We start from the raw sequence: 115,655 nt of genomic DNA, 5'->3' as shown, positions 1-115,655 counted from the left end.
AAGTCCATTACAGTCCACTCCTTTGAATGTTCAACATAGGTATGAACCCTTTGTTCTATACTTCCATTCTCTTCCCCCAAAGTTCTTCTCTGAACTCATCCAACCAAAAACACATTCACACTGCCCTCAAGACAACACAAACTCTCAATAGTTACGTTTTCCAGATGCAAGTCTGGAACCATTGAGGAATAGCCATCGCCCTTGAAATGTGTCATGATCCTGTATTCCGTGAGCTATGAACTAGTTTTAAAGTTAACCTTCACACACCATGTGTAAAACTATGGATAAAGGTGGAGAAAAGATAAGGCTTGTTGATTAAAATGTATAAGTATGTACAATGAGACAGCAAGGATGGAACTGGAAAATGAATTCATTAAACTTTTACTCAGCTCCTCATGCCAAGCACTCATAGGCACTGGAGATATAGTGGTGAACAAAACCACTTGGAGCTTAAGTTCTGTGCAAGACAAACAATAAAAAAATATGCAGCAGTGATAAATTCTGTGGAGGAAAAATGTAGTAAGATAAGGGAAATAAGGAATGGCTGGGAAAGCAGGAATTGCTATTTGAGATAGGATGGTTAAGGGAAGCTCTTTGAAGTGATGTTGGAATAGAGAGTTGAAGTAAGTATATGAAAGAAGAATGTCCCAGCAAAGAGAAAAGCAAGTGCAAAGGCACTGAGGCCAGAACATGTCTGGTGGTGGAGAAACAGCATGGAAACAAGGAGACCAATGTGGCAAAGCAGAGCTAGCAAGTGAGAGGAGAGGACGATGGAGTCAGTGAAGTAACAAGGACCAAACTGAGGGCCTGTGAGCCATGGAGTGGACTTGAACTTTCGCTCAGTGAAGGGGAGGGTTCTGAGTAGGAGAATCAAGTGAGCTGACTCACATTTTAATGGAATCCCTCTGGCTGTTTTGTGGGAATAAATTATAGGGGACAAGGACAGGTGATGTCACAGTACTTACTAGTTTCTGCAAGTCTGCCAGAGGCTGTAGCTCGTATGACTTCACTCCTTCGTGCACACTAGATAGTCCTCCATCGCCTAGAACCTCAGCTGGTTAGGTTCCTGAGGAAAGTGGAAGGGGGAGTGGCTGATGAGAAGGTACCTATCCACCAGGGTCCAGCGCAAGCAGTAGGTGCCCAAGCTGGAGCAGAAGAGCTGGGGAGTGGGCTCTGGAGTCACTGTGTGTGAGCTTGTCTGTGAGTGCTACTGCATTTGTCCTCAAGCAAGTTTGTATCTGTGTCCTGTGATCCAGTCTGGGTGGGGTCTACATGTGAGCCTGTGTGCTCCTGAGTTTGAGCCGTGCAAACCTTTCCTGAGTGCCTGCTCTGTTTCTGGCCTTGTGCTGCGGACCCAACTGTGTGGGAGACAGCCCGGGGCCTTGCCCTCCCGGACTCACAGTCCATTGGGGGAGACAGGCCTGTCCCCAGACAAGGACAATCCAGAGTATGCAAGACTGGGGTGGAGGAGCCCTGGGGGTTGTGGGAGCCCAGAAGGGGCACCTGACCCAGCCAGGGGAGCAGGGAGGGCATCCTGGAAGGGGAGTAGTGTGGCTAATACGAAAAGGTCACCTCTCCTCGTACAACAATTGCTTTCCTGTATCACCAATGGATAAAGGAGCTTTGCCCAGTGTGACTCCCAGGTGGATCTGTAATCTGAGCCTTCCATCTGTGTCTGATGGGCAAAGCCCAGGCTTACCAGTGACCCCCAGTCTGATCAGAGGCCTGGGGAACCTGTCCCAGTGTGCCCAGCTACCCCCCTTTTTGACCAGTATCCAGGGCTTAACTTCTCCCTGGTAACCAGGGACATCTCCTGCCTCCCACATCCCCCTAACCCCAGCCAGCAGTTGGGATTTTGCCCCCGTCAGACCTGGCTTGTGAGGAGCCTGGGCACTCTGATCTGTGACCCTCAATGTGACCTGTGACCCTTCCTCCTGACCCATGGCCATATTCTTCCTGCCTTCCCTCAGGTGCCCTGGCCTCCTCTATCCTACTCACCTGTTCCTGCCAGCCTGATTCTCCTCCCCTCCCCCCAAGATAGGGAGGGAGTAAAGGGAAGAGGGAGGGAGTAAGGGGGGTGGCATTCCTGGGATTCCCTGGATGGAGGGAAGAAAGGGAGGGCCCTACAGGAGAGAGCCGAGAGAGCGCCTGGCACCCCCCACACACACACACACAGCCCCCCAGCCCATCATCACAGAGGCCTGGGGAGAACTTGGGTTTGGAGACCACTAAATATAAGACATTAAACAAGGGTTCCAAGTCACTGGTCAGACAGGAAAGCAGCCCAGAGCATTGGACACAGGGGAGAGCCTCCCAGGGCATACTGGGAGAAGCTGTTCTAGGCCACTGGTCAGGCTGGGAGCTGCTGGTTGTACTGGGAAAGGCCAGTGCAGGCCACTGGTTGTTCTGGGGTCAGCTGGGTCAAATCGACAAGGCAAGCCCAAGCCATTGGCCATAGAGAGAAGGAGGCTCCTGGTCAGAAGTAGGGGAACAGGGTCCTCGGTTGTCCGGTGAGGTCCCAGCTGAGGACACACTGGCTGGACTGGTTGGTCAAGTCACTCGCCTGGGGTGCTGGTCAGCGTGAGCGACTGGCCGGGGCTGGGGGCAGAAGAGCCCCGCTCCTGGCTGAGCGTTGGGAAGTTCTCTCCCGGCAGTGGGAGGTCCTGGCGGGGCGCCCGAGTTTAGGGGGAACCAGGGGGCCAGGAAGGCGGGGCGGGGCGGGGCTCAGGGGCGGGGCCTCCTCCCAGCCCCGCGGCGGCCGCCCAGCTGCAGCCGGGGCTCAGTTGCTGCCGCCGCCACCGCCACCACCGCTGTGGGCATGGAGCCCCCGAACGCCCAGGCCGGAACGCGCGGGGCCCCGCAGCTTTTGGTGCTGGCGCTCCTGCTGGGGGCGCACCCAGGTATGCTGAGGCTGAGAGCAGGGCGAAATGGGGGACGGCCCGTTGGGGACTGCGGAAAGGGAAGAGGGAAGGAGCTTTCACTCACCCCAAGAAGCCAAACCTGGAGACCCCAGGAAGGAGGGGTATGGGAGGAAGGGGACAGTCCCTTCCAATGAGAGACCTGGGGACAGCCAGGCAGAGGAGCTGGGGACATCACAGCAGTGGATTAGAGACCACTTGAGAAGTCAGAGCCCCCTCCCCACTCAGGACCCAGGAGCGCGGGTCCTCAGCCCCTGGAGCTGGGTCCTGGGGGCCCTGCTCCCTCAGACCCAGGGGTCCAGGCCTCCAGTGGCTGGAGTGTCTTCCCCCAGGGCCCAGGAGAACAAAACCCTAGGGCTTCCCTCCTGAAAGGTTCTCAAGTTTTGAAAGGAGTCAGGGACCCTATAGCTAGAAACAAGTCATGCATTTGAAGGTTCCCCATCTAGATTCAGAGCCCAGACTGTAAAGATCCCGCCTCTGTGGGGGAAGAGCTGGAGCAACAGCCCTGGGCAGTGACAGTGGAACAGAGTGTTTCCTAGTGATAGTGCCCCCTTCCTGGGGCCCCAGAGAAATCCACACACCTGCGTGGTGGTGGGAGGGGAGGGGGCCCTGAGGGCTGGCAGCAGAAGGGCAGAGATGAGCGGGACTGGGGAAGAGAGAGGGATCTCCCGGCTGTCTTTGCTCTGCTGCTCAGACCCAGACCCAGGCACCAGCCTGGCTCCACGCCCCCTCCCCTGGGATAGGCTTGGGCCAGAGGTGGGTGCCAGGAAATCCAGGCCCCTGGCACAAGCATGGCAAATAGTGGGTCCCCAGGGCCAGGGCTGGGCCAGGCTGGGCGGGGAAGGGAAGGGAGGTTCTAAGAACTGAGAACTGATGCCAGGATGCCAGCCCAGAGAGTGAGAGAGCGTAGTTTCCTGGTGAGAATGGCTCTATCTGCCAGGATCTTGGGACAGGAGTCTAGGCCCAGCCACCTACGCCCCCAGGACCCAGGAGTCCAAACCCTCAACTCCCTTCTCCCTCAGGACCCAGGATCTGGGGACTCAACTGTATCCTGTTCTGGAATGACTCACCTTCCCCACTCTATCAAAGAGGCAGAGGGGCCAAGGGGCGGGTAGGGGGCTCTGGCGCCAGGCCGGGCAGGTCTGAGCCAGCCTGTCCCTCCCACATTCCTGAAACCTGCCCAGCCCTGTCCCCCCTCACCACCCCCACACACCCATCCCGCCTCAGCTCCAGGCTCAGCTGCAGCCCACACCCCACCCCAGCCCCCCGCTCATGAGGGAGAGACCCAGGAGCTGAGAGAGATGGAGACTGAGAGTGACGTGCTGAGAGAGACACAGAGAGGCAGAGATGGTGGAACTAAGAGATGAAGCCCCAGGGTGAGAGACACACAGGCAGAGATGGAGACTAAGATGGAAACTCATCCATGTCACTGTGCCAGGCCCTGTAAAGGGTGATGGAGGCAAAGGGATGAGCCAGCCCTGGTCCTGCCCTTGAGGAGCATTTGGTCTAGTGGCAAAAGCAGGGACAGGTGCAATTTAATGCCAGGAGGACTTATTGGAGGCCATTATGGCCCTGTGTGGCCCAGAGGAGGAGCTCTTAGTTCTGCAAGTGAAGGGAGAGATGAAAAGAAATGCTGATGGGGCCTGAAGCTCAGAGACACAGAGATGAGAGATGGAGGGAGAAGGAGCGACTGAGTCTAAGGGAGGAGCACTGGGGGCCTGGGCTCCTGGGTCTGAGGGAGGAGCACTGGGGGCCTGGGCTCCTGGGTCTGAGGGAGGAGGGGCTGGGGGCCTGGGCTCCTGGGTCTGAGGGAGGAGGGGCTGGGGGCCTGGACACCTGGGTCTGAGGGAGGAGGGGCTGGGGGCCTGGGCTCCTGGGTCTGAGGGAGGAGGGGCTGGGGGCCAGGAGGCCTGGACAGTAAAGGAGGAGGGGGTTGGGGGCCTGCACCCCTGTGTCCTGGAGGAAGAGGGGTTGTCTGGAAGGCTTTCCCTATTGGTGGCAGAGGGAGACAACTCAATTGCTCTCCCACAGGTGCCCAGGCTGAAGTGCAGGTGTCTGTGCCCCCCTTGGTGGAGGTAATGAGGGGGGAGCCCGTCACCCTGGACTGCACCCCCTTGGGGGCCCATGACCCTTTCGTGCTGGAATGGTTCCTGGTGAGTGCTTCAGGCTTGGGATCAGGTAGAAGGGGGTCTGAAAGTCAGGGCGCAGCAGGGCTGCAAGTATTCATTCTCTCATCAGACTCCAAAGGACCCTAAGAGCTCCGTGAAGCTGCTTTTCCATTTTATAGATGGAGAAATTGAGGCCCAGGAAAGGGAAGGCACTCCCCAGGTGTCTGGGCACAGCTGAGACTAGTCCCCCTTCAAAGTGCTGGCTCTTGAAAAAGGACATTCAGACACCAAGAAAGCGGTGGGGGGGGGGCGGTGGGGGTAAAGAGAGAAAGAGGAGAGGAAATAAGCAGAAAGAGACAGGGTGAGAGAGAGAGGGAGATGGGAACAGAGTGAAATGGAGAAAGAGGGAGACAGAGGAAAATGTGACAACAGATAGGGAATAGGGGCAGGAGGGGGTGGAGAGAGGGACCAGGGAGAGAGATAACAAGAGGAAAAGAGACAGAGCCACACAACAGCAGAAAGAAAGGGACATGGAGAGACAGACACTGAGGAGGGTTGCCCTGCAGCCCTGAGCTGAGCCCTCCCTGACCACAGGCAGACCGCTCCGGGGCCCGCCACCTTCTGGCTTCAGCTGAGCTGCAGGGCTCTGAGATCCAGGCCAGGGTGCACAACTCCCGGGGCCGCAACCCCCCATACCAGCTGGACTCCCGGGGCCGCCTGGTGCTGGCCGAGGCCCAGGTGGGCGACGAGCAGGACTATGTGTGCGTGGTGAGGGCAGGGGCAGCGGGCACTGCTGAGGCCACAGCGAGGCTCCAGGTATTTGGTGAGTGTCTGTGGACACCCCAGGAAGGGGCAGGCAGGGGAGAGCCCAGGAAAGGGTTCCTGACAGTAGCATCTCCCCCATAGCAAAACCAGAGGCCACCGAGGTCGCACCCACCAAAGGGACGGTGTCTGTGATGGATGAATTTGCCCAGGAGGTACCTCGTACTGACCTTGATTCCAGGGTCCTGTGGGAGGAGAGGACTGGCGAGGCATGGGGGGTGGGGTGGGGTGGGGGGGTGGTTGTCAGAATCTTGGGTCAGAGGGTCAGAGGGGGGGCAGGGACCCTAGACTCCTGCATCCTGAGGGAGGAGTGGGCTGGGGGCCCAGAATCCTGGATCTGAGTGGTGAGGACTTCTGAGGTAACGGAGCCTCAGAGTTCAGAGTCCTGGCCCCGAGCCCAGGGCCATGCCTGTGTCTGCCTCAGATTGCCACCTGCAACAGCCGCAACGGGAACCCAGCTCCTCAGATTATATGGTATCGCAATAGGCAGCCCCTGCAGGTGCCCATGGAGGTGAACTCAGGTGAGCAGCGCAGGAGCCCAGGTTGACATGGGTGGAGTAGGGTGATGGCCGTGGCTGGCTGACTGCCCCGTCCCTCTTTCGCAGAGAGCTACATGACCAGCCGCACAGTGCGGGAGGCCTCGGGCCTGCTGTCTCTCACCAGCACCCTCTATCTGCGGGTCCACAAGGCCGACCTGAATGCCTTCTTCCACTGCTCTGCACACTACCGCCTACCCAAGGGCCAGCATGGCCGCCTGGACAGCCCGTCCTTCAACCTCACCCTGCACTGTGAGTCCATGCTGGGCCTAACTTCCCCTACCTTGGACTTCACATATCTCAGGCCTGACCCTCCCAGCCCACCCGGGGTCCCACACTCCCTTCTGTTGCAATGTGTGCTGACTGCTGAGTAACAAAAAGTAACACGAGCCCCATTCTGACTTCTGACCCCCTCATAGCTCTCTGAACCCCATGGAGTTTCACGACTAAACTTTGTGCTCCATCCTTTCACACTGAGTTGGGTCCCCAAACCTTACACTGACTGGTCACCCCCACTGACCTCTGAGCCTTGACCTGTACTCTCAGCTTATCTCAACCTCTGACCTCTGGTCCCTGATCTCAGAATAAGTATGAACCTGAACCTTGGAATATGACCTCTAGCCGATGACCACCTGTGACCATGACCTCTCTCCCTCAACCCAGCCCTGCCTTGTACCCTTGATCTGACTTACCCTTAACCCTAATCACAAGTCCCCCCTTTCCTTCCGCTTAGATCCCACAGAGCACGTGCAGTTCTGGGTGGACAGCCCATCCACCACAGAGGGCTGGGTACGCGAGGGTGACTCTGTGCATCTGTCCTGCCGGGGGGACGGCAGCTCCATCTCAGAGTACGCATTTTACCGCCTTCAGGTGATGCACCCCATCATTCCTTTGGAGCCCCTGGCCCCTGACCTCTATGACATACTGACTGTACCACTTCTGGTTTCACCCGGGTGGCCCCAGGCTTAGCAAAGCACCTGGCTGGTGACCCAGGAGCGAATAGGACCTCTGACCCCTGATTTGAGAGTCCTGACTTAGCATGATGCCTGATTTGGAAGACCTCTGGCCTAGCGAGGCCTCTGCCCCCTTACCTGCGTGGGCTCTCACCTAGTATGACACTAACCTGGTGACCTGGACCTATCAAGATGCTTGGCTCCGACCCGGGTGGGCCCTGACGTAGCATGACTCCGCTGGCCCTGGGTGGCTCCTGAACCGGGTTCCTCATCCCTGGTCACCCAGGACAAGCAGGAGAACATGCTACAGACAAATTATAACGGGAGCTTCACCCTGGAGGGGGTGCAGCGGAGCCAGAGTGGGACCTACGGCTGCAGAGTGGAGGACTATGACGCTGCCGAAGACGCAGAGCTCTCTCAGACCCTGGAGCTGCGCGTGGCCTGTGAGAGCCCTGGGAGAACAGGGAGGAGAGCTCCGGCACAGGCTGCCTCCTCACCCTCCACAGCCCTGCCTCCAAATGCGGGGTCCCTGCCTTGGTCCCGAGGCACCCTTCCCCCTGGGTCCCTGCCCCAGCACCCTCCAAACTCCCACATCAGGCAGCCAGACAGCCCTTTCCAAAACACAAACCTGACCTTCCCCTGCTCCAGAATCTGCCACAGCTCCCCAGTGCCCTCAGGAGAAAGCCCAGGTGCCTCACCACAGCATTCAAGGCCCACCTGGCCGGCTTCACCTTTGGCTGACCCTTCTCCCCACCAAAGCATTCTCCTCATCACACCCAAGCTCCTCTCACAACACCCCATCCTTCTACCATCCATTTCTGACCGGTCTCTTGGGTCCCAGTCTTCTAAGAAGGCTTCTCAGTCCATTTGCCGCCTGCGCCCTGAGGCTCTATCCCTCCTCCTTATGCGTCCTTTCTGGGGCTAGGCCCTCTGCCAGAGGTTGGGGACACCTGTGAGCAAGACAGCTGAGTCCCTGCCTTTCCAGAGCTTGAGGCCCAGGAAGGGAGACAAATGGTAAACGCTAAATGAGACAGGAGCAATCTTGCATCAGCAGGGACTGATGCAGAACGATGGGCTAAGGAACTGGCCAAGCGAGTGGGGGGAGTAGTGTAGATGGGGGGTGTTGGCAGGGTGTGTCCACCAGGAAGCAGATTCCGACTTGGAGATCTGAAGGCAGGAAGTTTGTGGGGAGTGCCTTGGCGTCCACATCTACTGGGGAGTGGCAATGGGAAGGAAGCAGGATTGGGCAGAGGAAGAAGTTGGGCTGCAGTCTAAGAAGGCCTTGTTGGCCCCACAGGGCACTTGGGAGCTGGGATATCCCAGTTGAGGCAAGGGGGCGTGGCTTTTATACCCTCACATCAGCCAGTCATTGGCTGTTGGGCTGTCTGAGGAAGGGGGCGTGACCTAGAGTGAAGGGCAGTTCCCAGAGAGGGCTAACAGCTGAGGGCTAACAGTTGACATCCCTCTCAACAGCTGAAGGGGAGTCTTGAGTGTCCACAATAGGGGGTCAGAGAGGCCTCTCTGAGAAGGGGACATTTGAGTAGGAAACCACAGAATGGAATCAGAAATGCTAAGAGCCAGAAGAAGAGCACTCCGGGCAGAGGGAACAGCAAGTGCAAAGGCCCTTAGGCAGGACCCAAGTTGGCTTCCTGGAGAACAAGAGCAAGAGAACAGGGGAGCTGGAACTCAGGGGGCAAGCGAGGAGGGTGGGAGATGAGATCGAAGAGGTAGACAGCAATCAGACTAGGCAGGATCTTTTGGTTTTGTCAAGGAATTTGGCCTTTATGCCAAGAGTGCTTGGGAACAACTGCAGGATTTTAAGCAGAGGGAATTGCTGCCCAGTGAGTTTGGAAAAGATCCTTCCAGCTGCTCAGTGGAGAATGGATTGGAGAGGACAAGCGTCCTGCCCAGTAGGGAGACCAGTGAGGAAATGACTACAGTGGTCAAGGCATTTGGACTCAAGGGTCAGAGATGGACAGAAGTGGAAGGATTCATGGGGCGGGGAGGGCGGGCAGAGAAAGACTTGTTGAATGAAAAGGAAGTAGGGCGGAGGAGGTAAGGGTTTGGGGGTTCAGTCAGAGAAGGAACACTTCACACTTCTCAGGTTATCCATTAACCTTGGGCCCAGATATCAGCTCTGGAGGGAAGTGGTTGGGGCAGACATGGATTTTGGAGTTCGACTCCTAGATTTGAGCTCAAGATTTGGCCTGGCTGAGAGAGTGGAGAGTTCACGGCGATGGGGAGAACTAGCAGGAATGCTTGGCATTCTCTGCTGACGATTGTGCATTCACATCTGTACCCACAACAGCCCTGGAGTGCCCCTAACCAAGTAGGTGAGGGTCCAGGGAAGGTGACAGTCTGTACCCCCCTCCAGACCTGGACCCCATCGAGCTCAGCAACAAGGAGGAGCTTTCCTTACCCCTGGGCAGCAGCGTAGACACCAACTGCTCCGTGCAAGGCCTACCCACCCCTGCTCTACGCTGGACGAAGGTGAGAAGGAATGGCCCCAGCCAAGGGACCCCCTCCCTCCCATCACCCCCAACCCCTTCTCTCATCGTCCAACTGGTCTCTTCTCTCCTCCCCCACCCCACAGGACTCAGTTCCCCTGGGGGAGGGCCCCACGCTCTCACTCAACCTCGTTACCTTCGATTCTGCTGGCACCTACATATGTGAAGCCTCTATGCCCACGGTCCCACTCCTCAGTCGCACTCAGGCCCTCAAGCTGCTGGTTGAAGGTTTGGGGGTAGGGGCAGGCTGGGATGGGGACAATAGGGATGAGGGGCCAGGACCAATGGGACAGGTCCATGGCTGGTCCCTCTGTCTCCTGCTCTATTCCTCTCCCTTCTCTCCTTTCTCGCTCCCTCCTTTCCCCAGTGTGCCTTCTGCTCACTCCCTTCCCTCCTACCACCTACAGGGTCACCAGAGTTAAGGCCAGAGGAGATTCAGCCCAAGGCAGAGGGCAGCTGGAGAGAAGGAGATGAAGTCAGGCTCGTCTGCTCTGCTCGTGGCTACCCAGAGCCCAAACTCAGCTGGAACCAACTGGGCGGCAGTGTAAGGGACCTTCCTATCCAGTCTGAAGGCTCCGGGACCCAGGCACCCTCCCCAAACACCCAGGGGACCCTGCCCCCTCACCAAGCATTCTGTCCCCTCTCCTGCTTCCTGGGAGACTGGACACCACCTCTGCCCTCACCCCCAGCCCTTGATCCCATGGGCCCGGGCCTGACTCAAGCCTCTGCAGCCAGCAGAGCCAGCTCCCAGAGGGCAGGGCTGGGTGAGCAGCTCTCTGACCCTGAAGGTGACCAGTGCCCTGAGCCAAGAAGGTGTCTTCTGTGAGGCCTCCAACCCCCACGGGACCACCAAGCATGTCTTTCACTTTGGCACGGGTGAGTAACCACGGTGGTGCGACAGGAGCCAGGCGTGGGGCAGACAGAGCACTGCTGGCGGAGCCCTGCTCGTCTGTCTTGTCCCTGCAGTGGCTCCCCAGACCTCCCAGGCTGGAGTGGCTGTCATGGCCGTGGCCGTCAGCGTGGGTCTCCTGCTCCTCGTCGTTGCTGCCTTCTATTGCATGAGACGCAAGGGGCGCCCTGGCCGACAGGGGGAAAAAGGGGCTCTGTGAGTGGCCTGCAACCTCAGAATGACCTCCGTAACCCAACCTTATCCTCTATCCAATTCTGACTTCATCCCCAAATCCAGCCCTAAACCTAGTCCATGACCAATTTCAACAGCATCCTATCTTCAACCCCCAAACCCAAATACAATGCAATCCCATTCCTACCCTCAAATCCAGTCCATAACCATCCCCTCCCCCATCTTCATCCCCAGCTACAACCCCACCCAACTCATACCCATCCTTAAACTCACCCCATCCCTAATCTTTCCAACCCAAATATCATCCCCACCTCCAATCCCAGCCCTAAAATAACCATTGCCCAACTGAACTGAACCCCGCAGGCCCCCAGTCTCCTCTCCAACCCCCATCTCATTCTCATTGCCAGCTCCAACCCCATCTTCAGTCCCAACCCTACCCCTTCCCCAAGCCCATCCCATCTAACCTCTCCAACCCCAGCATAGCCCCATCCTCAAACCCAACATAACCATCCCCATTTCCAACCCCAACTCCAAGCACACCCCTCACCTCACCCTAAACTCCACGGCTTCTCCAGTCCCAACCTCTCCCCCAGCTCCAACCCATAACCAGCACCAAACCCAGTTTCGACCCCATCCCCACCCCCAAGGTCCCTCCCACTCCATCTCCTTCCCATCCCTACTCCAAACCCATCCCCATCTAAACTCATCTCCAACCCCAACCACATGGCCACCTTCAACCCCAGTCTGTAGCCATTCCCCAGCCTCCCCCGAGAGCTGACCCCAGCTGACCCCAACCACGTTACCATCTCCGATTCCAGCAGCATCTTCCATGCTAGCCCCACCCACCCCTAAACCCAACGCCATTCCCACCCTCTAGCCCATCCTCAGCCCATTCCCACCCACCTCCACGCCTGTCTGCATCCAGAACTGTCCATCCCCAGTGCCTTCCCCAGCCAGGACCAACTCCAACATGCTGCCTCTTCTCCCTAGGCCACCCGGGAAGCCAGAGCTGAGCCACTCTGGGTCCCAGCGGACCGAGCAGACAGGTCTTCTCACGGGAAGTGCCTCTGGAGGAGTCAGGCACGGCAGTGGGGGCTTCCGAGATGAGGTGCGTGAGGGCCTGGGCACGCTGGTGAGGGGCCTGCTGGGAGTGGAGCAGCCTCCGTGGGCACAGGCTGACCTGTCCATCTTCTCCCCAGTGCTGAGCCCAAGGACCCACGAGGCAGTCACTGGACGCGACCTGGAGTTGCAAACATCAGAGAACCAGCCCTGCTCATCTGCTCATGCCCCACCCGCCCCTGCCTTCCCCCGCCTTCCCTCTTCCCTCTCGGCCCTCCCTTCCTTCCTCTGCACGCTGGGCAGGGACCTACAGCTGCTGCTGCTGGGAGGGAGGGAGGGAGGGAGGGAGGGAGGGTGGGCTGGTGGGTGGGAGGGGACCTTCCTCCAGGGAGTGTGACTCTCCCAGGCCCCAGAATAGCTCCTGGACCCAAGCCCAGGGCCTGGCCTGGGATGAGGCTCTGAGGGTCGGCTGGCCGGGGCTATTTTTACCTCCTGCCTCCATTGCTGGTCCCCCCCACCTGACATCCTGCTGCATAGTCTGACACTGGATCCCTACCCCCACTCCTGCCTCCTCATCTGTGGACACTGGAGTCTGGAATAAATGCTGTCTGTCACCTTGACACCATCCTGTGGCCAAGCCTCCTCTAGGGGATGAGACAGGAAGGGGACGCAGGTGATGCCCCTGTGCCTGCTGCTCTCCCGCCCCCTTACAAGACCTGGGTGAAGTCTGATGTCATGGAGAAAGAAATGAGACTGAGAGCGAGCAGAGGGTGACTCAGCTGGCTGAGGCTGGAAGAGAGAGGTGCAGGGGTCCAGAGGGCACTGAGTCTGGCCCCTGAAGACCTGTGCCTGCTTGGTGGGGGGGGGGGGCTATCCCCTTAAGTAAAAGTTCCCAGACTCTCTTGCCAGAGCCCCAGAGGGAATTGAAGCTTCTAGAGGAAAAACTCTGAGCTGTAGGATGGATGGAATTAGGGATGTAGCTGCCTCTTCTGGGAGTGGCATGGTTCCTGCAGCTTGGGAAGGAGGGGTGGCTTGAAGGAACCCAGACTAAGGGGACCTGAGGCAGAAAGAAGAGGCAGCAGAAACAGCAAGGCCAGCTAGAGAAACTTAGTGAGGCAGATGGAGAGGGATGGAAAGAAGGGATGGGGGGGCAGTAAGAGGGAAGAGGGGTGGACGGGGGCAGCTCAGAGATGAAAGCCCTAGAGTCAGAGACAGAAAGATTTGGGGAGAGAGGCAGAGACAAACAGACAGAGACAAAGAGAAAAACAATTGGGATGCAGAGATAATTACAGCCAGAAAAAATGTTGAAAGGAGCAGCCCAGAAGCAATGGGATGGTGGTGGGAGGTGGGCATGAGTGACTTTGTGGCCAAGTGACTTCTCCCCGAGTCCAGCAAATGGAGAGAAATCACATCTGAGCTGCTGTGAGGAGTGGGCGTGACAATCCCTGTGCAATACATGAGCCAGGAAGTCTCTGCAATCTCAGCAAGTGACTCTGTCTCGCTGTCCTCAGTTTGCTCAGCCGCGAAATGGACAAAGTGGGATCTGTGGCCATGGGAGATTGGCGAGAGGCGATGGGAGCCTCCTGGTAGGTGACTGAGCAGCCTGCCGAGAGGCCCCAGAGCAGACCTTACCAGCCTGATTCAGGTGCTCAAATCCCATGGTTTATTGAATCAGTTCAAAACAAATGTGAGAATCAAAGAGAGATGGGCCAGGTTAATACACTTAGTTTAGGGCACAAGCCATTAAAGTTCCCCACCACCTGAGTTCTGGGGTACATGTGGCCCCCGAGTCCCATCTCTCTCACCATGGTGTGGTTTCAACCCCCCAGAGTGGAAGGTGAGCTGGGGCTTCTGCACCCAGAAGGTGCCAGAGCCACGCAGGGGATAAACGTGCATGGTCCAGGTTAACACACTTTTACCTGTATAACTTGGGCCAGGACTCATGGGACAGAGCTGGAGTCACCAAGGGGGAAACACTTTAAGGGTATGTGGAACTTGGGGCTTGCTTGATCCTTCCATCCTTCCCATCTATGTTAAGCTCATGTCCATTTTTTGTTTAAGATTTTTATTAAAATGTAGCTAACATACAATATTATATTAGTTTCAGGTGTACACCATAGGTATTCAACATTTACATACTCAGAGAGGGGATCACCGTGATAGTTTAGCTCACGTTCTTAATATGTCTAACAGGCCTCATGAGTTGCTTCTTACCGTTTCTCCGAAAATAAGACCTAGCCGGACCATCAGTTCTAATGCATCTTTTGGAGCAAAAGTTAATATAAGACCCGGTCTTATTTTACTATAATGTAAGACCGGGTCTTATATAATATAATATAATGTAACATAACATAATATAATATATACTGGGTCTTACATTAATTGTTGCTCCAAAAGATGCGTTAGAGCTGATTGTCCGGCTAGGTCTTATTTTCGGGGAAACACGGTAATATCCACTCTTCATTTCATCTGTCTCCTTATTTATGTGGCCCTCTGGTTTTCTCCATGACAGAATTGAATATTCTTTTTAAAAATTACAGCAGACACACTCAGAGGATCATAGGGTGGTTGGGAGAATTTGAAGAGACAATGGAAAGTGTTTAATACAGAGCCTGGCACAGAGTATGTGCTCAGGACTTGTGTATTATTAGCAGTAGCTTTATCCAAGGGAAATGGAGGGACAGAGAGAAAAGCAAAATAGGATCCTGTGATCCAGGGAAGGGACCAGGTGGAAAGAGATCCCACTCTAAGAGCAGACATTGGTGAGGGGGCACTTGGGTACTGGATGAGGAGTGAACAGATGTCTGGAGGGAGGGGAGAAAGGGAACCCCAGGGAGGAAAGTGTTCTCTGCCCAGCACCTGGTCCCCAAGTTAATGAGGGGAGGGTCCTGGCCCACATCCCAGGAGGGCATACATTTGCATGCAATCCCTCATCTGCATAGCATCTCAGGCAATTTTCATACAGATGGAAGCCTGAGACCTCCTCAGTCTGACCCCTCCTTCCACCAGAGGGTCTGGGGGAAGAGGAGCGGAAGAAGGGTGAACCATAGTATCTGTGGCTCCAGGAAGTAAAGGGAAGTTTGGAGTGGACTCCCCTTGCTCATCAACCTTCTGTGACTCCCTATTACTCTCAAGAGCATGAGCCACCCTTCACCTGGCATTCCGGACCTTCCAAGATGTTGCCCCTCACACTCACCCACTGCTCCCTCTCTCACACATGCCCCCCTCCACTTGTACACTTGTACCTTCCTGACTTTACTGTTCCCCTCATTTGGAATGTCCTTTCCCATTCCCCCCCCCCTCCCCCGTAACAAAGCTTGTCTGTCCTTCAAAGCCTCGACATCTTAAAGGATTCTGAAAAGTTTTCACTCCCGTTTTCCTGCTCTTGGAAATTTTCAGGAATCTGTGCCTCTTCTGAACTTCTATACTAGGTTTTATTAGTAAGGATATGTTTAGTTGCAAATGACAAAAAAATGAAGTAATGTGTGTAAATGAAAAGGAAAAGTTATTCACTCATATAACCAGGAAGATCAAAGGCTGACTACCTTCAGGCATAGCTATCCTTTTCCATTTCTCAGCTCTGCTGTTCTCCATGCACGGGCAGGGTCTTTTGTTTCCAGTTCTCTGCAAGCTGCCAGATTTCCATCCTACCAGCTTAGCAACCCCCACCAAAAGAGGGTGTCTGCTTTCTACTAATTCAAGCAAAAGCCTCAGGGCTGATTCTCGTTGGTCAGGAATGGGTCCTACCCCTATCCCTGAACCAATCCCTTTGGCCAGGGGATCCAATGCTCTGATTGACCAGGACTGGGTCAGGCTCACTCTGAACCATAAGGACTGAATGTAGGGGATTCCCTGTAGGAAAACTGGGGAGCGAGGGCTGAAAGAAAGGGAAGAGTTTGTCGGACAGGTAAAATACAGCTGACTCTTGAACAACGCAGGGGTTATGGGTGCTGACCTGCGCAGTAGAAAATCTACATATAACTGCGACTTGGCACCAGCTCCACAGCTCAGCAGGATACCTTTGGCCCTGTGCCTCCACCTCCTGGTGGTTATGACTCTTCAGTGAAGTGCCACCTCTGGGACTTGTTGACACTGGAAGTTGACTCCCCAGGCATGGGACCCACCCAGTTATTCCTCAACCAACAAAGCAGTGCTCAGCCTTATGCATGTGACTGAGGTGGGGGGGTGAAACTGCAGCCTACCCTCCTGGGGGGTGTCTCCTGGGCTCACCTGTGCCTACAATGTACAGCCAGCAGAGCTGAGCCACTTGTAGACTGGCCTGGAGAAGAGTGGGTGCGGGGTGCGGGGGTGTGTGTGTGGGGGGGGACACCTTCCTGAAACAAGTCTCCTGGAGACTGGTTATTTTGCTCAAAGGAGAAATGGGGCCCCAGAATTTTACAAAGCAAGTTAGTAGCAATGCTGGTACGAAAACCCGAGATTCTGGCCCTCTAGTCTGGCCCCAGATTAGGGAGAGAAAGACAGAGGGAGCTAAAGTGCATTTATCATGCACCTATTTGTCCAGCCGGCCTCATTCTAGGCTGTGCCAAGCCTGAGATACATGTTATTTGGAGGTCCCAGCCTGCTGCTTCCTTGCTGGGTAGCTTGGGCCAAGTAACCAGTCTGGGCTCAGTGTACTTTTCAGTGAAATGAGGATCATGAGAGTGTCCCCTTCATGGGGTTCTTGTGAGGAATTAACTAAGAGAGGTCAACCAGATCCAAATCTGTCAGTTTATAACTGTGACTTTGGACCAAATCACTTTATTTCTCTGTGCCTCGGTTTCCTTATCACCTAGAATACTGTGTGGGTTGAGACTGTACTTAGAGTACACTTAGATCAGTGGCTAGCACATAGTGTTAAATAACTTTATTAATAGTAATATTACCAATACGTGAATGCCGGTCAATAAGAGTTTCCACTGCTTGAGACCTTGCCCTTCAAGGGTGGAAAGCTCAGGTGTATGGTGGGATGGGGAGGGAGGGAGGAAGGGCAAGTCTCAGGGGTCGTCTTGCTAGGAAGCTCCCAAGCGTCTGCACCCAGCTGATAAGCTCAGCGCCTCCCTACCCTCGAGGAACTGGAACGGAGGGATTTCAGACGCTCGATGGGAACCCCCTCCCTCGGTCTCCTGCTTCCCGCCCTCACCCCGACACCCTGGGCGGCCTCACCAGCTCCCCCGGGCAGCCCAAGGAATGTGAAGAGGTAGGTGGGGGTGGGGAGGAGCGGGAGCCGCCGGGGGAGACAAAGGGGCCGAGTCAAAGCGAGAAGTACAAAGACGCGAGGAGTCTGGGAAGACAGAGAAGTGGGACAAGGACACGGGGAGGGACTGGGAGTCTGGAGGCCGGACCCTAGCCCAACCCCGCAGAGCCAGCGGAGCGCGGGGCTGGTCTGTGCTGCCCCCTGGCGGACGAGCGTGTAAGGAGGTGGTGAGGACCAGACGCGGGAGGCAGGATCGGGATGCACCGAGGGAGGGAGAGACAGAGAACTGAGGCAGGGGCAGAGACATCGAGAAACACACAGAGAGAAACAAGACACACACACAGACAGCGACAAAGGCAGACACAGAGGCAAAGAGAGACACAGAGTTAAAGGGATGGAATGAAACACAGAGACCAAGTGACACATAAACAGTGATAGAAAGACAGAGTCCAGAAACACAAAGCGATACCGACGCGTTAGGACTGAAAGACTCAGAAATAGAGAAATACAGAGACGCAGGAGACCCAAAGATAGTGAGAGACAAAAGACAGAGGCACTAAAAGAGACAGAAATCTAGAAAGAAACGATGAAGCGACTCCCAGAGTCCGCGGCAGAAATTAGGAAGAGAAGAGGATACGCTGAGATGCCCCACAAGCGCGAGAAAGACCGGAGAGGGCCCAGAACAGAAGTAGAGAGCCGGGAATGGGGTGGGGGTGGGGTTCTTAGGGTGGGGGCGTGGCTTCAGAGGGGCGGACCTCTGAGAAGCCTCGTGCCTCACGCAGGTGTGACAAGAGGGTCCGGGCAATGGCTGCAGAGATCGAGGTTGGAACTTTGGGCGGGACTAAAACCAGGCTTGACTGAGCTCCTGGACAGCGGAACAGACCAATGGGGAGAGCTTACGGACCAGGAGCGTGGCTTTACAGGGGGCGGAGACAGACGGAAGGTCCGAAGGGGCGTGGCAGAAACTTAGTGGCGCCTCCAGGCCAAAGGATACCCGGCGCTGTGGGGGCGTGTCCTCGAGAGCAGAGGGAGCTTAGAACACTAAAGGGGAAGGGTTTGAACTCCCGAGAAAATTTTGGGGGCGGGGCGATCATAGAATCATGGGAGGGGCGAATATGGAATCCTGGGGAGCGGCAGGTGTAGAATTCTGGGAGGGGGCGGGTGCAGAATGTGGGAGGGCGGAGAGTGTAGAATTCTGGGAGGGGGCGGGGCAAAAAGCTGGGCTGGACCCTCGTAGAATTACTGGGAAGGACAACAAGGAATCCCAGGAGTGGGCGGGGCCGGAGCGCAAGATCAGCCGGGCCGGTGGGGGGTCAGGGAAGGGGTGGGCCGTGTGACGTCACGAGTCTGAACGGGCGGAAAGAAGAGAGGGGCCGGGGGCACGGAGCCGGGAGAGCCGAGCCCCTGAGATCAGTGCCGGAGAAACAGCTCAGCAGGAGCCGGCCAGGAGCCGGAGCCCCTCTGGCACCTGCTCGCCCGCCCAGCCGATCGGCGCACGCAGTGTGGCCCACAGGCCCCCTCCCGGGCCCACTCCCACCCCGGGCCCCCCATGGCCCGGGCCGCAGCCCTCCCGCCGTCGAGATCGTCGCCGACCCTGCCGTTGCTGCCATTGCTGCTGCTGCTGCTCCAGGAAACCGGTGAGAGACCGCAGGCATTCCTCGCCTCTTGCGGACCCAGCCCCTCCCCACCTTCTGAGGGGGGGTAGCCTGAGCATCTTCCCCCACTTCTCCCCTTGTTCACCGAGTCCCCGTCTTGCTCCCTTTTCCTGACTGGCGCCACCGACTCCGACCCCCACACACCTCATTCTCTCTCTCAGACTCCAATCCATACCTCTGCATCCCTTTCACCCCCCACCACCCTTCTTAATCCCAATTCTCCATCCTACACCGGACTTTTGTTACCTCCTACCCCTTCCTCAGACTCTGACGCCAAAAGGGTTAAATCCGAGGCCTCTCGCCTCCTCCGCACCCTGCCGTTCAGTTAACCTGGATCTGGGTTTCTGTCTTTGCTTCCTCCCTCAGGAATGGGGGATTGTCTCCCACTCCCCGCAACAGGAGGGTCACGATGATGAGGCGAGATCACCGCCCCTGGCGCCCCATTTTTCCTTTTCTCAAGCTTGGGCGTCTGAGGCCCAGGAAGAATTGAGGACAGGGGGCCAAATGTCGAGGTTTTTGAGAGGGGCGGGGAGCTTGACTTTTCGGTCCCTTGGAGAGACGAGAATGAGAGTTGGGGTGACCTGGGGAGAGGCTTCAAGGAGCTGAGGGCTCTGACTCCTGGGTTCCAGAAAAATTAGGGGCTGAGGGCTCTGCCTCCTGGGTCCCAAGTAGAATGAAGGCTAGGGGCTATGTCTCTTGGGGTCCTGGTAGAACTGGGGGCAGGAGCTCAAATTTGTGGGTTCCAGATTAATTGTGAACAGGGGGCTCTGTTTCCTGGGTCCCAGGTAGAATGGGAGTGTGTGCGAGAGGCCCTATATCGTGGACTTCAGGTTTAATTGTGGGCATTGGAATGTCTCCTGAGATCCAAAATGTGGGCAGGGACCCTGTCTTTTGGGTTCTAGATATAATCGAAGGCCGGAGGTTGTCTGGAAACTGGAGGCTCGGTCAGCTGGGTAGACGAGGAAGTGGAGTAGGAGGCCGAGTCTCGCAGGCTGGCATCTTTTCCTTATGAGCCGTACGTAGGCTGGGACGTCCCTGGGGAAGTTTTCTCGGTTTCACTTTCGCCGATCTCGGGCGGGGCGGTGCGGCCGCTCTCCTGGCTCCTGGTACCGGACTCCTGAGTTTCGGGACCTTATCTTTGCTGTAGTCGCGCCTTTGTCCTCCGAGCCACTGCGGGAGGTGGACTGGAGGAGACGCCGCCCTCATCCCCCGTCTCTCCCTCTGCTTAGCCCACTAGCCCCCTCCTATTCCCCACCCCCAACCCGGGTGGGTGAGGGGCGCAGCCCTCAGGGGAGGAGGGGCTGGGAGGAAACTGGTGAAGCAGGCTCTGGCCCCGCCCCTTGCAGGTGATCCGACTGTTTATTCCCAGCTGGAAGCTCGGGGTCCTGGGTTTCCCCAGAGTTTGCCCAAGGATTTGGGGGAACCTGGGTCGCCCCTCTGGACTCATTTTTCCAGCATGTCTCTGAGTTGTCTCCCAGCCTTGACCCAGAACTGGGTACTCTTTTCCATCCCGTCTCTCCCTTCTGTGCCAGAGTAGGGGACGTGAGGTCAGGACCTACCACCCTTGGGGGAATGCTCAGACTCCACCCCACTTTGACCCAGGTGTTGACTTGGTGCCTGATCTCATGGAAGGCTCTCCATCGCCATAGGAGACAGGTCCTTCTCCCGTTCCCGTTTTGCAGATGAGGACACAGAGGCTTCAAAAGGTCAGGATCCACAGCCAGTCTCACCCTGGGAAGCCAGACTGTAGACTGCAGAGTCTTTCCTGGCCCTGCTCTACCGGGTGGGCTCCAGAAGGTGCCTCCGTTTCCTCCTTAGTAAAACGGATCACAGTTCCCTCCTGGCAGAGCCACTGACTGAGAGGAGTCTGAGGTTCCACTGATCCCTTGTGAAAGCTCTTAGCACCTGGGGAGGGGGCCTTCCTGTTTTCCTGACCCTTCATCCTTGTGCCTTCACTCGCTGCCTCTCCCTCCCTCCCCCCCACCTCAGTCTCTCCCTCCTTCTCTCCCTTCCTCCTCCACTCTCCTTGCCTCACTTTCTCTTCCCCCTACATTTCTTCATTTCCTTCTCTCTTCCCCCCATCTCTGTCTCCATCTCCCAGCTCCTCTCCATCTCTCTTAGCTCCCATTTCTGTTTACCTGTCTCTAGCTCCTGAGCTTCCTTCTCCTTGGTCTCCAGGAATGAGGGTTCACCACCTAGGCTTCCTGCTGGGCCAACTCCCTCCCCAGTCCTCCCCAGCTTTCACTGCCCATCCCTGTCAGCCAGCAGCCCCACAGGAGGATGGGAGGCGAGGGGACTGCAGGCCTGCTGTCTCTTCTCATTAGGGAAGGGGGACCGGAGCAAGGAAATGAGGAGAGGGATACTTGGAGAGGATAGAGATATAGAAATGGGGACAGAAGCCAATAGAGAGATGGGGCAGAAACAGATTTAAGGACGGGGTCAGACACAGAATGGAGCTGACAGATGGGGGAAAGGACGGGGCAGAAAGACACGGATGGGACAGAGAATGGCAGGGGGAAGGGAGCTGGACAGAAACCCCAGGGTAAAGGCAGGAACCGCCTAAAGAGACTTAGAGGTTTGGTGACAGGAAGGGAGCCCAAAAGACCTTCTCCATGACTGATGGAGGTCAGGGCACAGACGCCTCAAGGCCAGCAGTGTGCAGGGCCACAGGGAATGTGGACACGGGAGGGACAGGGAGTTGGGCACGACAGCCAGCTCCCCCGCTGCTGACTGGGATGCTGCTACATTTTTAATGTCCCAGCGATGCAGAGAAATGAAGCAGGAGGGGGAGGAGATGAAAGGACCCAGTGAGATGGCCCAGGCAGAGAGAAAGTGTGTCAGAGATGTGGAGAGACATGGGGAGACCCAGAGGCAAGGAGATCCCAGGGTCTGAAACAGAGAGAAACAGACCCTGAAAAATGTGGACCACAAAACCTCGAGAGACCGGAGACCTGGGGAATAGATGCCAAGAGCCAGATTCCAGAGACTGGGAGACTCGGACCCAGAAACACTGAGACTGCAGATGGCAGAGATACAGAGGAGAGAATATGAGAACGGCTAAGGGATGTGGTATCTTCTTCAGCTAGTGAAATGGTCTGAAATTGATAGTGCTGATGGATGCACAGATCTATGAATATACTAACAGCCGTTGAAACTGTTTGCTTTAAATGGACGAACTGTACAGTCTGGGAATATGTCTCAATAAAGCTGTTAAAGAGTATGACAGACACAGAGCAGAGACCAGGGACTCCTGGGAAACAGTTAAGAGTGACAGAGACTGTGAGAGACACAGAGGCAGAGACCAGAGCCCCTAGTAGTTGGGGACACAGAGGGCAGGTTCGGACCTTAAGAACCAGATGTAGAGAGAGACACGAGATTGGAGAGACAGAAATGTTTAGGTGTAAACTCTGGACTGGACAGAGCAGCATGTGAGGGGTTCTGTCTGAGGGGCTCAGCCAGGAACAGCAGTCCTAGCAATTCACCCCCAGAAATATGAGACCCCAAAAGGGAGGCCTTCAGGGTGTCAAGCCCCTGCCGAAAGGGGAGGCAGGTGCAGAAATCCAGGCCTTGGCTGCCAGCGCCATATCCTGGCTGCTACTGCTGCTGCTCAACCCCCCAAACCGGCTCCCGGATGTGTGCTGTGGGGGTAGGCACAGTGATTAATGCAATTAATTAATTAACGAGGTGGCTGAGGCAGCAGCTGAGGCCCGCGCTTAAAGCACGCTAGCCTTCAAGGGCTTGCTGGAGTCTGGCCGCGCCCTGTGGGAGAGGACAGGTCACACTGGAGCTTTATAGGTCTGGAGGGGGTGAGCCAAGCCCCCAAGAGCCAGCCAGGCAGGACTCCAGTCTCAGACCCTGGAGACCAGCCCCCAGCCCCCTCCTCCTCCAGGGTTCCATAAGTCACTGTACCTCCTCCTCTCTGCCTTGATCTACCCTTCCCTGGATCCCAGGGTCCCAGGCTCTGTGTCTCTGTTCCCCAAAGTTTTCCCCTGGGCTCACATGGTACACCCTACTCTGCCACTACAGGAAGCCTGCAGGCCTGGGCCAAAGGGAGAGGAAGTGTGTTTGGGGACCCAACTGACACCTCATGAAACTGTCACCAGTCCAGCTTCCCAAGGGAAGCTGAGGGAGGCCAGTGTTCCCATGGCCACTCTCCCCCGCTGTGGGGCTGGCCACATCCCAGCCAAGGTCAGGGCACAGGCACCTCCCCCACCCCCGCAGCATGCTGGACACTAGGGTCCTAGCCCCAGGTCAGCCGCCCTCCTGGCCTCGCTTCCCCCGCCTCTGTCTGAAATGCAAATCGTGGACATCAGCCCGCCCCCCTCATCACCACAGCCTGTCAGCCTCAATGTCTTCCCAACCATTCTAACTTCTGAATGTGTTCCAGTCTGGTTCATCCTCCATCCCCACTGCCCCTACCTGGTCCAGGTGCCCTTTCTTCCCTTGGGTCCCTGCCCTACTCCATTCTGAGGGCTCTTTCTAAAGTACAAACCTAACCCTGTTCCTCCCCCTGCTCATAACTCTCTGTGGCTCCCCAGTGCCCTCAGGAAAAACCCCAAGCTCGAACTCAACCTCAGCTTGTGTGATCTAGTGCACTGTTGATTTCCCATCCTCATTCATTCATTCATTCCTCACACGTATGTAGCTCCTGCAGTGTGCCAGGCGCTGTGCTACGCTCTGGGGGTGCAGCAGGAAACAAGACACAGAAGACAAAAATCCCTGCCCCCAGCACTGATGTTCTAGTGGGGAAGATACATCAGGTGCTAAAGGAAAGATAAAGCAGAGTCTGTGAGTTTTTATCATTAGGGTGGTAAAGACCTGAAAGAAATGAGGGAGGGAGCCATGGGTACACGCAGGGGAAGAGTGTTCCAGGATCAGGGAACAGCAAGTGCCGAGGCCCTGAAATGGGACGTGCCTGACACGTTTGAGGAACAGTGAAGAGGTCAGTGTGGCTGGAGCAGGGTGAGCCAACCAGAAAGGTTGGGAGGTGAGGGCCAAATGTAAAAACTTGAGCGTTTTTTTCTGGGTAAGGAGAGAGCCACGGAAGGGGGCCCGAGCCGAGAGGAGGGCTTTACTACGCTGTAGCTTCTAACAGGAACCCTCTGGCTGCTTGTGGGAACAGATTGAGAGGCCACTGCCATCCGCCATGGGGGGAATGACTCAGGGGATAGGTAACCGTGGATTAGACCAGGATGGCGGCAGTTTTGGGGTCAGATGGGGTCCGCTTGTACATGTATTTTGAAGATGGAGCTGGCAGGATTTCCTGATGGATTGCATGTGGGGTAAGATCCTAAACCTTTTACTGAAATGGAAATGCCTAAAAAATGGACCGGTAATGCCACAGGGGCTGAGCCATGCTGTTCTTTCATCCAGAATTAGAAACTTCGAATGGGAACCTGATAGCTGCAGGATCTTAGAACCTAGGGCGGGAGGGGAGAGGTGTGTGGCTATCTGGGACAGAGTATGGGGGTGAAAAAACTACCTGAGGCGCTTGCCCCACAAGAAGCTAAAAGTAAAACAACAACAACAACAACAATAAAGAAAACAAAAGAAGCTAAAAGTCGGTTTGATTTTTTTTTTTTTTTTTTTTAAGTCAACAGTGCTGAGATGCCAACCGAGGTGTGGGAGGGCTTCCTCCTTTAGAAGAGAAATGGAGGCATCTTGGAATCACAAGGACTTCCTTAGGACAGGAAATCTGCTTCCCAGGAGGGACCAGGGACCTAGAGAGAGGGGTGTGGGGCTCTGTGGGCCTCGGGCTTGACTTCCCTTGGAAAGGAATCAGGCTCCTCCTCCAGTAAGCCCTCCTGGCCTCCCTCAGATGTCTCAGGCCCCTGCTCTGGGTTCTTCCCCCACCCCCACCCCCTTCAGCCGTAAGAGTATCCTTGATGATGACTGTTTGTGCAATATTTGTCCTTCCCACCAGAATGTCAACTCCTGGAGGACCTGATTTGGCCTGGCACTTCTGTGGCACTAGCTCCCAGTACAGAGCCTGATATTCATTCAACAGTATTTATTGAGCACCTACTACCTGCCAGGCCCTAGTGTAGGCTCTGCGGATACTGGAGGGAATGAGACAGACAAATCCATGTCCTCAGGGGCTGACCCTCTAACACCCAGTTCCTGTTTATTGAGTCACAATTTAGATTTGCATAGAATGGGAAAGAATGACTGGGGAGAAGGTTCTCTCAGGTTCTGCTCTCTCCCCCATCACTAAATCTCTTCAAGATCTACACTCAGTTTCAGTTTTAATTCCTGGATCTTTTTATTGACAGACACCTTTTCCAGGAACTTTCGCTATCTGATTATCCATTTTTGCCCAGCTCCACCTTCCCTTCAGACCCCCTTGGTTTAAGCCAAGTCATTCTCCAACTATGGGACCCTCAATGGCTCCCGCTTGCCTCAAGGAGAAAACCTAACTCCTTGGTCCCACCCTACTTTGCTTTCCTTAGCTCACCAGCCTGGATGTTTTTCCTGAGTGCCTTTCCCTCCTCACCCAGCTGGAAAGGTATAGAGCCTTTGGGCACCTTTGTCCCATGCTCTGCCTTTGGGGGCTGGGTGGGTGAAGGGTCCTGACACCTGAGGGAGTGCCCTGAGGGAATGGGGTGGCCCTGGCCCTTCCTCAGCTCACCTGTCCGTCCAGTTGCCCCCCACCCCCTACCTGGTGCCCCATGTCCGTTTTTGTCTGGATTTTGACATTTAATCTCCAGACCCTTCTGTGCTGCTAGTTCAGTTTGAAACGATGCTGTAAGGGCCAAAAGTAAATACTAGTGAGAGCGGGTTTGGACTGCAGCGGGCAGCTGACTGCCTCAGCTTGACTCAGTTGTGTTAGGCCCTATGAAAAGCTTATGGGAGAAAATCATTTCATGGAATTGTCACAGGGACCCTGCTAGGCAGCTTAAACATCCCCATTTTACAGATGGAGGAGCTTAGGCTCAGAAACAAGGTCACCCACCTGAAAAGAGCTAGAAAGAAGCCCATGGTGGTCTGCTCCAGGGTCCCGCACTCTTGAGACTCTGCAGTGTGGCCCGTGCAGAGGGGGCAGCCCCATCTCCCAAGGTGGCATCGTTGGGTTTGAGTTGTGGGAGTATGTGGGTATTCCATGAGATTGTGTATTATCACACAATGGCCTTCACTGATAAAAGCCCCTGAGACTGTCCCGCCAGAGGATCGGTCAGAGAGAGCTGGGCATCAGTTGACCCTTGAGAATGGGGCGTGTACCCTTTGCCTTCCCTCGAGGCTGTGTGTCAAGGGCCACTTGTAATTATACTTAGCTGGCTGTGTTTATTTGATAAGCACTGATCTCGTGTTTCCTGTGGCCCTGAGCCAAGCGCTCTACAAATATTCCTTAATGCTTATAACAACCCCTAAGAGGTGCTCACGGTTATTATCCTCATTTTATAGCTGAGGAAACGGAGGCACGGAGAGGTTAAATGACTTGCCCAAGGTCACACAGCCAGTAAGTGGTAGAGCCAGGATTCGAACACGTGCAGTCTGTATCCTCAGTCGCCATGCTGTACTGCCTGGCACAACAGAAAAATCTTTTTTATTCCAGTCTTTATTAAAAGTGGGAAAACAAAAGATAAGCTGAGAAATAAAAATATATACTCACACAAAAACTTGTACCCAAATGTTCACAGCAGCTTTATTCATAATTGTTCCAAAGTAGAAACAGCCTAAATGTCCATCAACTGAATAGATAAACAAAATGTGTTCTATCCAGACAATGGAATATTATTTGGCCATGAAAAATAACAAGGTACTATCACGTGTTGCAGCATGGATGAACCTTGAAAACATTATGCTGAGTGAAATAAGCCAGCCACGGAAGGCCATGTATTTATATGAAACATCCAGAATAGGGCAATCTATAGAGACAGAAAGTCAATTAGTGATAGCTAGGGGGCTGAGAGGTGGGAGCAACAGGGAGTGACTGTTTAATGGGTACAGGGATTTCTTTGGGGGATTATAAAAATGTCCTAAAATTGATTACAGTGCTGTTGCACAACTCTTATGAATATATAAAAGCCATTGAATTGTACACTTCTAATGGATGAATGGGAATTATAGCTCAATAAGCCTGTTTAAAAAAAAAAAAAATTTAATGAAAAGATAGTGGGCCAGCCTGGTGGCTCAGTTCGTTGGAGTGTGGTCCTCCTAGCACCGAGGTCTCAAGTTCGATTCCCACATGGGCCAGTGAGCTGCGCCCTCTACAGCTAAGATTGTGAACAACAGCTCTCCCTGGAGCTGGGCTGCTGTGAGCAGCTGGAGCTCGGAGTGAGCTGCTGTGCTGTGGAGGGCTATCGTGTGCTGCCAGGGCTGGTCCGCCAGGGGTGGTGAGCGCTGGCCAGCGAGAGCTGCCATGAGCCACTGTGAGCCGCCGACCAGCTACCGGCGACCGACTGCCCCAGCCAGGGGGAGCACAAAGCTCTAATACCAGCACGGGCCAGGGGGCTGTGGCTTGAAATGGAGTGGGGGGCAGGTGAAAGAAGGGGGGGAAATGATAGGCTAAGGGGTGGCTGGTTAGTGAGTGGTGCTGGTAGCACCAAGGCTGCCAGTTTGATCCCTGTATGGGCCACTGTGAGTGAGCTGCACCCTCAAAAAAAAAAAAAAAAAAAAAAGGTAGGCTAAGAGAGATGTAGGTTTTATGGAAAGATGAGGGAAAGTATATTACCGTGCAGAAAAGGATGAAGACAATCCTCACACTTCAAATTTTTAAACATTTAAGCCTATCTTGTGATAGGCTTTTATTAGTTTCAGAGGATTTTTGTTTCCCTCCCAACATCTGATACTGAAAAATTTCAAACGTACTGTATGAGTTGGAAGAATGAGCCAGGAGCCTCCCCCCCTTCTGGCTTAGACTTGACAGTGGGTCCCATTTTGCCACATTTGCTTCGTTGCTTTTTCTGTATCTTTTTCTGTGTTTTTTTTTTGCTGAAAAAACATTTGAGAGTATGTTACAGACATGACATTTCAAGCCTGCATCTTCTAAGAAAAAGGAATACTGCATAACTACAATTTCATCCTAACATCTAAGAATATTAATGGTATTTCCATAATAACATGTAATCTGATTTGGATTCATAAATGTCCCTAGTTTTCCTCAGTATCTTTTCCTGCTGGCCTTTTTGGAATCTGGGACCTGAAGGAGGCTTGCACATTGCCTTATGGCCTGCATTTCCCCGTGGGGCCCCCTCCATGATGGCTCTGCTGGGCCTGGAAGTGTCTGGGTCCTTCCCCCACCTGACTTCTCCGTTTCCTTTCTCCCCAGGAGCCCAAGATGCGCGAGTTCGCATGCCACCTGAAGTATGGGGCCGCCTGGGGGACACTGTGGAGCTGCCGTGCCACCTACTGACTCAAGGGCCTGAAGGCAATGTCTCACAGGTGACGTGGCAGCGCCTGGACCCACCCAAAGAGAGCCAGAGTGTGGCTGCCTATCACCCTTCACATGGTCTTAGCTTCCCCAGCCCACAGTTTGGCAAGGAGCGGCTGTCCTTCCTCGCCATGGGACAGAGCACCGGGCCCAACCGGGGCCGGGGGATAGAGATGCGGGACGCCACGCTGGTCCTCCAGGGGCTGACTGTGGAGGATGAGGGCAACTACTCCTGCGAGTTTGCCACCTTCCCCCAGGGTACCAGTCGTGGGGTGACCTGGCTCAGAGCCACAGGTGAGCCACGGTGGGATGGCAGGGAGGTGGGAGGGGCTCAGTGTGGGAGAGCCCCCTTGCGGGTTTATTTCTCTCTCTACTTTCTCCATGGTCTTCAGTCAGTTGGCAAATATTCATTAAACACCTACTGTTTGCCAGATGCTGTTCTGCAAGTTGGGGATACAGCAGGCAACAAGGCGTTCAGCAAATATATATTGAGTACCTACTGTGTGTAAGACACTATTCTAGTCCATCTAGGAATAAATGGTGATTAAGACAGAGCTCCCTGCCCTCCTGGAGCTTATACTCCAATAAGGGAGTACCAGAGAGTAAATAACATAAGAAAAAGAAGAGCGAGTCAGGTGGTTATAGGTGCTGTGGAAGTTGGAGGGGAGCAGGTTACAGTTTAGCTAGGATGGTCTGGTGATATTTGAACAAAAAGTAGGAGGTGAGGGAGCCCAGAGGTCTAGCTAAGAGAAGAGAGTTCCAGGCAGAAGGAATAGTAAGTGCAAAGGTCCTGAAGCAGGTTGCACCTGGAATATCTGAGAAAGAACAAAGAAGTCCATGTAGCATGAATGGGGGAAAGCAGGGACAAGGTCAAGGAGATGGTGGGTGGCATGGATCACAGACGGCCTCGTAGACCACGTGAAGACTTTGGTTTTTGCCCTGGGAGAACAAGAGCTACGGGAAGTTCTGAGCAGAGAAGGGTATGATCTGACTTGGGTTTTCACAGGCTCCTTCCGGCTGCAGGTAGGGGGTGAGGGTAGAAGCTGGGAGATCACAGAGGATTAATTGCATAAATCCAGGTAGGAGGTAATGGCGACTAGTGGGGGGAGGAGTGGGAAATATTCTAGAGGTAAAGCCAGAGAAGAATAATCAAATTAGTGAACAAAGGGAACACCAGGGTTTTGTAATACTCAGAGTAAGAGACCACTACCGTGGCCTTATTTAGGTAGAATGTTCAAGAAAAACCTCTTAGTGAAGTCCTGAAGTGTAAGAAAGAGCCACCCATGGGCACACAGCCACAAGCAGAGGAATGGATGCACAGAGGGAACACATACAAAAACTGGGAGGTGAGAGTGAACTTGGCGTGTTCCAGGAACAGAAAGGAGCCTGGGGAGGCTGGTGCCCAGGGCCTGAGTGACTTTCAACAAGGCAGGAAAACCAAAAGGGCCAGACTGCATGAGCCTCATAGGAGGCTGGACTTCATCCAAAGCCATTGGAAAGGTTCAAAACACACTGATCAGATTGTTAATATTATTAAAAAGATAATGGGGGGAGGGGGGTGGCATTAGACCAGGAGACAAAGGTAGATAGAAGCTGGGAGACCAGGTGGGAGAAGGCATTGGCTTGGAAGAGGCAGAAGCAGGGGGTGGTGGGTGGAAAGAAGTAGATGGAATAAAGGCCACTTTTAGGAGATAGTAGTAGGTGCTTGTCCGTGAATTGAGGATGCTCAGGAAGGACTCCCAGCCTTCTGGCTCCAACAGGAGGGTGAGGAGCACAACCATTTAGTGAAATGGGGCAGACTCAGGGAAGGCATTTTTTCAAAGGATGCTGTTTCTTGTTAAATCTTGGCATTCCCCTGGAATCCCACCTTCCCCCAGCAATGTCCCATGTCACTCTGGACACTTTATCTTCCTCCTCTCAGCCCCAGAGAGTTTGAGACGTCTACCCTGTACCATTTCCAGATAAACACTTAAGGAGCTGAACCACAGTTTTGCATAACTCAAAGCACAGCTCTTCTCCCCACTCCCACCCCTCTCAGACGTCTCTCTTCTTGTGTAATCATTTATTCTGTTCAAGAGATACATAGAGGGCACCTACCATGCACCAGGCACCTCCTGGGGCAGGAGTGCAGAACAGCCAAGCCCTCTGATGCGAGTGCCACTAGTGGGCGCGAGTCAGATGTCAGGAAAGCTCCCTTGAGGAAGTGAGGCTGGGATCTGGAGAAGGAGGAAGAGCGAGCCAAGGAGAAGGGAGGCCTGAGGATTTCAAGCACCAGGTCACCAAGACCCCTCAGTGGGTGGGAGCTGGGGCTGGGGGGCCGAATGGGGTGAAGTACCTGGAGCCATCAGAGGACAGATGGGAGGGTGACCCGGGAAGATGTGGGGAGGCCCATCGGAGGCTGTGGCGGTCAGGAGAGAAGGAGGAAGAAGAGGAAAGGAGAGGAGAGCTATACCACATTAAGAAGCTCAGGAGATACCCAGATGGAGAGGTCCAGAAGGCAACTAGAGATGTGAGTCAGAGCTCAGGGGACAGTCTGGTTATGGACACACATCAATAACTGGGTTGGCGTTATTATTCCTCATGGAGGGTGTTTTTTTTTTTTAAGATTTTATTGGGGAAGGGGAACAGGACTTTACTGGGGAACAGTGTGTACTTCCGAGACTTTTCCAAGTCAAGGTATTGTCCTTTCAATCTTAGTTGTGGAAGGCGCAGCTCAGCTCCAGGTCCAGTTGCCATTTTTAGTTGCAGGGAGTGCAGCCCACCATCCCTTGCGGGAGTTGAACCAGCAACCTTGTGGTTGAGAGCCCGCGCTCCAACCAACTGAGCCATCTGGCACTGGCCCATGTGGGAATCAAACCAGCAGCCTTTGGCGTTAGGAGCATGGAGCTCCAACTGCTGAGCAGCTGGGCCAGCTGTATTCCTCATGGAGGTTTTTTTCCTCCTAATATTTTTCCATGTTTTCCAGGAGGATAGGTGAAAAGGGCAAAAAATTATGAGCTTTGGACATCTTCATTGCCTTTTTCTCACTTCTGCCACCACAATCTAATGGCGATTATAGGAAAAGAAGTAGGAAACTTTTCAGCTGACCCTCTGAACCACATTATTCTGCTTTGGCTTTTCTTTTTAAATCTCAGCCTCTGCCAGGTGTTTGGACACTGTCTCTGCTTTTCTAGCAGAGCAGAATAGATAATATAATAACTAACACTTAGGTAGCACAGTGAGTGTCAGGTACTGTCCAAAGGGCTTTACATATCAATTTATTTAATCCATACCACAATTCTATGGGGTGGGTACTTTTATTATTACCACTTTACAAAAGAGGAAACTAAGTTACAGAGTTGGGAAATGACTTGCCCAAAGCCATGCAGCTGCTAAGCAGCGGAACTGGGATTTGAACCCAGGCAGTTGGCACTTCACTGCTCGGCCCCTCTGCTGAGGTGTTTGTTGAATAACTATAGGTGAAGAGTGACGCACGCCCTCTTTTCTTCTCCCCAGCCCAGCCCCAGAACCATGCTGAAACGCAGGAGGTCGTACTCAGCCCGGAGCTTGTGCCCGTGGCCCGCTGCGTCTCCACGGGCGGGCGCCCACCTGCTCAAATCTCCTGGTTCTCGCCCCTGGATGGGAAGGCCCAAGAGAGCCAGGTGCCAGGGCCCCAGCCGGGCACAGTCACTGTCACCAGCCGCTACATCCTGGTGCCCTCAAGCCAAGCAGATGGCGTCAAGATCACCTGCAAAGTGGAGCACAGGACCTTCGAGCAGCCGGACCTGCTGCCGGTCACCCTCTCTGTGCGCTGTGAGTGCATCGGGGTGTGACTGCACCCCCAGTGCTGTCTCAACTCTCAACTGCCCCTGAGTGCTGTCTGCCTGGGCCCTCGGCGCTGCTTTCCTGTGCACTGTCTACACTTCTACACTGGCTCCCCAGGCAACAGCCACACACTGCCCTTGTTGTCTACACTGGCTCCCCAGGCAACAGCCACACACTGCCCTTGTCTACACTGGCTCCCCAGGCAACAGCCACACACTGCCCTTGTCTACACTGGCTCCCCAGGCAACAGCCACACACTGCCCTTGTCTACACTGGTTTCACTAGGCGCTCTCCCTGCTGCCAGTCAGTGGGACACACTGCCCCCAACTGCTCCCTCACTGGCTACGTCAGCAGTAGCTCTGGGTCTACACTGGCCAACCCAACATTGTCTACACATACGCACACACCCATTCACACTGTCTAAATGGGTGTCCCTGGCCACAATCTATATTGACTCTTCTGGGGTCTCTATGCCAACTCCTGCCCCCAAAAATAATTCCCGTCATCCCCATAGGGCCCTGTTAATAGTGACCCTTCCAAGACGTTCTATGCTAGCTCTTCCAAACACTACTCACGCTGACACCCCCTAATATTATCCATAGAAGCTCCCCCTGGCGCTCTTCCTACGGGCCCTGCCAAATAGTGACTTTGCCAGCTATTTCAGTCACCTTCCAAACATACCCCGTACCCCATCTCAGCATTTTCTACACTGCTCCCCAGGCAGTGTCTTCAATTAAACATTTAATAAGATTTAATCAGCTTCCCTTATCTACTCTGGGCATATTAGAAATAACACACATTGTCTATAGTGGCTCCCTCCGGCACTGCCTGCACTGAACACTAACTTCCGCAAAGTGATCTGAGTGGCATCTGGGGACAGTGTCTACTGCAGGCACAGCCCAAATGGATTTGCTCCTGGCAATTTCCACGGGTCCTCCTGGCAACCCATCCCATTTCTATAGCATTCCCACCTATCTGCTTACCTATCATCCACTTTGGGATTCTCCTGTCTCTGAGCCAGTCCCCCCATTTCCTCCAGATCCCCCCGAGGTCTCCATCTCTGGCTATGATGACAACTGGTACCTCGGCCGTAGTGAGGCCACCCTGAGCTGTGACGTCCGCAGCAACCCAGAGCCCACAGGCTATGAGTGGAGCACGTGAGTCCTGGGTAGACCTGGACTCCTGGATCTGAGGGAGGAGGGGCTGGGGCCCTGAACCGTGAGTCCACCAGAAGGAGGGAGCTGGCAGTTTGGGGGCCCAAGCAGTAAGTTTTAGGTCCCTGGAGCTTGGCTCCTGAGGGCTGTGTCCTCAGGGAGCAGGACTATGCTCCTCTGTGGACCCTGCCGTCGCCCTCACACGACCCCCACACCCTCCAGGACTTTGGGCGTCTTACCAGCTTCAGCAATAGCCCGGGGCCCCCAGCTCATCATCCACTCGGTGGACAGGCTGGTCAACACCACCTTCACCTGCACCGTCACCAACGCTGTGGGCACAGGCCGCGCCGAGCAGGTGGTCCTCGTTCGCGGTGAGCGGGTCATGGGGGTGGTGTGTGATGACTGGGTCTGCTCCCCACATGTTCCTCCCCTATGGTTGTGGGGCTGCATTGGGGGAGGCTGTGCCGCCGGCTGGGGGAGAGATTCAGACCCGCCTCGATAATGGGAGAGGAGGGCGGTGTGGTTTTTCTCTCTTGTCCCCAGGTAGGATCTGGATTGGGGTGACAGGGCAGGTGTTGACAGAGGAGTTAGGAGGTTGAGGACTGTGCTGGGGGCTTCCTAGAAAGGAGATACCTGGGAAGGGTCTGATTCAGGAAGAGATGCAGGGACATTGCCCTGAGCTCCAGCCAGTGGGACACACCCACAGAATCACACAATTAATGGTGGGAGAGACACATCTCTGACAACTAGATAGAAACTAATTGTGTAAGAAACAGAGATTTCTTAACACGTTGCGTACGGATCACGAGAATCTTCACAAGGGATTTAAACCCCACCGTACGCAACGTATTAACAGTGAGTGCTGGCCAGTACCATCTAGAAGCCAGTTTTAGTTTAGTGCTTGTGGAACGTTTGTGGTTCTGGACATGGTGACTGATGGCAAAATGTGTCTGTTCGCCGAGCCTCCCTGATCTTAACTCAGAAACACAGATAGGCCCCATCACACGTAGCCGGAGGGAAAAAGAATGAAGGCAAACTCAGCCTGTGCACTGATGGAAATGGGATCAGATCACAACTGTAGAGCCACATGCCTCGAGGGAAGCAGGGACTGTTACAGGGCCATGTGCCCCCAAATCCAAACACTGGTCCTGTGCTAGGAGCAGAGTCCCCTTCATGTCAGAGCCACAGCCAGCAGGACCTGCATTACAGATACACCCTGTGCTTCCAGATGCATCGGAATCAAAACACTCACCCATAACGTAAACCCACTGTCACCACGACACACACACCCCGAGAGGACAGCCAAGACACTGAACAAAGCCAGATAATAGCTAGAGCCCGCGAGACGCCACACGTACCTAGGAAGAGCCATTCTGGGAAACACCCTCCCAGTGTGACTGCCACACACCTGTGAAAACACACAACACTGGGGACAGTGGCCTGGGCCCCCTTAGAAACGTGACCACAGACAAATGCAGACAGGTGTGAAGACAGATATCCCCTCCACACACACACACACACACACACACACACGTGCGCGCACACCTAGAAAGATACCCAAATGACAACAGACCCTGTTTCAGGAATTCATGATGGTCCTACCCAGAGAGACAGCTGGCCTGCCCTCAGCACGTTGTCATGCTCAGGTGCACCTGAAGAGAGATGCTATCACACAGACAAGCTGGAAGGAACAAGGATGGCAGACAGCACAATTCATACATGAAAACACTGTCAGTCATACACCTGCTGAGAAAGAAACCCCACAATGGTCTCAAGGTGCACACCCTCCAAAACTCTCCAGAAACCCCGTTACAGAGATTCTCTTTCAACAAATCATCCTCTGACAAATATTTGTGGAGGTTTCCTCTTGGCCAGGCTTTTCCCTTGATGTTGGGAATACAGTGACGAACGGGAGGCCCTGCCCTCGAAGGCACACCCAGAGGAGATCAGCTCCACCCACCCAGCAAGGCACCCAACTGGAAATACACCCCTGAACCTCTACCCCAGAAACACACCCGAGAAACGGGTCCCCACCCACACTGGGTCAGGAGGCACCTCCAAGGGGTACCGACACAGATGTAGTCACACTGAAGAGGAATACACAGCCATGAACACATGCCTCCCCGCCCCCAAATAACCCACACAGGAACCCCAGGATTGTCCACCGCTAGGAACATGCCAACTTCAGAGTTCAGCCCTTTTGGCGGTATTCACCCAATCAAACACATACTCAGAGGCCCATCACAAACCAGGGGCAGGAGGAATGCACACAGAATCACACCCCCAGAGAGAGACAGCACTAAGGAAGGACACCCCATCCTCCCTGACTACCCCTCCCAAAGTTAATCACAGATACAGGGAGATATGATGGACCTACACAGAGACACTCACAGAACACACCCAGATACCCAGAGAGATAGATGGCCTGCCCTCAGCACATTGTCACATTCAGGGACACAAACGCACACACCTGAAGGGAGACACACACCTTCAGGTGGATGCCAACAAAAATGGGGACACCGAGCACCATAGGAATTCAGACCCAGGCAGTGAGTGTGCCAACAGATAGCCTCACCCGGAGAGAAAACCCAGCTCTTGGCAGAGTCACCCTCCGAGCGGGTCAGGGGAACCACATTCTCAAGTGCACGCAGACCCAGGCAGTCACACACAGTGTGGGGCTCGTGCCAGTGCAAACATGGGTGCCCAGGCCACACCTCAGGCTAGACATCACTTCAGGGAGACTTCGGAGAACTTTCAACCCACAGACACATGAACACTCACCCACTGTCTCCAAAGTACCACCCCCAGAAACAGACAAACATTCCAACGCACTGAGGCTGGTTTCCAGGCATTCCGGACAAAGTCCACTTCATGCTTCCACCCAGTGTCCAGGGAGAGACAGACGAGTATATATTCCCTCACAAAATATTACTTACCCTTCACACTTGAGGCACACTTTTTTATTCTGTGTTTCTTACTGCTGCTTATGAGTCACTGAACGGATGACAGCCTACTGGGTTGTGACCCCCTTTTTGAAAACTCCCAGCAATCGATGTCCTCTGGAGCCTGGGTCCTCGCCCCTCCTGTGTGCAGAGGTGCAGGGAGGGGAAGGTTAGGTGTAAGTGGCTCCCTGGTCTCTCCCTGTGGGCCCTACATGCAGAAGGTGGGGAGGTGTGTGTGTGACAAGGTTCCCATTGCAACGTGTCTGTCCCTTGTGCGGGCCCCTCCTTCATTCTTATACCTCCCTCCCGAGCCCTCCGGACAAAGTCCACTTCACGACGGGCTTCCTTCACCTCCCGCAGACCCCTCCTCTCCCACCAGTTCAGCCATTGCAGGGAACACTTGAGGGAGAAGGGACAGTAGGCTTTGTGAGCCCCATTTTCCACTCTGGGGACAAGTGGTCCAGACAAGAAGAAGGCCATGCCACCTGGACCAGGTGCTCCCAGCGCTCCAAGGGAGGAGCTCTCAGGAAGCCCCTCATCCTTCTGTCCCCCTTCTCTCAGGTGCCCAAAAGCTTTGGAATCAAACAGCCACACACTCATCCCCAGGGGGTTGCAAACTCACATGCTTACTGGGTCCTGGCAAGTGACCTGGTGGCCAAGTGTGGAACTCCGTTCCCTTTCAAGTCACCAGCCTTCACTCAGCTACAGGTTACCACCAGGTGGAGATGAGAGTTTGGTGTTGCAAGATCTGATCTTTTTCCCCCCAAATAAAATCTGGAATTTTCCGTGAAATCACCTGGTTTTTGAAGTGTTGGCTAGCAAGTTTAATAACACTGTGCGGGTGTAAGGAAACCCATTTGGGGGCCACCAGCTGGCAACCCTCCATGTATAAAGCGCCCAACCTATAGCAAAGAGTGAGTGGGTTCTCCCTCCTCCCCCCTCCATTCTGCCCGTCATCTCCCTAATTCCTGTCACTGAGCCCTCTATGTCCCCGCAGATGTATCCTCTTGACCTAGTGTCTCCCTTTCTCTCATCCCTCCTTCTCTCTCCTCAGACACCCCCCGGGCCTCGCCCCGAGACGCAGGTCCAATGGTGTGGGGGGCCGTGGGGGGGACACTGCTGGTGCTGCTGCTTCTGGCTGGGGGGTCCTTGGCCTTCATCCTGCTGAGGGTGAGGAGGAGGAGGAAGAGCCCTGGAGGAGGAGGAGGAGACGGCGGGGGAGGATCCTATGATCCGAAAACTCAGGTGTTTGGGAATGGGGGCCCTGTCTTCTGGACGACGACAGCCCCTGGGCCCCTGGGGCCAGATGGCAAGGATGCAGAGGAGGGCTACGAGGAAGAGGAGGAGAAGGCAGAGAAAGGCCTCATGTTGCCTCCATCGCCTGCACTCGAGGACGACATGGAGTCCCAGCTGGACGGCTCACTCATCTCCCGGCGGGCGGTTTACGTGTGACCTCCAAGACAGACAGAAAGACAGACAGAGCCGCCGGTGCCAGCCAAGGGTTCCAGACTGGTTGGACTCGTTTGTCTGGAAGATACTGGAGCTCGAATGCTACCTCCCACTTTCCTGGGATTCAGAGGGAGGTGGAATATGACGCACTGGACTTGTGTCTACAGGGCTGCATGGGGGAGAGGCTGGGGGACCCACAGAGGACCCCCCCAGAGACTTGTTTTTGGCTCTGGCCTGCCCCAGCCCCTGCTCTATGACACTCAGGAGTTAATAAACACCTTGGAGGAAAATATCGGGGGTGTCTTGTAATACATCGGACCCCCTCCTTGGGGGGTGGACCAGGGACTGCTAAGTCCCAGGGGGTGGGAAGAGCTGAACCAGGCCCCAGGGAATGGGAGCCTGGTGGAGCTAGACTTGGGGGTGTAGGGGGGCTCTGACCATCTGGGTCCTTGAAAGACACCTTGGATGCTGAGAGCCCTGAGGACAGTGGAACTAGGAACTAGGCTTAGAGGCTAGGGTGCTTGGACTCAAAGGTTCTAGGACCAAAGCTGCCTTCCCAGGTGCAGTGGCCAGACCAGTGAGTGGGAGGCCTGCCTCCGAGAGAGCAGGGCAGGGGTTCTGGATTCCTGGACCCTCGCAGGGATGCTATGGTCTGATCCTCTAGAGGCTGCTCAGACCCGACCCCCACCCAAAGTGGCTGATGATCTTGGCAGGGAGGGCTGCCCCCTGCATTCTTGGCCCGAGGTTCAGGGCAGATGGGAACAGTGAGGACCCAGGAAAGTCCCCTCTCCATACCACAGTGGCCTTTCCCAGCTTCCTTCCTCTATTCCTGGGGGCCCAGCCAGAGGGGATTTTCAGTGATTTCAGAGGGAGGAGCTGCAGCTCTGTATCCCTCCTGATCCTTCCAACCAGAAAATCTCCCAACCTCAGGCTGGGGACTGAGGTGGGAGAGTGGGAGGGGCGGGGTTAAATTCCATTCACCTCAGCTCCCCCGGAGCCCCAGGGCTGCCTCTGTAAAATGAGGGTGGGAGGGTGGCCTTCATCCCTGCTCCTGAGGCTGTCATGGGACTCAGGCTGAACCCAAACCCTCAGCCCCGGCCACCTGGAGGGGCTTGGTGAGTTCACCTCTAGTACCAGTTTTGACTTCCACTTACTGCTGGGGACACAGCTGTGACTCCAGCAGACTGAGCCCTGCCCTCCCCACGTGCAGTCAGTAAGGACGACAGGAATAATAGTAATTTTAAGATGACCTGGTGTGGGCTGTGAGGCAGTTACTGTTATTCTCTCACGCTCAAGCCCTCCCCCAAGGATGCCAGGCTGTGGAACAGGATGTAGTAATCGGACAGCCCAGAGATCTAGACGTGGTTCCCCTAGGGGACTTTATCTCCTTATCTGCGAAGTGGGCTTGATGAAAGAGGGAAGGCTGTGGGTGGTGTTTTTGCACACGAGGTATTTCCTCTGGTTTATTGCCTGGACCACCTCTTCCAGTCCCCTGCCCCTCCTCCCACCATGGGAGGGTGGGAATTTTATCAGTCTGGCTTACGTTAGGTCCTGCACACCCATGCTGGCCCCTCCTTACACACCTAGCAAACACCACTGTGTGCCAGATCTGGCCCTTGGAGCTCACAGTCTAGTGTGGAAATTGGCAAGTAAACAGGTAATTGCTCCAATAACAACTTTAGGAAGTGGGAAGTGCTACACAGGAGAGGCCAGGGGACCATGAGCTTCTCCCAAGCCCGTTTCCTGTTAGGTTGGAGGAGCTCTGATCCTCTGCCTAGGGTGACTCCATTCCCTGTAATAAATTGAGTAGGTCTGACCCCAACCACAGAATCCCTCTCAATTCTCTGCCTTTTAGCTCCACCGCACCACTACCTCCCCTCATCACTTTGCTCTGGCCACATGGTCTCCTTGCTGTTGCTTAAAAACATGAGGCTTCCTCAGCGCCTTTGCCCTGGCTGTCGCCTCTGCCTGGGATGCTCTCATATTCTTATGGCTCACCCCTGACAGCTCCTTTGGGCCTTTGCTCAAATGTCAGCTTGCAAAAAGGCTCTGTCTACCTGCTCTGTCACTTCTTATCACCTTCCCGCTATGGAGTTTTATCCTACATTACTTACTGCCACCTGGCATATTAGCTATCGTATTTGTTTCTGTACTGTTGGGTCTCCCTGCCCAACTAGAACGTAAGTTCCATGGGAGTAGGGACTTTTGTAGGTGTTGTCCGCCACTATCCCACAAGAAAGGCTCAGTAAGGATCAGCTGAGTGTAACAATGTCCCCTGCCCTTGGGAGAGGAGGTAGGCAGGTAGGTAGTGACTTGGGGAGGGACGCTAGGAATAAGGAGCTGTGGCTTCCTCCTGGAGACCCCTTTACACTGTCCCTCTTCTTGCAGAGACCCCCAACACAGCAGGCGCGGGGGCCACGGGCGGCATCATCGGGGGCATCATTGCGGCCATCATTGCTACTGCGGTGGCCGCGACAGGCATCCTCATCTGCCGGCAGCAGCGGAAGGAGCAGAGGCTGCAGGGGGCAGAGGAGGAGGATGAGTGAGTGATGGGCCCTGAGAAGTGGGGAGGGCAGGGGTCCCAGAACGGGGGAACCCTGGGGTGGGAAGTGAAAGAGAGAAAATCGTCTGTCTGTAGTGGCTGTATGAAACAGAGAGACCCAAAATAACTAGGACTTAAGTAGGGTGGAGAGGAGAGTTTATTTCTGTCTCCATAAGTGTAGGTGTGACAGTTCTGCTCTGTGACGTCATCAGAACCCATGCTCCTGCTATCTTCTTGCTCCACCTTTGTGGCCTTTGCTCACATTTCAAGATTGCTCTCCACTCTTCTGTCATTGTCTGTGTATTTGACAACCAGACAAATACACAGCCTCAAAGCCCCCAAGCCAGTGGGGAAGGGAAATGGAAGTAACACTTGTTCTCACTTCCCGTTGGCCAGAACCTAGTCACATGACCGCCCCAGCTGCAGGAGATGCTGGAAATGTAGTCTTTATTCTGAGTGGTCATGTGATCAGCTAAAATCTGTATTAGTATGAGAAAGAAGGAGCCTGGATATTGGGGGAAACTAGCCACACCTCTCTGTAGAGTACTTATTACTCACCAGGCATGGCGAGATGCATTATACATGTGTGAACTCAGTGAAGCCTCACATCCAATTCATTGATTCAACAAGTACTCAGAAAGTACCCACTCAGGGCCAGGCCCTGGAGGTTAGGAATGCAGTGATGAGACAAACATTTTTAAAGTATCCACACACATAAATATATCATAGAAACATAAATTCTCACAGGGAGCTAAATGATAACCATTTTTGTAAGAGGAAACAGGTTCAGAGAGCTAAAATCATTTGCTGAAATTCATCCAGCAAGTAAGTGTTTGGGGGACAACATGGTTCTGAAATAACACTACCCAGTGTGTGTGTGTGGGGGGGGAGGGGAACACTTGTTAAAAATGCATATTCCTGGGCTTAACCCCAAACCTACTAAATCAGAACTTGTACGAGAAGGGCTTGGAGTCTGTATTTATGACAAGCTCCCCAAAGTCATTCTGATGCACAAGAAAGTATACGAACCATGTCTTAACCACCTAGTCAGTGCAAAACAACAACTTGCTATTGATCTCCTTTCCTATACCCAGCCCAGTGCTGAGACCCAGTGGTGCCTGAGATCGCCCTGGCCCTGCCCTCCTGGGGTTCACAGTCTAGAGAAAGACCATCCCCAGTGATGGTCCAGCATGGCCAGGGATGGGGTAGGGAACCTGAGCGAGGCCAGAGGGTCATGGAAGGCTTCCTGGGAGAGGGGATATCTGAACTGGGTATTAAAGGCATAGTAAGCACCCATCATTATTACATATACAGGATGCTGTGGTCTGTGGGTATGTAGAATAAGGGAACTTAACATAGTTTTGGGGGACAGGAAAGCATTTCATTCATTTATTCATTCATTCTTTTAACAAATGTTTACTGAATCCCTCATAGTGAGAATACCATATTGAACAAAGATCTCATTTTCTCCCTGACTCTGCTCACTCTGGGATGATCACTGAATGACATCAGACATAACATTTCAAATACAAATTCAGTTAAGTGCAGGAAGATATAGCTAGGTGTGACCATACAACAGGAGTTCCTGATCCTCATAGGGAATCAGGGAGGCTTCTTGGAAGAAGAAAATTCATGGACTGAGTAGGAGTTAGCCAGGCAAGGTGGATGGGGCCAGTGGAAAGGGATATCAGGCCGAGGGATGAGAATGTGCAGTGGCCCTGGGGTAGGAGGGCTTCTTGGGTCTGAGCCTCCACCTGACCTACCTCCTACCCTACAGCCTGGAGGGGCCTCCCTCATACAAGCCGCCGACCCCAAAGGCAAAGATGGAGGAGCCAGAGATGGTGAGCACCTCCCCTAGAGCCCAGGTCACCCCCACCTCCACCCCCACCTTTCCCCACTGAGGCCCGGGCTGGGAGGAAGGGCTGGGGGGAAGAGGCTGGCTGTGCAAGGATCTTACCTGCCCCTCCCCCTCCAATTGCAGCCCTCCCAGCTCTTCACTCTGGGGGCCTCGGAGCACAGCCCACTCAAGACCCCCTACTTCGATGCTGGTGTCTCATGTGCTGAGCAGGTAGGAGCTGGGGGTGGGGGAAGACAAGGGTGGGTTCCGGGTCTGGGTTTAAAGGCTGGGGTCAGAAGAGGTCAAGGACTAAAAGTCACAACTCAAGTTCAGGGCTGTGTCTCTGGTCAGAGCCTTGGGCATCGAGATGTGTTTAGAATTCAGTGGGGGAGGTTATAACTGAAAAAGTCCAAGGACATGAGGTTAGAGATTAGTCATTCGGTCAACAAAGACTAAACATCTACATTGGCCAGATATTGTGGAACAAGACAGACAACCACTCCCCTCAGTGGTCTACTGGAGGTCAGGGGTCAGATACTGAGTTTGAGACAAGTCAAGGTTTAAGGGGCTGTTTCAGGCTTAAGGTTAAGTAATTGAGGTCATGACTGAAGTCAAAGTTCATGGGGAAAGACTTGGGGTCAGGAATCAAAAGACAAAGTATTGACCCAGCACTGACAGGGTGAGGTCCGTGTTCCGGGCTTTGAGTTAGGGACGAGCCATACGATTGTCCCAGTGCAGTACTGACGCAGTTAACAAGGGGTGAGGTCTGGTTGACATGGGGAGATGGTCAGGATTTGGGGGTCAGAAGCAGATTGAGATTCTGTGTCATGCCCAGGAGGTGACCTTGGGCTCCTATTCCCTCCCCGCTCCCAGGAAATGCCTCGGTACCATGAATTGCCCACCTTGGAAGAGCGATCAGGGCCCCTGCTCCTGGGGGCCACGAGCCTGGGGTCCCCCATCCTTGTGCCTCCAAGGCTGCCTGTTGTGGAGAGGCTTTCCCTGGACCTAGAGGATGAGGAAGAGGAGGAGGAAGACTACCTGGACAAGATCAACCCCATCTACGATGCCCTGTCCTACTCGAGCCCCTCTGATTCCTACCAGGGCAAAGGTTTTGTCATGTCCCGGGCCATGTATGTGTGAGCTGCCATGGATCTGGCCTCTAGATGCTCAATCTTTGATCCCTCAACTTTCTGCCAGGATTTAGTGCCTCCTGACCTCTGGCCAGGCCACTAACAGTTAACACACACCTCTACCAGTTAACACAAGGTAGAACCTGTGCTTCTACCTTGGTGGCTCCACTATGACCTCTACCCATGATCTCTGACCCAGAGAAATTGGCTATGGCAATGGAAACCTGGTAACCTTATCTCTTGGGGTGGGAGGGACATGTTTCTGCACCATCTCTGACCCAAAGACTGACTTTAGTTCATACCTCTCATGTCCCACCATCTCGTCTCCCCCCAAATTCCAAAGAAGACCCCAGCCTCTGATTTGTCCTCAGGCAGTAAACTCCCAATAGCTCTGCTGGGTTGGACTCTGGGGGCACCCTGCTGCTCAGACCTGAGCCCTCTAGGCAGCTGAGCCCCACTTGCCCCCTCTCCACCCTGACTTTTCCCCAAAGGCAGGAGGGAGAGGATTCCCCAGCCCAAGGCAGAGCTTCCCCATCTCCCTCCTGCAGGCAGGAGTCTCAGGTTCCAGACCCTTCCCTGAGTCCCCATTCCCCAACTCCTGGAATTAAGTTCCAGCCCAGGGCTAGATGGGGGAAGCATCATGCAGAGTGTGTTTCGTGGGCCCCAGCCTTGAGAGAAGAAATTGCCTGTTACTCTGAAGACTACTTAAGTCCTTGTACTCCTGCTCACTGGGATGGGACGCAAACATCTCCCTGCAGAGGAAAGAGGGTCATCTGGCTTGGGAGTGGGGGATCTAATACTGTTTTGTAATATGGCATTTCCTACAAAATATAAATTTATACTTTGACTAGGTCCCAACTTTTATTTTCTGTGGGATGTGAAGGGGATGGGAGTGGAACATGATGGGTAATGAATAGAGGTCCCAGGGCTTGAATCAGTAGGAGTCAAGATGGGTTACAGACAAAAAAGAGCCAAAGACATGAAAAAAATAATTCAGTAAGGGGATACTCAGCGAAAATATACATACCAAAAGCATAATGATGGGTAATGGAGATGGGGAGGAGTCCAGGGTATGGTTGTTAATGAAAAGGAATCAGTGCAACAGCAGTCTAATGGGTAATGAGCAGAAGTAAACGGAACATATTGCATTGTTTTGTACATCTGAAACTTAAAAAATGCTACGGAAAATAAACAAATAAACGGAACAAACACAGAAATGGTAGTAATTAAGCACAAAGGGCTCTGGAATAGGCCAAAGGCAAAATTATGGATAATGTAATAGGAGATCAGGACATGATGGATTATAGATCTGAATGAATAAGAGGCAGAGTGATGAATAATGGACAAATAGGGGCCGCAGGCCTGATGGGTAATGGACCCAAAACATTATGGTTAATGAAAGAAGGGCTAGAAGAACGACAGAAGTGAACAAAGATGGGCTACAGGCAGTAATATAGAAATAAAACTGAAATGAATGGGGCGGAGGCATGCTGGGTAATGGGAGAGGAATGAATGGGCCAAAGACAGATGCTGCAGTGACGCAGGTCCGGAGTGTGGGGAAGGGCAGACAGAAGGCATGATGGGTAACGAGAGGAGTGGGTTTATGGCAACGGTAGCGTTAAACAAGTAAAGGGCATTGTGGGTAAAAGAAGCAGGACAGGGTTCACATAACCGGTTAGAATTCTCCCGAGGCACTGTGGGAAGAGCCAACACTTCCGGTTTTCGGTCGCCTACTCCGTAGTGGGGGGATTTGTCCCTCTGCCGCGGTGCCTGGTGGGACGCGAGGCCTGACCTTGCTGCCTAGCAGCCTCTGCCGCGCAACCCACCTTTACCCGTGTCCCTCGACCCTAGCACGTTAGCCAATGAGCGCACCAAATTGATTATGTCACCAGGGTCGGGCCCCTATGCCTGACGGAGCCAACCTGAATGTTGCAAGGGCCAAAGCTGACCAATTACCGTCTCCACTTCGCCACGGGGTTGAGTCGGAAGAGGTGAGCCTTCTGAAGAGGGGCGGAGGCGACAAGTCAGTGGGCGTTGCAAAGTGCTCAGCACAAGCCAATGGCAGGCGAGCAGCGGAACCCGCGGCGTCACGAACCAATAGACGCGGGCTCCGCGAGCCAATGGAAGGGCGGGGAGGTGCGCTTTGACCTGCCTGAGAGTGGGAACCAATAGAAAAAGGCGTTCAAAGAAGTGGGTGGGACTCCTAGCCATGGCTCTCCTAGCAAGGCCAGACACTGAAGCTCGTGGGAGGAACTCAGGATATACAGGACCAATAGGATAGGCGGGGCGGGGCGACGGTGGTGGCGGTGGCGGCAGTGGGTTCGGTTGCGCGTGGCGCACGGGGTGGGAGCCGAGGCCAGGCCGGGAGCAGGCGCTGCCGCCAGTGAGAATCGGGGCCCGGAGCAGGGTGAAGGTTGGCTGGGGACTGGGCCCGGAGCGCGCAGACCCTGACCTCCGCCCTCTGACCTTTCCCCTTCCAGGCGACCATGGGGAACGTGTTGGCCGCTAGCTCGCCGCCCGCAGGGCCGCCGCCGCCGCCTGCGCCCGCCCTCGTGGGACTGCCACCGCCTCCGCCCTCTCCTCCGGGCTTCACGCTGCCGCCTCTGGGAGGCGGCCTGGGTGCTGGGGCTGGTGCGGGTCGAGGTCCGGAACGGACCCCCGGGACTGCGTCCGCCAGCGCTGCAGGGACCGCGGACGATGGGGCCTGCGGCTGCCTGCCCAACCCGGGCACGTTCGAGGAGTGCCACCGGAAGTGCAAGGGTGAGGGGCGAGGGACCTGGTGGGGGGTGGGATGGCCCGGATCTCGGGGGGAGGAGGGGGCACATTGAGGCAACCTTGGGAATTGGCACAGACCATTGGAATTATTTAACAGAGCGTTAGTTGACGTTGGGATCGAATTGTGGAACGTTGGCCTTGGGGCTTAGAACGATGGGATCAAATGGTGGAACCTCGGGATGGAATGCCATAGGAGGACAGAAAAGCCTTGGGGACCTCAGGAGCCCCAAGGGTCACCCAAGCCAGCCTCCTTGTATGATCAGGAAAGAAACTGAGGCCCAAGGTCACAGTGTCAGCCAGGTGTCAGCAAGGGTCTAGTGGGGATGGAAGCCAAGGCTTCTGGATCCTGGCTTGGAATAATTGTGATAGCAAAAGGGTTGGAGACTTACTGAGCACTGTCATGGCATTCAGTGCATGTTAACTCATTAAATCTTTGCAATATTTCCATGTGGTGAGCATCATCTTATAGATGACAAGTTTGACACAGATAAAGTAACTTACCTAAAGTCACACAGTAGTAGGCGGTGACACTGGGATTTGGATGCAGGCAAAGGCCCTGGTCTTGACCCCATCCATTAGGCTATGCTACCATTGGGGTACTTTGTGGGACATTCTGTGGTTCCCTGGAGAAGGAGAGCTGGGTTGATAGGGAAGGCTGGAATGAGAGTTGGGGTGTGTATTTGTGGAGCATGGAGTATGACAGCGTTTCTCTTCTTCAGAGCTGTTTCCTATTCAGATGGAAGGTGTCAAGCTCACAGTCAACAAAGGGTTGAGTAACCATTTCCAGGTGAGCCTTCCTGGTGCCCTTACCTTCCAGAGGTCATCCCAGGCATCCCCCTGTGTCTGTACATACAATACCTTTACTGTTCCCTAAAGGACTGGGCTCCTTGGTACTTTTCAAAGACTCAGAGACAGTGCCAGGCTATCTCCTCAGAGAGGGCCAGTGGTAGTGTTTAGGGACCCAGAATCCAGAGATACCCCTCCCCAATAAAATTCAGGCAGGAGTGAAGTGCCAGGTATGTAGCCCCATCCTCCACTACTTTCTTTTTCTAAGTCCCAGTCAGGCCGCACCTCCCAGTCTGCCCTCTGCCCAGCCCAGAGATACCTGTCTTTTCCTCCTTAATGGGGAAACCTGGCTGTCAAGTACCCCCATCCCAGGCTGAAGGGGAGCTGTGCTGGGGGTGGGCTCAGCTGGGTTTATTGGGGGTGGCCCAGAGCCTCATCCCCACAGCCCTCTTCTCTCAGGTGAACCATACAGTAGCCCTCAGCACAATCGGGGAGTCCAACTACCACTTCGGCGTCACGTATGTGGGGACAAAACAACTGAGTCCAACAGAGGTGAGGTTCCTCTTGTCATTTTATTCATTGTATCATTCTTCTAACAAATATGTAGCCAAACATTAGGCAAAGAAGGCTGTGTCAGGACGAAGCCAGAGCTGCTGAGGGTGTTGGGAGGGGGGACTGTGTGTCTCCAAGATATGTTGGAACACGGGTCATTCCTTCATTGTGAACCCCTGCTCTCTGCCCAGTCTGTGCTGGGTGAGGCTTTGAGTACCAAACTAGGCATTTGGACTTTATCTAGGGGGCACTGGAGAGCCATGGAAAGATTTGGACTAGGGAAAGTCGTGGTCAGGCTGCCATACAGAGGCTAGGTTAGGGGAGTGGGGACAAAATTGGAGGCCTGGAAGGAGGCTTTGGCAGGACACAGGTAGAGTTGGGAGACTGAGTTAGGTCTCTACTTATATTAACTATTCCCTTTCAATAAATTGGTTTATTCAATAAGCCTTCATCCTACCCCCATTCTTTGGCCAGCCTTGTGCTGGGGATGTAGCAGTGACTAAAACAGCTATGGGGCACGTGGTCTAGTGGAGAGAGGAAAACAGGTCTGTCTCTAGAGTAACAGTCCAGGGTGGGCAGGACTGAAATGGGGGAACCCCAAAGCTGTGGAAGCCTAGAGCGTAGCCTAATTCAGCCTAGGTGGTCAGGGAGGACTTCCTGGCATGGGGGACATCAAATCCGTGGCTTTCTGGTCCTAGGCTTCTCACCTAAGCCCATCACTCATGTACGTCCATAATGCTAGACCTCTGGTCCCTAACCTCTAACCTTGCGCTCTGCCTCACAGGCATTCCCCGTGCTGGTGGGTGATATGGACAATAGTGGCAGCCTCAATGCTCAGGTCATTCACCAGCTAGGCCCTGGCCTCAGGTCCAAGATGGCCATCCAGGTGAGTGGGAGTCAAGTCGGCTGCTCCCCCAGCTACCCTGGGCACCAAGCTGCCCTCACATTCCCCTTCCTCCCCCACAGACCCAGCAGTCGAAGTTTGTGAACTGGCAGGTAGACGGGGAGTACCGGGGTTCTGACTTCACAGCAGCCGTCACCCTGGGGAACCCAGATGTCCTGGTGGGTTCAGGTAAGAGGTGCAGGGTTGGGAAGTGGTGAAACCCCAGTCCCAGCTTTACCAGCAAGTCCATCCCTTTTTCTGGCCCTCCCTCCTACCATCCAAGAAATGGGCAGGGATGGGAGGGATTTTGAAACATCAGGCAGCATAGCATCATGAGTGAGAAAGTAGGTTCAAAGCTCAGCTCTGCCACTGGCTGAACTGCGATTGTAGGCAGGTTCCAGCACCTCTGTGGGCCTTCGTTTCCTTGTCTGTAAAGTTGGGTTGCCTCACAGGGTTGTTGAGTAGGTCATGTAAGTTCATGTGTGTGAAAAGCTTCAAAGGGAGTCAGGCGTGTAAAGGGTCCCAAGGAAATGAGCTATTATTATTACTCATGGGGCTCCGGGCTTGTTTGGGGCGCATAGCAGATCCCAGGGCGGGCAGGGTCCATGTGCAGTTGGGGAGGAGGCAGGTAGTCTGCGATGGAGGCTGACAGGGAAATGGCTGGCTGGGGGCAGGAACTGCCTGACTTCTGTTTGTACTTTTAATTTTTCCAGTGGTTTGAGGGTTTGGGGGGCGGATGTCTCTGGGTGTCTGCATTTGATTTCTCTACATTTATTTAATGAGTATTGATTGATTGAGTACTGTATATATTCTAGGCAGAGAGGGTATGGTGGTGAGCGAAGGAGAATTAAGTCTGCCCTCTGGGAGCTTCCATTTTAATGGAAGCAGACACAAGAAAAGCAGTACATAAAGAAGAGATGTCAGGTGATGGGGGCTGTACAGAAAGATTAGGGCCTCAGGAGGGGTGGGTGGAATCCTCAGAGAAGGTCTCATTACATAGGTGATATTTGAACAAAGACTGAGGGAAGGTGCCAAGCAGATACATGGGAAAAGAGCTTTCCACCCAGAGGGGATAGCGAGTGCAAAGGCCCTGAGGCAGGACTGTTTACTGGAACATCAAGGAGAGTGGCTGTAATGGATGAGGAAAGGGTGAGTGATAGAAGTCAGAAGAGTCAGGGGGCCAAATCACATGAGGCTTTGTGGAACTTTGGCCGTTACTCTGAGTGAGTCAGGCAGGGGGCCACTGGAGGGATTTGAGAGGGATAGGATCTGACTTGGCTTTTAACAGTATCCCTTGTACTAACATGTGAAGAATAGACTACAAAGGGACCCACTGTTTGGGGCAGTGGAGGGGGTGAGAAGTGGTCAGATCTAGTGTACCTTGAAGGTGGAGCTGATAGAATTTGCCGATAGATTGGATGTGGGAGATAAGAGAGAGGAATCCAGATGATTCCTGAGTTTTTGGCTTGAACAGCTAGGAGGATAGAGTTCGTGATTCTGGCATTAGCTCTGTCGTGGAGAGCGGCCTCATGGGCGGTGAGTACTGAGTGCATTTGTGAAGGCTAGCAGCCAGAATCCCTGGGGGTGTTCAGGGAGAGCTCGTAATTCTGCCTGTAATTCTGCCTGCTAAGGTGAAGGAGGCTTCTTGGAGGAGGTATCACCTTTGAGCTTCCAAAGGAAGGGGAGGAGCTACCCTGGCAGGGAGGAGGGGGGAGGGAAGGGCCATGTCATAAAATCCAGGAGACTGGGAAGCTCGGCATGAGAGGCCTCCTGGTGAAGTTCCAGGGGAGATGAGGGGCCTTGGGCCGGAAGAAACATTTCTGTCCCCTGCTGACCTCTGACGGCACCCTGTTCTGCTCCCACACTCACTGCAGTTGGGCCACTGTGAGCTTTTCTGACACTTCCTGGAATCGCTGTATTCGTTCTGCCCCAGGACCTTGTCACGTGCTGTTCCTACTGCTTGGAATTCTTCTCTGGTTTTGACGTGGCTGAATAAGTGAGTCTCAGGGCACACATCACATTGACTGAAAGACCTTCCGTGTACATGTTTGCACTGTATCACCTCACCCTGTCCCCTAGTCACTGTAGCACTTCCCTCTAAAATTGTCTTGTTCTTTATCTCCTGTCTCCTACACAAGGATGTCAGCTCTTCCAGGCCTGGAACCTTGCTGGGACCAGAGTAGGTGCTTAGAAAATACGGAGCAAAGGAGTAAGGAGTGGTAATGGCAGGTCCCATCTTTTACCTCTGCCCTTTGTCAGGCCCTAAGCATGTTACGTGTGCATCTTCCCCTTTGTTCAGTCATTCTAGGTACTGGGGATAGAATAGTGACGAAAACGGCTCCTTGAATCCCAACAGCCCTGTGGGGTAGATGCTACCAGTATCCCCACCTTATTGAGGCCCCAGAGAGGGTAAGTGCTTCCTCAAGGACAGCAAGCTGAACTCCAGAGTTCATGCTCTTCTTCGTGGGACCCCACCCCCACCCCACACATACACACTTGTCAGTGTCAACCTTTTGTGCTCCCCAACAGGCCTCCAGGCCCCTCTTCCCTAGAGCCCAAGCCCACCAGTTACACTGTCATATCCACTCTTACAGGTATCTCTTCCTCCCCTCAAACACTAATAAAAACAGCCTACTGGGCCAGGTCAGGGCTGAGCACGTGAGCAACTTACACCCAACAGCTCGGATGTAGGACCCCAATGGCTCCACCCCCTCTGAGCCTCAGTTTCCTCACCTGTCACAAGGGCACAATAGCAGTGACTACCTCTTGCTGAAGGATTCAGTAAGAGAGCCCATGCTCAGCCCTCAGTTCTGGACCAGAGGCGTAGTTAGGGCTCGCTCTGTGTTGGGTCTCGGTGCCGCCCCACAGGGGCAGAGGGGTCTGTTTTTATGGCCCCCATTTCACAGATCTGGCCTGGGATCACCCGGCGAGGAAGCAGAGGAGCTGGAATTTGAATGGCAGCCTAACTCAAGGGCCCATGTTCTCACCTTGTTCCCTCCCCATGACCTCGGCTCCTCTGGAGCCTCTGCTCCGTTCTGAGCAGGGCAGTGATGGGTCACAGCAGTGACCGATCCAACCTTTCCTGCCGCCATGGTGCTCACAGGCCAGGGGAGAGACATTTGCCTTTAAATGATGATCATATGCTGACTTCATTGCTATTGTGAGAGATCTCACCCAGGAAAAGTCCGTGTTGCTGTGAGAGCTTAAGATGGGGACCCCGTCTCACTTGGAGTGATAGGGTCAGCATCTCTAAACGGGCAGTGTCTGCTCCAGTAGAGGGCAAAGAGAAGGGGAACACTCAAAAAGGACCCCGCATGGATCAGGGGCAGAAAGAAGTCTTGTCCAGCCGGGGCCAAGAACTACCTTCCCTTTGGGTGCTGCCCCGACCTGAGTGTCTGCCATTCCTGCCCCAGGCGACCTCCCCGAGGAATCCTGGTGTGGCTCCAGCTGTGCAGGAGGTGGCAGCCCAAACCGGCTCCTGCACAGCAGGTTTGGGAGGCAGATGGGGAGACGACTCCTTTCCCAGGTCTGTAGTTCTATCCCTCACCCAAGGCTTGCTCTTTACTCTCACAGACCTCTGACCCACTTTCTTTTCCTTCTGGCGGGGTTTGGACTCACCAGGTTTTTCATGGCTGCTCCAGCCCCTACAGAATGGGGGGATGAGAGTTGCTGGTCTCAACAAAGCCCTGACTTCAGGGAGTTCACGTGCCACAGGGGAGCTGGGTCTGGCTAAGAGCAGGTTAAGGAAACATGCAGGAAGGGGTGAGATGTTCAAGAAAAAGGCCTGCGAGAAGCTAGTTGCTGGGCGGTGACTTGTGATCCTGGGAGGAAGTACTGGGGGCTGCAGTGATCATGGGCCGGAGGATATGTGCTTGGGCGGCAGTGAAGGGTGCAGCGTGGGAGTGAGCCAGATCCCATAAGGCATCTGGGCACCAGGAGAGACTTAGCAAGTGGAGGCCACGCTTGGACTTGGGTTCCCACAGACTCAGTGCTCTGTGTTCTCACCGATGACGAGTCAATGACAGGAGTCAGGTGGAAGCAGAGGACCAGGGCAGGGCAACTGCCAGGTCCCATGGGGGAGGTGGCTTCGATGTGACATGCTGGAGAGAAGCAGCCCAATCCAGGAGGTGCCTCCCTAGGTGCAGGTATTTATTTAGTTGGCCAGACTAAGCAGAGGGAAGGGTACACTGGGCAGGGGGTCAGTGTGTGCACGGGCCCAGGCGGGCAGAGAGAGCTCCATGTGTTTGTGCAGCCACGACACAAGTGGCTGGCTGAGTTATGGGCAGAGGAAATGGCTCAGTTTGGAAGCTGGGGCCGAGCCACGTAGGACTTTGCAGGGGTGCTATGAGGAGCCAGGGTCTCGGCACTGGGGAGCCACAGCAGGTTGTGAGCAGGGGGAGAGCGGGGTTGTGTATGTGCGTTAGCAAGCTCCCTCTGTCTGCTGCTTGTGAAGTTGCAGGAGACCAGAGAGGAGGGTGGGGCTGGGGGAGCAGAGAGGGAGGCAGGTCCAGGAGATAGGAGGAAGGAGGGATGGTCGGAGAGGTGTCTCACAGCCCTCAGTCCCAACAGTCGGCAGAGCTGAGAGGCCAGTGAGTTTAAGTCCCTATGTGACTCTAGACATCACTTTTATTTCTGTGGATCTCAGTTCCCCCCTCAAATGAACGAGTAGATAATTCTGGCCAAGTGATAGAGCTAGTATTTGAACCTAGGCCATCTAGCCCCTACAGGGGTGCTCTCCAGCAGCAGAGTGGTTCACACATCTCGTGACCGTGGGTGAGTGCCTTAATTAACTCCCTCAGCCTCCTCTGTAAATGGTGGCAAGTGAATGCCGGCCGCACAGGGCTGTACAGACCAGATGAGGTCCCATGGGGCCGGCAAGGCTGGCCTCTGAGCTTTGTGAACCGATCGAGAAGCAAGTGTGGGAAGCCAGAGGACAGGCCCCAAGCCTCCGGCAGGGGCCAGCCTGGAAGGCTGCCTAGAGCAGGAGTCTGGCCTAGCACTGCGGCCAGGCAGAAACTGATAACCACAAAGCCCAGGTAACGCCCCACCATCTCACCTGCAGGAATCCTCGTGGCCCACTACCTCCAGAGTATCACGCCCTGTCTGGCCCTGGGCGGAGAGCTGGTCTACCATCGGCGGCCCGGGGAGGAGGGCACTGTTATGTCTCTAGCTGGGAAATACACATGTGAGCCTGGGGCTTGAGGGTAGGAGTTGAGGCTGGGGGCCTGGACTCCTGGGTCTGAGGGAGGAGGGGGCTGAGGGGCTGGGGGCCTGGACTCCTGGGTCTGAGGGAGGAGAGGCTGGGTTTTCGGGTCCCCTTGGTAACCTACTCCACCCCCCACCCTGCTGTCTTACAGTGAACAACTGGTTGGCGACAGTAACCTTGGGTCAGGCAGGCATGCACGCAACATACTACCACAAAGCCAGTAACCAGGTAAGCTAGTCCAGATACCAGCTGTCGGGGCACACTTCCACGCGTGGGTTGCCAGGGGCTTGTATGCCCAGGAGTCCAGCCTAGGAAGCTGAGTCTGTTGCCCTGGCCCCTTCCAGCTGCAGGTGGGCGTGGAGTTTGAGGCCAGCACACGGATGCAGGACACAAGTGTCTCCTTTGGGTACCAGCTGGACCTGCCCAAGGCCAACCTCCTCTTCAAAGGTACAGGCCTCGGTTGCCCCACCAGGAAAACAGACGAGAGTCAACTCAGCTCTAAGTGGGTGTACGCCAAAGGAGATGATGGAGGCCAGCGTGCTGGGAATTTTGTGGGCCTCCAAATTACCCAGGAACACTCATTAAAAAGGTGGGGGCCTAGGCCCCGAGCTTTGCACCTACCACATTCCTTCCCTCCCCAGCCAGCAGCCTCTCCCACGCTGCACTCGGCCTTTGCTCTTTCCATAAGTGGAAGGCAGCTGAGCACATCCAGCACACCTCCCTCAGTTCACATTAGTGGAAACAGGCTCCTGGAAGTTATAGTCTCTACCTGGTCCAGAACCCCCCTGGCTGACTGACTCTAGTCCTGATACGCAGTCCTAAGTCTTCTCAGACCTCAGTCAGTCTCAATTTGGGGAGTGTGAAGACCACCCTCAGAGGCTGCTTCAGTCGGCCTAGGGCAGGGCTTCCACTGACAGTAATGAGGTCCAGGAGTTCCTTGGCCTCTGAAGCTGTCAGTCACCCGGGTGGCAGAGGCTGGGTTGGGGTTCCAGCGGTGCCCCCATGAAGTGAGTGAGCACCCCTCCCGCGTGGTGCAGCCCCGGGCATCCTTATGTGAGGCTCTGATAAACGAGCCCGAGAGGAGACTTCAGTCTTCCATTCAGCAGATACTGAGTACCCATTCTGTGCCCAGCCTTGTGCTGAGGGTACTGGGGACACAGCGGCTACCAGGCTGTCCTCATAGGACTCACACTGGGAAGGACAGGCCCCTCCCCAGGGAGTGAGGACCGAGTGTGGACAGGACTTGGATGGCAGAGGACTTTCTGGAGGAGAGGACTCATTGAGCTGAGAACTGAGGAGGAATAAGTGGGTTGCTCCCAGAGCTGAAGTACTTGGGGTGTGGGAAGGGGTTTCTGGAAACAGTGTGGTCAGAGGAAGCTGGCAGTCTGGCTGGTGGTGTCTGAGGAGGCCTGGAGTGTGACTCCAAGGGACAGAGTGGGAAGCTGGCACATGGCTCTCACAACAGCTGTCTGCCCACAGGCTCTGTGGACAGCAACTGGATCGTGGGCGCCACGCTGGAGAAGAAGCTCCCACCCCTGCCCCTGACACTGGCCCTAGGGGCCTTCCTGAATCACCGAAAGAACAAGTTCCAGTGTGGCTTTGGCCTCACCATCGGCTGAGCTCCTCCTGGCCCTCATCTCCCGCGCCCTTCCTCCTTCAGATCCCACATCCCCCTCCCTTCCCTCCCTCCCGGGGGTCGGGGGGCCGCGGAAATGAGGGGACCCATCACCCCAGCAGCTGAGGGGGGATTCTGGAACCACGGGCGCTTCAGGATTCGGAGCACGAGGGGCCCTGGGGTCCTGGAAGGGGTTCCAGGAATGAGGGGCACGCCGGATTCTGAGCACCAGGGGCAGAGGCAGCCAGACAACCTCAGGGAGGTGTTGGGGATCCCCGCTCCCTAAAGGGCCCTGGGCCCCATCCCGGGCCCCAAGGGGGCAGCAAGAAGAGGAGCTTTCCCATCCCCAGTCTGCCCCCACCCACTTTCCCATCCATCCCTCGGTATAAATCATGTTTATAAGTTATGGAAGAACTGGGACATTTTACAGAAAAAAAAAAAAACAACAACACCAACAAAAAAATATACATGTGTTTAAAAAAAAAAAAAAGCAAAATGGGAGGCCTGGTTTTCCTACCTGTTTGTGGCCCCTTTTTTGCTCGGTCCATCTAGCCCGACATTCCCACTGTTGCCGGTAGGGGGCGCCAAAGGGCTGGAGTGAAGGATGACACCGCCCGGGAGTCAAGCTTGGTGGCTGCCTGGTAACCCAACTTTATGGGGAGGAGCTGGCGGAGTATCTTACAATCTCCGTATGACTTCTGCCCTCCCTCACCAGGAGGGTGTGGTCTTGTGGTCACTGGCTCTGGCTTGGCCTGGCCAGAGTGGTTGCAAGGGACTGTCCCTGGGAGCTGAAGCAACAGGGATGGCACTGTCAGTGCAGGGGTGGGGGCAGTGAGCTGGGACTCCAGGGGCTTTCTGTGTTCCAAAAGGAGCAGGGATGATAGGGTTTTAGGACTTTTTCCTGACTGGGAGGTCAGAGCTTCCAGAAGTTTCATGAAGGATTCAAGCACCTGGCAAGATTTCAGAATCAACTGTGCCTGATGGGGGAGAAGAGCTTGGGCTTAGGACTTCTGGGCCTGGGGAAGGGGCTGGAGCCTCTGGTCTGGATGGAGGGTTGGAGGTTGGATCACCTGTGTCTCAGGCATCTGACTCAGGAGGAGGAGGGATCGGTTTGGCCCACCTAAGGCTCAGGTAAACACCTCTGTCCCCTCCAGACTGGAACTGAAACCCTGTCTGCCACACGATATGGGGAGGGAGGCTGCTGGGCAGAGAAGACCCCTTATTACCTGGAGGAGCCACAACACCCACTCTGTTAGCGCTCTCTGAGGCCAAAGCAAACAGGTCTGGTTGGTATTGTGGCCCCCTTCCTGGGACCAGGCATTCAGCCTCCTCTGACCCCATGGAATTCAATCCCAGCTCCTCCACTTCTTGTGTGGCCTTGCCACCTCGACTCTGAACCTGCGGTTTCTCATCTGAAACAGCTGGATTCATGTAACAGGGCAGCTAGGGAGGTGACTGTTGGAATGCTCGTGGCCACTCAGCAGTTAGGGCTAATACAGGACCCACTGTGTGCTCGAGATGTTCTCTGTGCTTCATACACAGGTACAGCAGGTTCTCAACGTTTTGTTCAACGTTGTTTCCTTGTAAAGATGAGATGTGGTTGGATCTTGACTCTTGTTTCTATCAATTAGCCCCTGGTAAAATTCGTTTCATCATCATACATCATTTTGCGAAAGTTGCAAGAACCATTATGACAAGGTTAAGTGAGGTATTAACTGTAGCTTGTTGCATCACCGAACGATGGTGTAAATGCAGCTATTTCCCAGATTTTCTGGACCAAGAAACTGGATGTTCAGAGGGTTGGTCATTTGCCCAAGGTCACACAGCTGGCAACTGGCAGAGCCCTGATTCAGGCCCCAGCAGTTTGGGTCCAGAGTCTTTGGTCCTAACCAGGCAATATGAATGCTTCAAGCTGTGTGGAAAGGTGCAATATTTGGTGGCTCCTGTGCTAGGGAGAAGTGCTGGATTTTCATTTCACAAATGCGGACGGGCTCAGAGGCGCTCATCTGTGCCTAAGGTCACAGCCAAAGAAGGAACTAGGATTAAGACCCAGATTTCACTCAAAGCCTAGGCTTTCAGTAGATGCATTACACTGTCCCCACCCTGTCCCATCTCATGGGCCTCCCGTCCCCTTCTCCCTCAGACCCAGGTATCCAAGGCCCCAGCCCCTCCTTCCTCTGACCTAGGATTTTGGCCCCCAGTCCCCTCCCCAAATTATCCATCCACAGGGGAAGGGGTGCTCTCAGCGGCTGCTTGCTCCTTCCCCTTCCATGCCCAGCCCCCACCACCACCACCACCGAATAGAGGAGGGTGCTGGTTACTAAAAGAGATGTCACCTCCCCTGATGAGGGCTGGGGGCATCACAGGGCTCCAAGCCCCACCTCTTTCCCCCTCCGCTGTGTGAAGGGGGAGAACAGCCCACCTCGTGACTGGGGGCTGGCCCAACTCGCCCTAGCCCTGGAGGAGTAGGCGGGGCAGGGGGGAGCCCTATAATTGGAGGAGTTTGGGATCCCTGAGTCCTACTCAGCCAGAGCGGAGGTGAAGGACGCGCTTACCCAGGAGCTGGTGAGAAGCAGAACTGGGGGCACAGAGACCAGCTCAGGACTTAGGTGGGGGATGGGCTAGATGGAGGAGGTGACTGCCCTATGCCCCGGTCTGAACGGAAGCATGAGCTGGGGATGAGGCACCAGGCTGAGGACTGGACTTAGGGGAGGGGTGGGCCACAGGGGCATCCTGACTCGGCTAGACGGGGTGGGGGTAGCGTCTGGACTTGTAGAAGAGCTAGATGAGGACTAGCAAGAACCCACAAATTGTCACCCAGTAGTACCTACTCGGTGCCCCCTTCGTCCATAGATCGCCGTTAAATGGAGGCTCAGGGGTGGCGGCAAGGTGGCTAGAGTGTTGATTGAGGGAGGATTTTAAAATGGGGATTCATTTAGCTAATATGTGAAAGATGGCACTTGGATGTGAAGTTGGAACTTAAAATGTGAAGCTAGAACAAGGAACGTGAGGCTGGAACTTAGAATGCCAAACGGGCTCACACAGGATTGGGGGCAGGGTGAATGGAATTTGAACCCTAGGAGAGGGCGATGGAATTCTGGCGGGGAGGCCAACCTGGGAGAAGGAGACAGGAGAAGACAATGAAGAAGTTAAACACAATGCAGGGGCCTCGCTGTACATGTTTGTGATGCGATCTGAAGCTTGGAAGGCCAGGCCCGGGGGTGGGGCTCTCTGGGTGGGAGGAGCCTCCACTGGCTGTTGATTGACAGTTTCTCCCTCCCCTAGATTGACCCATACCTGCGCTAAAGATGAAGGTTCTATTTGCTGCGTTGGTGGTCACTCTCCTGGCAGGTATGGGGCCGGGCTTGCTCAGGTTCCCTGTCCCTCCCCCGCCCCTCCTCACCTGTACCCCCTGCCACCTTTCCGTTCCTGAGTACTTTCTAACCCTTGAGAGGAGGCCCAGGTCTGAGGCCTCTTCTGACATTCCCTGACTGAGCAGCTGTTTTACTCTGTCTGGGCCTCAGTTTCCCCATCCTTAAAATGGGAGTTATAACAGTTTATAATGCATTGTTGTCAGGCAGGCATTGAGTGCTGCATAAGTCTCAGCTGTATCTTTATTCTCCATCACCCCCACATGGCCCTGCTCAGAGCACACAGAGACACCCAGTAGGTGCTTGTCAAGAGATGAAACAGGCTGGCTGTCCTTCCACTCCCTCCCTGCCCACCCGTGTTCTGAAGACCTGCACAAGCATTTGTGGAGCACCTACTCTGTGCCGGGGGGGAGGGGGCAGAGCACTCTGATGGCTGTGACCTTGCTCCACACAGGATGCCAGGCTGATGTGGAGGAGGAGATGAAGCTGGGGCAGGAGCCAGCAGAGTGGCAGCCCAACAAGCCCTGGGAGCAGGCGCTGGGCCGTTTCCGGGATTACCTGCGCTGGGTGCAGACCCTGTCTAGCAAGGTTCAAGATGAGCTGCTCAGCACCCAGGTCACCGAGGAACTGACGTGAGTGTCTCCGCCCTAGCCCCTGACCCTCCTGGTGGGCAGTTCCTTCTGGAACCTCACCTTCCACTGGTCTGGGTTTCTTTCTGTCCCTTTCACCAGTTCTTGGGGGGGGGGGGGGGCTCTGTTCATTTCTTGCTTCCTTTTTCCATTTTGAACTCCTAGCTTTACCTCTGATTTTCTTTCTTTTTTAAGATTTTTATTGGGGAAGGGGAACAGGACTTTATTGGGGAACAGTGTGTACTTCCAGGCCTTTTTTCTAAGTCCAGTTGTTAGCCTTTCAATCTTGGTTGTGGAGGGCGCAGCTCAACTCCAGGTCCAGTTGCCGTTTTTTCTAGTTGCAGGGGGCACAGCCCACCATCCCTTGTGGGACTCTGAGGAATCGAATTGGCAACCTTGTGGTTGAGAGCCCATGCTCCAACCAACTGAGCCATCCGGGAGCTCAGCGGCAGCTCAGCTCAAGGTCCCGTGTTCAATCTTAGTTGCAGGGGGCAGAGCCCACCATCCCTTGCGGGACTTGAGGAGTTGAACTGGCAACCTTGTGGTTGAGAGCCCACTGGCCCATGTGGGAATCGAACTGGCAGCCTTTGGAGTTAGGAGCATGGAGCTCTAACCACCTGAGCCACTGGGCCGGCCCCTTTACCTCTGATTTTTTCTTAGCTCTTCCTGTCTGGCATGTTCCTTTCTGTCTCCCTGCCTTCTAGCTCAGTTGCGCATACTCTTCCCTTTTGTTTTCTCTTGCCCCCTCCTCCCCTTTGGGTTCTCTCTGACTCTATCCTCATCTTGCCCTCCCCATCCCTTCTTTCTCCCTTTGTCTCGCTCTCCACACACGCTCACTCCCTCCGGTCCTCCGGCCCGCAGGGTGCTGATAGAAGAAACCATGAAGGAGGTGAAGGCTTACAGGAAGGAGCTGGAGGAGCAGCTGGGCCCCTTGGCCCAGGAGACACAGGATCGGCTGACCAAGGAGCTGCAGGCAGCGCAGGCCCGGCTACAATCTGACATGGAGGACGTGCGCACCCGCCTGGCGCAGTACCGCAGTGAGGCGCGGACGATGCTTGGCCAGAGCACCGACGACCTGCGGAGCCGCCTCTTCTCTCACCTGCGCAAGCTGCGCAAGCGGCTGCTCCGCGACGCTGAAGACCTGCAGAAGCGCCTGGCCTTGTATCAAGCTGGGGCCCGCGAGGGCGCTGAGCGTGGGGTTGGCACCATCCGCGAGCGCCTCCTGCCACTAGTGGATCAGGGTCGCTTGCGGGCCATCACTATCGGCCAGCCGCTGCGGGAGCGGGCTGAGGCCTGGGGCCAGCAGCTGCGTGGGCAGCTAGAGTCGTTGGGCACTCGGGCCCGGGACCGCCTGGACGACATGCGTGATCAGATGGAAGAGTTGAAGACCAAGGTGGAGGAACAGGCCATCCAGATACGCCTAGAGGCCGAGGCTTTCCAGGCCCGCCTCAAGAACTGGTTCCAGCCCCTAGTGGAAAACATGCAGAGCCAGTGGGTGGGGCTGATGGAGAAGATGCAGTCCACCTTGGACACCATCCCCACTCCTGCGCCCAGTGAGAACCACTGAGTGCCAGGCATGTCAACTGGTGGGCCCCACTCCTGCCACCCTGTGCCTACTGCCTCCCCCATCCTGGAGGAGGCCCTGTACTGACCCCACTGTCCCCCTGGGGGGTCCTGACTTAATAAAGATTCAGCAAGTTTCACAGCAGGGGCTGGGTATCTGAGTGATTTCTCACAGCTCCAGCCTCAGTTTCTCCTTCCTCACGCAAGTTCTCGGTCTTGTCCCCTCTGCCCGTGTGTGTGTCTATTTCTTTGTGTCTCCTCTTTTAACTCTCAGTCTTTGCTTCCTTCTGTCCCTTTCTGAGGTATTCTGCCTCCTCTGCTGCTCACTCTCCTCTGCCTCTTTCCATTCTGTCTCTGAGATGTAGTTCTAGAACAAATCCACCCCTGGGTTAAATCCTGCAGTTGCCCATGAGTACTGTGGGCAAAAGCAACCAACCTCTTTGAGCCCTGGTTTGCCCAGTTTCATGGAGTCGTGACTCAAAATACCTGAGACCACGGCCATCATGAAGCCATTTTAACTTTTTCCTCCTCTCTTTATCCAGGGTTAGCTGATTCTGCCTCCTTCCCTCTCCTGGCCTCTGTCTATCCTGCTCTCACTGAGATGCTTCATTTTTCTGGCTTCCTGTTTTCTTCCACCTCGATCTTTTATCTCAACCCCCTCTGGTTTCTCTTGCCCTGGGCCAGCTTGTTTGTTTTTTTCCCTTCCTGCTCCTTGAGGGTTTGTCCTCTGGCCATTCTGTTGCACTTGAGCCCTCTGCCTTTCTTCTTCCCTCTGGGTAAGCAAGTCCCTTCTCCCTTTGCTGTGCTTCCCTGTCCCCTACCCTCATTCTCATTCCTTCTCGCCCAGCGACCGGCTGGAGAGAGAACAGAGAAGAAACACCCGAGGATCTGACCCTGGAATTCAGGGCTGGGAGGAGGAGCAAGGTTCCCCCCTAAGGGGACAGGCCAGGGCTGGAGCTTGTGTCTCCCAGGGGCCCCTTTTTCTTGACTCAGCTGGGGCTGAGTGAGGAGGGGAAGGGTCAGTGGGCTCAGAGGCAGGGGGCCTGGTCCCAGCCAAGCCTCCTAATGACTCACTATGTGCCCTGAAGCAGGAGCTGAGCCCTCCTGGAGCCTCAGTTTCCCCAGATGTCAACAAGGGAGGTGGCACCAGCCACGTCTCTCACTTGAAGAGATGAATTTGAATTCTCATCACTCCTGAAGACATGTCTGAGCAGAGGGGTGTCCCACCTCACTGTAGCCCCAGTCAGGTCTAAGAGGTGGGACAAGGGGTAGACAAAGAGCTTTGGGAAACAGGCTGGCAGGGGGTGCTATGGGGTGGAGACTGACTCCGGCAGGGATCCGGAGACAGCCTGGAGTCAGGGAAGGGGAGGGACAGAGAGCCCACACAGGCACAATTAGCCATTGAATGTTCCTTGGCTATGCCTCAGTTTCCCCATGTGTAAACGGAAACCCCTAGAGTTGTGCTGAGGATGAGACTGGAAAAGCATAGTTCTATTTTTGTGGGGTGGGGAACGGAGGGGAGTAGACGTTTGAGTGGCTGTCTGGGAGGTGCTGGACTCCTGAGGGAAGACAGCTGGGGACAGACAGACTGGAAGCTGCTGAGCTGGCCAGAGGGGTGTTGCAATCCTGCCAGGGTCTGGTCTGTGCACCCCTTTCACAACCATTCCCCCTGGCCCCCAGGCTGACACGTGGTTGTGGGGGAACAAGGCCAGCCAACCTAGAGTCTGGGGCCTGCGGCCACCCTCCCCCGAGCTGCCAGGGGTCACTGGCGGTCAAAGGCAGCTGAAGAAGAGTGGAGGAAGCATTGGACTCCAGCCCTGGGGAATAGATGTAGTGTTTGCTAGGAACGGTGACATGGGTGGGGGTTTGGGGCCAGCAGGGGCCTGAGACGGTGAAGAAGAGCAGATGGAGTGTTTACAGGGGCCCTGGAGGCTTGGAGAGTAGCAGGGGCGATGAAAGGTGCCAGGGGCCTGGTGGAATAGATGAAGGGGCACACACTAGAAGCCTTGCAGATGAGGTTGTGTGGTTTAGATAGGCTGAAAAAACCCATCCCCAAAAGGGAGAATGGGGGCTGTGAAGACAGACTCCAGGGAGCATCCGGAAAGGCCTGGGATGCTGCCAGATGCAAGGAAGGGGGGCCTTGAAGGGCTAGTCTGAAAGTGAGAATGGAAGAGGGATGGGGGGTAGGAGTGTGGGGGCAGACTGTGTGCCCCCCACAGATGTGGATGTAAGAGTTGTTTGAGTTGAAGAGGCTTGCTAAGAAGGGGGCGGGGGTGGGAGAGGTGGCCTGGGGACACAGTGAGAATTGAGTTACTGAGTAACAGAGTTACTGAGACACCCCCCCCACCATCCCCCACTGCACCCCGCCCTGAGGTTGGGAGAAGAGTGTTAAGCAGGAGGGGAGAGAGTGAAGGCTGTCCCCTGAGGGGCAAGGGGCTCAGGCTGAGGTCCCCCCCAGCAGTCAGAGAGATTTGGAGGTGAGAGTAAAGAACAGCAAGAGGCTTCAGGCTAAGGGTCTTGGTTGTGCCCCACCTGACCCCCACCCCCACCAGCGAGAGATGGAAGAGGAAAAGGTGGGTGGGTACAGGGAGGCAGGTGCCAGGGGGAGGGAGATTAATCTGCCCCACCCTCTCCCCAGTCAATAAAGGCCGGGCCAGGCCAGACTGGTATCTGCTACCTGTGCTGTCCAGCGATTGATCCAGGTTGGTGCTCGGTGCCCGGGAGGGACCCCCCAAGGAACCCCCACACACACACATACCAAGAGCACAAGAAAAGGGGTAGAGGGACCTTGGGAGAGGGAGGAGGGCTGCCATTGATCACCCCTGCCCCCATCTCTGCCTCCACAGTACCCCTACGGCCTCGCCATGAGGCTCATCCTGTCGCTTCCGGTCCTGGTGGTGGTTCTGGCGATGGTTTCAGAAGGTAAAAGTGGAATAGGAAAATCTGGGAATCTGAGATTTGAGATTTGGGAGCTTGAATCTGGCCATGGGCCTGGAGTCCAGGCTTAGAGGACCCTTGAGAGCTCTGGGGCCCCTCCTGTGCCCTGGATCCCCTATCATCCACTGATCACCCCCACTCCCACCAGGCCAGGTAGGTTCTCAGGGTTCTCTCAAAGTGTACCAGCAGTTGACAGATCTGCCCAGGAAAGCCCTAGCTACCAATCACATAAGGACTCTCATCCCTTGGGATTGGCTGTCTTGCTTTTACAGCCAGAAAGGGGTGGGGAGATGGGTCCAGTGCTGAAGGTAAGGCAATACTCAGCTGTTTGAATACCATTTGGGTTGCTCCAGTGACGCCCCCCCCCCATTCTAATGCCATGATCTCCAAGAATCACATTCAAGGGTCTCCTTTTCTGTCCCTGGAAGCTCATCTTAAGGGATCCCAAAACTGAAATTGTTGCACCCCTGCCCATTTTCTGGATATGCTCAGCTGCAAGCCAGCCGGACCACTCCAGCAGCATCCCGGGCAAACTGAAGGAGTTGAAAAATGCCCTGGAGGAGAAGGTCCGGTTAGCCATTGAACACATCAAACAGAGCGATTTTCCTAAGAAGACCAGGTTAGGACTCTTCCCGGGGCATGGGAGGGCGGGGGTGTATTGATTAACAGACTGTAAAACCGACAAAGTCCCTGTGGTCACACAGCTGGATCTCAGAGTGCTCAGACTTGGGGGACAGGTTCCCTGACTCCTCTGTCCAGCCACACTGTAGACATAGTCCTGAGTCGTGGTGAAAGACCTAGGCTTGGGGGTCGGACAGACCTGGGTCCACAAGCTGGCAAAGACTCACTACTTCCTGTGTGGTCACGAGCCTCAGTTTCCTCATCTGTGAAATGAGTGGTTCTCTGAGGCGGGGCTACACCAGAGCACTTGCATAGCATAGCGCCTGGCACATTGGAAAGGATCAGCACAGTATTTAACCAACATTGGCTCCATTTGGTGAGTTAGAGAATCATTTATTCATGAACAAATAGTAATTGAGCATCTACAAAGTGCCAGGAACTGTTTTGACGTGGGGAGTAAGAGTGATGAACAAAGTCCCTGTGAAAAGGAGAGGGAAAGGCTGGGGGAACAGACAATAAACCAGTGAATTTCCAAGAGATCAGCCCAGATAGAGCTAAGCACTGAGAAGATAAAAAGGGTGGGTGTAAATTACCAAGGACTGGGGAGGGGCTTTTGTAGACTTGGTGACTGGGTCTTCTCTGAAGAGATAGCACTTTAAATTGAGATCTCATTGATGAGGACAATCCAGCCTGGCTGAGAAATTTGGAGAGAATGTTCCCTGTGGAGGGTGAATGTTTAAAGGTCCTGAGGTAGGAAGATCTGTAGATAATGAAGGAGAGGGTGGCAGTCACTGCAGGGGAAACAGACAGGGCAAAGGCAGGGGGAGCTGAAAAGTGCTTTTGAATGAAAAGGGGACAGCTAGGGCATGAGCAGGCTTAGAGAAAGGGTTGGTAGCAAGAAATGGCAGGCCTTGAAAGCCAGGCCTGGGTAACGTGTTCTGACTTTAAGGACCTCTGGTGCATCTGGGAAACTGAAGCACAGACGTTGGGTCACTCAGCCCAGCGCTCCTCCTTAGCCCACAGATGGGGAGATACCTGCTCTTTTCTTGGGGGAAGGATGAGATCAGGGAGTCAGGTAGGGAGTAGGATCTGGGCATCCTGGGGGAGGCAAAACACAGTAAACCCTCCCCCATTTCTCCCTATAGGAACTGGTTTTCAGAGACATACAGCAAAGTAAAGGAAAAATTCAAAACTACTTTCTCTTGAACACCAGGAAGGCTTCCCCTCTACTCTGCGACCGTGTCCTGGAAGGGGGCTCTGAATTTCCCACATCCTCGTGCCTGTGCCAGGACTTCCTCCATGAGGCCTCATGTCCCCACCCCATCACCACCAATAAAAATTCTGTAGAGAATTCTGAGTGCTTCTTTGCTGTGCGGCAGGGCTATGGGACAGGGTGGGGGTTGCACCTTGGGGAAAGAGAAGCAGGACTCAAATGCGTTGCACATTCTCTACTTGCCCTGTGCTGAGGATTTTGGACTTCGTGATCTCAAAAGAATTCTCAGAAGAACTGTGAAAGCTGGGTTCTAGTAACCCCATGAGGGCACTGAAGTCCAGAGAGGTAAAGTCACTTGTGCAAGGTCACACAGCCAGGAAGTAGAGTACTGGATGGGACCCCCAGCCTGGGGCTGTCACTGTGCTATGCTATACTCTTCCCTGGTGGGCTGCCCAAGATAAGGGACTGGGGTGATTCAGCACAGTGCAATCAGTAGGGGTTTATTACACTTTTAATGGATAATGAAGGGGGATATGGAAGAGGGCAAGGATAAGACATGGGCTAGAGCCCTGAAAGAGACCGACACAATCCCTACCCTCCAAGTCTCAACATTGATGTCCCCTCCTCCAGGAAGCCCTCCTTGACCCCCACACTGGGTCAAGGATCTCCATCCCAGCCCTGCCCACTCTGAGTCATCACTGCCTGGTGACTGGTCTGTCTCCCCCACTGGACTGTGAGCCCCAGGAGGACAGGGCTAGGGCTGTTGTCACCACTGTGTCCCCAGACATAGCCTAGCACAGGACTGGGACTGGTGCAGGGACTCAATAATATTTGGTGAAACAAGTAGGTAAATCTGAAAATAAAAAACAAAAAACCCTAAATATTAGATTTTCACAAAATCCCTCTGAGGCACATGTTGTCACTGACCCTGTCTTAGAGAGGAAGAAACTGAGGCACAGAAGGCTAAAATCACTGTGTGATGTCACGGCCAAAAGTAGGTAGAGCCAGGACTTAAACCCAGGTGGGGGTGCCAGGGGTACATTCTTCTTCACCCCACTTTCCTCTTCCCTGAGTCCCCCCGAGGAACGTTCTGGCCCGGTCCCAGGCCTCATTCCCATCATATTCAGCAGATTGAAATGCACCCACCTTCCTCAGCAGACATCAATCGCATGAGGAGTTGTGCTACGGTTGGCTAGTTAGCGTTAAGAGTATATTCTCTACCGATTTCATTGAACAATTACGAAGTTTTACTCAGCCATTTTTTCTAGCATTTTCGAGTCCTTCAATTTCTTTTTCAAGGCTTTTCAGAAGCCCATGGAAAGCTGTCAGGCTGAAGTCCAGACAGATGGAGGAGCAGTTCATGGAGGGAGCGTACATTCTGCTTTTGAAGAGAGCCTCAAACTCAGGGGCAGACGCACACTTCGGGGTCTCAGAGCCTACCACAGCAAACCCCACTCCCTCCTCATGACCTCTTTGCACCCATCCCCCCCCCGAAGTTGTTTTTGAGCTGCCTCTGAGGTCCACCCTGGACGACCTTCAGCCTGTTCCTGTCCCTGAGATGGACAAACATTGCAAGAAGCAAACAGCAAACAGCCCACGCTGACCTTGGAGCTGGAACAGGGGTCAGAGACCTCCCCCAAGGCCCACCCCATGCCCTGCTCCAACCTCCCTCTGGCCCTCTAGGATTCCGGTGGGAGGTGGGGCAGAGGTTGCCCTGGCTTAGCTAGGCCGTGTGAGATGGCCGGGTTCAAATTCCCCACTTGCTGGTTGAGGAGCCCGGGATAAGTGGCCTCATCCCGCTTCTGCAGCTTCAGTTTCCTTATTTGCAAAGTGGGAATGATACAGATAGAGCTGTTATGAGTTAGTTCAATGACTTCATATACTAAAGCCCTGCTAAGGCATCTGATGTATAGCATGTGCTCAGGAAACACAAGTTTAGTAAACAGCAGCTGACACTGCCTGCGCACCTTTGTGGCGTATCTGGCACTGTTCACAGCACTTTACGTAAGCAGTCTCCTCTACTCTCCTGGGCAGGTAGTCCATGACCCCCATTCACATGGGTGAAGAAACAGGCCCAGGGAGGTTAAGCAACTTGCACCAGGTCACACAGCTGGAAAGATACAGATCCAGCCTCTGAACCACACACCATGCTGCTTCTTATAACACAATGCATGGTGAATTTTTTCTTTTTCTTTTCTTATTATTATGGTAAGATACATAACACAAAAGTTTCCATTTTGACCATTTTTAGGTGTACAGTTCAGTGGCATTAAGTACAGTCACAACATTGTGCAACCATCACCACCATCCATTTCTGGAACTCCTACATCACCCCAGACGGAAACTCTAGGAGGTTGTATTTTGCTGATTATTGCTAGTGAGGAGCGCCAGAGAATATTTGTTGAACACCTACTGTGTGCCAGAGCCCATGCTGGGATCATGGGAATACCCAGCATTCTGCTGGAGGCCTCTGCGTCAGAACCGTCCTGTTCAGTCATTCCGATTGTGACCAAGATAGGGTAGTCAGATGCACCACCTAAAAGCATAGGATGCCTAGGTGAGATTTGAGTTTCAGGTAAACAACAAATAATTTTTAGTATAATTTCCAAATATTTCATGGGACATAGAAATAAAATGCATTATTTATCTGAAATTCCAGTGTCACTGGGCATCCTGTATTTTATCTGGCAACCCTAGACCAAGGACTGCAACCCATGGTCCCCTGGCCGAGCCTTGGACCCTGGCTTGTGGTTGGGTTCTCCAGGAGAAAAAGGCTCCTTTTCTTTCTGTCTAACATTGGGCCCGAATCTGATGTTGACAACCTCCAACTATGAGCATCTGGAGCTTTCCCTCCAGGGCCTCACCCATGAAATATGCGAGGCAGGTGCTTATTACCATCCCCATTTTACAGATGAAAACACTGAGGCCCAGAGAAGGGAATGTATTTGCCCAGGCCATGCGGTGAGGGTGTGTCTGGCCCTGTAGCCAACAGATGAAAGTAATCACCATAAACAGCTAGGATCTGTGAGCATCTTCATTGCCAGGCTCCATATTAAGACCTTTCCTTATATCATTTCATTGAATTAATGTCCTGCCTGAAGCAGGACCATTTTACACAGCAGGAAACCGAGGCCAGACAGTTCTGAGGGGCTGTAGTGTGAGGTGGAGCCAGGATTTGAATCAGGTGCTGGGCAGGAGGGCGAAGAGCATTCTGCCTTCACCTGTCAGGCCAGGGTGCTGGGAGGGTAGGAAGGAGGGAGGCCAGCAGGGGCGGGCATAGCCTCTGATTGTTTCTGTCACCTGGGCCCCTCTCTCTGAAGTCCCTGCCAAGAGGCGTGGGGAGGCGGCCAGGGGAGGGCTCTGCTCTGTGCAGCCTCCCCCTCCCCCTCCCCCAGCCTGGAGTACTGAGCACAGAGGGACAGAGCCCCCAGAAATGTTGCGCTCTGGACACAGGCCCTGGGCCCTGCCCTTCCTCTGCCTCTGCGTTGTGGTCCTGGCCTGCACTGTGGGTGAGGAGGAGCGGGGAGGGGGGGTGGGTGTGGGGACCCCATAGCAGTGTGGGGTGTGAGTGCAACTGTGACTATGTGACATGCAGTGTAGTTTGCAGACATGGGTACGGAGCTTGTGTGCTTCGTAATATGAAGATGTGTGTGAGTGTCTGCAAGTATGTGTCAGTGGCAGCCGTGTGTGGGGTGTGTATGTGAGGATGGAGCAACTGACAGTGCTCTTGCATTTGTGTTTGTATGAAGCCGTGGTAAATGTGTGTGCAAAAGGTTTGCGTGTAGGACATGGGTGAGGGTGTCTGCATACTGGTGTGACTATATCTGGGTCGTGTACCTACACTTAAAGTTTTAACACTTATATAACGCCTACAACGTGCAAGGCACCATTCCAAGTGCCTTACGCGTGTTCACTCTGAATTCCCACCATAACCTTAGGAGGTAGGTCTGATCATTATCCCCTTCTACAGAAAGGGAAACTGAGTCTTGAAGAGGTTAAATCATTGGCCGAGGGTGCACCACAGGTCACGTGGGTGCCTTTGCATGTGTGTGTACATATGTACCCGTGTGATGGCTACTCTCTGTAGCTGAGGCTTTGCTCAGGTGTGTGGGCACTGGACAGACAGGTGGGTGCAAGGAAGTGACGTGTCCACCAGGAGGGACTGACAGCACCGCCTTGCCAACCTCCAATCCTGGGGGCAGAAAATCCTGTGCTCTCCCTCCATTGCCTGCGGAGGTAGTTCAGAGGGTATGGGGGCCACAGGAGAACAGAAGGGGCGGCAAGATCAGGCAGTGAGGCGGGGTGACAGACAGAGGGAGAAAACTCCAGGCAGACAGAGGGGTGACTGGAAGGACCATGGGCACAGAGGGTGAAAGGAGATGACCAATGGCTGAAGGGGGGCAAATGGTCAGAGGGACATACAAGAAGGTGAAGGCCAGTGATGAGAAGACTGGCAAGGGGCTGACCTTGGGTCACCAGTAGGGACAGTGACAGTGAGCATGGAAAAAAGGGGAGGAGGTAGGGTTCTGAGATTCCAGCCTACCCAAGTTGCCCCTGGTCTCACCTAGAATGCCAAAAAATAGTGCTTGCTGGAACCCCAAGTCCCCCACAAGAGCTAGTGGGTAGTTCCTGGAACAAGGTGCGGAACACAGTGAAGAACTTGATGGAACCGCTGGTGACAAAAACTAGAGAGAAGTGGCAGTGGTTCCAGTGAGTATGCGCAGGAGAGGCTGGGAGACTCAACTCCTGGAGGAGGGGCTGGGGGCCTGGGCTTCTGGGTCTGAGGGAGGAGGGGCTGGGGGCCTGGACTCTTGAATCTGAGGGAGGAGGGGTGAACGGGCCAGTCTTGGGGGTAGTTGGGGGTCTCAGTTGTGATGTCCCTTCTCCTGCAGGGTCCCCAGCACTTTCCAGGGCTTTGTGCAGACATACTATGATGACCACCTGAGGGACCTGGTCCCCCGCACCCAGGCCTGGCTTTGGAGCTCCAAGGACAGCCTCCTGAACAAGGCTCACGACCTGTGTCCCCAGTTTCTCTGTCGGGACAGGAACCAGCACTAACATGTTCACAGCTTCTGCAATAAAGAAATTCTTCTCTGTGTTCCTGTCCTAATCCCTCCTCCGTGAGGCCAGAGGTGTCCCCACCCCACACATTCCCAGCAACTAATGAATAGAGGAAGTGACTCTTGGCAAGAAAGGGACAGTTGGGGGGCTTTGGGGGAAGGAGGGAGGAGGATGACCTCCTCTCAGTCCTGAGACTCACAAGTCCTGGGATTGTGGGGGGCAGGAGACTTCAGGCTCCTCAGTTTGGGATGGAGGTTGAAAAATGGAGGTTTGCAGGTCCCCTCCGTGACCCCTCATTCAGAGTTCTGGCTTCATTTCTGCAATAGAGACCCCAGACCCCATTCCTGGTGGGTGCCCAGAATCCCCCACCCCTCCACAGCTCTCACCTGACCTGTCTCTCTCAGGGGCAAATTTTCAGAGTGGGGGCTCTCTGTGACTTGACCTCAGGGGACGTCACTGCCCTCTGTGCCCCCACCCCACCCACTCAGTGGTTTTGTTGGCCTGGACTTTGGCCTAGGCAGCCAGGTGAGGGTGGCGGCCGTGGAGGGGAGGTGGATCCCAGGAGCTATAAAGCCTTTCTCTGCCCTTGGGAACTGGTGAGGACCGCCTGCCAGAGTCTGGTAAGAGAGGGACCGAAATGGAGGGGTGGTCCTCAGGGAGGGGGCAAAGATTGTTAAATCAGAAACCACAAGAGTCAAGATGTTAATTCCTGTGTTAGAAACACAGAATTTAGAAACGTAAATGTTTGCCCATGCTGGTCTCCCTCCTGGGTCGGATCTGAACCTTCTCACAACTACACGGATGGACAGACAGACGGAATGTGCAAATGAGGGTAGAGCAGGGCCCCTGCAGCAGAAACACGGTCAGCCAGATAGTGGTCCTTCCCCGAATCTGCGGTGTATGTCCTGGTCCTGCACTGACTGGGTCTTAGCATAAATGTCACCCTCTGCTGAGGCTTTTCCAGGCTACACAACACCCTTCTCCATCCAGAGCGCTTATCTCCATGTGACACTCTATTATATTTTACTCATTTAATATTTGTTCCTTGTGTTTCTCTCTCATGTGGGCTTCCCAAGGGTAGGGCTGTTGCTGTGTTCATGCCTGGGCTCAGCACTGTGCTTGGAACGTAGTAGGTGCTCAAGAACTGCTTCTTGAGTGAATGAATGAATGGATATTAGAATTAAGATGTTAAAATCAGGAGTAGAATCATAGAGTGTCAGACAAGGAGGCCCAAGTCAACCCATGAGGAACCTGACATGGGTAGGGGTGTGGGAGAGGGGGAGCCCAGCCCCCTCCCTATGAGTGCGGGGACCCCAGGAACAGATGTCTCCAGTGGCCCTGCCCCCATACTCTCCTCAGTGTTCCAGATCTTCTGACGCCATGGGCACCCGATACCTCCTGGCTCTGTTTCTCATCCTCCTGGTATTGGGATTTGGTGAGTGTGCTCAGCAGGGGAGGCAGGTGTGCCAGGAGGGTGAGGAGCCCTAAACATTTTCCCAGCCCAGCTCCCCTCTGGCCCTGCCCCTGCCCCCTCCTCTCCTTTCCTGCCCGTTCTCCCCCTGCTGCAGGCCCATCAGCTCTCCCTAACGTATTCGTATTCTCCCCCTGCAGAGGTCCAAGGGACCCCACAAGATGAGGCCACCAGCCTAACACTGCTCTCTAAGATGCAAGAATCACTGTTTAGTTACTGGGATACAGCCAGAACAGCTGCCGAGAATCTGTACAAGAAGACATATCTGCCCTCCATGGATGAGAAGATCAGGTATCACCCCACCCCCACGCCAGGCACTGGGAGTCCCAGCCCCCAGCCCCTCCTCCCTCAGACCCAGGAGTCAAGGCCCCCAGCCCCTCCTCCCTCAGACCCAGGAGCGGAGACCCCCCAGCCCCTCCTCCCTCAGACCCAGGAGTCCAGGCCCCCAGCACCTCCTCCCTCAGACCCAGGAGTCCAGGCCCCCAGCACCTCCTCCCTCAGACCCAGGAGTCCAGGCCCCCAGCACCTCCTCCCTCAGACCCTCTGTTCTTTCTCCCCAGGGACGTGTACAGCAAAAGCACGGCGGCTGTGAGCACTTATGCAGGGATTTTTACTGACCAAGTCCTTCATCTGCTGAAGGGAGAAGAATAACAGCTGGGCCCCCAATCACGGGAAAGGGGAGTCCAGAGGGAGGGGAAAGTCCAGACCCCAGCAACTCCTTGGCTGCCTGACCTACCCCCCACTTCCTAGCATCCTGCTCCCAACTTTAGCTTGATTTCTTATTATTAAAAAAAAAAAAAAGGCAAGTTTATTCTCTTTGATGTGGTTGCTTTTCTGAGACCTCAGGGGCCAAGATGGAGACAGTCATTCAGTCCAGCCAAAATTTATTGAGTGCCTATTGTATATATGTAGCTGTAACCTGGTTAGTGGGAATAAAGAGGTGAATAACAATATATGATCACAACAAAATTAGAGACTGTCCTTCACCAAGGTCCTTCTTTCTTATCTGTAAAATGACACGCTATGGATGCAGCTAACCTGCAGTAGCTTCTAGCAGAGTCGAGGTCCTGGACTGACACATTAAATATGTCATTGTATGGAGCTGTCCATCGGTCCTGTGACAGAGGGGAGACTGGTGCCCACAAGTTACTGCTGAGTGTAGGAAGTCAGTGCCCAGGTTGGCTGGGACCCACGAGCACAGACCTGCAAAAGCTGTGCTCCGTGACAATTCCTATACATTCATCCCACATGCATTTATTGCGAACCTACCAGGCCCTGGGGATACCAGCTAGGAAAAGACAGCGAGTTTTGTCTTCATGTGGCTCCTCAAAAAGCTGTTGTTGGGTCCTGGCCCAACTCCATACGGTTTTAGTGATTACAGCTTTGTGGTATGAAGTGTTAGTTGTTCTCTTCTTCTTTTATTTATTTTTATTGGGAAACAGTGGGTTTTTCCAGGACCCATCAGCTCCACGTCAAGTTGTTTTTTTCTATTTTTTTTTAATTGAAGTTTATTGGGGTGCCAATTGTTAGTAAAGTTACATAGATTTCAGGTGTACAATTCATTATCTGTATCTCACATTGTGTGTTCACCACCCAAAGTCGTTTTTTAATCTAGTTGTGGAGGGCGCAGCTCACTGGCCCACGTGGGAATCAAACTGGCGACCTGGGTGTGATGAGCTCTGCGCTCTAACCACTGAGCAAACCAGCTGCCCCAATTCTCTTCTTATGGGCAACAGTCATAACATTCCCTGCGCTCCTACTCAGGACCAGGAGCTCTGTTCCATTCTAAGGCCACAGAGAGGATGGGGGCGGTGTAGGGTGGGCAGTGGGGCAGGCAGATGAGCAAGCCGACCAATGGAAAAGATAACTTCAGACAGTAATGTAGGCCATGAAGAAAAGGAGAGGAAGTGAGGAGATCAAGACCAGCCTGCAGCCCCCTTGGATAAGGTTCCGGAGCAGGGAGGGCCATCAGGAGGACCTATCTGGGCTGGTCACAGGGTTGTGTATCACAGCAGTGTGGCTGGGGCTCCTGTTGCTGGAGTGGGGCAGGGGCACTCACTTGGCCCTTAGGTCCTAGCCCTTGGAAGAGGGGCCTCAGGCAAAAAGCACAGGGTGTGCAAATAAGAACAGGCACTCTGTGGTGTGAGGAGTGCTGAAGCTCATGGCAGAGGGGCTGGGGGTCTGGACTCCAGGACCCTGAGGGAATAGAGGGTGTTCCTGGGCCCCCAAGTCCTAGGGGTGGGGCTGTTGGCTTCTGAGGACACAAGGCCTGTATTTCTCCTAATCTACTTGGCATTAACCTCCGGCCAGCCTTTCAGCACTGTTGGGGCACTTTTCCCAGGTCCTGAGGCTAAGCAGCTGTGTCTAGTGGAAAACAGGGGCCTCGGGAAGAGGTTGTGGGAAATGTCCCCAAGTCCCCAGGGCCGAAGAGTTGAGGCTGCCAAACCTAGGGTGTGATGGGGAGGGGGGACCCTGGAGGAACAATCCCTGCTCTGTCCACTTGTTTCCCACGGACTCAAGCCAAACCAAACCTCTGCCCAGGCCAGTTCTGCTTCCAACCAATCCTGGTGCCCGACCCAGACTCCTCCTTCCTTTCTCAGGCCCCCACCCCAGGCCTCTTCCCCTCAGGACCCCAGACTCTTCCTCCCCCAGAACTCAGGCGTCCGGTCCCTCAACCTCTTCTCCTTAGGACCCAGAAGTTCGGGTCCCCGGCTTTCCTCCCTTAAAACCTGAATTCACAGCCTCTGGACGGTATTGGGCGTCCCCTAGTGGAGGGCAGAGTGGGTCTGGTCTTTGAGTTCCATACCCGTTAGAAGGAATGGAAAAATTTATTGGGTCATTCAACAGCCATGGGGAAGGGCTTTGCAGGGGTCTCATCTAAGAGGCACAGAACCTCTCATGCTATAACAGATCAGGACTCACCTGTATGTGAGAGGGAAGACAGGTTGGGGCATTTTGTATCTAGAACTGAGCAGAGATGGGGTTACAGTGAAACTGGAGAAAATTAAGCTTCAAAGCCCCTCACTTGCCTGGGCTTTCTGGGGTCCTCTGTTTAAATTTGTATGTGTAATTTTTGTACTTTTAAAGAAAAGCCCACAAAATCTCAATCTGCCCGTCTGGGGGGCTTCATCAGTCTGTTCATTCATCCTTAAAGAATGGGCCTACGACTTCAGAATTGTTAGTATGTGGCATTATTATCTGTAAGGGGACTGGCAAGCTTTCTTGCCCTTGTGTTGGTCCTCAGAGGTTGTCATTCACCTTCTGCACTGGAGTTTCATCCTTTCCCTCTGCTGTCTTCATCACTCAGCAATCATCCCCTGGGGCAGTGCTGAAGGACAGAGCAGTCATCGTAACAGCCCGGGGGCAAGACACCCACAGCCATCCCTGACAGTGATGACCTCAAGGGGGCAGGGATTTTGGAGGACTGGAGGGCAGTGCCCCGCCCAGCGTGGGGGACTAGGTGGTGATATTACTGAGCTTCAACTTGGAGGGAAGCAGCCAGTAAAACGGTCATTAGAACATCCCGATGCAAAGCCTGCCCTCCTACGCAACGTGTCAAGTTGGTAGTAACAGCACACGATGTGGATCACGTGAGCCAGGTGATTTATAGAGAAGATTTCACTGGGTCTTCCCAGCCCTCCCCCGGGGGGCGGGCAGGAGGGGAAGAGGGATAGCAGGTACTATTATATTATAATGCCTAGTTTACAAGAGGAAGAAACTGAGGCTTAAAGAGATGTCACTTGTCCAGGATCATTTAGCCCATTAGTAGCACAACCAGGTGTAAACCCAGGTCAGACCTGTGGGGACAGAGCCCCAGAGAGCAGTTTCCAGGCTCTCGGCCTCACGTGGAAAGGTGCTGGCTGGGTTATTAGATGGCCATCAGCTGTTACCCATTAGCCATTAGCCACTAATATAACTGCCGTGGCTACGCTAGGGGGTTGGTTGGTTGGCAGAGAAGCAGATGGGAGGATCCTGCTTCCTGTGTCTCCAATCCAGTCGCCAGCGAGACTATAGTGGTATGACCCCCCCATCTATGGCTCTGTTGGTGTTCTTTTTCCGCCTCACCATATCCTGCATTCTTATGCGGGGAGGAGGACCAGAGACCCTGCATGACAGACCTCTACCCAATTCACTGGTGAAGGTTCAACAGCCGCTGAGAATCTTGTCCTCTCTGGGCCTCCGTAACACTCTCCCCAAGCCAGTGGTCTTTTAACACTTTGTAAGCGGGCATTTTCCCGCCAAATTGCGTCGTAACACGGGGCTTTTTTGACATTTTCTCGCCAAAATTAGACTTTCCGTAAAATATTCATATCTTTCGATCTATTTGATATTTTTCTATGAAACTTTCAGTGTTTTAGTTTAAAAAGAGGTCTCTATTTATTTACTTTGCAAAATTTTTGCCGGTTCCAACTAGAGGCGATATGACGAGTTTACTCGTTTCCCACAAAAAATGTGTTAAAACTCGTCCTAGTTTAGAGCTGCAGAAAGATACAGAGCTAATAAGTACGGAGCTCTTAGAACCCTTGAAGCCTAGTACAGAGCTGCTAGGTTTGCCAGAAAGCAGAGTGCTGAGAACACGCCTGTGTGCTAGTGGTGGCATGAGCGTGGGGACGGGCTGACAATATCCAATTTGGAGGTGTGGTGGCCATGAGAACCCTGAAATAGTACTCTGAATGCACCATACTATAACCTAAGGGGACTTGTCGAGGGAAAGGGTCGCATGTTGACTGAACAATGATATCAACTAGGTATTCTGTCACCAAATATTTATTCACAAAAAAGGGTGCAACGCAGCACGTGCAGACCCAGCACCCCCCCCCCCGCCCCCCGCCCATTCTGGCTTGTGTGCTGCTAAGATGGAGGGTATTTAAGGCAGGGAGACAGGAAGTTAGAGCCAAAGTTTTATGAAAAGGAAGTTGCCAGTAGGGCCAGAGTTCAACAAGCCCAGCTCCCTCCCACAGACCTCCCAGCCTGATTGGTTTCCTTAAAGTCCCAGTTCATCTTCATCATTCCCCCTTTTGACCAAGGTCTTTCTCCAAAAGCATCGCTGATCAAGTCAGGTCTTCCGTCTTCAGCGTTTTTGTCCCTTGATGTCAGGAAGCACCTCTTCTGGGTGTCATCTCTCACATTAGAGGGAAAGTGCACGGACGGGAACAGCTTGTATCCAGGGTTAACAGGCAACAGGTGCAGGGCTTAATAAGAATTTAAAACAGAACCACAACATAACAACCTGACAAGTAAGTTCGCGAACTTACCCTTGAAAAATGCTCCATACCTCATTATTGAGTATCACCACGGTCACCTTCCAAGTATTCCCCTTGGGAAGCTATGCACTGACGCCAGCGCCTAGTCCACCCTTCAAAGCAATTTTGGAACTCTTTTTCTGGAATGGCCATCAGAGCTGTCATTGTATTACCCTTGATGTCCTGCATATCATCAAAATGTCTTCCTTTCAATATTTCCTTTATCTTCGGGTAAAGAAAGAAGTCATTGGGGGCCAGATCAGGTGAGTAAGGTGGGTGTTCCAATACAGTGATTTGTTTACTGGCCAAAAACTCCCTCACAGACAGTGCCGTGTGAGCTGGTGCATTGTCGTGATGCAAGAGCCATGAATTGTTGGCGAAAAGTTCAGGTCGGTTTTGTCTAACTTTTTCACGCAGCCTTTTCAGCACTTCCAAATAGTAAACTTGGTTAACTGTTTGTCCAGTTGGTACAAATTCATAATGAATAATCCCTCTGATATCAAAAAAGGTTAGCAACATCGTTTTGACTCTTGATTTGGACTGGTGGAAATTTTTTGTTTGTGGAGAATTGGCTGACTTCCATTGTGCACTTTGATACTTTGTTTCAGGGCCGTATTGGTACACCCATGTTTCATCACCAGTGATAACACGGCCCAAAACATCGTCTTGCCTCTCCAAAAGGTCTTGGCAAACTTCGACTCTCCTTTGCTTTTGTTCATCGGTGAGCTCCTTTGGGACCATTTGAGCACACACCTTTCTCATGCCAAGATTTTCAGTTAAGATTTTCTTAACTGTTTCTCTATCGATGTTTACTTGATCCGCTATGCTTCTCACAGTCAGCTGACGATTTTGACGCACAATTTGACGAATTCTTGCAATGTTTTTATCAGTTTTGCTCATTACCGGCTGCCATAAGCACTCTTCATCAGTGACATGTTCTCTTCCCTCAGAAAAACATTTAATCCATTTGTACACTGCCATTTTCTTCATGGCATTGTCCCCATAAACTTGGACTAACATGTCCCTGATTTCACTTCTACTCTTTCCAAGTTTAACAAGAAGTTTAATGTTTGTTCGTTGCTCTAATTCAAGCCCAGACATTCTCACAATGGCACACAAAAACAGGCAATAATGAACACCACTTAGCAAGACACCACCACACCAAGGTTATGAAACGTTACCAAGCTGTTTGTACAGTGTTGCCAATACAAGGGCATGGTGGCAAGTTCACAACTTAATTGTCAGACCACGTATGTCCCTTTAAGCCCAAAAGTTCCAACAGATGGATGCTATCTTCCTGTGAGGAAACCTGAGAAGAACATAGAAATAAATCAATTCACATATTGCAACACGTTGGAACCTTTAGGGAAAACTACATCGTCCAAGTCAGTCTTCAGAATCTGTGAGAAATAAAGGCTTTCACAGTAAAACTTTGAGGCATTACTGTCCAGGTAAATTGCTTTCCTTCCCAGGTGAAGGCAAAAAAGGTATTGGCTGGCTTTATCAACTGGGATGCTAAAATATGCACTGCCTAAATCAATTACTGTAAAGAATTTACTTCCAGCTGGAATGGATGCCAGCAGCGTATGAGGGTCAGGAACAACGGGGTGTTGAGGGATAACAACGTGGTTTATTGCTCAGAGGTCCTGGACAAACCTCCACCCTCGTCCATCACAGGTAAGACAGGAGTGTTACAAGGACTAGTGCAAGGAATAATAAGGCCTTGAGTTATGTTATCTTCTATCATGGGCTTTATACCTTCTTGAAAGGCCTCTTTACTTATAGAATATTAATTGTGGGCAGAGGCTTTGAAGGATCAATTTGGATCTTAACAGGAGTTGCACTGTGGATTCTGCCCATTGCCCATAGAGAAGATGGGAATGTGTCCCATAGGGACAACTGATCAGTGCTCTCAGATTCAGCTACTGTACCACCAAAAACGGCACAAATAAAAGATCCTGAAAAGCCACGTAATTCACCTAGTTGGTCATTCTGAGAGTTACCGTCAAGCACTAACATTATTTCTCCTTTTCGAGAAAAGGATGCCCCAGCGTGACACTTCTCTAAGTCTCTGCCCAATGGGTAGGAGTAGAAAAACGAAGGAGAAAACATTGTGTGTCTCTTAAAGAGCCTACACAAAAGGGAAAAGGTTCAGGTATGTAAACCTGTTGAGGTCTGTTTGAAATCCCCACTATTTGAAGTGTCTTTTGACTCTGAGGCAGGGGCTGTTTTGAAAGTGGGGTTGAGCATCGAGAGTGTAGCACCAGTGTCAACAAGAATAGAAATAGTTTCTTTTCCATTGTGAAGAAACGCCGATTAAGAGGAAAGATAGGAAAAAGCCCCTGCAGTACCTCAGAGACCCATCACTGGGGATTAGAAAAACCTGGAAAAGGCTGGTTAGACTGCTGAGCATGTGTGAAGCGACGCTTAAACTTACGGCAATCCCTTTTCAAGTGTCGCCACTCCTGGCAGTAGTGGCAAAAATTCTGACTCCTTCGGTTTCGCATAGCGCCTCTCATTTGCCAAGTCCAAGAATTAGAAGTCTTGGCAATCTTACTTTTAGGTGCCTTGTCTAGAGTACCTAAAGCTCATTGGCCAAATTCACCAAATCTAGGGTAGCTATAGCTCCCCACCCCATCCTGGATCTCATAACCAGGAGGGGAAGGTTTTTGTTCAGCCCATTGACAAAGAATTAGAAATTACCCGTGTGGTGTCAACATCTGAAGGAAGACCAGTATTTTCTTTAAAAAGACCAGAAGCCTATTATAATAGTCATGAACAGATTTGCCAGGCCTTTGTGAGCAAGTCTGAAGTTTGCTCCCATCGACAGGCTTTGGGGAAGCCTTAGGAATTGCTCGATGAAGTTTTCGAGCAAGTTCCCTAGCTTCCTTGGAGGTTTGCTTTTCTAAGTCTCTTTCAGGATTTTCCCATCCAGTGTCGAGCCTGGTCTTCGCCAACTATCATGATTAGCTGATACCAATCAGAAAATCCAGGCTCATAGGCCTGAACAATTACATCAAATGCCTCAGCAAACTCGTGAGGGTCCTCAGTTACCTTAGGGAATTCCTTTACAATGGCTCCTAACTCAGCGTGGGGACAGAGTCAGGAGTACAGTTTCCAGGCTCTCGGCCTCACGTGGAAAGGTGCTGGCTCAGACAGTAAATGGCCAACTGTGATTGGATGGCCATCAGCTGTGGCTAGTTGGCCGTCAGCTGTAACCAGTGAGCCATTGGCCACTAATATAACTGCTGTGGCTACGCTAGCAGAAAATGGGGGCTAGCAAGAAGACGGTGGCTGAGCTAGCAAGAGCGGATTGCAGTTAGCAAGTGAGGCTGGTTGGCAGAGAGAAGCGGACAGCAGGTTGCGGATTCTGTGGCTCCTGCTTCCTGTGTGTCCAACCCAGCTGCCAATGAGACTATAGTGGTGTGACTCCCCTACCTATGGCTCCGTGGGTGTTCCTTTTTGGCCTCACCATGTCCTACGTTCTGATGTTCTTATGTGGGGAGCAGGACCAGAGACCCCGCATGCCACTCTGCATGACACTCAGCTTTGGTCCAGGGGAATAGGAAACTTGCGGTGTTAGGATCCCCAGAGGGTTTAATCCTAAATGGGGAAGTGCTGGTAAGTTCAGAGGGAAAAAGGCAGGAGAGGACTCAAGGGAAAGTGGCACTGGGGGCGGAGCCAAAGGCAAGAGAGGTGGTAGTGGGAGGCTTGAATGGCGGTGTGGGGGGTGGAGTGTGAGGCCACAGGGGTGGGGGACAGGATGGAGACAAGCATCCATAGAACAGGGTGGTCCTGAGGGTGGAGCACAAGATAGTGGGGTAGTGGGGGAAGGGCATGACAGAGCCGCAGACGGAGAGCGGGAGGCTTCAGACGCCATCTTTTCTCCTTGGAATTTTTAACAGCCTGTTAACCTTAAGACTTTATTTCATAAAAAGCCAACTTCAGATTCATGGTCTTCTTTGGAAGCCTCAATGTGCCATTGATAATAGGCATTCCACTCAGCTTCATCAATTCTAACGCTGTTCTCCAATTTGGTTTTAAGAAAATTAAGTTTGGGGATCTCACAAGTTCCCCACAGTGGCCACTGATAATTTAAACTACTTTTAATCAGATCTGTCCATTTAGTTAAATATGCGCATGAAAATCCCCCACAGCTTTTAACCATGTACTCTGCCTGTGTCCTTGGTGGAGGAGGGACGATCTTAGTCGTCTATTTCGATAGTTGAGATCCCAAAACAATTATAGCTCAAACAACCTGCAGGTCAGACACCAATCAGCCTCATTCTAGAAACAGTCTGATCAGAGAAACAGGGCAAAGGCTAAAAGCCAGTGCTAAGAAAATAACCGACCCTGGGAGCGTCGTTATAGGTCGGGTGGCACTTCTCTCAATGAGACGCAGTCGAACAATGGACCAAACTGACTAATTTCAGTAGAAATAAACCCTGTCCCCAAAGGGATCTTTAGGTGAAAGCCAGTTTTGTCTCAAAGGCCAACCTGTTTCCAAAGAAATCAGGCGAAGGCGTCAAATTGAGCCCTCACAGACAACAAACAAATAAACAAGGTCTTTTAACACATGTACACACCACGCACACACACAGAAGCATTCTTGAACAATTCCCGAATAAAGCCCAGAGAGCTTTAAACGCAGAAAGCGTTAGATCGACTCCAGGGGAACTTACCCAAGGATTCTGAATCGGAGAGCAAGCAGTGAGCGAAAACGGCTTTTTGTGTGGTACCAGGAGTTGGTTGCTCACCTGCTCTGAAGCCGTTAGGGTTTGTTCTTCTCTGGATTCTTGGCGAGCCCCCCAAAATACTGACTGAACAATAATATCAACTAAGTAGTACGTCACCAAAAAGGATTTATTCGGGAAAGGGAAAAAGAAAAAAAACATGCAACACAATACACACAAACCCGGCAAGTCACGTGCACAGTCTCGCTTGTGCGGTAAAATGGAGGGTATTTAAGGCAAGAAGACAGGAAGTTAGAACCATAGAGTTTTATGAAAAGGAAGTTAGTACCATAGAGTTCAACGAGCCCAGCTCCTCCCATAGACCTCCCAGCCTAATCAATTTCCTTAAAGTCCCAGTTCATCTTTATATTGAGTTAGGAAGAGGGGTCAGAGGGTGAGGGCGAGGGCATTGGCCAAAAGCCCTACTCTCCAAATCTGGGTATGGTAGCCAGGAAGGTTCCTTTCATGCAGGAGAGGCGTGGCTCAAACATAACGTTTTGAAGCGTTAGGGTGGCAGGGAACACTCAAGGAACATGGAACAGAAAGGACCCGAAGAACCGGCTGGGCGAGCGGACAGGACGGCCTAGAGGGCTCCTTCCTGTAGCTGGAAGAGGCGGGTTTATTAGCGGGTGCAGAAGCGCACATGTTGGCCAAGACAGCCCTGAGAGTTTGGGGCAGGCGGGGGTCCCATAAGTGAAAACAAACCTGCTACTGGAAAGGGGGAGTACGGTGGCCGGGTTGGTTCTTTCACAGCCGGAAGTGGCTCTCCCGAGAGGCGTGGCTGAGGCTCGCTTGTCGTTACGGTGGCCGGTGTGTCGGGCAAATGGTGAAATCTCGCGCGATCGCGCTGGCGCCGTCGGGGACGGGGCGGGGCTGGCGGCGGGGGCGGGGACCCGGAGCGGGAAGATGGCGGCGGCGCAGGAGGCGGACGGGGCCGGCAGCGCCGTGGTGGCGGCCGGGGGAGGCAGCTCCGGTCAGGTACGGAGGCCGAGAAGGGCCTCAGGGGTTCTTCCCCACCTGGGGGTCCTCCCACGGGGCGTGTCCTGTCCTCTTTCACGGAATCCCGTGCATTTGGGGCTCCTTGCCCAGAGGCACCTTGAATACCGGGCCCAGGCGGGGCCGGGCGGCCCGGGAGGTCAGACAGTGCGGGAAGCGGGGCTCTGTTGCGCGCTGGGTCCCGCGCACGGTCGCGCGGGGTGGCCACCAGGCTCATTGCTCCAGCCGGAGACAGTGGTGCGGAGGAACGCAGATTTGTATCCAGGAGCCCTGGGTTCTTGTCTCCGTGATTCCAAACTCCAAGACCGTTCCTAGCGTGGTCTGGCGTTCAGGGTCTCTCTCGCGGTGACCGACGTGTGGACGATGACTGATTAATTGGGAGTTTTGTAGCTCTAGGGCAAGTCAGGTAATCAGGTGAGGGCATAGGCTGTGGAGGCTGACAGACCCATTTTACAGACAGGCATCCAAGGAACAGAGAGAATAAGGCGCTTGCAAAAGGTCGTCCAGGTTGGGTAGGGGGATCCATTCCATGTAGCAGTTAATCAGACATTGCTGACCCAAGGTAGTCAGGACTGGGATGGGTGTGCTTTATCATAAAACTAATCCTGTGGGGGAATTAGTTTCGGTGCTGATGACTTCTGACCCATTGCCACCTCAACTAAACTGAGGCTGCAGAACATAACTAGCTCGTTCAGGCAGCCACCGTTTAGGCATTTCGGGAATCGATGCAGTGACAGCAAGGTGCTGTCGACCCACCCACTGGGATGTCAGTGACATACGGGAGGCAGCACAAGGGGAGAGGAGCACAGGGGTTGGGAGGGGAGAGTGAAGCTGACTTTCTCTGGGACCTTGTGCTAATTCCTTTCCGTCTTGAGGCCCTTTTTTCTCCGGTGGTAAATGGAGAGGTTGGTCAGGAGGGCAGCCATGTGACGGGCCACAAAGATGGCTAACAGACGTGTGGCTGCCATCAGTTGTGTAGGAGACACTGACATGTAAAGAATTATAATCCTGGATGACTAGGGTGGTGACAAAAGTCTGTGCCAGGGACTGAGGGAGCCAAGAGGAGGGGCAAATAATATCACCTGGGAGGACACCAGGATGAGATTTGTGTGACAGAGCCCAACATACCTGGTTCAGTACCTTTACCCAGGGCCTGGCCCCAGGGGTTGGCCTCAGGAAATGTTTTTGCTGTGTAGCATTCGAAAGAGGACTCAGTCCCTGTCTTCAGGGGCTTTCCTGGCTTGGTTGCCCTAAGCTTCCAGAGACTGCCCTCTCCAATCTTCTCTTGTCCCACTTTTGCTTAAAACTTTTCAAGACGTATTCCTTTGCCTTCAGGATAAAGTACAAATTCTTGAGCAGATCAAGGTCTTGCATGAGCTGACTTCCTCAGACCACACTAGGATTTCTCAGCCTCAGCACTATTGACATTTTGGGTTAGATAATTCTTCACTGTGAGGGGCCGTCCTGTGCATTTTAGGATGTTTAACATCCTGACCTCTGCACAGTAGTCAGTAACATACACACCCCTTCCAACCCAAAATGTCTTCAGATATTACTAAATGTCCCCTGGGATTAGCAGCTCTGAGCTCTTTTATTTCCAGGGGTGTGCCTTGCTGTCTTCCCTCATAGCCTTTGCACATGTTTCTCCCTTCTTTACATGGTGGGTCATTACAGTTCTGCACATCTCAGATGTTTCCTTCCCTAGGAAGCCTTCCTTGAGCCTCTCAGACTGGGTCAGGACTCTCACAGCTCCCTGGGCTCCCCTGTCCCAAGCTCTGCCCACTCTGGGTTGGCACTGTCCATCTGTCTCCTCCACGGGACTGGGAGCCCCTGGAGAGCAGAATCGGGACTGTCTTGGACACCAGCACTGTGTGTGTCCCCAGCACTGCCCAGCTGAGGACCGGGCACAGAGCAGGTGCTCAGTGTTTGTGGAACGAATGGATCTTGAGGCAGAGGCTGGGCTGAGGTGGAATTCCCAGGATGGATCCAGCCTCTCAGTGACGACATGCTGGAAAGCCTGTCTTCACACTCTTAGCGCTGGCCCAGCCTCGTGGTCTCAGCTGCTTCCTGGGCGCCTTAGTGGGTATTCCTGGGGGTTCTGTGTGAGATTGGGCATGCAGGTCCAAGAACAATGTGTCTTAGTCATTGTTGCTTCCACAGCCATCACCACTCTCCCCTGGCCTGTGGGGTCTAGACAGACCTCTGCAGTCTCATGCTCCAGCCGGCCTGCCCCCCCTTCACCCGGGGGCTCAGACACAGGGCCCACAGCTCTGTCACTCATTCCTTCAGCTAATGTGTATTGAGTCCCCACTGTCAGCTAGGCCTCATGCTAATGCTGGTGATATAGCTGTGAATAAAACAGGCGCTCATGTTCTATTTGAGGGCTTCAGGGTAGAAGAACAGACAGGGGCTAAGATGGACAGTGAATAAGATAAGTAAGAAAATATATAGCGGGTCAGATGGCAGTAAGTGCCATGGACAGAAATAAAGCTGGGGGCGGGGTGCATAGGAAGTGAGGGTGGGTAGGAGAGTTGCAATTTGAACAGGATAGTCAGGGAAGGCCTCTCTGAGGAAGTTACATTTGAACAAAGATTTGAAGGAAATGAGGTATGCACGCAGATGCATGGGGAGAAAGTCTTTCAGGTACAGGGAACAGCAGTGCAAAGGCCCTGGAGTGGGAGGTACCTAGTATGAGGAAGGGACAGCAAGGAGGCTGTTATGGCTGCAGCCAGTGAGTGAGGGGAGAGGGGTGAGAGGAGAGAGGCAGGGAAAGGGCCAGATCCGGCCAGGCCTTGAGGTTCATGGTTAGTAATTTGCCTTCCTTCCGAAGGAAACGGGAGCAATGGGAGAGTTACTCTTTCATTGAGGTATAATTTAAATACTGGAACGGTCACCTGTTGTCAGCGTCGAGTTCAGTGGCTTTTAGTACATTTATGCAGTGGTGTGGTACCAGCGTCACCACAGTGCAGCCTGAGAACACTTCCATGCCTTCCGAACATTCCCTTCTTTTGCAGTCGCTCTGCCCAGCAGTGTTCCTTTTATTGCTGAGTCGTATTCCATTGTACAGGTACATCACAGTTTGTTCATTCACCGAAAGACATTTGCGTTGTTTCTGCCTATTATGAATAATGCTACTATGAACATTTGCATAAAACCTTCCATGTGGACGTATGTTCTCATTTTTCTTGGGAAGAGACCCAGGAGTAAGATTGCTGGTTTGTACGGCAGTAACTTTTTAAGCATCGGCCATATTTTCCAAGCGGCAGCTCCATTTTTCCCACCAGCAATGTACAACCATTCCAGTTTCTCTACACCCTCGCCAACACGTGTGACTGTCCATCGTTTTGATAATGGCCATCCTAGTGAAGTGACATCTCATTGCGGTTTTCATTTGCATTTCTGTGGGAGGGTTCCCAGCCAATTTGTCCACCATTTTGGGTAAAAGAACAGACCTGGGAGGCAGCCAGATGTGGGTTCAGGTTCATATCCTGGCCTGGCCTCAAGCTTCCATTTATTGACCCAGAATCAGCTCAGACTTGCTGGAAACCCTTACTTGTCGTTTCCCCCCACAGTGCTCCCAGGAGCCAGGCCAGCCCTGAATGAGGGGACCCTATGCCTGTTTAATGTCGCCCGCCCCCCTGGCCGACCCCTTCCCTGAACCTTTCCCTCTCCCCAGCACACCCTTCACCCTAATGTCAAAGACAGCCCCTTATGGTGGCCTCTCTGACCTCCCTAGTCCAAAGTGGGGCCCTGTCCCCCACTTCTGTTGTTGTCACCTGTCCCTGCTTGTTTTATCCAGAGCACTTTTCCTGTTTACCATTTTTAATTATCCTGTTTACTGTTCTGCAGGTGTGTTTCCCTCTAGATCCTGAGCTCTGGGAGGGCAAGGCCCAGAACTGTGTCGCCACCACCGGTCCCACCGCCTAGCACAGGGCCTGGCACATAGTAGGTGCTCAGGAAATATTTTTATCAACACATGAAGGAAATCTTTTCTAAACAAAACATACTACAGTAGTGTTTTCACAGCCTGGCCCCTGGGTCAGAGAGGGGAAGTGATGTGACCGAGATTTCATAGCCGGGACCAGGCCCACAGCCTAGGTCTATCGGACCTCTGAGTCCCCACCTTTTACCCCCGTGCTGTCCCGCACTATTGGCTGGTGAAGGGGACAGGAGGTGACAAATGACACATTCAACAAATGCTGGCCTCAGCTCCCTGGCAGCCCCATCTGGCTGGGATGGGGGGTGGGATGGGGGCTCTGTCCCTGCTTCCTGCGGCTTTCAAGGCCAGCAGAAGAGGACATTGTAGAGGAGTGGCTCGGGGCTGTGGCAGGGAAGGCCTCGGCAGTGGAGGCCCGGGGAGGGTAGGTTGGGGTGGCCGGGGTACTCGGGACAAGCCCGTCAGGGAGCATGTGTTGATTCCACAGGTGCTCATTGAGCCCCTACTCTGTGCTGGGCCTGGGCTGGGTGATATTCCCACCTGACAGTAACCACGACAGTCCTGGTTCTGCCTCTTAAAGGCCGAGGAAGGAGGGGACAGCTGGGAGGAAGGAAGAGGGCACGGTCGGGGAGTCAACAGGTGCCAGGAGACGGGCGGGAATAATTTCCCCATCTCGGGCCCTTCCAAACTTGACATCATGAAATTCTGTTTCCGAGCTTCTATTTCTGAGTGCAGATTCTTGGAAACCCAGGCCTACTCACTTCCCTGTCATCTTGCTGCCATCGTCCTTCCTGAGTGATGCAGACAAGTGGCTTAGCCTCCCTGAGCCTCCATTTGCTTGGCTGCCACACGGAGACGTTCATAGTTTGGGCTCACAGGGTAGTGTGTGCTGTGTTCCTTACACACACCTTCGTGTGGCTCACAGGGTACGGTTCACGCTCTGGTTGTGTTTTTCTGCGTCTGTCTCGCCTGTTGGTTCAGGAGCTCCTGCCTCAGAGCCTGCCTCAGAGGAGGCCTCAGGAACTGTTTACCCGGGGAAGGACCTTTCAGATCACCCAAGCCTTGCAGAATCTGGCACCTCCCATGTGACCCCTTCTGCATGGTCCCCCATAGTCACCTGCTTGTATCCTGGGCTCTGGCCCCATGGAGCAATGGACAGGCCTCAGAGGCAGCCTGTGTTTCTCACCTTTGTTTCTGCACCTGCTGCTTCCCTCATCACCTCCAGTGCACTGACCACTGGTGATATTGTAGGTTTCAGCTCTAACGTCCCCTCTCTGACCCCCCCCACCCCAGGCTGGACTAGGCCAGCTGTGTGCTCATCCCTGTGCTGGGCTGGTGCCTAATACACACCTGGTGCCTCAGGTCATATCCTGGCCTCTGTTCCCTACAGGTGACCAGCAATGGCAGCATCGGGAGGGACCTGCCAGCAGAGACCCAGCCCCAGAACCCACCACCCCAGCCAGCGCCCAACGCCTGGCAGGTCATCAAAGGCGTGCTGTTCAGGTGAGCAGATGTGGCTTTGGTTTTGTGAATTGAAAACAGTTCAAATAAGAAAAGCATAAAGAAGAAAGGGAAAAATCATTGATGACCTTCATTACTGTATTGGTGGAGTGGTGGAGAGCCCTGTGTGTGTGTGTGTGTGTATGGTAGAGGGTTTCTGGTGTTTTTTTTTTTAAAGTTTATTGGGGTGACAGTGGTTAGTAAAGTTACATAGGTTTCAGGTGTACAATTGTGTAATACATCATCTATATATCACAGTGTGTGTTCACCACCCAGAGTCAGTTCTCCTTCCATCACCATATATTTGTTTGTTTGTTTTTTTAATGTCTTAAAATATATCACATTATTAATATTCTAAAGCTGCTATAACAAATAGCGTAGAGTGGGTGGCTTAAACAGCAGAAATTCATTATCTCACAATTGTGGAGGCTAGAAGTCCTGGATGAAGGTGTTGGCATGTCTAGTTTCTGCTGAGGTCTCTCTCCTTGGCTTGTAGATGACCATCTTCCTGTGCCTTCACCTGGTCTTTTGTCTGCAGGGGTCTGTGTCGTAATCTCTTCTTACAAGGATACCAGTCCTATTGGGTTAGGGCCCACCCTAATAACCTCACTTTACCTTAATCGCCTCTTTAAAGGTTCTGTCTCCAAATACAGACACTGAGGTACTGAGCATTAAGACTTCAACATGAATTTTGGGGGGACACAATTCAGTCACAACATATACATTGCATAAAATTGACCATTTTAACTTTTTTTTTATTGGGGAATACTGGGGAATAGTGTTTTTCTGGGACCCATCAGTTCTAAGTCAAGTCATTGTTTTTCAGTCTAGATGTGGAGGGCGCAGCTCACTGGCCCATGTAGGACTCGAACCAGCAACGCTGTTGTTCAGAGCTCGAGCTGTGACTGAGCCACCTGGACGCCCCTTCACTATTTTTAAGTGTAACATTCAGCAGCATTAAGTACATTCACATTGTTGCGCAATCATCACCACCATCCAGCTCCACCCCTTTTTCCTCTTCCCAAACTGAAACTGCCCCCATGAAACATTAACTTCTTGTTCTCCCCTCCCCCCAGCCCCTGACACCCACCATTCTACTTTTTGTTTCTATGAATTTGACTGCCCTAGGTACCTCGTTTAAGCGGCGTCATACTGTCTGCCCTTTTGTGACTGGCTGGTGGTGATCCTTTTACATGTGGATTCATACAGTCGTCATTCCTGTGCGGTGGGAACACAGGGCCTGCCTTCTCGCTAAGCCCGGCCTCTGGCTGAGGCCCCTCCACCCCCATGGGGGGTTGTGGGGATATACCTGGGGCTGGGTTCTGTCCCTGCCTGCCTAGACCTGACAGTCCCTTCTCTGCTCTGAGCTATTGTTTACCTGTCTGCAAAATGGGCATTTCTTTTTCTTTCTGGAGAGGTGTTTTCATAAAATGGTCAAGAGACCAGGCCATGTAGTCAGGCACTTCCTCTTCTTATCAGCTATAATGAATTATAGGACATAATTGTTTAAAACAGTCATCCCCTTGGCTAGAACGTTCCCACACGGCCATGGCCAGGTGCAAGGGAGCCTGGGGAGTGTGGTCTTTATTTTGGGAAACCGAGCACCATGCTGAAAAGCAGAGGTTCTATTCCTGAGGAAGAACGGGACAGTGCTTTTTGGGGGGCAACGACTCATCTCGTCCATGCTATCTTTTTAGTTTTTTTGCCCTAAACTTATAAATAATACGTGCTTATTGTACAAAATAAAATAACTCAAACAATGCAGAAGAGTATAAAGAAGGAAACAAAGAAGTATAACGTATCGGTGGTCATCCTATAAACATATCTGTAACTGGCCTTAAATGACATTATGTCAGGATGGCCCCAGACAATTGTTCAAAATAGAGAAAACTTGAGAGCAGCTTGTTTGTCTCAAACGGAAACAGCTACTGAAATTGAGGGGGCAGGTAGCATCAGATGTCTCAGAGCGCAAGCCCGCGCTGCCATCTCAGCCCCTCAACCTCTGAGCTATGTGCCCTGGGCAGGTGACGGCTCCTCTCATTCCTGATGTTCCACCTCAGAGAGGAATCCTGACAGTTAGCTCGCAGGTCATCAGAAGGATTCCATGAGAATCGTGTCAACTGGGGGTACAGGAGCTGGCACACGCTCAGAGTTGCTTTACAGATTGCTCTTATTCAGTGTTAAAAAAAAAATCTTAGAAAATACAAAGAGAAACAGCTCAAAAATAGCCCACAATCCTCGATGCAGTCACTGATCACATTCTAGTGGGGGACAGCCCGCCTGCCTGGTGTCCTCCAAGTGTCACCGGACCCTGAGAAGCTGCATCTTCAGCCCAGACACTCGTACATCATTTCTGACATGGACCCCAAGCTTCTTCAACTGTGGAGCCCCTGTCCCTTCTCTCCATTCCTCTCCTCCCCCCATGTCCAGTAGAGACTTAGAATTTTCTTATGTATCAGTTTCTTTTTTCATGCTTCAAGCAGCTCTGAATAAAGATTGTTTTTATCTTTCCCTTTATTTTTACATAAGAGGCAGCCTGTTTTTTCATTAACAATATATCTTAGAAATCTTTCCACATCAGTACATGAAGGAACTTCCTTCAGATATGCGTTTTTAATATAACCACAGTGTAGGCTAATTTCCTGCTCGTTCCTTGGCACCAGGTGGCACCAAACATCAGATCAGAGTCTCATCTGGAGTTCTTAAAATGGAATTCAGGGTTTGTTTTCAGGGGTCTGTGAGCTCCCTGAAGCTTCAAGCAGATTGCACTAAAATGACCTTTACTGGGGATAGAGTCTGTGGTTCTCACCCACATCCTCAGGTTACACCAGTGGTTACCTGGAGAGGGGGGATAGGGTGGGAACTGGGTAGATCAATGGATAGGGTGGGAGGGAGAGTGTTCATTATATGTCTTGTCATATATTTAAAATTTTTTTGAACCCCTGAAAGTAATACCTATTTGAGGCAGGAGAGACGATTTCAAGTCTCTTTGATTTACTTACTCTGGAAAGTTGAAAAGCATCAGGTGAGGGCCGGTCCCCTGTAGGCTTGGTGTCCTCAGACCGGGCTTCCTGGCCTGGGATGCATAGATGGAGGGCAGTGTCTACGAGGCCTTTCCGAGGGTCTCCAAAGCTGTGGGAATATGGGTACACACATGTTCTTCAAGGGGTTGGAGATATGGAGTCCTAGAAAGGTCTGGTCCAGTCGGCCTCGTTTTACACAAAGGGACCCAGAAGTCCAGAGGGGTTGGGACCCACTCAGGCCATACACTAAGCCTGGGCAGAGGTGCCTTAGGACGTCCCTCCCAAACTCTCCCTTTGTGTCTTCACTCAAATGGGAGCCTCTCTTGGAGGTGGAGGGGTCCTCAGACTTTCCCCAGCCCTGTGCTTCGGGGACTTCTTGGGGAGGCAGTGGGAGGATCAGCTGGGCCATGGCCCCTGGGTCCTCAGACTCCAGGGTTCCATGGCTTCTACGGGCAGAGACAAGTCCCTGTGCCTGATCCTGCCCTTCAGCATGGTTTGGGGCTCAGCAGGGAGGCACCCCACCCTCACTAGAATTCCTAGTGTTTTTCTGTCCTAGAGCTTTTTGTATACCTTTTTCCGATAATAAAAATAACAAACAATAACTAACACTTCTACTTACTGAGTATGTATCAGACTCCATTGTAGATGACACATATCATTGCATATATATCTATATCTCAATGCATTTAATGCTTGTAGACAACCCTACAAGCTAGGTAATGTTATCCCCGTTTAACCGTGGAGGAAATAGAGGCCTAGAGAGGTTAAGAGTCTTGCCTGAGGTCACACAGTCAGTAAGTGGCAGAGCTGGGCTTCAGATCCAGATAGTGCAGCTGCAAGGTGGGCATTTAACCTCTTTGCTATATAGCTTTTTACACTGTAATTAGTACTTGTTCATTTAATAATTGTACAGCTGCTGTATCTGAAAGACCTGAACTAATATAACACAATAGAAGTTTATTTCTCTGTCATATATCAGTCTGGACCTAGGCAGACAGGGATTCTGCAGTCTTCTGCGACCCAGACTCCTTCCTGCTTTTTGTTCCACTGCTGCTAGGTTTTGCCCCTAATACTCATGGCTTAACATGGCTGCTGAAGATCCAGCCATCACATCCACATTCTAGGAGGGAAGATGAAGTCAAGGAGAGATATCCTTTCTCTTTAAAGACACTTCCCCAAAGCCCAACATAACACGTTTTTCATTGTATTGACCAGAACGTTACCTTGTGTCCACACCCAGGTGTAAACGAGGCTGGAATTGTCTCTATTCTAGGTGGTCAAGAAGTCCACCTAAAATTTAGGAGTTTTCTTATTGAGGGAGAAGGGAAGGATAGATATTGGGAAACAACTATCCTCTGTTAATAGTTTTGTCTTGGGGCTTTTATTTTGTTCATTAAAAAAATACATAAAGAAATAGTAAAAATCACCTAAAGATAACTGTCATTTATCATTACAGTATTGGTGACACTCCTTTTACGTATTGATTCATCTGCATGCTGTTTTTAGTATGCAGAATTTTTTAAGGCAGTATTATGTTTTGAAGCTTTTTGTTTATTTTGTTATTGCTTCCCTCTGCCTTCCCCTGCTCACCTAACGCGAAGGAATCCATTTTAAAGTCTGATGTGTATCATTTCATACCTTTCTCTGCTTTTATGTCAATGGAAAGGTGCTTTCAGGGTGAGGTGGGTGTTTTTTACCTTTTGTTGTGGTAAAGTATACATAACGTAAAATGTACCATTTTAACCATTTAAAAAAAAATGTTTTTTTAATTGGGGAATATTGGGGAACAGTGTGTTTCTCCAGGGCCCATCAGCTCCGAGTCGTTGTCCTTCAATCTAGTTGTGGAGGGCACAACTCAGCTCCAAGTCCAGTCACCATTTTCAATCTTAGTTGCAAGGGGTGCAGCCCACCATCCCACGTGAGAATTGAACCGGCAACCTTGTTGAGAGCTTGTGCTCTAACCAACTGAGCCACCTGGCTGCCCCTCTGGCAACTCAGCGGCAGCTCGATGTCTTCAGTCTAGTTGTGGAGGGCGCAGCTCACTGTTCCATGTGGGAATCGAACCGGCAACTCTGTTGTTCAGAGTTCGCGCTCTAACCAACTGAGCCATCTGGCCGCCCCCATTTTAACCATTTTTAAGTGTACAGTTCCATTGTTGCGCTATCATCACATGACACCATCCATCTCAGAACGTTTTCATCTTCCCCATTAAACATAAACTCCCATTTCTCCGTCTCCCCAGCCCAGGTTTGTTGTTTTTAAATAGTTTATTACACAGAAGTAGACTCATTCTGTGCTCCTTCTTTCATCTTGCCTTTTTCTTTTAACAGCGTGTCCTGGAGATACCTCTAAGACTGTGTAATGTTAGGTTGATTCAATTTTGTGAATTGAGAAAATGACTCTACAGTATTTATTTTAACTAAGATGAAGTCATTTTGTTTTGCTTTGTTTTTTTCTATTATATTATTCCGAGTATGGTACTTCTGAAACTCGCTCAATACAAATTTTGAGGGTTTTATAACAAATTCGGGAACTTCAGAGTTCAGTGGTTCTGAGTTTTGATTTTGTTTTTGGTTTCCACTGGTTCTCATTCTCATTCCTAGTGTCTTGTTTCCTTGTGCACCTGGTTTATCTTTGGTTGGGTGTTGATCATTATACTTGAAAAATTATTTATAGAAATCATTTCAGGTCCAGGATGAACATATTTTCCTCCAGAGAGGACTTGCTTTGCTTCCACTGGCTGCCTGAGGCATTATCGGTCCAGGGTCTCCTTGCACCAGGTTCCAGGCTCCGGCCATGCCTACCATGTGTGCGACTTCTGGGGAGATGGGCCATACCTGCTTCCCCTCGTCCTGTGTGTGGAGCCCTGTGGGCTCTTAGCTCCTCGCAGGGTTGGTCTCTGGTTACCTTGCGTGGGCCCTGGGCTAGCATTTCTATCACTTATCGAAATACCTAGCAAATGTCCTCAGTTTTCACAAAAAGAAGCTTCTGGTGCCCCTATGCTTCTTGGGATTCCAATGTTTCTTTCCATTTTTGTCTGGTAAAGCTTCAGTCATCCATCTTCCATGCTTTTTTTTTTTTTTTTTAAAGATTTTATTGGGGAAGAGGAATAGGACTTTATTGGGGAACAGTGTGTACTTCCAGGATTTTTTCCAAATCAAGTGGTTGTCCTTTCAGTCTTAGTTGTGGAGGGCGCAGCTCAGCTCCAGGTCCAGTTGCCGTTGCTAGTTGCAGGGAGCACAGCCCACCATCCCTTGCAGGGGTTGAACCGGCAACCTTGTGGTTGAGAGGACGCACTCCAACCAACTAAGCCATCCAGGAGCTCAGCAGTAGCTCAGCTCATGGTGCTGTGTTCAGTCTTGGAGGAGCCCACCATCTCTCGCGGGAGTCGAAGAGTCAAATCGGCAACCTTGTGGTTGAAAGCCCACTGGCCCATGTGGGAATCGAACCCACAGCCTTCAGTGTTATGAGCACGGAGCTCCAACTGCCTGAGTCACTGGGCCGGCTCCTTCTGTGCTTTTAAGAATATACACTTACATAGATTCATATGTAAACGATTAAAAATACATGAAAGAGAACATATCTGAGCAGTATGTATTTTTGCTATATGAAGATATATAATTATATGTATAAAACTAATACTGATATTCTTAATGTGTTTATTTTTATCAAGCTTTTCCAAGTTGTTTCCAACAGGAGAGTTGGTGTCAATAACCTAGCCTGTTGCTACTAAAAATTGGGACAACCTATTACTTACTATCTGCTTCTTCCATTTTCAGTTGAAGTTCTGAAATGTTGCTCTCTATAAGGTTCTGTGCTTCTAAAATGCTGGGATTCCAGATTCTTAGGATTGTCTCACTTTGCGATTCTAGGGGACTGAGATATTAAGTTTCCTATGTGTGAGGTTTTGAGGGTCCAGGCCCCTATAGCCCTGTGGCCACCAGGAGCTCCTGGAAGACTCAGCTTCGGGGATCTGTGTGGAGACCAAGGCAGTGCCACGCCCCCCCCCCACAGCAGACAGTAGCATCTGGGGTCTCTCTCCAGACAGGGCCCTGTTAGGGACCCTCCCTATTTGGTCACTAGCCCTGGGTCAGGCCCTAGCAGGTGCTGAGCCAGAAGGAGGTCAGGTGGGTCCATGTTGGAAAGAAAGGCTTGGGAACTCACCACCTGCCCTGCTTCCCTCCCTAGGATCTTCATCATCTGGGCCATCAGCAGCTGGTTCCGCCGAGGGCAGGCCCCTCAGGACCAGGTAGGCCCTGGAGGAGCCCCACGCGTCGCCAGCCGCAACCTGTTCCCCAAAGACACTTTAATGGTAAGTGCCGGCTGGGAGGCCAGAGACTGGAGGTGAGCCCTCGGGTGGGTGTGGGCGAGTGACATGGGCAGTGACCCGGTCTGTGGTCACTGTCCGGTCTGTGAACAGATCTGGGGCTGAGGAACTCTGGGTCCATCCACAACCCATGAAACCTGTCACTTAAGCAATACCCATAAGGAAAAGGCAAATTCTTTTGGTGGTGTGATGGCACTGTGTCTGGGTGAGAGGGACATCCAAGGAATCACTCAGCTGCTTAAAAACTGTCTTAACAGAGTCCTTAACATATTTTATTTCAAAAGTACATTCAGACTTTAAAAGTTACAAGGGGAGGGCAGCTGGTTAGTTCAGTTGGTTAGAGCGCGCTGTTCTTAACAAGGTTGCTGGTTCGATCCCCACATGGGCCACTGTGAGCTTCGCTCTCTACAACTAGATTGAAACAACTATTTGACTTGGAGCTGATGGGTCCTACAAAAACACACTTAAAATAAATAAAAGTTAAAAAAAAAAAAGTTGCAAGGGGATTGTGCAGGGGAGGGGTAAGGATGGGAGAGACTGAGAAGGGGTGGGGAGCGTGGCAGAGGCAGTCGTGAGGGAGAACTGAGGGCCAGGGACCAGCAGCATCTACAGCAAGGGTTCAGATCCCAGGCCTCGAGGCTCCTCCCCCCTTTGTGGTTCTCCGCAGCCCTGGGATTCCTGGTTTCCTGGGATTCTAGTCCGCAGGGTGACCGCTGCTCAGCTATTCTTTGTCTTGGGGCCTTTGGGGCTCTGGACAAAGAAGAGCCACAGGGACCTGAGAAAGGCGAGGTTCTCAGAGGACAGACTTCCCCATCTCCCCTGTGTTTTCCGGCTGACCCTCCTGCATATCTTGACTGCTTTATCCATAAGCCTGCAGAACTCTGACCAGGAAGGTCATAAGAGGCCAAGAAGGGTGCTCGCTTCAGCAGCACATATACTAAAAATTGGAACGATGCAGAGAAGATTAGCATGGCCCCTGCACAAGGATGACACGCAAATTCGTGAAGTGTTCCATATTTTTTTAAAAAAAAAGGGGGCCGAGAAGGGAGAATGCAGGGAGGTCTTGATCCTCTCTAACCCCAAATTCAAATTGCCAAGCTGGCCATTCTTCAATTAGTTTTTGTTCAAAGACGTCACAGACTTCGACCAGGAGAGACATGATAGGAATATGAGAAAAGAGAAAATAAACTTATTCTTCCAGATGCTACTTTACTCTCCGTTAACCCTCTTCCCCTTCCCCCACACAATTGTTCATATTAGTGTGCTGACCACTGCCACAGCTCTTCATCTGCACTTTGTCCACCTTCAGAGGCTCTTAGGAGCAGCCTTCAGCTCACCCTTTCTCCTAACAGAACCTGCACGTGTACATCTCAGAGCACGAGCACTTTACAGACTTCAACGCCACATCAGCACTCTTCTGGGAGCAGCATGACCTTGTGTATGGCGACTGGACTAGCGGCGAGAACTCAGATGGCTGCTACGAGCACTTCGCTGAGCTCGACATTCCACAGGTGGGAAAACCTCCTCATTTCTGTCCCCAAGGCTGCTCAACTCACACTGAAGGGACTTTCTTTGAACCATCTCCCAGTCCCGCAATCTAGAGTATAGACTTCAAGCCTAGCAGTAGCCTCCGTTCACATGCTGTGTGGCCACAGGCAGGTTCCTGAGGTCTCTGGGCCTTGGCCTCCCCACATCTCCATTTGAATGGAGTTGGAATTGGTCTAGGATCCTTCCAACAACCCCCAGGGTTGTGTAAATCTGTGGTTTAAACCAGTGAAAGATTAGTAATCGTCCTCGGGGGTGTCTAGTCATCACTAGTATGTCAGGAAGCCCAGTTTGAAAACAAAAGTTAACATTTACTATGTGCAAGGCTCCAAGCTAGGCAATTGGTGGAAATCTCCCAGCAACCCTATGGATATCTCCATTTGATTGATTAGAACACTGAGGTACAGAGAGGTTAAGTGAATTTCCCAAGGTCACATAGCTAGTGAGAGATTTGAACTCCAGCTATCTAGCCTGGGATTCTGGCAGCCCCAGGTTCAAATCCCACCTTCTCCAAGAAGCCCTTCCTGACACTCAGGGTCAGGCAGCCACCGTCCCTGGGCTCTCCTACTCAAGCCCTGCTCACTCTGGTGGGTTGTCCCTTTCTAGACATGGATCTGTTCCCCCCCCCCCCCGCCGCCCCCTGCCACGGGACTGTGACCCCCCGTGAGGGTAAGGCTGGGACTGTCTTGATCACTGCTATGTCCCCAGCTCTGCTCATCGTGGGGCTGGGTGAAGAATCAGTGAATGTTGAGCAATCAGTGAATCTGCTGAATCATTGAAGTTGACATTTCCTTTGGGGCTGCTGCCCTCTCAGTTCCCCCTAGCGGGTCTCCATGTCTGCTCTGTCTGTCTCTGTTTTGATCAGTCAGGGTGGCTGGACGCAGGGTGCGGACGCAGTCTTTCTGAGGCAGACAGGCTAAGCCGTGCTGACGGGGGGCTCCCACCAAGATTCATGCCCAGCCCCTTGGCTCCTCCCTGAGGTCCCAGTTAGCCTGAGGGGCAGCAGCCAGGCAGTGAGAACTTCCCCCAAGGACTCTGATCTGACCCTCCTTCCCAGCTTTGGGGTAGGAGGGTGTCTCAGTTGCACCTGATTTTAATTTATGGAGGTGACTGTGGCAACATGGAGAGGCCAATGCCACTAGAAGAAGAATTTATTACTTACATTTGCAGGGAAGAGGGGGCCCGCCATACCACACAGGGCCACGTGGGGAAGCATCAGTTTGGGCAGGAGCTAGGGGAGCAGGGAAACCTGGGCCACACACTTCGTTGGGGTTTCCACGGGAAAGACAAAGCAGGGCAGGGAAACATCTTAGGACCGGCTAGTTTGGATAATGTTGGTGGGCTCTGGGCTAGAGGGGTGGTCTCTAGTTGTCTGGTACCTGGTTCCCGGTGATTACGGCAGCTTGGTGTGTGAGAGGTAGCTGAAGGGGGTGAATGGGGTTGTGGACTTAGGATTGGTTGGTTTGCATACTAAAAGGGCAGGTGAGTTGTTTATTATCTCTAGGAATTAGCTACCCCTGCAGGTAGGTCTCTACCCAGCCAGCTAGGTCCACCGAGATGTTCAAACCTAAAAAACATAAAATACAAAAAAACATGAACACAGCGATGGGCTTCAAAGGCAGGGAAGCGAAGAGGATGCAGGATGACCAAGTGAATCCCAGCTCTGCATGAAGATTAGACAGAGGGTTCAGATGCCCTTGCCATCTACCCCATGCCCCTCTTCAGTGTCTTCATCTGTGCCAGGTGGGAGAGAGTGTAGTGCCCCTTCCTCGGGAGACAGAAGTGAAAGGCACGGGCAGATGTTGGGAGGCAGAGCCGCGGAGGAGCCCACAGACGGGGTTCGGATGCACTCACTCGCTGCACATTACGTAACCCCTCTGCCTGAGCCCCAGTTGGCTCATCTGGAAAATGAGGGTAATAACGTAACACTACCCCTGCGTGTGTTACAGGAATGTGTACCCATTGGATTAGTCAGTTACCGTTTGAAGTGCCTGGAGTAGGGTCTGGTCCCTGCTGTTTGACTGTTGAATGAATTAAGGTCGCTGACATTTACTGAGTTCCAACTCTGCCTGAGTGATCTGCTAGGTGCTCTGGGATCATTCTGACAACACTGCTGTGCTTTCAGCTCTGATACCTGCATCCTGCTGGTGAGCACTGAGGCTCGGTGAAGGAAGCCTGAGGCCACCTCGTGCTGCTAGAGCCGGGATCCGCGTCTGAGTCTCTGACTCCAGTGTTTTGCTCTTAACTGCTCACCTACACTGCCTGCCCAGCCTGAGAACGGGGGCTGGGGAAGCTGCTGGGAGCATGTGTAGTGAGAGGCTTTAGCATTTCCTTCTCCCTCTTGGCCTGCCTTGCAGAGCGTCCAGCAGAATGGCTCAATCTACATCCACGTCTACTTCACCAAGAGTGGCTTCCATCCAGACCCCCGACAGAAGGCCCTGTACCGCCGCCTTGCCACGGTCCACATGTCTCGGAGTAAGTCAGGTCCCAAATCCCAGACCCACCATTCAGGTGGCCAGGGCCTGGGCACCCCAGCTGGTGCCGGGCATCTAATCCCAGGACCACAGGGGCAGGCAGGAACCCTGAGCCCGGGGAGGCTGGGACTGACAGACCCCCCCCTTTGTGCCTCTGTGGACCCCCCTCACGCGGATGGGAGAGCAGTGGGCTTAGAAAGAGCCACTGGACAAAGAGACTTTCGAAGGGGAAAAGACTGGGCCAGCTTTTGTACAGTACCTGGCCTGGGAGAAGTAGATGCTCTAGAATAGTCTGTGAATGGACGATGGGTTCATTGATACTCTAGAATAGTCTCTGAATGGACGATGGGTTGGTTGAATGAGCAGAGGGAGACTCCAGTGTGACCTCTAACGCATATGTCAGCCCAGCTCTCGTGAATGGGTGCAGCACATATGTGCTGCCCTTGGAGTGTCTTGTGGGACCGTACCCAGCTCCCAGGTGGCCCATTTGTGTGGGTCCCACATAGCTGTGCTGTGAGCTCTTGGTTCCCAGACACACACCTCTGAGCAGTGCCCTTCATTTTGGAAGGTAAGATGCTGGGGCTGGGTGCCCACCAGCAGAATCCCAATCAGGTGAACAAACCCCTGGGACTGCGAGTGACCCTCAAGAAGCCCTAGGTCAGGGCTGGCCATTTGTGACTTCCGACACAGCCTTGCGTTGAAACAGGTTTTCTCTGCCCAGGGCGTCTTACTTTTTTGTTTTTTAAATCTCTTGTTACAAGTACAGTTGATTCTTGAACAACACAGGGGTTAGGGGGATGGCCCTCTGCGCAGCTGAAAAATTCATGTATAATTTTTGTTTTCCTTCTCCCCTCTTCTGCTTCCCCATCCCACTCCGGTTCAAGCTGTTGTTTCTCAGTCTACTTGTGTAGGACCCAGCTCCCTGGCCCATGCTGGTATTATGAGCCTTGCGCTCCCCCTGGCTGAGGCAGTCGGTCACCAGTTGTCAGTTGGCTGCTCACAGGGGGCTGCTGGCCGCTCCTGGCCGCACACGGTAGCCCATGGCCGCACACGGTAGCCCATGGCAGCTCACCGCAGCTGGGCAGCTCACACCGATCTCCGGCTGCTCTCCACAGCCCAGCGGCAGGGAGAGCTGTTGTTCACAATCTTAGCTGTAGAGGGCGCAGCTCACTGGCCCATGTGGGAATCGAACTGGCGACCTCGGCGCTCCAACTACCTGAGCCACGGAGCAGGCCCATGTATAAATTTTTTATTCCCCCAAGTCTTAATCGTCCCTTGGTATCTGTGGGGGATTAGTTCCAGTATTCCCCGCGGATACCAGAATCCACGGATGTTCAAGTTCCTTATATAAAATGGTGTAGATCAGTGAATACCATCCACCCTCCGCATCTGTGGACTCCCAACTGCAGATCAGAAACAGTACCAGTAGAGGGGCTCAACAGATGTATTTTGAGTGACTGAATGAGTCAATAAATAAATGATCAAATAAATGCCCCTACATACATAGGATCTATGTAAAATAAAAATAAAATCTGATAACATGCTCCTGTAAATAATTCCAAAAAAAACAGTACAGGTGTTTATTTTTAAAAATCCACAGAGAAGTGGACCTGTGCGGTTTAGACCCATGTTGTTCAAGGGTCAACTGTGTATGGTTTAAAATTCAAATAATCAACCAAACAGTGAAACTCCTCAGTCTCCTGTTCCCCCTTCCTCTCCTCACTGAGTCCCCACCCTCAGTGGCAACTGCTTTCAAGTGCATTTAGCCGTTTCTTCTGCTACTTAATCCCCGAGGCTCCCAATAACAAGTTGAGACCTCAATCTCTTGGTTTTTTCAGTTTTAGACATTGTCTCTTGACTTCCTACTCTAGAAGAGGAAATCCCAACACAGGAACATAATTTGATTAGATTAATATTCAGTGTGCAGATGATTTAAGTATGTGACTCTTATTTACATCTGCAACCACACAGCAAACATAGTTTAGTTTTTCCTTCCTGTCCAACTTTTCATTTTCCATGAGGTTAATGAATCTTGGCGTTTTTTTGCTCACTCTTTGTGTCTTTGTCCTTGAGTCCACTGTCTCCTGATTGGCAGTCACAGGACTCTCCCCGTACCTGAGTTTCAGCAGATCTGGAGAAGAAGGCTCCCTCAGAAAGCCCTGTTTTCCTGCATTTTGTCCCAGTGTAACGTATTTTTGCGTGCTCCATCCATCTCGCTTTTATTTTATTGTGCCTGTGGGTTTGGTGACAATCCATCTGGCTGTTTTGTGTGGCACAGTAACAGATGTACTTCTCTTCATGTAGGTTAAGTCTTTCCTACTTCTTTTGGTACAAAAATATCCCAAAGGATAATTGTTTTGTTATTATCTACACTGGATGAAACAGAAACTTGGTGACTCTATGTCGGTCCCCAAAACTAATTTGGAAAAGTCGTGTGTCATCCCCTCCCTCCCTTGTGTGCTGAGCGCTTTTCTAAGGGAGCATGTCTGGAATATGCTCTGCAGGGTGTTCCACTCACTGGCTTCCGTGTAGCAGGATTTGCAAAGATGCAGGCAGAGGCAAGCTGAGGGGGTGTGGCTTGCAGGGGCTGTCCCCATGGACATGTCCCCACAAGTGGGATTCGTCAGGGGTCTGGGGTAGATGTGCCTGACGCCTCAGAGATTGCCTTGCATGTGACCCAGTGTATGGCTGCTCGCTTGCATCCTGTTTACCTCCGTTGATGCTAGTAGTTTTTTGTGGTTTTGTCCTTGGTGATCTGTGTTGCTGTATGGCCAGGTCGTGTTCATACTCACTGTGCAGATGTCGGCATTTGCAGAGTCTGCAGCCAGTGGACCTGGAAAGCCCACCAGGATCACCCAGGCTTGCCTTACAGCTGGGACCCCTTGAAGCAGAGACTTGGAGCTGGCCACCTGCCAACTCCAGGGCGAAGAATGAGAGTGTGGGAGCAGACCAGCGCCCTTCTCCCCAAAGGGCCAGCAATCTGTACTCTAGAGCAGCACTGTCCCTTAGAGATATGCCAGCCAGTAATTTTAAGTTTTCCGGCGGCCACATTAAAAGAAAAACTAAAAGAAATCATAAAATTAACGTTAGTGATAATACTGAGGTCAGCATATTGTCATTTCAACATCTAATCGGTATAAAAACTGAACGAGATTCTCTTACTTTCTGTTTCTTCCTCTGCACTAAGTTTCAAAACCTGGTGTGTGGTTTGCACTTCCAGCACGTCTGTTTGGATCAGCCCGTTATCTGTGTTCAGCAGCCCCATGGGGCCAGTGACCAACCATCTTGGATGGTGCAGTTCTAGAAGCTTTAACTCTGAGAAGAGGGGCCTCTTTCCTCCTCACAGAAGCCAAGTCCATTTTGTGTGAGCCAAAGCCTGTCTCTTGTGCCTCTTCCTTCAGGCCCTCCCGGGGCCGGGCGGGCATGGCTCCTCCCTTCCCTAGACAGCCTCTCCCTGGTGTGGAACAGCAGCAGGACATGTCCTCCTGGAATTTATTCTTTAGGATGCCCACCCTTGGGTGTTTACTGTTCCCCCTGGACGTGGGGGCAAGGTCTCAAATGCATTAAAAATGATAGGAGTGATGGGATGATATTTGCGTTAACAATAAAAACAGCAGGCCCTAGGCTGAAACCCTAACTGAGTTCACTCCCGGAAGTGTTTTTGAACGAGAGCTCCTGTATAGAATCCAGAAGCCCTGAGCCCTGGTTCTGAGTGGGTGAACAGGATCTGGGCCCTGTGGTTTGTGTAAATGTGACATGCAGGGACTCTCTGCCTGGCTGGGCAGAGCAGAGAACCACTTCCCAGTGGTCCAGTCAAGAAGAGGTGGGACTTTTATCCCCATTCCCCATAGGAGGGACCGAGGCCTAGGGAAATGACGGAGCTCATCAACATCCCTCAGCCTATAGGAGAATGAGCTGGGATGTGACTCCAGAGCCCTGTTCTTTGCCAGCTCACTTCCCCATTTTCCCATCTCTCCCTGACCCTTGGGGGCAGGATGGAGGAGTCACAGGAAGGGCAGGCTGCATTTTGTCCCAGTGTAAGGAAGAGCTGAAAAGTACCCAAGCAGGGTAGTGGTGGGGAGATCAGGCACACGCAAGCATCGGCCCCTTCTACCTGGCAAGTCGTGACATGGTTCAGGGCAGGGTGGCAGAGAGCCTGTGGCCAGCCAGGCCTCTGCAAGAGGAGGTGTGAGGGCCACTCCTGGCTGCACGTATTTCACAGCCCCAAAATATTTCTCCCCCAGGTGGCTCTGGGCTTTCTCTGGAACTGTCCTCAGCCCTCCTGTTTATGTTCATGTATTCTATCGGTCATCACTAGGTCCCTCCCAGGGGCCCACCCTCGTGCAGGGGATGTGTCAGGGTCCAAGACGAATCCTTCTGGGGTTCTCAGACTGGTTGAGGGGATAGACAGCAGACAGGTAAACCAGTGGGCAGGTGAATTGGGGGCAGTGATGGCATGTGGTGAAGGAAGCAGCGAGAACCATGCCTGGGGGCCTCCTTGAGGGGTGGGCAGGGAAGCCCTGTGGAAGGGGGACTTGGAAGGTGAGAAGGAGCCAACCAGGGCAATGCCAGCCATGGTGGATACATGTCAGGAGGACAGAACAGCGTGTCCAAAGGGGCCAGGTTGGCACATTTGAGGAGAGGGGTGAGGCAGGTGAAGGTGGGAGGGGCGAGGGCTGAGAGGCCGGGGTGTGTGGGCATAGCAGGACCCCTGCTCTGGCAGCGGGGGCAACAGGAACCATGTGGTTCCCACTGCGGAAGCAGTGGGAGGACATGATTCGTTCCTGGCTGCCCTGTAGCGGGAAGGCCATAGGAGGCAAGGGCAGCTGCCAGGAGGCCGGTGAGGAGGTGACTGTAGTCATCCAGGAGGGGATACCATGACTGGCTTGGTGTGGGGCCCTGAAGGTGGGAGCTGTGGTTGGATTGGAGGCATGTGCTGGAGGGGGCACGCCCAGGACGGCGAAAGGGAACAGATGCAGCGCTTCTGCCTAGAGCCGTTTGGTGCGTGCTGGTGTCACTGTAACGATGGGGAAAGTGGGGCTGGAGCTGTGAGAAGGCAGATAGCTCAGGCTGCCGGTCACCATTAGCATCAGTTAGCAGGTGGAAGAGTAGGAGCCGGGAGACCAGTGAGCCGCTGTTTATGCCCAGAGGTCTGGGGTCTGGATCTCCCAGGGGCCTGCAGGTCTCATGTCCACCCCCTCTGCCTCCTCCCCTCCCACAGTGATCAACAAATACAAGCGCCGGCGGTTTCAGAAAACCAAGAACCTGTTGACGGGGGAGACGGAAGCTGACCCTGAAATGATCAAGGTAAACATGAGTGGAGCTGTCAGGTCCTGGGGGCGTCCTGCTGTTCACAGCCCAGCAGCCAGGCCATGGGGCTCTCACCACCACTGAGCCGCTGTGTAGGCTCAGTCAAGTCTCCTCACCTCTCTAAGCCTCAGTTTCCCTCTCTGGAAACGGGATTAGGAAGCAGAGCTACCTCTCAGGGAGCAGGGAGGATTCTGGGCAGGGTGGGTCCCCTCACTATTCCCACTTTCCGATGGGGAGACCTGCCTGAAGTGTCATAGCCAGGAGTAGCCGGGTGGGATTCCCACGCAGGCAGCCAGGCCCAGGGCCCTGGCTCAGCGTGGCACAGAGTAGGAACTGATACTGAGGCTCTAGCAGGAATTTCTCAGGCGGGCTGGGGGCGCCAGGGTGTTAACCCGTGCTGGGTGCCAAGAGCCTTTCTCTGCAAGGTGGTCCCAGGCATGAGGTCCCCGAGTGTGGAGGCTGCATGTGGGGCCCCCTTTGCAGCCTGGCACACAGTCCCTTCCAGATCTGCAGGCCTGCGTTTTCTACTCTGGCTGGGAGTCCAGGGCGGTGGGGTCTGTAAAGGCTGGCATGGGGGCTGGCCAGTGTGAGCCCTCAGCCGACATTTACTGTGATGGTTACTCTGCTGTCGTGATTGTCACGGGAGCTCTCAGGAGGAAGTGAGCAGGTGCCTCTGAGGCTGACCCCCCCCCCAATCTCTCCTCAGAGGGCCGAGGACTATGGGCCCGTGGAGGTGATCTCCCACTGGCACCCCAATATCACCATCAACATTGTGGATGACCACACGCCATGGGTGAAGGGCAGCGTGCCTCCACCGCTGGACCAGTGTGAGGCCCCCAGCCCCTCGGGCTCCTGACTAGGCCTTTCCCTTGTGTCCTGGGTCTCCACGTGACTGGGTCTACATCTCCCCAAGCTCCCCGCCCTGCCTCACCTCTCCCTAGACACTCCCCTTCCACCCCAGCACTGACACCCAGTGTGCCAAAACCAGTCTGTAGACAAGTCTCTTTCAGCCCACAAGCTGTTTTTAAAAAAGTGCATCACTGGCTGACTTTGGAAATTGGGGCAGCATCACTTAAAAACCCAGATTCCTGACTTTAACAAAACCCTGACATGTGGTTACCCGTGGGGCAGCCGTGGCCTGGAGCTGAGCCGCAGCTGTCCCCTGCATTGGGGCCTTCCCGGCCCTCCCTACCTTGTCCCCTCCACTGAGGTCCCGTGGCCCTTTGGATTCCTCATGGTGCAGCCGAAAAACGTCCCGTCTTCCAGTCTCTGTCAGGGGACCCCATCTGAATTTGCCACCTCTGTTCCGGGAGACCTAAGGGCCCCCCACCCATACGGGTGCCTGTGGCTGCAGCTCAGGCTGAGCAGTGCCCCTGCCCCTTGTGCCGCAGACGTGAAGTTCGACGCCGTGAGTGGCGACTACTACCCCATCATCTACTTCAACGATTACTGGAATCTGCAGAAGGACTATTACCCCATCAATGAGAGCCTGGCCAGCCTGCCGCTCCGCGTCTCCTTCTGCCCGCTCTCGCTCTGGCGCTGGCAGCTTTACGCTGCCCAGAGCACCAGGTCACCCTGGAACTTCCTGGGTGATGAGTTGTATGAGCAGTCAGACGAGGAGCAAGACTCAGTGAAGGTGAGGCGGACGGTGGGTCTTCCCGACAGTTTCCTGGGCTTCAGGACGGGAAGGGGAAGTAGGCCAGGCTGGTGGCCCGGGGACCTGGCCAGTGCTCCCCGGGCCGGTTTCACTCCCTCCCAGGCCCCTCCCCACCTTTATTCCTGGCTGATGCTGGGGATCCTGTGTCCGAGGCCCCTGTGGTCCTTGTCACAGCTTTTCTGTGTCCTTGGCCGGGCCTCCGGGTCTGGCCCTGTCCTCCCTGCTCCTGTCCCATGGCCCCTTTCTCCCTGACTTTGAGCCCTGACTCGATGTCTCTGCTTTCTGTCCCTGTGTCCTTGAGTACCTCCCGGTGTCTCCATCTTTCTCTGCCTGTGTCTGTGACATCGAGACTCGGCTGTGTTTGCCTGGGGTTATCTTCCATGTTGGATTTCTGCTCCTCATGCCGACTGTCCCCTCACCTTGTGGTCACTCTGCCTCTCTTCCCATTGTTCTCTCTCTCTCTCTCTCTCTCTCCTCTCCCCCATCCATCACTGGCCTGCCTCTCTCATGTCCATCTGCCCACCTCTGCCCCGCTCTCCTGACCAACACATGCTCTCCCTCTGGGGGCAGCAGCCCCAGGGGTCAGGTCTGTAGAGAATGTCAGCAGGTTCTTCTGGAGGAGAGAGGGTGGGCTGATAAAGGTGCTGCCTGGGTCAGCCCCCTGGCAAGGGCAGGGTCCTGCTCACAGGCATCTTCCCCCACCCCACCCCCAGGTTGCGCTCCTAGAGACCAACCCCTACCTTCTGGCACTCACCATCATCGTGTCCATAGTCCACAGTGTCTTTGAGTTCCTGGCCTTCAAGAACGGTAGGGGTGGGACCCTGGGGCCTATGAGAGGCCATGGGGCTAGGGACGGGAGGGTACCTGGCGGGGGGATAGGGCCTGCCCCCTCCCTCTGCCCCTCCTTTCCCACAGGTCCTCCCCCTACCTGGGGTCTCTCAGCCATTTTCCAGAGGCCTAGTGAACTGGTGAGGGCGATGACCCCAAAACTCCCAGCTCAGAAACTCCCATCTGTGGGGTGTGGTGCTGGGGGAGGGGTTGAGCAGGGGAACTCCAAGCCTGGGAGCAGGGAAGCCCCATAACTGCTCCCATCACCCTGCCCAGCAGGCTGCCTGCTGGGGAAGGCCCCTTAGGGCTGGGTGGACGGGGCCCACCAGAGTGGGAAGTTGACAGCCCTGTCCTGAGAAGGCCCCTAGGTTCCAAAGGTCAACAGTGGTGATGGCCAGGGTTTGAGGAAGATTGGCCACGTGCCAGGTGCTGTTCTGAGTGCCCTCACCAGTTAGCTCATTGAGTCCTTGCAGCTACAGCCCCATAAGGAAGGAAGCCTGTTGTTAACCCCACACTTAAGGTAAGGAAGCAGCGGCTCAGAGAGGTTAGGTAATTTGCCCACGGTCACACAGCTCCCAATTGTCAGAGCCAGGATTTAGACCGAGACAGCCGGCTCTAGCACCCACTTTCATCCTCTAGGCCCTGCTGGCCATTTACTCTTTCCCTAGAGAACCCCAGTCTGAAGGAGGCCTGCTGCTCCACAGCTTCTGGAAGTGACAGTAGTAATGAATATTATCATTATTATTATTATTATTATTATTATTCAGACAATATGTCATGATTGAGTTACCTTCTAGAAGATTGTAATGTCAAAATTGAGCAGAGGCCTAGTAAGCTGGGTTGGCTAGGGTCCCTCTTTTCCTGATGAGAAATGAAGGCACAGAGGAGTGGTCAGTTGCCCAAGGTCACACAGCAGGGGTGCAGGCCCTGGGCGAGCCCAGCTTTACACCCCATGCTTGCAGCCTCCCTGGTCTGGAGGAGGACTCGGATCCCCTCGCCCCCACCAGAACCCCATCTCTAGACCCATTCAGACCAGTCAGGATTGGGGGGGTTCTGGGAATGTCCCCTTCAAATCTCAGGGTCTGATGGGGAAGAGGGGAGTCTGCCAAGTTTGCTGGAGCTCCAGAATCAGAAGCAGAGCAGGGTAGGCCACCAGGGTATACAGCCCTCACTCACTGAGTGTAGAGCTGGCCCTTTGTCACCATGGGCCTGGCTTCGCCTCTGTAAGGCATTGTGGTGGGTGGCCTCCTGTGGCCGTAGGTGTTGGATGCTCAGCCCGGCAGGGTCAGACGGTGCTGTTGTCCCCACCTGGCTGGTGAGGGCTCAGAAAGGGGCTGACCTGGACCCTGCGGGTGGGGTCCAGAAGGAACTGCAGTTGGATACCAGAGCCTGGGGCCCATGTGCATACCCCAGGTGTCTGTCGGCCACTTCCCTCATGGCTTCCGGGCGGTGGGCTGGAGGAAGAGGTATTGCAGTATGTGTCCCAGGTCTTCCCAGGCGCAGTGCCCTGGCACCAGGGTAGACAGGCCAGGTCTGGTGTCACACAGTCCCAGCTTCTGTCCATATTCTACCAGGCCAGGCTGTCAGGCCTCAGGGAAGTGCCTTCTCTGACGGGCCCTTAGCACCTGGAGGGTGGTGAGCATTTGGGATGTGGCAGCAATCACCGTCACCAATCAAGGGACTACATCCTCAGGGTGGGGGAGAGGGGGAATCTGGACATGAGGACTGCAGAGGTCCTGCCTGTCGGCTGCTCTAGGTGGCCCCTGAGAAGCAGAGGCTCCTCTTGGGAGGGGGAGGGGTGTGAATCCCTCCCCCTTGGCTTACCCTGCACCTCTATGGGGGGTCTGAGGAGGGTGGGGTCTGAGGGAGCCGCAGGAGGGGCTTGGCTCAACCTCCCTGCTTCTCAACTGCCGCACACAGATATCCAGTTCTGGAACAGCCGGCAGTCCCTGGAGGGCCTGTCCGTGCGCTCCGTCTTCTTCGGCGTTTTCCAGTCCTTTGTGGTCCTGCTTTACATCCTGGACAACGAAACGAACTTCGTGGTGCAGGTCAGCGTCTTCATCGGGGTCCTCATCGACCTCTGGAAGATCACCAAGGTCATGGATGTCCGGGTAAGGCTGGGCTGCCAGGCCGTTTGGGGGCAGCCAGGGGTTGGGATGGGGGTTGTCTGGTAAGCCAGACCCTGGAGCTGGCCCCCGGGAGTTTCCCAACGCCTGCCGCACTCCCAGGACCAAGGGGATTTTCACACCAGGGGATTTTTCAGGTCACACGTGGGGCAGGGGAACTGGGAACAGTGGGGAAGGGCAGGGGCTGGAACAGGCATGGGGGGCAGGAGCCATCATGGCAGCTGACCACGGCCTCCCTCCCTGTCTGCAGCTGGACCGGGAGCACAAGGTGGCAGGACTGTTCCCCCGTCCAACCTTCAAAGACAAGTCCACATATGTCGAGTCCTCAACCAAAGTTTATGATGATGTGAGTGACCCCCACAGTGGGCCACAGGGAGGGTTTCTAAGCTCCACACACTCCTGGGGACCCAGGGGGGTGGGCAGTGGGTGGGAGGGGCCAGGGCATCTGCCTGTTGACTGATGAACCCATGCTTTATGACCTTTGTCACAGCCTCTAGTGTCACTGGCCTGCCATGTATACTTCCTAGCCAAATCCAAAGTTCTCAGGGCCACCTAGAAATTCCCCCAGGCCAGCCTGCCCGTCCAGGTGTGGGTGGGTAAGGACGGGGAGCAGGGGTGCCAGGTGGGACCTGAGGAGCTGGGTCCCAGCCCCACTCTGTGCCCCACAGATGGCGTTTCGGTACCTGTCGTGGATCCTCTTCCCACTCCTCGGCTGCTATGCTGTCTACAGCCTCCTGTACCTGGAGCACAAGGGCTGGTACTCCTGGGTGCTCAGCATGCTCTATGGCTTCCTGCTGACCTTCGGTGAGCAGGCCTGTGCTGTGCCCGGCACCCCGTTAGGGCAGGTGCTCAGCCAGCATCCCTCCACCCGAGTCTGGAGTCTGGCTGTGCTGGAGACTCGGCAGTGAGCACATGAGCCCAGCATTCACAGTGTGGGGAACAGACTCATCCCCAGACAGGGACAACCCAGGGTGGGCAGGGGTGGCACATGGGGGTCTCGAAGGGATGCCTGGTCCGGTCTGGGGCTTTGGGAGGGCTTCCGGGAGGCCATGAATGGTGCATTTCAGTCCTTGTCCTCGGGAACCCATAGAGAAAACAAGCAGACAAGCGACACAGCATGTGACAGGTGCTGGGAAGGGGCCGAAGTGAGGGGTTTACATTAGAGGGTGGTCAGAGTGACGTCTACGGAGATGATATGTAAACAGCCCTGAAAGATGCCAAGGAGGGAGCCATGCAAAGGCCCTGAGGTAGGATGTGCCTGGGGGTTGGAAGTGGCAAGGAGGCCAGTATGGCTGGAGCAGTGAGAGGAAGGAGGCTAGAAGTGAGGTCAGAGAGGTCAGGGGTCAGGACGCCCCTTCCTCTGCTCACGGGTGTCCCCTCACTACCACCACCACAGGCTTCATCACCATGACACCCCAGCTCTTCATCAACTACAAGCTCAAGTCCGTGGCCCATCTGCCCTGGCGCATGCTCACCTACAAGGCCCTCAACACCTTCATCGATGACCTGTTCGCCTTTGTAATCAAGATGCCCGTTATGTACCGGATCGGCTGCCTGCGGGACGGTGAGGCCCTGTGGGCAGGCAGGTGGGTGGGACAGCAGGAGGCTTCCACCATAGCTAGGCATGGGCAGGACTGAGGGCCGTGGGCTGAGGCAGGTGCCCTGGCCCCGGCCCCTGCCTGGGGACTCAGTCTGAGGAGGCGCAGCCGATTCATTGCAGGACTACCCCAGCCCAGCCCCACAGGATGCTGGGGCCGGGTGGGCCCCTTCCCTTCACACTGACTCCCTCACCCCACCCCCAGATGTGGTCTTCTTCATCTACCTCTACCAACGGTGGATCTACCGCGTCGACCCCACACGGGTGAACGAGTTTGGCATGAGCGGTGAGGCCCCGACAGCAGCTGCCCCCGTGGCCGAGGCCCCGACAGCAACAGGGGCCCTCCCACCCCCACCCACTCCTGCCCCCGCCACAACCACCACCGCTGCCACCAGGGAAGAGGCCTCCATGCCCCTGCCTGCCAAGCCCACCCAAGAGGCCAGCTCTGCTACCACCGAGCCCCAGGAAGTCCCTCCAAAGCCAGCAGAGGACAAGAAAAGGGATTAACCATTCCTGGTCCTGCTCGTCCACTCCGGCCCCTGGTGACCACCGCCCCCACTGCCCCGGGCCCCTCGCCTCCCTTCCCTGTTGCCCTTCCCCTGGACAGATCGGGCCGGGGCGGCAGGGGGCCCCCCTTGGACCAGGGCCCAGCGCGTGGTGTAGGGGCTGGGGCAGGCCAGAGCACATGGTTTGTGGAAGCACCGTCTGTCTGTCTGGTCCTGTGTTTCTAGCCGTCTTGCCCCACCAGCCCAGCACCATTGGGAATCATGGTGAAGCCCACACAGTGCTGCCGAGGAGTGGGCCAGGCGGGGGAGGTGCCAGGGCCCCTCTGGGATGCCCATGGCCATCCATCATCTTGTCCCTCGTCCCGCGACCATCCCCCTCCTCCCAGACCGCCGCCCTTTAACACAGTCTGGATTTAATAAATGTGGGTGTTTAACTTAAACTCAACAACCCCCCTCTAGCCTTCCTTCCTCTTTCACCTTGGAGAGCAGGTATGGGTGGTTCTCCCAGGTCTGGGATGGAGACCTGCAGGTTGCAGGACACAGTGAAGTGGGGACAGTCACCCTCTGTGCCATGCCCCTTTTTCACCCTTCTCCCCCTCCCAGCAGCCCTCTGAGGGGACTTTTATAACTGTCCCCGTTTCACAGATGGGGAAGCCGCTTGCCGTGACCCCGCTGCACCTATGCTCTTACCCACAAGGCCATATCTGTCCAGCTGAGGCTTGGCGCCTCACCTGTGCCCACTGATTGTCTCCGGGCCTCACGCCGCCAGGCAGGGCAGGAGTGCAGACCTGCCTTGTGAGCAGACACCCACTGCCCAATACAGGCTTTATTCAGTGGTCCTGGGACCCTGGATGCATGACTTCCCTTCTCTGGGCTTATGCGCTCACCTCCCAGGGTCACAGCAGGGGTACATGGGAAATCCTTGCGCAGAGCGCTGCTCAGCATAGCACCCAGAGCTGTTGGGGTATCACCAGCATCCCCAGGGCTGCCAGCACTGAGGACCCAGCCAAGCTCTCAGTGGGTTGTGTACATGTCTTCCCGAAACCGGGTGCTGGGGCTGTTCACCCACTTTATAGGTGAGGAAACTGAGGCCTCTGGGCGTCCCTGCATTCCAAGGGGGTTGAGCCCACATTCCCTGATTTACTTCTGGGGAGGGTGGTCTCCTTAACATGGTGGTGAAAGGAGGCCTGTGGCTGAGGACCACAGCAGGCTCCCTCAGGTTCCACTTGTCTCCCCACCCCGCCCTGCAGAGCCAGGCAGGGAATCCAGGAGGTCCCGGGAGGTGGTGCATACAGAGCCCCACGTGTGTACACACATGCGCGTGCACACAATCACGTACACATGCACAGGCTCCTCCCCCGCTGAGGGAGCCACAGCCCGCTCCACTCCCTCCCCTGTTCTGTGCCATTCCATGGCTCCCAGTGCCCTAGGAGAAACCCAGGCTCCCAACAGGGCTGCTCTGCGGAGGCCCAGGCGTGTGGGCTCTCAGGCCACCTCCTCACTGGCCTCATCTCCCCTGGCTCCTCCCACAGCCTTTGCAAAGCCTGTCAGCTGTACCCCAAAATCACTCAGGAGTCTCACCTCTTCACTTCTACTGAGACCACCTGGTCCGGGCTCCAACTCGCCCCCGCAGGGTCCCCACCCAGCCTCCTCCCTGATGCCTCTCCCAGGCCTGCGCCTTTCATTCCCTCTCCATCCAGCAGCCAGAGAGAATTTTGTAAAGCACAAGCCTGACCCTACCTGTCCCCCTGCTCAGAACCTACCATGGCTCCCCTTAGGAGAAGAGCACAGGTTCCTAACTGATGAGCAAGACCTTGGGGAGAGGGGCTTCTTGAGCTCTAGAACCTCATCTCCCTTGTTTTAACTTGCCGTGATCTCTTACCTCCTGGCTCTAGACTATGCTCTTCCCTTACTTGGGGACACAGGTAAGGCACATAACTCTACTTTACTCTCTGCATCTTTCAGGTTGCGGCTCCGATGTCTCCTGTAGGAAGCCCTCCCTGACCACCCCCTCTAAGCCTCCCCAGCTTCCCAGGCTCCACATCCCAGCCCTGCTTACTATGGGATAGGTCATTCTCCACATGGGGACTGAGCCCCATGAGACAGAGCTAGGGCTGTCTTGGTTACTGCTGTGTCCTGGGCACAGTGGAGGTGCTCCGGGAATGTTTGCTGAGTGTGTGTATATTTGCACAGACACACGCACACACACATATCTAGAAGTGTGGACCTTGATGGGGCCCACATTGACCCTGGTGGAGAGACTGACATACAGTCAGTCAACAAATGGTTCCGAGCCCCTCCCCTGGACGTTGCCCTAAGCTGGGGGGTTCTATGTACACAGCAGGGACCAAGACAGCCCCAGGCCTGCCTTCATGGAGCTCAGAGCCCAGCAGAAATCCTGAGTGCTGAGGATTTCTGACACGTCCTTTTGCTTTTTCACCCAACAAACAGCTGGGAGGCCTGACATTGGCAAAGGGCAGAGGGTAATCAGGTGGGCTCCTGGTCCTATAATAGCAGCCACTAATCTATGCTCCTTATGAGCCAAGTTCTAGTGCAAGTGCTGTACGTGGTTTGCCTCATCCATTAAATTTAATACTGATGTTCCCATCACCTTACAGGCCATTGCTCTACCCTCATCTCCACTATTTCCCCAGCAGTCTCTCCACTTCCAGCCTGCTTGCTGTTCATTGAATATGCCACACACGTTCCCAACTCAGGGCCTTTGCACTTGCTGTTCCCTGTGTCTTGAATAATCCTCCCTAAATATCCACATGGATCCTTCCCCTTTCAGCTCTCTGCTCAAATGTCGTGCTGGACCCTCCCTCAACTTCCTAACCCGAATAGTACCCTCCAAATTCGATCCATATATCCTGCCTTATTTTCTGTAGTACTGCAACCACCCCCAGACATGTATTTGCATATCTGTTTTCCCTCTGTCTCCCCCACTTGGATTTCAGGGCCACGATGGCAGGAGCTTTTGTCTGTTAGGTCCCTTGCTGTGTCCCCACCTTTTGGAATAGTGCCTGGCACCGTTATACTGTGTGTAGTAATAACTCTAAGTCAAATGTTCACAAGAGCAGATGAGAAAACAAACCTAAAAAATCAAGTTGTCTGTCCAAAGTAATGTGACTCAAGTATTTAGAACACAAAGTGCTTAGAACAGTGCCCAGCACATATAAGAGCTATATACAAATGCCAAGTAGTATTAGTATCTTATATAATCCTCACAACCGCCCTATTATTAGACCCATTTTATAGATTAGGCTTAGAGTGATGAAGTCAATTGCCCAAGGTCACACAGCTGTTAAGTGGGAGACCTAGGATTTGAACCCAGGCAGTCTGATTCTGGACCCTCAATCATAACCTCTTTTGCAATGCTCTTGTCATATGCAGACTACAGCTTGCAGGCAAAATCCAGTCTTTTCCAGCTGTTGTATAATTTTTACATTTTTAAGTAGTAAAAGCTCAAGAACATTTCATGTGAAAATTACACAAAATTCAAATGTCAGTATCTGTAATATTTCATAGGAACACAGCCACGCTCATTGTTTCTGTACTGTCTGGCTGGTTTTGTGCTATGGCAGAGCTGAGCACTGAGACCGTCTGGTCCTCAAAGCCTAAAGCATAACAACATATTTGCTATCTGGCCCTTTGCAGTTTTTAAAACATTTGCTTGATATTGTGTTGTCTAGCAGTAGTTCTCCAACTTGAGCTTATATCCACATCACCTGAAGGGCTGGGGGGGCCACACTTTCAGAACTGCTGCTGTACACTATTCTGCCTCCCAGGAGGAGGTACCAGGCCTGGCTTGGTGAGTGCTGTGCCCCAGTGCCCAGTGCAGTCTCTGGCAAAGAGCAAGTACTCTAAGTAAAGTGTACATCCAATGAATCAATGAGTCTGTGTGGGCCATGGAGAGAAGAGGAAAGCTCAAATTTTACACATGAGCAGACAGCACTCTGTGACCTGAGGGTGCCTCACATCCAAGTTGGAACCTAATGACCACTCATTCTCAAGGATGGAAAGCTTTAGAAATATGATCTAACCAAATGGCTGCCCCTTCTTGAGCCTCGGTCTCCTCTCTGAAAGAATCCTAATTCTATCACATGCTT

General features: G+C 53.4%; 8 protein-coding genes, 1 long non-coding RNA gene and 1 other non-coding gene across 12 annotated transcripts; 9 read left to right on the top strand and 1 right to left on the bottom strand.

Moving 5' to 3' along the window:
* Window positions 1–2,605: 2,605 nt before the first annotated feature.
* Window positions 2,606–12,604, top strand: BCAM (basal cell adhesion molecule (Lutheran blood group)). Its single transcript, XM_019754841.3, has 15 exons — window positions 2,606–2,900; window positions 4,950–5,071; window positions 5,621–5,849; window positions 5,933–6,003; window positions 6,273–6,369; window positions 6,454–6,636; window positions 7,118–7,254; window positions 7,624–7,780; window positions 9,712–9,827; window positions 9,931–10,072; window positions 10,252–10,388; window positions 10,576–10,720; window positions 10,811–10,949; window positions 11,916–12,033; window positions 12,125–12,604. The coding sequence occupies exons 1-15, from the start codon at window positions 2,819–2,821 to the stop codon at window positions 12,128–12,130; spliced, it is 1,881 nt and encodes a 626-aa protein (XP_019610400.3). The 5' UTR covers window positions 2,606–2,818; the 3' UTR covers window positions 12,131–12,604.
* Window positions 12,605–18,390: 5,786 nt separating this feature from the next.
* NECTIN2 (nectin cell adhesion molecule 2) lies at window positions 18,391–43,908 on the top strand. 2 transcript variants are annotated; one of them, XM_019754842.3, is made up of 9 exons: window positions 18,522–18,815; window positions 28,102–28,497; window positions 31,699–31,995; window positions 33,047–33,164; window positions 33,384–33,532; window positions 39,941–40,094; window positions 41,872–41,935; window positions 42,076–42,162; window positions 42,805–43,908. In XM_019754842.3, exons 1-9 carry the CDS (start codon window positions 18,728–18,730, stop codon window positions 43,069–43,071), a joined length of 1,620 nt encoding a protein of 539 aa, XP_019610401.1. In that variant the 5' UTR covers window positions 18,522–18,727; the 3' UTR covers window positions 43,072–43,908. The 2 variants fall into 2 exon arrangements, with proteins under 2 accessions (XP_019610402.1, XP_019610401.1); XM_019754843.3 differs by lacking the exons at window positions 39,941–40,094; window positions 41,872–41,935; window positions 42,076–42,162; window positions 42,805–43,908 and adding an exon at window positions 37,158–37,844 and having other exon boundaries at window positions 18,391–18,815.
* Window positions 43,909–45,303: 1,395 nt separating this feature from the next.
* TOMM40 (translocase of outer mitochondrial membrane 40) lies at window positions 45,304–55,327 on the top strand. Its single transcript, XM_019754844.3, has 10 exons — window positions 45,304–45,444; window positions 45,542–45,821; window positions 46,556–46,623; window positions 47,082–47,174; window positions 47,959–48,060; window positions 48,141–48,246; window positions 53,120–53,242; window positions 53,415–53,491; window positions 53,608–53,710; window positions 54,743–55,327. The coding sequence occupies exons 2-10, from the start codon at window positions 45,548–45,550 to the stop codon at window positions 54,880–54,882; spliced, it is 1,086 nt and encodes a 361-aa protein (XP_019610403.1). The 5' UTR covers window positions 45,304–45,444; window positions 45,542–45,547; the 3' UTR covers window positions 54,883–55,327.
* A 2,024-nt stretch (window positions 55,328–57,351) lies between these two features.
* Window positions 57,352–60,586, top strand: APOE (apolipoprotein E). Of its 2 annotated transcripts, none has more exons than XM_019754845.2 (4): window positions 57,352–57,443; window positions 58,164–58,229; window positions 58,704–58,881; window positions 59,740–60,586. In XM_019754845.2, exons 2-4 carry the CDS (start codon window positions 58,187–58,189, stop codon window positions 60,443–60,445), a joined length of 927 nt encoding a protein of 308 aa, XP_019610404.1. In that variant the 5' UTR covers window positions 57,352–57,443; window positions 58,164–58,186; the 3' UTR covers window positions 60,446–60,586. The 2 variants fall into 2 exon arrangements, with proteins under 2 accessions (XP_019610404.1, XP_019610406.1); XM_019754847.2 differs by having other exon boundaries at window positions 57,403–57,487.
* A 2,487-nt stretch (window positions 60,587–63,073) lies between these two features.
* On the top strand, window positions 63,074–65,350 carry APOC1 (apolipoprotein C1). The gene is made up of 4 exons (XM_019754794.2): window positions 63,074–63,143; window positions 63,288–63,363; window positions 63,871–63,997; window positions 65,145–65,350. Exons 2-4 carry the CDS (start codon window positions 63,306–63,308, stop codon window positions 65,203–65,205), a joined length of 246 nt encoding a protein of 81 aa, XP_019610353.2. The 5' UTR covers window positions 63,074–63,143; window positions 63,288–63,305; the 3' UTR covers window positions 65,206–65,350.
* A 3,215-nt stretch (window positions 65,351–68,565) lies between these two features.
* Window positions 68,566–70,310, top strand: APOC4 (apolipoprotein C4). The gene is made up of 3 exons (XM_019754879.2): window positions 68,566–68,721; window positions 69,781–69,922; window positions 70,105–70,310. Exons 1-3 carry the CDS (start codon window positions 68,646–68,648, stop codon window positions 70,268–70,270), a joined length of 384 nt encoding a protein of 127 aa, XP_019610438.1. The 5' UTR covers window positions 68,566–68,645; the 3' UTR covers window positions 70,271–70,310.
* Window positions 70,311–70,776: 466 nt separating this feature from the next.
* Window positions 70,777–72,550, top strand: APOC2 (apolipoprotein C2). The gene is made up of 4 exons (XM_019754880.3): window positions 70,777–70,893; window positions 71,633–71,708; window positions 71,885–72,035; window positions 72,305–72,550. The coding sequence occupies exons 2-4, from the start codon at window positions 71,654–71,656 to the stop codon at window positions 72,393–72,395; spliced, it is 297 nt and encodes a 98-aa protein (XP_019610439.1). The 5' UTR covers window positions 70,777–70,893; window positions 71,633–71,653; the 3' UTR covers window positions 72,396–72,550.
* A 3,943-nt stretch (window positions 72,551–76,493) lies between these two features.
* Window positions 76,494–82,433, bottom strand: LOC141567434 (uncharacterized). The gene is made up of 2 exons (XR_012490020.2): window positions 81,670–82,433; window positions 76,494–78,296 (listed from the first exon to the last, which is right to left on the bottom strand). It is a non-coding gene; the product is annotated as an uncharacterized LOC141567434 (long non-coding RNA).
* A 111-nt stretch (window positions 82,434–82,544) lies between these two features.
* CLPTM1 (CLPTM1 regulator of GABA type A receptor forward trafficking) lies at window positions 82,545–111,986 on the top strand. The gene is made up of 14 exons (XM_019754877.3): window positions 82,545–82,698; window positions 88,044–88,156; window positions 95,365–95,488; window positions 96,856–97,014; window positions 99,406–99,523; window positions 104,744–104,829; window positions 105,539–105,659; window positions 106,224–106,468; window positions 107,203–107,296; window positions 109,238–109,428; window positions 109,694–109,789; window positions 110,112–110,247; window positions 110,840–111,007; window positions 111,246–111,986. Exons 1-14 carry the CDS (start codon window positions 82,627–82,629, stop codon window positions 111,545–111,547), a joined length of 2,025 nt encoding a protein of 674 aa, XP_019610436.1. The 5' UTR covers window positions 82,545–82,626; the 3' UTR covers window positions 111,548–111,986.
* Window positions 96,417–96,524, top strand: LOC141567750 (U6 spliceosomal RNA). Its single transcript, XR_012490579.2, has one exon. It is a non-coding gene; the product is annotated as a U6 spliceosomal RNA (small nuclear RNA).
* Window positions 111,987–115,655: the final 3,669 nt, after the last annotated feature.

The sequence above is a fragment of the Rhinolophus sinicus genome, chromosome 8 (assembly GCF_057876585.1).
Source record: "Rhinolophus sinicus isolate RSI-liver-muscle chromosome 8, RSI-T2T, whole genome shotgun sequence".
NCBI classification, from domain to species: Eukaryota; Metazoa; Chordata; class Mammalia; order Chiroptera; family Rhinolophidae; genus Rhinolophus; species Rhinolophus sinicus.
This window is presented reverse-complemented; position numbering and strand designations above follow the sequence as displayed.

Excerpts from the sequence above, each read along its gene's own strand:
- APOC1 (XM_019754794.2), top strand. The coding sequence starts at position 63,306 with ATGAGGCTCATCCTGTCGCTTCCGGTCCTGGTGGTGGTTCTGGCGATG. Across the intron at positions 63,364-63,870 it reads TCTGGCGATGGTTTCAGAAG|CTGCAAGCCAGCCGGACCAC; the intron begins GTAAAAGTGGAA and ends GGATATGCTCAG. Across the intron at positions 63,998-65,144 it reads GATTTTCCTAAGAAGACCAG|GAACTGGTTTTCAGAGACAT; the intron begins GTTAGGACTCTT and ends TTCTCCCTATAG.
- BCAM (XM_019754841.3), top strand. The coding sequence starts at position 2,819 with ATGGAGCCCCCGAACGCCCAGGCCGGAACGCGCGGGGCCCCGCAGCTT. Across the intron at positions 6,637-7,117 it reads CTTCAACCTCACCCTGCACT|ATCCCACAGAGCACGTGCAG; the intron begins GTGAGTCCATGC and ends CCTTCCGCTTAG. Across the intron at positions 10,073-10,251 it reads CCTCAAGCTGCTGGTTGAAG|GGTCACCAGAGTTAAGGCCA; the intron begins GTTTGGGGGTAG and ends TACCACCTACAG.
- TOMM40 (XM_019754844.3), top strand. The coding sequence starts at position 45,548 with ATGGGGAACGTGTTGGCCGCTAGCTCGCCGCCCGCAGGGCCGCCGCCG. Across the intron at positions 46,624-47,081 it reads GGTTGAGTAACCATTTCCAG|GTGAACCATACAGTAGCCCT; the intron begins GTGAGCCTTCCT and ends CTCTTCTCTCAG. Across the intron at positions 53,711-54,742 it reads GGCCAACCTCCTCTTCAAAG|GCTCTGTGGACAGCAACTGG; the intron begins GTACAGGCCTCG and ends GTCTGCCCACAG.
- APOC4 (XM_019754879.2), top strand. The coding sequence starts at position 68,646 with ATGTTGCGCTCTGGACACAGGCCCTGGGCCCTGCCCTTCCTCTGCCTC. Across the intron at positions 68,722-69,780 it reads GGTCCTGGCCTGCACTGTGG|AATGCCAAAAAATAGTGCTT; the intron begins GTGAGGAGGAGC and ends GGTCTCACCTAG. Across the intron at positions 69,923-70,104 it reads GAGAAGTGGCAGTGGTTCCA|GGTCCCCAGCACTTTCCAGG; the intron begins GTGAGTATGCGC and ends CTTCTCCTGCAG.
- APOE (XM_019754845.2), top strand. The coding sequence starts at position 58,187 with ATGAAGGTTCTATTTGCTGCGTTGGTGGTCACTCTCCTGGCAG. Across the intron at positions 58,230-58,703 it reads GGTGGTCACTCTCCTGGCAG|GATGCCAGGCTGATGTGGAG; the intron begins GTATGGGGCCGG and ends TGCTCCACACAG. Across the intron at positions 58,882-59,739 it reads CAGGTCACCGAGGAACTGAC|GGTGCTGATAGAAGAAACCA; the intron begins GTGAGTGTCTCC and ends TCCGGCCCGCAG.
- CLPTM1 (XM_019754877.3), top strand. The coding sequence starts at position 82,627 with ATGGCGGCGGCGCAGGAGGCGGACGGGGCCGGCAGCGCCGTGGTGGCG. Across the intron at positions 82,699-88,043 it reads GGGGAGGCAGCTCCGGTCAG|GTGACCAGCAATGGCAGCAT; the intron begins GTACGGAGGCCG and ends TGTTCCCTACAG. Across the intron at positions 110,248-110,839 it reads TGGCTTCCTGCTGACCTTCG|GCTTCATCACCATGACACCC; the intron begins GTGAGCAGGCCT and ends CCACCACCACAG.
- NECTIN2 (XM_019754842.3), top strand. The coding sequence starts at position 18,728 with ATGGCCCGGGCCGCAGCCCTCCCGCCGTCGAGATCGTCGCCGACCCTG. Across the intron at positions 18,816-28,101 it reads GCTGCTGCTCCAGGAAACCG|GAGCCCAAGATGCGCGAGTT; the intron begins GTGAGAGACCGC and ends CTTTCTCCCCAG. Across the intron at positions 42,163-42,804 it reads GTGTCTCATGTGCTGAGCAG|GAAATGCCTCGGTACCATGA; the intron begins GTAGGAGCTGGG and ends CCCCGCTCCCAG.
- APOC2 (XM_019754880.3), top strand. The coding sequence starts at position 71,654 with ATGGGCACCCGATACCTCCTGGCTCTGTTTCTCATCCTCCTGGTATTG. Across the intron at positions 71,709-71,884 it reads CCTCCTGGTATTGGGATTTG|AGGTCCAAGGGACCCCACAA; the intron begins GTGAGTGTGCTC and ends CTCCCCCTGCAG. Across the intron at positions 72,036-72,304 it reads TCCATGGATGAGAAGATCAG|GGACGTGTACAGCAAAAGCA; the intron begins GTATCACCCCAC and ends CTTTCTCCCCAG.